General features: G+C 36.7%; 8 protein-coding genes, 3 long non-coding RNA genes, 2 other non-coding genes and 5 pseudogenes across 16 annotated transcripts; 4 read left to right on the top strand and 14 right to left on the bottom strand.

The window, feature by feature from the left end:
- Positions 1 to 7,021: 7,021 nt before the first annotated feature.
- LOC145637479 (small nucleolar RNA R71) lies at positions 7,022 to 7,128 on the bottom strand. Its single transcript, XR_014114259.1, has one exon. It is a non-coding gene; the product is annotated as a small nucleolar RNA R71 (small nucleolar RNA).
- Positions 7,129 to 14,500: 7,372 nt separating this feature from the next.
- LOC145636693 (uncharacterized) lies at positions 14,501 to 14,914 on the bottom strand. Its single transcript, XM_081688257.1, has one exon. It carries the CDS (start codon positions 14,912 to 14,914, stop codon positions 14,501 to 14,503), a length of 414 nt encoding a protein of 137 aa, XP_081544383.1.
- A 10,448-nt stretch (positions 14,915 to 25,362) lies between these two features.
- On the bottom strand, positions 25,363 to 27,139 carry LOC145634624 (uncharacterized). Its single transcript, XR_014113449.1, has 3 exons — positions 27,086 to 27,139; positions 26,881 to 26,979; positions 25,363 to 25,856 (listed from the first exon to the last, which is right to left on the bottom strand). It is a non-coding gene; the product is annotated as an uncharacterized LOC145634624 (long non-coding RNA).
- Positions 27,140 to 39,143: 12,004 nt separating this feature from the next.
- LOC145637438 (small nucleolar RNA R71) lies at positions 39,144 to 39,249 on the bottom strand. The gene has a single exon (XR_014114223.1). It is a non-coding gene; the product is annotated as a small nucleolar RNA R71 (small nucleolar RNA).
- A 27,864-nt stretch (positions 39,250 to 67,113) lies between these two features.
- On the bottom strand, positions 67,114 to 71,205 carry LOC145634623 (uncharacterized; annotated as a pseudogene).
- Positions 71,206 to 71,360: 155 nt separating this feature from the next.
- Positions 71,361 to 77,214, top strand: LOC145635873 (meiotic drive suppressor JIEYAO-like). The gene is made up of 8 exons (XM_081687244.1): positions 71,361 to 72,046; positions 72,124 to 72,208; positions 72,490 to 72,640; positions 72,725 to 72,891; positions 72,984 to 73,081; positions 73,209 to 73,252; positions 73,356 to 73,429; positions 76,835 to 77,214. The coding sequence occupies exons 1-8, from the start codon at positions 71,673 to 71,675 to the stop codon at positions 77,003 to 77,005; spliced, it is 1,164 nt and encodes a 387-aa protein (XP_081543370.1). The 5' UTR covers positions 71,361 to 71,672; the 3' UTR covers positions 77,006 to 77,214.
- Positions 77,215 to 77,384: 170 nt separating this feature from the next.
- Positions 77,385 to 82,749, bottom strand: LOC145635872 (putative metal-nicotianamine transporter YSL7; annotated as a pseudogene).
- A 753-nt stretch (positions 82,750 to 83,502) lies between these two features.
- On the bottom strand, positions 83,503 to 87,473 carry LOC145634622 (3'-5' exonuclease-like). Of its 2 annotated transcripts, XM_081686034.1 has the most exons (6): positions 87,180 to 87,473; positions 86,640 to 86,800; positions 86,080 to 86,170; positions 85,617 to 85,677; positions 84,125 to 84,235; positions 83,503 to 84,043 (listed from the first exon to the last, which is right to left on the bottom strand). In XM_081686034.1, the coding sequence occupies exons 3-6, from the start codon at positions 86,112 to 86,114 to the stop codon at positions 83,984 to 83,986; spliced, it is 267 nt and encodes an 88-aa protein (XP_081542160.1). In that variant the 5' UTR covers positions 86,115 to 86,170; positions 86,640 to 86,800; positions 87,180 to 87,473; the 3' UTR covers positions 83,503 to 83,983. The 2 variants fall into 2 exon arrangements, with proteins under 2 accessions (XP_081542160.1, XP_081542159.1); XM_081686033.1 differs by lacking the exons at positions 86,080 to 86,170; positions 86,640 to 86,800; positions 87,180 to 87,473 and adding an exon at positions 85,774 to 85,937.
- Positions 87,474 to 87,964: 491 nt separating this feature from the next.
- Positions 87,965 to 91,125, top strand: LOC145634621 (meiotic drive suppressor JIEYAO-like). Its single transcript, XM_081686032.1, has 7 exons — positions 87,965 to 88,400; positions 88,478 to 88,562; positions 88,844 to 88,994; positions 89,079 to 89,245; positions 89,338 to 89,435; positions 89,563 to 89,606; positions 89,710 to 91,125. Exons 1-7 carry the CDS (start codon positions 88,027 to 88,029, stop codon positions 89,811 to 89,813), a joined length of 1,023 nt encoding a protein of 340 aa, XP_081542158.1. The 5' UTR covers positions 87,965 to 88,026; the 3' UTR covers positions 89,814 to 91,125.
- Positions 91,126 to 93,725: 2,600 nt separating this feature from the next.
- Positions 93,726 to 99,067, bottom strand: LOC145635871 (putative metal-nicotianamine transporter YSL7; annotated as a pseudogene).
- Positions 99,068 to 99,913: 846 nt separating this feature from the next.
- LOC145635876 (uncharacterized) lies at positions 99,914 to 101,923 on the bottom strand. 2 transcript variants are annotated; one of them, XR_014113923.1, is made up of 3 exons: positions 101,698 to 101,923; positions 100,443 to 100,553; positions 99,914 to 100,361 (listed from the first exon to the last, which is right to left on the bottom strand). It is a non-coding gene; the product is annotated as an uncharacterized LOC145635876 (long non-coding RNA). The 2 variants fall into 2 exon arrangements; XR_014113922.1 differs by lacking the exon at positions 101,698 to 101,923 and adding an exon at positions 101,147 to 101,296.
- Positions 101,924 to 101,944: 21 nt separating this feature from the next.
- On the bottom strand, positions 101,945 to 103,712 carry LOC145635875 (uncharacterized; annotated as a pseudogene). Its single transcript, XR_014113921.1, has 4 exons — positions 103,526 to 103,712; positions 102,953 to 103,117; positions 102,396 to 102,486; positions 101,945 to 101,993 (listed from the first exon to the last, which is right to left on the bottom strand). The product of XR_014113921.1 is annotated as an uncharacterized LOC145635875 (transcript).
- A 155-nt stretch (positions 103,713 to 103,867) lies between these two features.
- Positions 103,868 to 109,853, top strand: LOC145635874 (meiotic drive suppressor JIEYAO-like). Its single transcript, XM_081687245.1, has 9 exons — positions 103,868 to 103,998; positions 104,374 to 104,747; positions 104,825 to 104,909; positions 105,191 to 105,341; positions 105,426 to 105,592; positions 105,685 to 105,782; positions 105,910 to 105,953; positions 106,057 to 106,130; positions 109,474 to 109,853. Exons 2-9 carry the CDS (start codon positions 104,374 to 104,376, stop codon positions 109,642 to 109,644), a joined length of 1,164 nt encoding a protein of 387 aa, XP_081543371.1. The 5' UTR covers positions 103,868 to 103,998; the 3' UTR covers positions 109,645 to 109,853.
- A 245-nt stretch (positions 109,854 to 110,098) lies between these two features.
- On the bottom strand, positions 110,099 to 115,402 carry LOC145635870 (putative metal-nicotianamine transporter YSL7; annotated as a pseudogene).
- A 753-nt stretch (positions 115,403 to 116,155) lies between these two features.
- On the bottom strand, positions 116,156 to 118,636 carry LOC145634619 (uncharacterized). Its single transcript, XM_081686031.1, has 5 exons — positions 118,583 to 118,636; positions 118,427 to 118,510; positions 118,270 to 118,330; positions 116,778 to 116,888; positions 116,156 to 116,696 (listed from the first exon to the last, which is right to left on the bottom strand). Exons 1-5 carry the CDS (start codon positions 118,603 to 118,605, stop codon positions 116,637 to 116,639), a joined length of 339 nt encoding a protein of 112 aa, XP_081542157.1. The 5' UTR covers positions 118,606 to 118,636; the 3' UTR covers positions 116,156 to 116,636.
- Positions 118,637 to 119,101: 465 nt separating this feature from the next.
- On the bottom strand, positions 119,102 to 120,055 carry LOC145634620 (uncharacterized). The gene is made up of 2 exons (XR_014113448.1): positions 119,862 to 120,055; positions 119,102 to 119,453 (listed from the first exon to the last, which is right to left on the bottom strand). It is a non-coding gene; the product is annotated as an uncharacterized LOC145634620 (long non-coding RNA).
- A 661-nt stretch (positions 120,056 to 120,716) lies between these two features.
- On the top strand, positions 120,717 to 122,978 carry LOC145636010 (meiotic drive suppressor JIEYAO-like). The gene is made up of 7 exons (XM_081687446.1): positions 120,717 to 121,078; positions 121,156 to 121,240; positions 121,522 to 121,672; positions 121,757 to 121,923; positions 122,016 to 122,113; positions 122,241 to 122,284; positions 122,388 to 122,978. The coding sequence occupies exons 1-7, from the start codon at positions 120,717 to 120,719 to the stop codon at positions 122,489 to 122,491; spliced, it is 1,011 nt and encodes a 336-aa protein (XP_081543572.1). The 3' UTR covers positions 122,492 to 122,978.
- A 1,802-nt stretch (positions 122,979 to 124,780) lies between these two features.
- Positions 124,781 to 132,050, bottom strand: LOC145635869 (putative metal-nicotianamine transporter YSL7). Its single transcript, XM_081687243.1, has 7 exons — positions 131,547 to 132,050; positions 128,761 to 128,918; positions 128,280 to 128,377; positions 128,008 to 128,142; positions 127,655 to 127,844; positions 126,496 to 127,565; positions 124,781 to 125,569 (listed from the first exon to the last, which is right to left on the bottom strand). The coding sequence occupies exons 1-7, from the start codon at positions 131,926 to 131,928 to the stop codon at positions 125,458 to 125,460; spliced, it is 2,145 nt and encodes a 714-aa protein (XP_081543369.1). The 5' UTR covers positions 131,929 to 132,050; the 3' UTR covers positions 124,781 to 125,457.
- Between the last annotated feature and the right edge of the window lie 11,715 nt (positions 132,051 to 143,765).

Below are 143,765 nucleotides of genomic sequence, written 5' to 3'. Positions count from 1 at the left end.
GGCTTAGATGATTTTGATGAAGAAGAGGTTCCATATGATAAGGTTGAGGAGGTAGAGCTTACTTTTGATGATTATGATGATGAGAGTGAAGTATTTGATGAGGTTGAGTCTCCATTTCCTATCTCAAATTTTCAACCATTGCCCTCCTCTTTCACCTTTGATGACCCTTTTTCTTCTACATTTTCCACCATTGAGATGGATGAGGCCTTTTTAGAGGGAGATTGTACTTCTCATGATTATTTTGAGCTACCTCCCAAGTTTGACCCTCAACCCTTTGATGAGCTTCCTTTAAACCTTGATCATGATTTGAAGCTTTTGAGAGCTCACTTAGGGTGTGAAGTTTATGAGGAGGATGTGATTGAGGATGAGCTTGATTTGAATGATGATGAGTTGGAGGAGAGCCCTTTTGATGTGAGTTCATTGGATGAGAGAGCTTGTGTTTCAATGGAAAATGGTGTAAGTGAGCAACCAATTCCCTTTCTTCACCTTACACCTTATTTTCAAGAAAGCTTGATCTTGTTCCCTCCTATCCCATGTCATTACCTTCTTTTCTCGTATCCCCTCCTCTTGAAGAACCTTTAGTCCCCCAAGTGCCTTATTTGATGACTCTTGAGGATAATGGTGGGATTTCCAGCCAAAAATATTTTGTTAAGAAGAGTATGCCTTCTTCTTTTTCTTTTATTTCTCTTCCTTTTTCTTATATTCTTGTTTTTCCCTTCTCTCCTCCTTCTTCTTGGAATTCCTCTTCTCAACCTCATAGGCATGCACTTAGCTTGTTGCATGCCTTCATTTTGTCATGTGCATACTTGCTTTCATATGAAATGATTAGTAGTGCATTTGACAAGCTCTTGCGTTCGTTGCAATATTATTTACTAGAGCGGTCAAGCTTGGACTTTAAGCAAGCCTTTCTCGGGAAGTAACCCGTGTTTTAGAATAGATTTTCTTTTGTTTTTAGAATAGATTTTCTCTCATGGAAATGTTTGTGTGCCTTTTGCTAGGTACATGACTTGATATACTTTGGTGCTTCGATTTGGATCAAGAATCAAGGAAGGTTGGCTCCTATTTTTGCTAGCATATGGAAACAAGGTTCAATTCTTGAGAAATTAGCTTTGAAAGGTTTAATTTGGTCATTTGCGGGTATTTACACCCACCTCAAATCCAGTAATATCCTTCCTTGCTCTTTCTCTAATGGTTGATGCCATGTTGAACATATGTTGGTTTGTTGGATTGATCTCCTTGTTGTCCCCTCCCATGGATTATATGATTTATGTTTGAGTGTATTGTCTCATTCAAGCTTGGGGGAGGGTATTCTATCATGTTTGGTGGGATGTTGATCCCTATATGTTATGCACCTTTGTATATGCTTTTCCATGATTCTTATATTTTGAAAAACTCCAAAAAGATTTTTGTTTCTATCAAGGAAAATTTGCAATGTGTTTTGTTTTGTTCTTGCTTTGGACATAATAACATTTGGACTTGTATAATTGAATGCTTTTTTTTTGTTTTTTAAATGGTAACGGTGTGCACGGCTTGAGAGTATGCTTGGTTGTACCTAGGATAAAGCATGCTAAGGTAGTTGGTTAGAACTAGTGGGAACATGAAATCGGATTCTACTTGTTTGTGGCATGTTTGGTAGTTGCTTCCTATAGTCGATTTGACGCCAATAGTGAGTTTTTGCTACATCCGTGTAAGTTCTTTCTTTTTCAAGCCTTCTACCTATATTTGCATGAGCGACATGGATCCTTGACTTTTGCAAACCTAATCTTGAAACTTGACTCATAGATCTTGAATCCGAGACCGAACCATTTAGGGAGGACAAAAGCATATTTTCGGGGTGGTATTTTTCATTTTTAGGATAGTTTGTTTCATCTTTATTTTTGGGTTTACATTTGCCTTCTTGCAACCATTTGAGCCTTATACCTTCTTTTCAAGCCACATCTTTAGATCTTTGGCCTTTTGTTTTGTTTTCTTTCCTTCTTGGTTTTTGTGAAGCAATTGATCATACTTGATGGAGTTTGTGGTGAAAAAGTTGGAATGTTTGGTTCTTATGAAAGCAGGATTGTGTTATTTCTTCTTTGGGAATAATGGCAAATGAGTATGAGTAAAAGTCGTCCTACATTATAAAAGGAATGGACAAATAAGTGCAAAATCGAAAAAGCCGTCCAAAGTTAACAGAGGCGAGGACAAAGCATTATTGAAAAATGAAAAAAGAAAAAAAGAAAGTGAAAAATGAAAATTTCAAAAAAATATTTTGATGTGAGTATTCTCCCTTTTTGAGCATTGAGGACAATGCTCCATTTAAGCTTGGGGGGAAGCGTTCTCACGCTTTTGTGTATATGTTTGTGATATGTAGTTTTGAATAAGCTTGGGGGTATAAGGTGTATGTATTTTTGTTTGGTTTGGTGACTACTTGATTGTGATCCTAAGAATTGGCCATTCTTTTTCTTCATTGATTAGGAAAACCACCAAATTTTAAATTTTAGCCTACCTTCACCTTTTCTTTCCCTTGCATTACAACCTTGGGGAAAGACCTTTTGACCTAAGTGGTTGAGTCATTCATTGGAGGAGAGGAATGTGAGTTTTAGGAATAGGGAGAGGGGATGCAAAAGTCAAGATGTCGAGTAGCCTAAAAATTCTCTTTTTTCGGTTCCTTCGTGGAATCATTGGGATGCTCACTAGAGGTTGATTTGAAGCTATTAGGAAGAACGCGGTAAGATCGTTTGGGATGAAAGTGGATTGTGAAAGCTAGTTCCTATGCTTAGCATATTTATGTTTCAATAAACCTTGGGTATCTTGGAACGTGCAGTCCCTTACTTGTTTAGAAAGATTTGCATTCATTTGTGCTTGTACATTTGGAAGAGTCCTTTCTTGAACATTTGTTTGTTTTGCTTTTCTCTTGATTTCTTTTCATGCTTTGCCTTGTTTGTATTATTATGAGAGTTATGGGTTAAACTCTTAGGATACCCTTACGAGAGCATCACTCGTCCTCTAGGGCGATCTAGGGGTTTAAATGGCTTGTCTTTAGTTGCTAAAATTGACCATGATTCCTACGAAAGTAAGTTATTGTATATTCTTGTCTCCTCTCTTCTCTAGTTTGTTTTAATAAGCTCGTTATTTTCACTCCCTTGGTTATCTTTTGCTCGAGGACGAGCAAAGGATAAGCTTGGGGGTATTTGATGTGTGACATAAATGGAACACATTTGATGAGCATTTAGGTCCTTTTTATCCTCTTTTCATAGCTTTCATGCTTATTAAGTGCTTAGTTTTATGCTTTGTTGCTTAGTTTTACCTTTCCTCTCTTATTTTGTAGTTTTCGTGCATTTCGTTGGTTTTCTAGACTTTTCCCCTTTATTTGCTCTATTTTCGTGGTTGTAAGTATTGAACGAGGTTCGGGTCTTGATTTTGGTAATACACTAAGGTTGAGGAAGCTTTTGGATCAAGTTCATGGCATTCGGGAAGTTCAAGATGCAAAGAAGTGGAAGTTCCAAGTCTTGGCTCTTCTCTTGCGCTCGCATGCGGCGCTACCATCAAAGGGGTGGTGTGCCCACCAATATTAAGCCTTAGCTACTGCCACTTCTAGTGTTCATCACCATCATAAGTCATGCACCCATCGCAAATGCTCGAAGCCATGAGAAATCGAAGAAACCTAGATTGGTGAGGCCGCGCGCGCGGGTGGTGCGGCCGTGCACCAGGGTGGTGCAGGCGCACCTCCCCTGCTGCGCGGGCGCACCGCCGTGGGTTCTTTTTGCTCGATTTTTTATGTTTTTGCACCTCTATTTATACCTTTGTAAACCCGATTTCTGGAGAAGTTTTAGAAGGAGAATTAGATCATAATCTTAGCTTAGTTGAGAGCTTTTCTCTCTAGATTTAGGGTTATTTTTAGGAGTAGATTTTAGAGAGAGAAAGTGAGGAATTTCAATGGTGATTGAGAGATTGAAGATTCAATGGTGACAATTGTATTGGAGATCTTCTCAACTATCAATGAGCATTTCTAAACTCTATCTCATTTATTGTTTTGTTTAATATTCATGTTTGGTTTGTTTGATTTTGATTGTTGATATTTAATTAGTGTAATTGTTCTTCTTAGATTGTTGATTGTTGATTTCTTTAGTTGTTTGTTGATTTAATGATGTTGTTAGAGTAGTTGTTTGGTTAGGGATATGGTGAAGCTTATATGATGTAATGGATTGATGTAAATTGGGGATAATTGATGGAGTTGATGATGTGATTAAATTGGTTGATTGATCATGTGCATGTGTGTGATTAATTAAAGAGTAGCTAACTTTGATTGTTGCACTAGATTGCATTGTAAGTTCACATTGATACGGACCATTGATCTGTGGCTTGCATTTACACGATTGAGGTGTCTTGTGATGTTTCCTAGCTAGAGTTTATCGTAGTTAACGCTAGTTAGACCTCTAGGAGAATAGCTTGATATGCTCTTTTGGTTGCATGATGTATTTTCCCTCACATTGCTTAACTTAGTCGACTTTCCTATTCCAATTTGCTATGTTCATTGCTATTATTTGCAGATCCTAATCCCTAGCACTTTATTTGTTTGGTTTCTTCGTTTAGTAGTTGTTAGTGCCACCTTTTACCCTTCGTCTTCGACCTAGCTTAGCATATAATTGAAAGCACTTAGACATTACTGTTCCTTTGGGTTCGACCCTTGACTTATCTCTATACTTGTATTTAGGTTTGTTGAGTGTTTATAAATTTTGTTTGGCTTAGTGATATGTCTATTTTATATAGTATTTTACCCTCGTCCCTTTATCATAATTAGGAGTGTTTTTGGCTCTTTAGAGCCATTTTTATTACTAATATGTGTTTTCTAGTGTTTTCGTAGTTTTGGTTGAGTTTTTGTAGGGAATTGTACTTTTGGAGCATATTCCTGGATTTTCGAGGAGCAACTACGAGCATTGGAGGAGCACGACCACTTGTTGAAGCCCAAGGCCGGTTAGAGTAATCAAACCGGTGATTAAGGGCTCGGTATATGTGATACCGGGGCATTTGGACCAAGTAATCAAGACCCAAAGAGGAAATCCGGATTAGGCCGAAGAATCGAAGCCCAATCAAAGTCCAAGTAGTGGCCCAAGAGTGCCGCCCGGTGCATAGGGGCTCCACCCGAAGGCGAGCCCGGCCGGGCGGGGCGGTTTACATTTAGCAGCACCCTTCGCCCGATCTCGCGCCCGATCGGGTGCGAGAGACGCCCATGATGAAGAAAACACCGCCCGGTCGGGCGGTGTGGCGCTCGGTCGGGCAGTGTGGCGCCCGGTCGGGCGGTGTGGCGCCCGGTCGAGCGGTGTGGCGCCCGGTCGGGCGGTGTGGCGCACGGTCGGGCGATGTGGCGCCCGGTCGGGCGGGTGTGGCGCCCGGTCGGGCGGGTGTGGCGCCCGGTCGGGCGCGTGTCTCTGATAGGATGTTCTAAGCGTCATTTAGTTTGTTTTAGTTTAGGATTCTTGCTTGTTATTAATATGTTTATGTTAAGCAAGTTGGGGATTATTTTCTCCCTTCTCTTAACTTTTACTCTCTTTCCCTCTCCTCTAAAACTCTTAGTATTAGTTTCTCTCTCTACAACTCTTGGTTTAATTCCATCTCTTGTTCCTTTTAACTTTGGTAACGATTTCTTCCTTATTTATTTCAGTAATTTTATTCTTTTATTTCTTATGGTTTATTTAATTGCTTTGATTAGTTTAGATTTAATTATGTGTTAGTAGTTCTCTTTTTAGGATTTATGGGGATCCGTAAATAGTATGAAGGGGTAAATTATTGTTGTTAATTAATGCTATATTAATTTCCTATTGATTGATTTAATGCTCTGTGACTAGATTAGGCCTGATCTTTTATGCATGAGTTTGACAATATTGATTCGAGATTCGAGAGATGAGAATTGATGTTTAGGTCTAATTTCAATAGGTAGGTTAATTTATAAATGGTTAAGTCGAGATTCGAGAGATGAGATTTAATACCGATAGATTAATTCTGTGATTGTAATACGTAGCGAAAGCCCTTTATGATCTGATTAATTGATGCATTGATGATTGATTGTGTATGTTTTACCCTGGAATATTGTTTATTGGTGAACCTATGCCCTAGGCCTTTTAATATTTGATTTCTCCCTACTTTATTTTCCCTGATCATATTCTTCGTAGTATAGTCTTTAATTACAACAACATTGGTTACCTTGATAATTTAGATTATAATAATTAATTAGGAGTAGAAAGACTTGTTTCCTTGTGGATTCGACCCTACTTCCCTATCTTTATTTAGTTAGTGGTTTTAGGAATTACTTTTGATTAGGTGATACGACTTTAGCCTGTCAAAATTTGGCGCCGTTGCCGGGGAAACGGTTTTATTTTTATTTCTGATTGTTTTTGTAGTCTAGATTATTTTCTTTCGCCCCAGAGAACGTCAGTTCTTTGGGACAGTTCTCATATTTGTTGTCTAGTTCTTTGTTTATGCCCAGGTGTTCCAAATCAGGTTACATTCCATTCGATCCTGAGATCGAGCGCTCTTTCCATAGGCAAAAGAATCTATAGAGGCAAATACTGGTGGTGATATTCCTAGAGACCCTTCATCTGATTCTAGTGATTCAGAAACTTCATTAGAAACCTCTTTAGAATTATAATTAGAGATTCCAGGAGATCCACCTAAAAAGCTCAGCGACTATTCGCCGCCATCTTTGGCGCATTTTCCCCACCTTTCTCCTACGCCTGATCTCGAGGGAGTTCAGTTCGAGATCAAGCCCCAGTTCATCACGATGATAGAAAGGAAGCAATTTAGTGGAGCTAAGGGTGAAGACCCTAATCTACACATTGCCGACTACTGTCAATGTTGTAATACTATAAGGCAAGCTGGGGTCACGCAAGACCAAAAAAGGGAGATTCTCTTTCCTTTCTCTTTATGTGGAAAAGCAAAATTATGGTTTAATGGTTTAAATAGAACTGCACTTGGCATTACTAATTGGGAGACTCTTGTTTTAAATTTCTACAATAAATATTATCCTGCAGAGAGAACAGCCTTATTGAGAAGTGCAATTCAAAATTTTTCCCAAGAGCCGGATGAAATGTTATATGATGCTTGGTAAAGATTTAAAGATCTGCAGAGAGAGTGCCCCCATCATAATTTAGCACAGTGGCAGTTGATACAAGCTTTCTACAATGGGATTGGAAATTCCTCTAGAGCAATTTTGGATTCTGTAGCTAATGGGAGATTTATGAACCTTAATGTTGATGATGCAGGACAAGTTATTGAAGAAATGGCAATTCATAATTCCCAATATTGGAATCCAAGAGGTTTTGCAAACTAGGGAAAACACCACGTCGATTCAGTATCCTTTTTGCTAGCACAATTAACCACTATTTGTCAGAAATTAGATAATCTTAGTAGTGCTAATGCTAATATTGCTAATATTTCTGCAATTAATAATAATACTAAAGATGCTATTTGTAAAAATTGTGGAATTTTAGGTCATTGGGAACAGGAGTGTAGGAGTTCCATGGAGCAGGTTAACGCTTTTTAATCCATTAAGCAAAATAACCCATACTCCAACACCTATAATCATGGGTATAGGAACCATCCCTACCTTTCTTACCGGAGTACTAATGTGCAAAACCCCACACTTCCACCTCCACAACAATCACAACAACAAGCACCACCACCACAGCAGAAATACTACCATCCCAATGCTGTTCAGAAAAACCAACCACAAACTCCTCCACCACCCTCTGACCCAGCCTTATCAGAAATTAGAGCGATGTTAGCTAGTATGCAAAAGCATATGGAGAGTAGAGACTCACAAATTGACTCAATTGTAGCCCACAATAAAGTCATAGATACTCAAATTGCACAATTAGCCGCTGTTCTCCAGGTTCGCCCGCAGGGAGACCTACCATCACAACCAGTACAAGCCACAGATCAGGCGTTTGCAATTACCCTCAGGAGTGGTTCACACTATGCTGGGCCTCCTGTGCCCAAAGAGGATGAACCTGTTTTAACAGAAGTTGCTAATCTTGATTCTTTAACACCAAAGGATATTAATTCTAGCCCTGTAGGGCTAAATGGTAGTACTAATATTTCTGATGTTTCATTGCAGGGTAAAACTCATGGGAAGGTTGTAACTCAGGATAAGAGCAACAATGTTCAACAACCAACTATCAAACTACCATTCCCTAATTGACATTTGAAGACTAAAGTGGATAAGCAGTTTGGTAAGTTCCTGGAGATGGTGAAAGATTTGCAGGTATTGATCCCGTTCACAGAATTGATCACACAGATTCCTGCATATGCAAAATTTATGAAAGAAATATTGATTAGGAAAGGATCTATTAGTGAGGTAGAGATTGTTGTTTTTACTGCAGAATGTAGTGCCATACTACAAAATAATTCCCCACCTAAGCTAAACGATTCGGGTAGTTTTTCTATCCCTTGTCATATTGGCAATCTTAAGATTGACAGTGCATTATGTGATCTGGGTGCGAGTGTTAGTGTCATGCCTTTGTCTGTGTGTTCCAAGCTTAATATGGGTAAATTAAAATCTACTAATATTACTCTGCAAATTGCCGATCAATCTTTTAAATACCCTTTAGGTGTCTTAGAGGATGTGCCTGTTAGAGTAGGTAAATTTTATATACCTATTGACTTTGTTGTTCTTGATATGGATGAGGATTTGCAAACTCATATTATTTTGGGTAGACCTTTCCTTAATACTGCGAGAGCAATTATTGATGTACAAGGTGGTAAGTTGACACTTTCAGTAGCGGATGATAATATTGTTTTTAACTTGAATAATGCCCCCGAAAGCCTTATGACAGAGGAGAAGTGTTTTATCATTGATGTGGTTAAAAATAATTGTTCTAATGAGCCCCAAGCTCTTGTTAAGGATCCCTTGGCGGCAGTATCTTGTGTTGCATCTTCTACAGGTAGAAAGAAGACATGGAAGGAAGAAGTAGATGCAATAGAGCGAGCTCTATATTGTGAAGGGCTTGGGTTTGATGATGAGAATGAGGAGCAAGGTGAATAGGTTGCGATAATTGAGCCTTTAATGAGAGTCCCACCTGATGGAGTAGTAATAACTCAGTGGAGTGGGGAACCAAGGCAATTTGATCCTGAGAAGGTGTCCCTTGCATTTAGTGTTAAAGAGCCCCTAGAACAAGCTACGAAAGCTCCGCCCGATCGGGCAAAGTCGCGCCCGACCGGGCGCGAGAAGAAGAAAGATTGCGGCCTTAAATTCGCCCGATCGGGCGGGAGAAGAGGTCCGTATACGACAAATTTCTCCCGACCGGGCACGTCAAGGAACTTTTTCAAGGACACAAAATCGCCCGATCGGGCGCGAGGTTAGTCGTTTTTAGTCCTTGATGGTCGCCCGACCGGGCGACCGACCGCCTGACTGGGCGCGCCATATACCCCTTTTATTGCTTTCTTTTTCCTTTTTCTTTCCTTTTTCCTTTTATCTTTTCCCTCTTTTCCTTGTCTCTTTCTTGGAACCAGGTGACGTTTAGCCGTTCTAGGCTAATTCTGAGTCAATGAGGACATTGTTTGATTCTGGCTTGGGGGAGTTCTCACATTGAGGTATGGTTTCTTTTATTGCTTTCTAGTATAGTTTTTATTGCTTTCCCATATGAAAAAAATCCAAAAAAATTGAAAAATAAAAAAAAAAAATCAAAAAATACGTTCCAATGAATGGTAAATCATGCTTCCCTGTGCCCCTTGATTAAAATTTTTCGAAATTTGTTTTGATTCTTGGTTATTGATGATGAGAATTGTGGATTTGTTGGTCATGATTTGAAATTTGATTACTTGGATACCTAAACTTGCGTCAATTTTGTCCAACTACTTGTGAATATAGTGCTTGACTAGTTGATTTGGTTAGGAATGTGTGTTTAGTTCCTGGTATGTCAATGAATTTGAGTATTGGTTTGCAACTATGAGTAGTGTTTCATGACTCGTTATTATGCACATGAGGAGGATGAAGGCGTTCATTCTTTTAGGTAGCCTTCAGACGATATTAGATACATTTGTTCCCTTCTTGCTACCCATGTTGTTGCTTGTGCCCTTTTATTGTTTATTACCCACATTACAAGCCTATTTTTCCCCATTGGTTACTAGTCCCAAGCTTAGCTTGTGGGAGCTATTAGTGAGTGAGGTGAGGAAGTTTGTAGTGTGCACATTATTTGCACAATTTGAGTGGGTTTTGGGAAGTAATTTGTTCTTGGTCATATTTTTGTTTTGATGAGTTTAAAAGTTGAATATCCTTGGAAAAATAAAAGTGTGATGAGTGAACTTCTAAAGAAAAAAGAAAAAAAAAGAGGAGCAAAAGGAAAAAAATTGTTATATGTTCAAATGTTCTATATGAAAATTGCTCAAGAAAAAAAAAATGAAAAAAAATTCAGAGAAAAAAAAGAGTATCAAGTTTGAAAAAGAGAATTAGTTCAAAGTTTATTTATTCACTCAAGTTCTACATTATTATATTTTTATGAATGAAATTGTAAGTGTTGGGATATTTTATATTGTTTAGAGTTGTATTTGGTGGATTATTGTTGGAGTTGGTTACGTTGGAGATGTTGATCATTATTTATTTTGATTATGGGTTTATTAGGATTTGGCTCCTTTTTAGCATAGCTTTTCTCTCACATTTCCCCAAATTTATCCTACCCTTTACCCTAGCCTTAGAATACATTACAAGCTTTAAAGACCTTCCGACCTTGTGCATAGAGTTGTGTAGATGTGAAAGTGTTGCTTATCAATGCAAGTTATGACTTGACATATTCCGAGTCGACTATTTAGGTTGAGTGTATGTCTTTTTAAACACACGAGTTTTGTGAGTTTGGGAGGGCATTGTTCACATTAAAGGGGTTGGTTGGAGAGCGATCGAGTACATCTTTTACTCGCCACATAAATGAGAGTTGAGTGTGTGAGCACTAGTCTTGAATTCTATATGCTCATAAGGTTTGCTCTATTTGACAGTTGTTGGGGAGGAAGAGTGGTTGGATGAATGAGATTGATTGATGCTGAAGCATGCTCATTAGATTTGCCTTGAATCGTTTGTGCTTGATTTGTTTACTTGGGATGAGGCATGTTTTATATATTCATTGATGAGCTCTTTGCTTAGGGACAAGCAAAGGTTTGGCTTGGGGGAGTTTGATATGTCTATTTTATATAGTATTTTACCCTCGTCCCTTTATCATAATTAGGAGTGTTTTTGGCTCTTTAGAGTTATTTTTATTACTAATATGTGTTTTCTAGTGTTTTCGTAGTTTTGGTTGAGTTTTTGTAGGGAATTGTACTTTTGGAGCATATTCCCGGATTTTCGAGGAGAAACTGCGAGCATTGGAGGAGCACGACCACTTGTTGAAGCCCAAGGCCGGTTAGAGTAATCAAACCGGTGATTAAGGGCTTGGTATATGTGATACCGGGGCATTTGGACCAAGTAATCAAGACCCAGAGAGGAAATCCGGATTGGGCCGATGAATCGAAGCCCAATCGAAGTCCAAGGAGTGGCCCAAGAGTGCCGCCCGGTGCATAGGGGCTCCGCCCGAAGGCGCACCCGGCCGGGAGGGGTGGTTTACATGTAGCAGCACCCTTCGCCCGATCTCGCGCCCGATCGGGCGCAAGAGACGCCCATGATGAAGATATGGCGCGCCTGGTCAGGCGGTGTGGCGCCCGGTCGGGCGCGTGTCTCTAATAGGATGTTGTAAGCGTCGTTCAGTTTGTTTTAGTTTAGGATTCTTGCTTGTTATTAATATGTTTATGTTAAGCAAGTTGGGGATTCTTTTCTCCCTTCTCTTAACTTTTACTCTCTTTCCCTCTCCTCTAAAACTCTTAGTATTAGTTTCTCTCTCTACAACTCTTGGTTTAATTCCATCTCTTGTTCCCTTTAACTTTGGTAACGATTTCTTCCTCATTTATTTCAGTAATTTTATTCTTTTAATTTCTTATGGTTTATTTAATTGCTTTGATTAGTTTAGATTTAATTATGTGTGAGTAGTTCTCTTTCTAGGGTTTATGGGGATCTGTAAATAGTATGAAGGGGTAATTTATTGTTGTTAATTATCAATGCTATATTAATTTCCTATTGATTGATTTAATGCTCTGTGACTAGATTAGGCCTGATCTTTTATGCATGAGTTTGACAATATTGATTCGAGATTCGAGAGATGAGAATTGATGTTTAGGTCTAGTTTCAATAGGTAGGTTAATTTATAAATGGTTAAGTCGAGATTCGAGAGATGAGATTTAATACTAGTAGATTAATTCTGTGATTGTAATACGTAGCGAAAGTCCTTTATGATCTAATTAATTGATGCATTGATGATTGATTGTGTATGTTTTACCCTGGAATATTGTTTAATTGTGAACCTATGCCCTAGGCCTTTTAATATTTGATTTCTCCCTACTTTATTTTCCCTGATCATATTCTTCGTAGTATAGTCTTTAATTACAACAACATTGGTTACCTTGATAATTTAGATTATAATAATTAATTAGGAGTAGAAAGACTTGTTTCCCTGTGGATTCGACCCTACTTCCCTATCTATATTTAGTTAGTGGTTTTAGGAATTACATTTGATTAGGTGATACGACTTTAGCCTGTCACTTAGGGAGGATTAGTCCAACGACCTAGTTTTCCCCTCGTCAACTCTAGCTAGGAAACATCACAAGACACCTCAATCGTGTAAATGCAAGCCACAAATCAATGGTCCGTATCAATGTGAACTTACAATGCAATCTAGTGCAACAATCAAAGTTGGCCATTCTTTAATCAATTACACACATGCACATGAACATCAACCAAATTTAATCACATTATCAACTCCATCAATTTTCCCAATTAGCACTAATCCATTACTCATACATGCTTCACCATTACCCTAGCAAGTAATCTACTCACTAGCAATTGAAATTAAGATCAAAACAACACAAATTAAAAAATTCATCATGATCAAATCAAACAAGCTAAAATCAAACACAAATCAATCAAACTTCAATCAAACTTGAACAATCAATAAAGCAAATGACATCAACTAAAGATCAAACTATAGATTGAACTAAAGAAAAGGAATCCTTACAAGCTTGATCAAAAATCAAAGGAAATGTAGAAATCTTCAATCATTAACAATACACCATGAACTTCTCTCACTAAAAACCTTGAGTTTCTCTCTCTAAAAATATGATCTAATGAATGTCTAATTTATTCTCTAATGATCCTCTTCCAAAAATAGAAGGAAAGACTATATATAGGAAAGATACAAAAGAAGAGTTAGTTAGATCGTCCCAAAAGAAACCTCCGAAGATGCGGTCGCATCAAGGAAGAGGCGCGGCCGCGGGAAAATTGGTACGGAACAGGGACCCAGGGGTGCGCGCCCGCGCCACCACCTGGTGCGCCTGTGCCACCCAGGTGCGTGGCCGCACCTCCTTAGTGCGCGCCCGCACTTGGCAGCAATGCAGCCCCTCTCTTCTTCGTCTTAGCTCATCCTTGTGCGCTCGTCTTGGTGATGATGATGAACACTAAGGTAGGAAGTTTTGAAATGGCTATTTTGGTGGGTTCATGCCAAAGATGATGCCCCCACCGCATGCGTGCACCGATCTCTTGAACTTGCTCCTTGCATTCCTTCAAACTTGAGCTTCAAAAGACGAACATGAGGCATCAAAATTGATGAGAAATATGAGAGGAAGGCTCGGGAATTCTTGGAAACACGATCATAACCCGAAAATACACGAAAAACAAGCAAATGAAAGGGAAAAAGAACAAATAAACAAAGAAATGCACAAAGAAAGAAAACTAACTAAGGAAATCACAAACTAAAGAAATAAAGGGAAAAACTAAGGAAAACTAAAAAAAAGGGCTATAAAATAGCATGAAATTCACCCTAAAAGAAGCCAAATGAGTGCCATAAATGACACTCATCAGCAGTGGGTAACAGTCTTTTGGGCATGCCTTATTGAGATCCGTGAAATCAACACACATTCCCCGCTGGCCATTTGCCTTCTTTACCATGACCATGTTGGCTAACCACTCTGGGTAATCACAAGGTTCGATGAACCCTGCTTCCAAGAGTTTCTCCACTTCCTCCTGAATTGCCTGATTTTTCTCCGTGGAGAAGCTTTGCTTTTTCTACCTAACTAGCTTAATATCCTCCTTCACATTTAGCTTGTGGACCATGACTGCAGGGTCAATTCCAGGCATCTCATCTGCTAAAAATGCGAAAATATCCTTGTTCTTTCTTAGTAGCTCTATGAGGTGTACCCCTACTCCAGGATCGATATCTTTCCCGATTTTTACTGTTCTCGAAGGATCGCCTTTTGTGATCTCAACTGTGACATGCTCCCCACTTGGAAGTGGTCTAGCCATCTCCTCTTTCGCAGGCTCAAAGTTTTCCATTGCTAACTTTTGTTTATCCTTCTCCCTGTGATATTCCTCGCGCTTCCTTTTTCTTTACTTCCTCTAAGTCTACTCGGTGGACCCTCGTTCTAAGATTGGCTGCTGCCTGGTCTTTGCAGGCTACTTTAGGGCAGTTATGTAACATTGCTGGGCTGTCTTCTGGCTTCCCCTAAGCTTTGCTGACCGCCCCTCATTAGTTGTGTAAGCCATGGCGAGGTGGTAGGTGGATACCGCTCCGCTTATCTTGTGGATGAGCGGCCTTCCCATGATCACGTTATAGGGCGAAGGAGAGTTTATCACAAGGAACTCTGCTCGAACATCACGCTTTTTTGACCTTTCTCCTACTCGAACCGAGAGCTCAATTATACCTTCAAGAGTTAGCCCTGGTCCATTAAACCCGGTGACTTCATAACCCACCCGTTTCATGTCTTTCTTATCCAACTTCAGCTCGTTGAACGCGCTGATGTATATGATGTTGGCTGAGTTACCTCCATCTATCAATATTATGTCCACTTCCCAGTTCGCTATCCTCATTGTCCCCACCAGTGGGTCATCGTGAGGGTAGATTATGCCTTTCTAGTCATACTCATCAAATGTGGCTCGCGGCTGCGGGGAAAGTGGTGGCCATTTGCGCTTCTCATTGTAGTTTATCTGATTTATCATTGCCCACAGATCTAAACGTGCTTTGTTCACTGTTCCCCTGTGCACTGGTCCTCCACTGATTATGTATACTCTGCCCTCTGGCTTACTATCTCTGTCTCTGTCCTCAGCGGGACCCCTGTGACCTCTTCTACGGTCAAGGCCTACTCTATCCTCGTCCCTTCTTCTAGGATGGTCAGCGTGCTGCTTAAACTAATTCAGGTACCCCGCCCTGACCAGGTCCTCAATGTTATCCTTCAGATGCGTGCATTCGTCAGTGGTATGGCCATGGTCCCTGTGGAAGTCACACCACTTGCTGGGATCACGACTCCTATTAACCATTCTCGGAGGTCTCTACCACTTATCATCAGCTTTGTTCACACTGAAGATGTGAGACCTCGAGTGGGTTAGTGGCTGTAGACACCCATTTGTGTCTCCCCAAAACCAAACCCAGTGATGAATCCTTTCACGTCGAACCATAATCGAATGAGGTGAAAGTGTGAAAAGTCTAGTGTTGCCGTTAGTTTTTGTTAAAATTCTTTCTTTCTGTTTTCGAAAACCCACTCTATTTTATGAAATTGTCCATTCCAGTTTAGTTTGGTCCATGATAAGGGTCCAATAATGGTGTAGTTGGATGGGGCTTGTAAAGACCTTTCCAACGATATATTGTAACCTAATTCCGATGAATAATGAGGAAGTTATGGCCAAAATACTAAACTGGGCCCAAACCGGATTTTGCCTACGACCCAATGATCATGAGGAGGGTCCAAAGGTTTAGTCCTATTCCTAAACTAATTAGGATTGATTAGAATCTTCTATAAGTTTCTAAAATATCTTAATTATCCTTTTTTGAAAAGATAAGATTAAGGAATTTGATTTAAATATAAACTTTCCTTTTTTATAAAACTTTCCTTTTTTAAAGTCCTAATTCTATTCGGATTTAAACATGTTCAAAGACAGCCAGATATTATTTTCGTGCCTCATATTTTATATCCAAATTTTATAGGTTGGATAGATCTTGAAATTATCTTTCCAATGATATATTATAATAATAATTCTGAGCTATAACGGAAAAAATATGAATAAGATATCAAACTCTATCCAAAACTGACACTGTCTCACTATTTCGTTCATATCTTTTATTCTACAACATATTTTAATCTGATTCTAATTGGGTTAGAAAGTAGACTTCAAGATCTTTCCAACGAAATCTTATTCATCTTATTCCGATTCCTGGATCAAAAGATATGATAAAAACAAAATCCGCAAAAACTGCTGTCTACGAGTTTTATTTCGATTCGAATTTGGATTCTTTTCTTAATTCTTCGACTCGCTTTTTTTCCTATAAATAGAGGTCATATCTCCCCTTTTTCAATCACCAACTCTCATCAAGATTTTCTTGATTATTCTCTCTCTCTTTTCTAAACTAGCCTTTTCTCAAATACAAAATTCCGCATTCACTAGATCTTGAAACACCTAGCAATATTCGAAGTTGCCTTCACCCTAGACGTGAAAGGTTTTAATTTCTGAGGGTTTGGTCCCAAATCTCTCTTTCAATTATTTAATTTAATTGCTTTGTTTTTTATTTTCCTTGAAGTTACTAACGTGTGTATTTTGTTATTAGAAAGAGGTACGAGGCATCCAATTAAGTACTTTAATGATTTAATTGATATTATGATTTAGAAATCATGCTTAGATTGTTATTATGATATTCCTAATATCATGTCTAGGGTAATTTTAATATCAAGTATGATTAAAAGTATGATGCTTCCTATATTCTTCCTAATATTTATGATTGTTAGTATCATGTTAGGGCTAAAGATTTGATTTTTATTGTTTAGTGACATGCTAGGGTTTGTTATTAATCTTGTTAGTATCATGCCTAGGATCTTGCTATGCTTTAACATGATTATAATTGTTATAATTTATAATTATTTAATTTATGATGATATTATTATTATTATTATTATTATAATTATTATTCATGATATTGATTATTTATTATGTTGCTTGATATGCTATTTATTATTATTGCTTGATCACCTTAATTCTTCACATCCCTCCACCTAAATCTTCTTCACATTCTTCCATCTTTCTTCACCTTCTCCATCCATGTGTGTTGAATCGAGTTTGAGTCATATGATTGACAAACAAAAAATGAGGGTAATGATGAAACAACACAAGACAAGAGGCGAGCTTCAACGAAAAGATTTCATGACCTCTTTTTCTATTTCTTTTTCATCTTTTCTTTACCCAATAATTCTAGAATAGGCACCTTTTCTTTTCCTTTAGATTATTTTTGTAATTTTTCTTTTCTTTTCCCTTTTTAATAAAATGAGCATTTATTTCCTTATATATGATCATTTCATTACATTGCATTAAAAAAAAAAAAAAAAAAAAAAAAAAAAAAAAAAAAAAAAACCATGTCGAATTAAGCACAAGGTATACTAATGATTTGAGGCACCCCTTGTAGCCACATCATATCTCCTTTCGCCCTTTAATTATACAATCCTTTCTTCGAAAACCACTTTGAGCCTCGTCTAACGATAGACCCTTCTTTTTTCAACCTACATCTATCTAACCTTGGGATGGGATGGTGTGCAACTTATGCAATTTTCAATTTCATAAAAAGCTTGAGTAATTCAAAAAATAGCAAAAATAAGAAAAAGCAAAAATAAATAAAAGTGTACAAAAGGGCAAGTGTACAAATGTCTATGTTGTTTAAATATCTTTGATAAGAACACGTCTCAGATTGCGTCTCTTATTGAGTGCTCGGTATCGTGCCTGAGAAACATGAATGCCAAGTGAGTGATAGACCGCATGATCGAGATTGCCCACACTTATTAAAATAAAATAAATGCTAAAGCAAAAGAAAGAGATAAAAAAAAAAGAGTAGAAATTCAAGCATGAAAATACAAAGATTCAGAAGCAAGGTTGCACACCTTAGGGGCTTATCTAGGGTCTTGAGCCTTTATCCCCTTCTTCTTCCAACCTTTAGCCTAACCATGTTACAACCCTTAAAAAGACCTTTTTGAGGTATACACACTTGTGCGAGGTTTGGCTAGAGCTACGTTTAGCCTGATTCCTAACGGATACGTAGGCAACCTCACATCGAGGTGCGGCCGTAATAAACATGCATTCATATTCACATTCACACACTTATACCATGATCATATCAAGGGATCCCCTGTGCTCATCCCTATTCATTTAGAGCTAGACTTGGGGGCTTGATCCCTATATTATTAGCTTACCTAGCCTAAGAGTTACCACCATTTGACTCTTTTCAATCATATATTTTTCCACAGATTTAGCTCTTGTGGCCTAGCTTTAGTGTCACTTTCACACACTGCACAGATACATGACCAAATATATTTCCCTTAGGAACCCTTTGTCATGAAATCACAACGCTGAAGCATGCTTCGTCAAAATCACTCATAATTGTCATTGCATCACGAAGTATGAAGTGCTTAGCCTCCGTGCCTAAGTTACCCAAATGCTTTCATCATGGAGTCAACAGTTGAGATAGCCTAGGATGAATTAATCCTTGAACCTTGAGAGATAGTATCAAACAACATTTGACTAAGCTCATTCAACATGCATCTTCAAACTTTTGATTTTTCTTTTTCACTTCTTTCTTTTTCGGGAGAAAGTCGGTACCCTCCACAATTGACGGAAAATTTTTGCTTTTTTGCTTTTTTCGAGTCGTACGATCACATTACAATGCACACACGAGTCATGTACACATTGAGTCATGTCGTGTCATATCATTTTGATTTGAGTCTAACACATGTGTCAATACACTTCGAGTCGAGTCAACCTCGAGTCAGTCAATCATATCGAGTCAAGTTTATACCTTGAGTCGTGTCAAGTCGATGAGGCAAGCAACATTAAGCCTTAGGTCAACCCTAATATAATTAAAAAGATTGGCAAAGTTCTATAGTCAAAATAAATACAGGTGCAGCAGAATAGGGAAGACCCTACTCCAATTCTTGGCACCAGAGATATTTCAGCAACGATAGAGCTCGAAGCCTCTCAAAAAGGTGATTTCGACTTCATGCAGCAATTTCGGGTTCCTTGGTACGCCAGTTAGCCCCTATAAGCAATTTGACATGATTAAGTAGTCGGTTTGATTACAATTGCAATAAGTGATCGACCTGACGAAAGATCGTCTCACTTAGCTTAAGCGCCTAAAACACTGGCTCATTACAATCGGTTCAAAAGCAAGCACTTAAACGACAATATTTCCAAATATGGATTGTCGCGCATTCTTATTAAACGACAAAGTTTTCCCAAAATTGGATTGTCATCCCCTACTGACAATTTTTCCAAAAATGGATTGTCGTGCATCTTCTTTAACGACAATTGTTCCAAGATTGGATTGTCATCTCTGGCAAAGTTTCCAAGCGTGGATTGTCATGCTCCTTCTTTGTTTGGCAAGTTTTTCCAAGTTTGGATTGTCATACATTCATCGGATCGCTGGCAAGTTTTCCAGATTGGATTGTCATACACCCAGTTCCCTATAGCAAAATTTCCCAAAGGATTGTTGTAGGTCTCTACTCATCATAAATTTCGGCAAAGTTCCTCAACGTGGATTGTCATTCATTTCAGTAAGTGGCAAATTTCCCCGAAATGGATTGTCGGTCGACTCTTTTTTGCAAATGTTCCAAGACGCGGATTGTCAATAGTGGCAATATTTCCCCAAAAGGATTGTCGCATAGCGTTGAAAAATTTCCAAGGTGGATTGCTTTCAAGAGTTATATTCCAAGATGTGGACTGTCGATCATAGCAAAGTTCTTATGAAAGATTGTTACGAAGCATTAGCAACTTTTCCCAAAAATTGGATTTTGACAAATTTTCCGAGGTACGGATTGTCGCTTCATCGTGGCAACATTTCCAAGGATGGATTGTTACGTGGCATTGAAAACTTTCCCTAAATCGGATTTTCATACATCATACAAGAGTTGTGTTGGCAACTATTCCCAAAGAAAAGAGGATTGTCATCACAGCAAAAGCACCGACATACTGGTTCACAAGCAGCAAAGCGCCGACGTACTGGCATGGCAGTATTAAGGATTAAAAAGTAGTGATCTTTTCGAAGACTATCACAGCGGAAATTGAACATATCAAAAAGAAGCTCTTTGTTCAGAGACGCGTGAACATATCAAAAAGAAGCTCTTTGTTCAGAGACGAGTGAACATCGAAACAGCAAGGTGGCGTTCCCTGGATTATGGAGAGTTGTCACAAACAACTGAGGATTGTTTCAAGAGAAGCAATCTTCGATAGTATTCCCTTGGACGCGGAATATTATCAATGCGGATGAGGATTGTTTCGAGAGAAATAATCTTCGATGGTATTCCCTTGGACGTGGAATATTATCACAGCAGAGAGGTTCGTTTCAGTCGAAGCAATCTTCTAATTTGGAAGCAGTTACAAGGCGTAGCGGTTTTCAAGCGGGATGGCATTCTCTAGCTTGCAGGAGGTCATCAAAGCAATCTGTTACTTCCACAGACGTGTGCTCGACGGTGCAAGATACGCGTTTCTTAACTCTTTTATCTGTTTAACTAATGCTAGTTTTGCAGGTATCGGCGTTACAAGAGTGATTTAGGATCGCAGAACGTTCTGAATCATTATCCGTCCCTATCGATACTTTGACTTTTGTTTTCGAAACATGCGTTTCTCCAAACGCAGTCAAAGTGGGGGCTTCTATAGACACCCATTTGTGTCTCCCCAAAACCAAACCCAGTGATGAATCCTTTCACGTCGAACCATAATCGAATGAGGTGAAAGTGTGAAAAGTCTAGTGTTGCGGTTAGTTTTTGTTAAAATTCTTTCTTTTTGTTTTCGAAAACCCACTCTATTTTATGAAAACGTCCATTCCAGTTTAGTTTGGTCCATGATAAGGGTCCAAAAATGGCGTAGTTGGATGGGGCTTGCAAAGACCTTTCCAACGATATATTATAAGCCCAATTCCGATGAATAATGAGGAAGTTATGGCCAAAATACTAAACTGGGCCCAAACCGGATTTTGCCTACGACCCAATGATCATGAGGAGGGTCCAAAGGTTTAATCCTATTCCTAAACTAATTAGGATTGATTAGAATATTCTATAAGTTTCTAAAATATCTTAATTATCCTTTTTTGAAAAGATAAGATTAAGGAATTTGATTTAAATATAAACTTTCCTTTTTTATAAAACTTTCCTTTTTTAAATTCCTAATTCTATTCGGATTTAAACATGTTCAAAGACAGTCAGATAATATTTTCATGCCTCATATTTTTTATCCAAATTTTATATGGTTGGATAGATCTTGAAATTATCTTTCCAATGATATATTATAATAATAATTCCGAGCTATAACGGAAAAGATATGAATAAGATATCAAACTCTATCCAAAACTGATACCGTCTCACTATTTCGTTCATATCTTTTATTCTACAATATATTTTAATCTGATTCTAATTGGGTTAGAAAGTAGACTTCATGATCTTTCCAACGAAATCTTATTCATCTTATTCCGATTCCTGGATCAAAAGATATGATAAAAACAAAATCCGCAAAAACTGCTGTCTACGAGTTTTATTTCGATTCGAATTTGGATTCTTTTCTTAATTCTTCGACTCTCTTTTTTTCCTATAAATAGAGGTCATATCTCCCCTTTTTCAATCACCAACTCTCATCAAGATTTTCTTGATTATTCTCTCTCTTTCTTTTCTAAACTAGCCTTTTCTCAAATACAAAATTCCGCATTCACTTGATCTTGAAACACCTAGCCATATTCGAAGTTGCCTTCGCCCTAGACGTGAAAGGTTTTAATTTCTGAGGGTTTGGTCCCAAATCTCTCTTTCAAATATTTAATTTAATTGCTTTGTTTATTATTTTCCTTGAAGTTACTAACGTGTGTATTTTGTTATTAGAAAGAGGTACGAGGCATCCAAGTAAGTACTTTAATGGTTTAATTAATATTATGATGTAGAAATCATGCTTAGATTGTTATTATGATATTCCTAATATCATGTTTAGGGTAATTTTAATATCAAGTATGATTAAAAGTATGATGCTTTCTATATTCTTCCTAATATTTATGATTGTTAATATCATGTTAGGGCTAAAGATTTGATTTTTATTGTTTAGTGACATGCTAGGGTTTGTTATTAATCTTGTTAGTATCATGCCTAGGATCTTGCTATGCTTTAACATGATTATAATTGTTATAATTTATAATTATTTAATTTATGATGATATTATTATTATTATTATAATTATTATTCATGATATTGATTATTTATTATGTTGCTTGATATGCTATTTATTTTTATTGCTTGATCACCTTTATTGCATGTTTAAAGGGAATTTGGTACTTGTAATCACGCTTAATAAAATTATTATTAATCTTGTTTAGGGTTAATTGTGATTATAATTCAAGTGATCGCCAATAATAGATTTGTTTGTGCATTAATGTTTAACCAACATAGATTAAACAGGTTTAGGGTTAAATCTATTGATTGTATGTTAGTCAGAAAGCGCACATGGATACGAGCAGAATAAAGTAGAGGCCTATTATTATGGCAGGTTCAATCTCTTTTAGGTTGGATTTGTACCATCATCCCCGAACCCTTATTTGGTTCATGACCTTATGAAGTTGGCGATCTCTTGGATCGTTAAGGGGTGTAACCTTCACCTCGTGAACGGTTTACAAGTTCCTTAAAAACTTGTTGGCGACTCTTTTGCTCTATCTTCTTCCCTTTTGGACGCCACCGTACTTTAGTGTATGATCACAGTGGGGTTCAAGCTAGTGGGATTTTAAAGGCTTAAAACTATTCCCTACAGTGGGGTAAATGGATCGAACCTTCCAGGCCTTCCCCCTCTCTTCGGATCTGATCTTCTCACTCCTACCACTCTATCTGCCTCCCTGCGACTTCGCTCAGCCTTGTTCGGTTGGTCAACCCCGGCTGTATTCTCTGCCCGATTGACCTCCGTCCGCTTAACTGAGTCGCTCGGTGCCTTCCCACTCAGCATTGCTCAGTACGTTTCGTCTGCCTTAATGAACTCGTGCGCTTTACCCAGCGCTTCAGCGAGTGTTTTGAGGCTCTTGCGCCCTATATACGCTCTGAATGGTGAGCCTGGTAGCAAGCCGCTCTGCATTGCTAGCAGTGCTACCTCTTGACTCATATTTGGAATGGTTGTTGCCTCCTTGTTGAATCTGGTGATGAACTCCCTCAGGGGCTCGTCCTTCCCCTGAACTAACGACATCAGCTCAGTTGTCATCTTAGTTCGATCTACCAAGGTTATGAAATGCTCCATAAACATTCTCTTCAGCTGATTATACGAGTATACGGAACATTTAGGAATGGCTCCATACCTCTCCGCTGTCAGCCCCTCCAGGGTTGGTCGGAACGCTTTACACCAAACTGAGTCCGTCATGGTATATAGTACCATGTGGTTCTCAAAAGCTAATATGTGGCTCTTGGGTGTTGTGGTCCCATTGTATTTGCAGCTTGGCATTTTTACTTTCTCCATTGGTTCCTCCAGAATCTCGCGGCAAAATGGGGAATCATCTGGAACAACCTGGATTCGCGCTCGCTTGTCTCTCTCTGGGCTGGGTCCCCGCTCTGAGGCTGGCGACCAGCTGCGGGGAACTCGCTTCTCCGGGCTGATCTGAGCCTGGGCTACTTCCTCCACACTCCATTCTCGATTCAGATTGCGAGCTTCCAACTCCAATACCCTTTTCCTCAGCTAAACGTGCTCCTTCTGCTCAGGGGTGAGGGTTGTGGGCGCTGGCTTCTTTACTGCGAGCTCGCAGCTGCCACTACCGGTGACGGGTTCGCTCCCTTACCCATATCGGCAAGGACTGCCGTCATTGCTGCCAGCTATTCCATATTGCACTTAGAGAGGTTCTGCAGGATGGCTGGCATGTTTACGGGTTGCGGTTTCTGGGTTACAAGTGCTGAAATAACGGGCTCATTGTTCGCGCTTGTTAACGGCATTCCGTATTTGAAAACAGAATTGGATCCGTCAGATCGACTGGTTTCGACTCCGCTTTAACTGCAGCTGATGCAGATCCGATGGGGTTGGATTTCTATAAGATGGTCAATTTGGGTTTTTCAGTGGATCCTTTGAGATCGACAGTTGCTGTTGGTGTTTTTTGTGGTGTTTGGTTGGTGTCGTTGGTTTTGGGTATAGATGTTTGTACAACCTCCTCTCCGGCCATGGTGGTTTGTTAACTAGTCCCTAGCTCAATTGGTGAACCTCAGGTTAGATGATCCTTCCCCTCCTTCTAGCGCTAATTGTTCCAGGTGTTGATCCAAGGGTTCTGCAGGGTGAGTTGGGGCCCGTCAAAAACCTACACACGGCAGCACACGTAAACTGCCCTCAGAGGTGGCTTAAGGAACCCCCCTCCGAAGCTTAAGTTAGAGAGTGTTTAGAGAGAGAAAGTGTACTTAGAGAGATATAGAAAGTATAATAACTTAAGTGTCTAACCTGCTTTCCGTTGTACTTTACCCTTTATTTATAGGCGTACTATCTCTTTCATGGAGAGTTCAGCCTGGTCAGCCTTGCGGGCTAACTCCACCGGGCTACTAAGCCCTCCTTAATTGTCTTCTCGGCAGTGAGTGCGCACCCTGGGGGCTGGGCGATAGTTCAGCGGAAGCTATCCTATACAATTATGTTTTCTTGTGTCCTCCCGGAATACTTTGTCTTTTGTTGTTGGGCCTGTCCAACTTAACTTGAATTTATGTTTCTCCAACTTTACCTGCTGAGGGTTTCCTTGTCCAAGTGGATGAGGGCTCAGTTTTGCATACATTGTAACTAACTTGCTAGATGTTTACTCCGCCTTGGTGGGCAGGGGTTCAGCTTTGTAGCCATTATGAATTATCTTGCTGAATGTTTACTCTGCCCTGGTGGGCAGGAGTTCAGCTTTGTATTGTATGTATTTGGTGATTTCTCTGCTATTTTGTCTGTTGATTATTTCGTAGTCTATGTGCTTGTCTGGACTTTCTGATGGGCCAAGGTGTAGTACCTAGACCTTAGAACAGCAGCCTCTTTGTTGCGTTCAGTGAAGCCTCGTAGGTTGGGCCTCCTTGTTTTCCTGATTTGGTTGCTAAGGGATCTCTTGCTTTCTTGCACTAGTAGAAAAAACGCATTAGGCAACGGTTCAAACCCGGTCTAAGGCACCGGTTTGAACCGCTGCCTATTTGAGGGGTGCCAAAAAACCCCTATTTGGCACCGGTTCAAAACCGGTGCCATAGGGTTTAATAGGCACCGATTAACCGGTGCCGTAGGGTGGAATAGGCACCGGTTAACCGGTGCCTAATACTGCTCTCCCGCCATTTTTTTTTTGGGTGGTGGATAGTTTAGGCACCGGTTCCTGCCTAACCGGTGCCTTTTGTATATTTTTTTTTTTTCGTTTTTTTTTTCCATCGTGCAATAATATTTTTAAAAAAAACCTGCAATAATAATACCCTGTAATTCCAGCAATTATATTAAATATAATAATTAATAATTTTATTATTATAATAACTAATAATAATATTATTAATTATTATATACAAAAATAATATTAGATACAAGAATTCAATTATATATTTATATAGATATAAATATTCCCAAACGCAATACAAAAAAAAAAAAAAAAAAAAAGTTGCTTACATATACAAATAATAGTAAGTACACATATATAATGAATAATAAGTTATATATAGTTCAAAAGTTAACATAAATAATTTACAATTACAATGCATGCCATTTACATGTTGAAGGTGATGAAAGACGCCAACATGTCACGAACTTCATTAAGCTCCTTGATTGTCAACGGACCATCCTTTTGGACCTTGCAAAACTTGAAATACAAAAACATTATTTTAAAAATAATTAATTAGGCAAAAAATATGTATTTAATCAAATATTACCTATACGACTTCTATATAGCCCATTTACTACATTACTTATCAAATGAACTATTTCTTTCTCATAACATTTCAATATTGGATAGTTGTATGTGTGTAAGCCCTAAAATTGTATAGGAGAGCATTTTATTAAGGTTTATGACGGTTTTTACCCAAAATGGCCCGAATATGGCCTATATGACCTTACTTTGCCCATTTCCTACATTTCTTATTAAATGAACTTTATTTATCTCATAACATGTCAATATTATCTAGTTATAGGTGTATAAGGAAAGAAATCACATCAAAAGAGCATATTAACACAAAATGGCCCTAATATGACCCATATGACTTCTATTCAACCCATTTTCTACCTTTCTTGTGAAATAGCCTTTTTGTTTCTCATAACATGTCATTGTTGGATAATATTAGGTGTCTAAGGCTAGAAATCACATCAATATAGCATTTCAAGAAGTTTAACAACGCATTTTACTCAACATGGCCCAAATAGGGCTGATATGACTTCTATGTAGCCCATTTTCTACATTACTTATCAAATGAACTATTTCTTTCTCATAACATGTCAATGTTGGGTAGTTGTATGTGTGTAAGCCCTAAAATTGTATAGGAGAGCATTTTATTAAGGTTTATGACGGTTTTTACCCAAAATGGCCCGAATATGGCCAATATGACCTTACTTTGCCCATTTCCTACATTTCTTATTAAATGAACTTTATTTATCTCATAACATGTCAATATTATCTAGTTATATGTGTATAAGGAAAGAAATCACATCAAAAGAGCATATTAACACAAAATGGCCCTAACATGGCCCATATGACTTCTATTCAGCTCATTTTCTACCTTTCTTGTGAAATAGCCTTTTTGTTTCTCATAACATGCCATTGTTGGGTAATATTAAGTGTCTAAGGCGTGAAATCACATCAATATATCATGTCAAGAAATTTTAGGACTTACCTCATCAAGCTGTTGAGTGTCCGTACAATGAGTCACAATGTCAAGCATGAATCTCATCACATACAAAGCACAATCAAGTCCATTCTCTTGTTGTGCGCACTAGCATATGAAAAACAAATCACATCAGTGAAACATGCAAAGGAAATGAGCAAATATTTACTACCATAGATTTTCAAGATAATCACAATAATATCATGTAAATTACCAACGGTGTCTTCCATGTTGGACCCTTTGGAGCACGACAATGTAGCTTCTTCATAACATTGTAGTATAAAAAATACAATCAAATTTGATTAGTCGTATGATTACTAAGTTAGTTATTATTAGAAATAATCATCACTATAGGTTGCTATATATATTTACTTTTGCAATATAGACTTCACGAGCTACTTCTCCGATGATCGAGCTGAATCAAGGTGATAAATTGTGTTAGTGGAATTACAAATCACCATGAGGCTCCAATGCTCCCTACATAAGTTCACAATAGACAAGGTAATTAATTTTTAGGAGTCAACATATAATGAGGCCAAATCGATTGAATTTGACATGGTTAGTCATACTCTCTATAACATAGGGCGAATATGAACTTGTCTCCCGCACGCGTTGATTCCCTTATACTCTGTTCAACATAGTACAACACGTCATGGGGGTTGCCTATGATTTTAGTAGTGGATAACTGCTCGGGGCATAACCACCCAACTTTACAAGGAGAATTAGTGTCAGTTAAGTGCTCCTATAGTGCTCTGCGTGCATGAACATTGATTAATTTATCAGATGTAGGATAATCACCATCAATTTGAATAACTTGAAAAAAGTATGAACTTTATGTAGGCATTGAAGTACCTCATGAATGTTTGAACGAGGGAAATGTTAATCTTTGCACCACGTAGAAATTCCTTCACATCTTCTTTGCTGATCCATGCAATTGCATCCTCATCATAGTAACATTGCCTTAAAAAGTGCAACTTCCATGGGATCCACCAAATGACAAGCACGGTTGTGAAGAAAGGTCATGTCAGTAGAGAGCGATTGAAGAACAATGTCTTCAACAATTGGAGTAGGTGGCATGGGTGAACCTTTCGAAGAGTGCAACTTCGACGCTTGTTCACTCTTGGACTGTTGTTCACTAAGCTACTTCTTAGGTTGATCAGTTCTTTTAGGCTTCTCCACCCTCTTTCTCTTTGAAGTTTTGCTTCCATTGGAAATCTGAAATAGTTTGAGAAATAATAAGTTTCAACTCACAATCACTTATAATAGCCAAGTGAGTAGCCATTTCGGCTCAAAATGGCTTTTTTTGACGAATTTGACCCAAAAACTTAGAACTTGGCGATTTTTATGTAATTTCAAATGACAAACACTTATAAATATGTGATTATGAGGTGTTTTGAGATGCAAGGAGTTTATAAGTTGAGAAATGAAGAAAATAGGCAAGTGAGTAGCCATTTCGGGTCAAAATGGCTTTTTTTTATGAATTTGACCCAAAAACTTAGAACTTGGCGATTTTTATGTAATTTCAAATGACAAACACTTATAAATATGTGATTATGAGTTGTTTTGAGATGCAAGGAGTTTATAAGTTTAGAAATGAAGAAAATAGTCAAGTGAGTAGCCATTTCGGGTCAAAATGGCTTTTTTTTATGAATTTGACCCAAAAACTTAGAACTTGGCGATTTTTATGTAATTTCAAATGACAAACACTTATAAATATGTGATTATGAGGTGTTTTGAGATGCAAGGAGTTTATAAGTTGAGAAATGAAGAAAATAGGCAAGTGAGTAGCCATTTCGGGTCAAAATGGCTTTTTTTTATGAATTTGACCCAAAAACATAGAACTTGGCAATTTTTATGTAATTTCAAATGACAAACACTTATAAATATGTGATTATGAGTTGTTTTGAGATGCAAGGAGTTTATAAGTTGAGAAATGAAGAAAATAGGCAAGTGAGTAGCCATTTCGGGTCAAAATGGCTTTTTTTTATGAATTTGACCCAAAAACTTAGAACTTGGCGATTTTTATGTAATTTCAAATGACAAACACTTATAAATATGTGATTATGAGTTGTTTTGAGATGCAAGGAGTTTATAAGTTTAGAAATGAAGAAAATAGTCACGTGAGTAGCCATTTCGGGTCAAAATGGCTTTTTTTTATGAATTTGACCCAAAAACTTAGAACTTGGCGATTTTTATGTAATTTCAAATGACAAACACTTATAAATATGTGATTATGAGGTGTTTTGAGATGCAAGGAGTTTATAAGTTGAGAAATGAAGAAAATAGGCAAGTGAGTAGCCATTTCGGGTCAAAATGGCTTTTTTTTATGAATTTGACCCAAAAACTTAGAACTTGGCAATTTTTATGTAATTTCAAATGACAAACACTTATAAATATGTGATTATGAGTTGTTTTGAGATGCAAGGAGTTTATAAGTTTAGAAATGAAGAAAATAGGCAAGTGAGTAGCCATTTCGGGTCAAAATGGCTTTTTTTTATGAATTTGACCCAAAAACTTAGAACTTGGCGATTTTGAATCCATTGGGTCAGTTACGTAGAACACTTGCTTAGCTTGAGATGCAAGGATAAATGGTTCCGCACTATCATTCAAGTGGCCAAGATCTACAAGAGTAAAGTCCTCATGGTTGATGTTTCGCCTGATATTATCAACCCACTTACACTTGAAAAGAGCAACCGTGAAGTCACAATAATCAAGCTCCCATATTTCTTGAATTCGACCATAATATGACAACTCTGCATCGACAGGTGATTTATCCTTAGAACTTGCAAAATCCCTTAACGATGCCACAAGAGTTACACCACTATTTTGGGTGGAGGAAGATTTCAAATCACGAGCCTCGGTCCAAAAAGTGTACCCATTGATGTCATATCCCTCAAATGAACGGACATCATCCCTAGGACTGTACGCAAGCCACCGTACTGTATCGGTCACATTAGTATCATTCAATCCACTCATTACTCGTTCACGAAACCAATCAACAAATTTCTTATTATGCAACTGCATAAGTGCCCTTTCACCTTTGGATGGAAAATCGGCACGCAAAAAAGCCATGTGCTCGTCTAAATATGGGTGCACATCTGAAACATGGTGCAACACATAAAGGTGTGCTTGTAAGAACTGATCTCGGTCTGGTGACATTCGTTTCGACCCAATTGTGCCATGACCATCAAGTCTACCTTCATGTCGAGAAGTAGAAAGACCAATAGGTTGAGCAAGGGCTATGTAGTCCGCCACAAAGTTACCTATCTCCTCACCCACTGTCCCTTGCATTATACTTCCTTCAGGGTGAGCTCGGTTCCGTACTTTATCTTGTAATGTACCCATGTGTCTTTCAAAAGGGTAGCACCACCTCATGAACACTGGACCGCACAACTTAATCTCACGCACCAATTGAAGAACCAGATGAACCATTATGTCAAAAAATGAGGGTGGGAAATACATCTCAAATTTGCACAAAGTCACAAACACATCAGCTTGCAAAGCATCTAGTGTACAAGGATCAAGAACTTTGCTACAAATTGTATTGAAAAACGAACAAAGGCTTGTAATCGCTTCCCTCACGTGTTTCGGTAGAATTCCACGGATTGCAATCGGTAGGAATACTTGCATCATAATGTGACAATCATGGGATTTCATACTTGTCATTTTCAATTCTCCATTTAAGGTTACAATTCTTTTCATGTTAGATGAGTACCCTGATGGAACCTTAATGCCGTACAAACATGCACAAAACATACGTTTCTCTACCCTTGACAATGTATAGCAAGTCGGGGGTAAATAATTCTTTTCATCCTTCCCTTTACCCTTAACTTTCTTCTTTGACGCATCTTTGGCCTTTCCCTTTCCCTTGCTCTTCTCCTTCCCTTTTTTCGAAACACTTTCATCTTCTATTCTCGGCTCCTTTCCCTTTCTGACCTTTTCTTGAGGCCACAATTCTGGACGAATCCCCATCTCTTGCAAATCTAACCGTGCACCTTTTCCGTCCTTTGTTTTGCCTGGGATATTCATAAGCGTCCCCAAAAGAGCATCACACACATTCTTCTCTATATGAATCACATCAAGACAATGCCTAACGTCATGTTCTCTCCAGTACGGCAGCTTCCAAAAGATTGATTCTTTCTTAAACAGAGCAGCTGAGACCACAGTTTTTTCTGATTTTCCAAACACTGTTTGTATCCCTTTCACCCGAGCACTAATCTCAGCACCAATCAATGGTCTAGGCGCAGTATCCTCTTCTACGGTTCCATCGAAAGCCTTTTTCTGCCTACGGTACGGGTGATCACGCCTAAGGAACCTTCGAGTCCGTAGGTACACATCTTTGTGAGAATGAGTCAGGTATACGCTTGATGTGTCATCAATACATATGAGGCATGCTTTTTTCCCTTTGACCTTGTACCTACACAAGTTGCCATATGCAGGGAAGTCATTCATGGTCCACATAAGGGCTGCACACAATGTGAACATCTCGTTCTGATGAGCATCGAAAACGGAAACCCCTTCGTCCCACATCTTTCTCAAGTCGTCAATAAGCGCCGCAAGGTAAACATCAATGTCGTTTCAAGGTTGCTTAGGACCAGTTATTAGCAATGAAAGCATTACATACTTACGTTTCATGCACAGCCAAGGAGGCAAATTATAAATCACTAAAAGTACCGGCCATGTGCTGTGTTGGGTACTAAGAGTGCCAAATGGATTCATCTCGTCCGTGCACAACCCAAGCCTTAAATTTCTGACTTCATTACCAAATTCCTCAAACTTCAAATCAATGTTCTTCCACTGTGGAGAGTCAGCTGGATGCTTCAGCATTCTGTTTTTCTTTCTTCCCTCTGCATGCCACCTCAAGTTTTTAGCGTCTTTTGGTGTTGAGAACAGACACTTAAACCTTGGAATAATGGGAAGATACCACAACACCTTAGCAAGAGGTCCCTCCGTGCCAGGATTGCAACTCATGCGCTTGTACCGCGACCGCTTGCATCGTGGACACTCCTGCAATTTTTCATACTCATTTCGATACAAAATAAAGTCATTAGGACATGCATGTATCTTCTTATACTCCAAACCAAAGGGACACATGAGCTTCTTTGCGTAATAATAAGACTTAGGAATTTCATTCCCATCAGGCAACATATCACTTAATGCGGTCAACAAAGAAGTAAAACTGATGTCCGTCCACCCATGCTTCGACTTAATGTTGAAAAGTGTTAGCACGGCCGATAGTTTGGAGTATTTTTTGCACCCAGGATACAAAGGCTTTTTGGAAGCCTCCGATAATAATTCAAACACTTCACCTTCAACACCTTGCAACATCTCATCCACTTGTTCATCCTCGACCTCATCCGCTTGATCTTCATCGGCTCCATCCTCACCATCATCAACAATATACTCATCATTCTCGTATTCCTCGTCCACATGAATCTCAGTGCTTCTAACACGCACATCATTCCGATCAAGATCCCCACTGTACTCTCCACTTTCTCCGTGCCAAATCCACACATGGTAAAATTGCCTAAACCCACGACATAATACATGATCTCTAATGATTTCAACACTATCGACCACATTCACACAATTACAATCAACACAAGGACAATAAAGGCATTTGCCTCCCAGTGTGCGTTGATAAGCTAAAGCCCTCTCGCAAAACTCTTGAACCCCATTCCAAAATTCCAATGTATCGCGTCTACCATACATCCAACCACGGTCCTTCTCCATTTAGTAAATTGTCTCTAAACATATATATAGCACCATATAATTACAATGTGTAAGTGCTACATATTTTATGTAAATCAAATTCAAGTACAAAACGTGAATATGCCATTCATATAATGAAAAAATGCATGTTTCCAAAGGGTCCTTATCACTCCAACCTAACCCATCCTTGAATGTCTACTCTCACTAGTGAATGTATGTCAACTTTCCAATATTAAGGAAAATCCGGCAGCATTTCCCCCTAGTTCTCCAAGTACACGATGTAGATAATTAATTACCCACATATGTACCCAGAGAACATAGTGAGGAAATGGTAAGCCGAGATGTTCCTTAAAATCGAAAAGAAAACATATATTCACCATCTAAGTGAGAGTACACATTCAAGAACAGTCCCAACCGGGGACTATTCAAGACTTTCTCCTAATGAGAAAGCCTTGAACGGGTATCTAGGCATATGATGATGCAATTCAAGTATTCTATATATTGTTGTATTTATTTGCAATTAAACAATACATAAGTTGCAATTTCATGAATAAACTTTTATTAAATGGATGAATAGAAAGAAATATAGCTAAGTAAAGTTTAGTAGTCATACCAATATAGCAAATACCCACTTGAGCTCAATATATATGTACGTATTCCTCAAGCTAATTAAACTCTTGCTTCAATTCACATATGAATCTATATATTAAAAAAACAAAAATTAGCAACGTCACTAATTCTCTAATATATTCACAAATCTCTAATGTATTCACAATTCTCTAATTTATTCACAATTCTCTAATGTATTCACAATTCTCTAATTTATTCACAACTAATTAAGTGGCAATATCACTATTTCTCTAATTTATGCACAATTCTCTAATTTAATCACAATTCTCTAAATTATTCACAAATCTATAATGTAATCACAATTCTCTAATTTATTCACAATTTTCTAATTTATTCACAACTAATTAGAAGCAAGGTCACTAATTCTTTAATATATTCATAATTACCCATTAAAACAACCTAAAATTACACATTAAAACATACAAAAACTCAACTAATTAAGTAACATTTTTACTAATCTCTATTATATTCATAATTAATCATTAAATCAACCTCAAAATAACCCATTAAAACATACAAATTTTTCAACTAAGGAACAAGGTAATGCAAAATTACTCTAATCTATAATATGTATTCAAAATTACTCTAAACATACAAAATTACTCTAATTTATAATATGTATTCAAAATTTCTAAATAAACAACCAATGCAAAAATTAAAAAAATTAGGTAAAATTATATACATTCCTTGACTTTAATTTTCTTAACAATAATTGTTCAAAATGCTATTGAAAATAATAGAATTACATATTTCAAAATAATTGTTCAATTTTTAACAAAAAAATAAAAAACTTACCCTAAATTAGTTGGAAGACTGTGCGCGCTGGTGGAGGTGGAGGTGGAGGCGTGCTGCTTTACGTGTTGATGGAGGTGGAGGCGTGCTGCTGTACGCGGAGATGGAGGCGGTGTAGCAAAAGAAGGTGAATTTGAGGAGAAGAGCAAAAGAAGGCGGTGTTGTACGTAGAGCAGGGCTGCGGCGCGGCGGTTGAATGTGGTGCAGCAAAAGAAGGGTCGAAGGTGGCGCGACGGCAGAGAAGAGGAGATGAGAAGAAGAGAACAGCGCTGCGGCGCAGCGGCAGACCGAGGCTTCTTCAATTCGAACAGCTGGGCTGCGGCGCGGCTTCTTCAATTCGAACAGCAGAGAAGGTTATGGGTTTTCTGGTGGTGTTCAAGGTGGCAGCAGTGGTGGAGGGAAACACTTGCTTGCATGTTGACTAGTTGATTCGATTGTTGCCTGTCTAGACACTATCTAGTCTGCTCTGCTGAGACTTACTTATGTCAATCAGCTTTTTGACTGCTCATTCTGTGTCATTCAGCTTGTTTTGCAGTGACTTGTTTATGTCACTCGGCTTGTTTATGCTGCGATTTGTTGTTTTGTGCCACTTACTTCTCTTCGTAAGTGCTTATTATATATCTATCTCCTCCTCCTCTCCCCCTCAGAGAAGTGACCTGGGTGGGACTAAGAGAACCTTAGTGTTGCATGCGCAGCTCATCGTCTTTGTTTTCACTACCCTCTCCTGCTGAAGTTGAACGTGTCAGGCCTCCCCCTCAGGTGTCCCCGATGTGGTTCCCTGTTTTACTTTGAGCAAGTAAGGTGAGTTTTTAGGGAGGGATGTTTTCCATTGCCGTTTAATCGGTGTTTTGCTGCTTCGTGCTAGGGTGCTTTCTGCCTTCAGTACTTGTATGCTTACTTTCTCTCTTTATTTTTAATATTTACTTCTGCATGTTAGTATATGATGCTAAGGCATGATATATTTAAACAGGTTTATGCAATATACTCCTCACGTAGAGGCTTGTACTTCATTGAATTAAAATGGCTCAGATGCCGTAGTCAACAAATTATGAACTAAACAGAGTTCTTTGCAAAATTAAGACAGTTATCCCAATTCGTCTTAATTTCTCACATTTTTAAACAAAATATTTCTTTAACACATCAGCATTGAAACTATTCCTTAAGACCTGACCTTCTTGGTCTGCGAGGAGGAATGCACCAGGTCCTACCTACTCATGAATGATGAAGGGGCCTTCCCAATTGGCTGACAGCTTTCCATGCTGGTTTCCTCTTCATACTGCCGCTGTTCTTCTGAGGACCAAATCTCCAGGTAGGAGTTCCCTGTGTTTGACTCTTTAGTTGAAAGCTTTGGAGATCCTACTCTTCCGGGCTGCCAGCTTGAGGGCTGCCTGTAGCCTTACTACCGGCAGGAAGTCTAGCTCTTCCAACATGCGCTTTTCATTCCCTTGTGCTTCGCAGTGTTGTATCCTCGGGCTGGGGATTCGAACTTCAACTGGGACAACTGCATCAGCCCCATAAGTTAGAGTGAAAGGGCTTTTACTAGTGGGTTCCTTTTCAGTGGTTTTGTTTGCCCATAAGACCTCTAGGACTAGGTCAGCCTATAGGCCCTTGTGCTCCTCCAGCTTTCTCTGTAGGGCTGCTAAGATCAGCTTGTTTGCTGCTTCAGCCTGACCGTTGCTCTGCGGGTGGAAGACTCAGGCAATTGCATACTTGATGTCCATATCCTCCAGATAATCCTTGATTGTGTCGCAGTCAAATTGACATCCATGGTCAAAGACTATGCACTATGGCACCCCGAACCTTGTGATGATGTTCTTCCATATGAACGTCCTCACTTGGGTTGCCTTTATGTACTTGGTGGGTTCGGCCTCTATCCACTTAGTAAAATAGTCCACCGCCACTATGAGGTACTTTCTGCCCGCTGACCTAGTGGTGAACGATCCCAATATGTCCATTCCCCACTGAGCGAACGAGATCGGGTTGAGGATTGGGGTAAGATTATTTGCCGGCTGGTTTATGACTAGGGAGTGCTTTTGACACTTGTCGCACATTTTCACATATGCTAGCGCGTCTTGAGCTAGAGTTGGCCAATATGCACCCCTTCTGAGAACTTCTACTCCCAATGCTTTTCCACTCATGTGGTTGGCACATATTCTTGAGTGTGCTTCTTCCATGATGTTCTCCTATTCCCACTCTGGGACACACCTCAGCAGTGGCTTTGAGAAGCCCTTCTTGTTGAATTCTCCGTTCATCACCACGTACCAATTGGCATCTTTTTTCACTTTCTTAGCTTGTACTTCATCATCAGGCAGCAAGCCATAAACTTTATATGCTAGTATATATGTGAACCAAGCCCGCTGCTGTCCAATGCAGTTCACCTACTCATTTTCAGCTATGCTGCTTTCCTCTAGGACTTTCACCATCACTTTCCTTGTGAGGCTCTGCACGGTGAAGCTAGCTAACTTTGATAATGCATCGGCCTGGGAATTTCCTGCTCTAGGGACCAAGTCTATCTGGAAGTGGACTAGCTGAGCGGCCAACTCCTTCACCTTGGTCATGATGAGTGTCATTTATGACACTCATTTGGCTTCTTTTAGGATGATTTTTATGCTATTTTATAGCTCTTTTCTTTAGTTTTCCTTAGTTTTGTTCTTTATTTCTTTAGTTTGTGCTTTCCTTAGTTAGTTTTCTTGTTTTGTGCATTTCTTTGTTTATTTGTTTTTTTTCCTTTTTATTTGCTTGTTTTCGTTTGTTTTCAGGTTATGATCGTGTTCCCAAGGATTCTCGAGCCTTCCTCTCATATTTCTCATCAATTTGGATGCCTCATGTTCGTCTTTTGGAGCTTAAAGTTTGAAGGAATGCAAGTAGCAAGTCAAGAGATCGGTGCACGCATGCGGTGGGGGCATCATCTTTGGCATGAACCCACCAAAATATCCATTTCAAGACTGCCTACCTTAGTGTTCATCATCATCACCAAGACGAGCGCACGAGGATGAGCTAGGACGAAGAAGAGAGGGGGTGCCCTGCTACCAGGTGCGGGCGCGCACGCAAGGGGTGCGGCCGCGCACCTGGGTGGCGCGGGCGCGCCAGGTGGTGGCGCGAGCGCGCCCCCCTAGGTCTCTGCTCCGTACCCTTTTTCCCGCGGTCGCGCCTCTTCCTTGATGCGACCACACCTTCCGGGGTTTCTTTTGGGACGATCTAACTAACTCTTCTTTTGTATCTTTCCTATATATAGTCTTTCCTTCTATTTTTAGAGAGGATTATCAGTACACATTATTTTTAGATCATCTTTTTAGAGAGAGAAACTCTAGGTTTTTAGAGAGAGAAGTTCATGGTGTATTGTTGATGATTGAAGATTTCTACATTTTCCTTTGTTTTTTGATCAAGTTTGTAAGGATTTCTTTTCTTTAATTCAATCTATAGTTTGATATTTAGTTTGATTTCATTTGCTTTTTTATTGTTCAAGTTTGATTGAAGTTTGATTGATTTGTGTTTGATTTTAGCTTGTTTGATTTGATTATGATGAATTTGTTGATTAGTGATGTTTTGATCTTAATTTCAATGGCTAGTGAGTAGATTACTTGCTAGGGTAATGGTGAAGCATGTATGAGTAATGGATTAGTGCTAATTGTGGATAATTGATGGAGTTGATAATGTGATTAAATTTGGTTGATGATCATGTGCATGTGTGTGATTGATTAAAGATTGGCCAACTTTGATTGTTGCACTAGATTGCATTGTAAGTTCACATTGATACGGACCATTGATTTGTGGCTTGCATTTACACGATTGAGGTGTCTTGTGATGTTTCCTAGCTAGAGTTTATCGTAGTGGACGCTAGTTAGACCTCTAGGAGAATAGCTCGATATGCTCTATTGGTTGCATGATTGATCTTCCCTCACATTGCTTGACTTAGCCAATTTGACCTCCCAATTAATTGATTCCATTATGACTACATGTGGATCCTAGCCCTAGTGCTTATTACATTTGATTTTTTCTCGTTTATTTTTCGTCTTGTTTTAGCATAGAATTCACACCCTATCTCTAGACTTCGGAATAGCTTGACCACAGATAATAGACAATAGCCCACATTTCCTTTGGGTTCGACCCTCGACTTACCGTTATACTTGTGTAGGGGTGTGTTGAGTGTTTACAAATTTTGATTTGACCATGGGTAGGGGTTAGCCTCAACGACCTAGCTTTGGGTTCAACCCTCGACTTACCGTTATACTTGTGTAGGGGTGTGTTGAGTGTTTACAAATTTTTCTTTGACCATGGGTAGGGGTTAGCCTCAACGACCTAGCTAGACCATAGACAATAGACAATAGCCCACCATTCCTTTGGGTTCGACCCTCGACTTACCGTTATACTTGTGTTGGGGGTGTGTTGAGTGTTTACAAATTTTGTTTTCACCATGGGTAGGGGTGAGCCTCAACGACCTAGCTTCGACCCGCGTCAAAAATGGCGCCGTTGCCGGGGAATGGTGTTGTGATTGTGTATTGTTGTTGAGTCTATTCCATCTATTTTAAAAACACAAAAAGATTTTATTTCTTTCTTTTAGGCTACACTTGTAGCCGCGTTACTAACAAATTTTTTGAGTTTTTGCATGCATAGTAGAACTCGAGATAGGCCCTTAGTTCCCTTGGATCCGGAGATTGAAAGAACTCTTTCACGAAAAAGGATAGCCAACCGATCTTTGAGCCTAAGTTCCTAAAGTGAAGAAGAGCTTGAGGAAGAAGAGCAAGACCAAGGCATGGGAGAGAATCCAAGAGTAGCTTTGAAGGAGTTGGGAATTCCCGGTGCTTATAGGTTTGAGAGCGGCATTGCTCCACCTACAACATCGGCGAACGATTTTGAAATAAGACCGGCCATGATTACCTTGATAGAACGGAGGCAATTTAATGGAGCCAAGAGTGAGAGCCCGTTGAATCACCTAAAGGAATTTGAGAAGTATTGTAATACCATTAAGGTGAACGGCATTTCTCAAGAGTTCATTCGGCTAAAGTTGTTTCCCTTTTCTCTTATTAGTCGTGCTTTAGAGTGTTTAGATAAGGAGGTTAAGCCCAATTCACTTAGGACGTGGGATGATGTCACAAGAGCTTTCTTGTCTCGTTTTTACCCTCAAAAGAAGACGGCGGAGGCTAGGGCATTGATCCAAGGATTCAAACAAAGGCCTAATGAGAATCTCTATGAAGCATGGGAGAGGTACAAGGAGTACCAAAGAGAGTGTCCACATCATGGGATTCCTACCTATCAAGTGATACAAATTTTCTATGGAGGTTTGAGTGCTCAAGGCAAATCATGCCTAGATGGAGGAGCCGGTGGTCCTATAATGAATAGGACGGAAGAAGAGGTAGTTGACATAATTGAGGATGTGGTGAGATACTATAGAGATTGTCAAGAAGGAGAGAGAGAGTCTAAGAGCAAGAGTGGCTCAACTGTTTATTCCGTGGATCATCTCAACGCGATTAACAACTTGTCATCCCAAATTTCAAATCTAGGGAAGGAGATGACATCGATCAAAGCGAAGCTTGAGAGTGTTTCTACGAATTCTTTGAGTCTTCCCTCCCAATCCAAAGGGAGAGGTACATTTTCTAACTCTTCTCCTTCTATTTCCAATAATATGCCAAGTGGATGTCTATTTTGTGATTCTTGTGGATCTTATGATCATGATTCTTCCATGTGTTCACAAGCTTTTGTTGATGGATGTGATGATGTTGAAAATAATGAATGTGAACATGTGAACTTTGTGTCTAATGCCAATGGTGGTCAAAGGTTTGAAGGACCTAAGAATTTTGGCAATAGGAATTCTCACCCTCAAGGTGGTTTCGATAACTATAACAATGGAGGCTATAGGAACAAAGGAAACCAAGGTTTCCGAGGCAACTATAACAACCAAGGTTATAGTAATCAAAACCCAAGCCATGGGTATGGAAACCAAGGTCAATCTCAAGGCTTTGGTAACCATTACCATAATGGTGGCAATAGTCATGGTCGAGGGAATTGGAACAACAACCAAAGTCGAGGAAGTTTTCAAAATAACAACCAAAGGGGATCCCCTCCCGGTTTTCTCCAAAGCCCCAAGCCAATGGTGAAAATTCTTATTCCCAACCATCATCATTTAAGACAAATTTGGAAGAATTGATTGATAACCAAACCAAGATCATTAACACCTATACGGCGGTGAGTGACAAGAAATTTAATGAGATAATGACTCATAACAAAATTCTTGAGACACAAATAACCCAACTTGCCAACACTCTTAAGGATTGTGCTAGTCCATCCTCTTTGCCTTCTCAAGGAGTAGAACCTAAGAAACCCGTGTATTCCGTCACCACTAGGAGTGGGAAAGTTCTTGATGAGGGAGTTTCAAGGTCCATTGAGGAGGATGAGGTGAGGAGTGTTTTCAGAGAGGAAGATGAGAAGGGTGTGTCTAAGAGTGTTAGTTATGAGGAGGTGCAAGAGAAAAAGAAGGATGTTGAGAAAGAGTGTGAGGAAGTGAGAATACCCGATCTACCATATCCACAAAAGTTCTTGAGGCACAAAATGGATGAGCAATTTGGTAAGTTTCTTGAGATTCTTAAGGAAGTCCACTTTTCTATTCCTTTCACCTATGCAATCACCCAAATGCCTAGGTACTCTAAGTTCCTCAAGTAGATTTTGGATGGCAAGAGAGAGTGCAATGAGGTTGACTCGGTTGAAGTTGGAAAGTGCTTTAGTGCTCTCATTCATAAGGAGTTGCCCGAAAAGATGGAAGATCCGGGGAATTTCTCTATTCCATGTAAGATCAAGGAAATGATGTTTGAAAATGCTCTTTGCGATCCTAGTGCTAGTCTAAGTATCATGCCTTATTCGGTTTTCAAGAAACTCAAGCTAGGCGAGCTTCTTACATCCAATATAACTCTTCAATTGGCTGATCGATCTATTAAGTTTCCTAAGGGAAGAGTTGAGGATGTTCCTCTTAAGATAGGAGAGTTCACTATTCCCTTTGATTTTTTTGTGCTTGAAATTGAGGAAGATGACCATATCCCTATCATTCTAGGAAGACCTTTCTTAGCCACTTCAGGAGCTTTGATAGATGTGAAAGGAGGCCGTATTACCTTGAGAATTGGTAAGAAAGAGGAAAGTTTTAAGTTGAAACCAATGCATGAGTCTTTGTCTCTTGTGCAAAGAATTATGTGTGCTAATTCCCCTCGCTCTATTGATAATGTGTGCATGATTGATTCTTCAACTAACGATGTTCTTGAGAATTATGATGATGTTCTTTCAAGTTTTGATAGCAAGAAGGTTAGTGAAGAGAAAATGATGATTTCCAAGCTTGTAGACAAGGAGGAAGTTGAGATTCCTCATTGGTTTGAGCTATATCCTCAAAATGAAGGGGATGTTCCCATAATTATGGATGTTGAGGAACCATCTACATTGAGCAACAAGGCAAAGAAGAAAGCTCGTGATTCTAAGAAGTTGAGAAAGAGAAAGAAGTTAAGAAAAGAAAAATTTGCAATTGAGAAGTCTTTGAAGGAAGTTTCACCAAGCAACAATGAGAGGTTGCTAGAAGTTGAAAAGGATTTTGCTCTTTCCGCTACCTTGAAGAAGGTGGTGTTCTTTGACCCTCCATGATTTGGAGGAAGGGTCGAGCTTAGGACCATAAGCAAGTGCTTCCCGGGAGGCAACCCGGAGATTTCTAACTTTTCTTTTTTATTTTTGAATTTTTCTTATTTTTCCTTCTTTTAAGTTTCTTTTCTTTTCTTTCACTTCTCTACTTGATTGGATTTGTAGGTTGCATTTTTGGGATTGGATTTCATCAAGTGAGCATGAAGAATGAGAAAGTGATTTGCGGTTTTTGATGTGATTATACTCGATTTCATCGAGATTTGAGGTAAAAGGGGTAAGAATTTTAGTGAGGTAAGTTAGGGATTTTGTGCTTTAAAATTGAAGGAAATTTGTTTTTGGTGGGTTCATGTGGTGCTACCATCATTTTGGAATTTTGAACCCACTAAAATCTTGATTTGAATCTGCCAATTTCAGTGGGTTCAAGAGCCGAAGTGTTGATCTTGATCGATAAACCAACCGTTGAACGCACCAAAAAAAAAATAAAGAGAAATCGGGTAGGCCTAGGCCAGGTGCTGGCGCGCACGCAAGGGGTGCGGCCGCACACCTGGCAGGTGCGGCCGCGCACCAGCATGGGCGGGCGCGCACCAGCATGGGCGGGCGCGCACCAGCCGGCTAACCCCCTTTATTTTTCTTTTTCTCCTTTTTCCCTCATTTTTCCTTCTTTCCTCCTTCCCCCTTCGAGCTTCATCATCCTCATACCCTCTTAGCCGAACCATACCTCCCCTCATTCTGATCCAATTTCATCACTTTCTACACAAATCTTCACTCCAAATTCACCAAAATCATCTACATTTTCATCCAAATCATCAAAAACATACTTATTTCACCAAATTAAACCCTCAATCTCTCTCCTCCATGCTTGGGTAAAATTTGGGGCTTTTTGATTTGGTGGAAATTGGTGGCTAAAAGTGGTTCAATCTTGCTCCATATATGGTATAATCATCTTCTCTAGCTTTAATTTGCTTAATTATATCATATATTTGCATGTATTGAATTTTTCATGAGCATGAATAGTAGTAGTATGGGTTTTATTTATTTTGATGATTGATTTTGGTTTTTGGATGATTATTTGAGTTGTTTGTTTCTTGATTTCACCTTACATTGTGTTGTTTGTTGATTTTGTAGCTATTGTGAGCAATTTGGTTGAATAATTTGGAATTTGAATTTTGGTAGTTTGGGTAGTAAGGTGTATTTGTGGAATTGGTTGGTGTTCTTATGATTTTGGTTGTGTGAGAAGGAATTATTGATTGTTTGGTGGTTGTGTGGCAATTTGGATTTAGTTTGTGATTGGTGGAAGTTGAAATTCTTGGTTGGTGAATTTTATGGATTGGTGTTGGAAAATTTGTGCTTGGTTTTTGGTGATTTTAAGCTTGGAATTCAACATGTCAAACATACTCAAAAAGCTTACCAAGAAATGAAAAACCAACATCTCCATTGAAGAGCCTACCCCTAGCACTTCCTCCCCCCAAAAATGACAAACCACTCCACTTCCAAAAAAAAATCCATGACCAAAAACAAAAGAACCGATACCAAAAACTCAAAGACCAACGCTCCATCAAACCCACGAGACACTACTTCCAACATGACATGTCCAAGTTGGGTATAGATGAAGATGTGAGGGAATTGTTGATCAACCTTCGGATGGGTTCTTTCTTCGCCAACAGCTACCGCACCTATGTTGAGCCTACTTTGGAATTCCTTGCTACGGTTGAGCTTGTTCCCGTAGACGGTCAATATAGGGTTCGATTCCAAATCTTCAACGAATTCTTCGACTACGCCTTAGAGCAATTCAATGCCGCTCTAAATTTCGATCCTTATGGTGACATCTTTGATATAAAGCCTTACATTTTTGCGGAGTATGATCAAGACTCTTGGCGGGATGATATCTCCGGTGGTGGTGAGTTTGTCACCAAAGAAGCCAAGATAAGCAGTGTGTACCAACCTTGTCTTCGGGTGGTGCACCGTCTTTTGGGGTACTTGGTCTTCCCCAAGCAAGAGTTGGGAAAAATGAGCAAATTGGAGCTCAAGATTCTTTGGTTGGCCACTAGAGGAGAATATCGTGGCCGGTTGAACTTGGGGTACGTCTTTGCTACCTATTGTGTCGCCTTGCAAGACCGGAGCACCGGTGAGATACCTTGTGGGGGAATGGTCACTCGGCTCTTGACAAACCTCCAACTTGATCACTATTTGCCTTATTGCAAGCCGGTTGGAGATGCCACCTCGATCTACCTCGATATGAAACAATTGGGGCAAATTCAATTCATCTTCAAACATTATGAAGAGGGGCATTATGAGTGGCTTTGGGATAACAAGCATTGGTGCTTCCTTCCCAACCCTTCCTTGACATCTCTTCACCGGTTGGAAACCGCAGATGTGTGGCATGTCCCCAAGAGCTACCGGCGACCCTACTTCGACTCCGACGAGGAGGAAGAAGAAGAAGAAGATGAAGAAGAAGAAGAAGAAGAAGAAGAAGAAGAAGAAGAAGAAGAAGAAGAAGAAGAAGAAGAAGAAGAAGTGCCACAACATCAACAACAACATCAACTTCGACAACAACAACAACAAGTTCCACAACAACAACAACAACAACAAAGGAAAGGGCAACAACCTCAATTTTCTAGCTCCGACTTGCAAGCCCTTAGCAACCAAATGAGCGGTATGAGAATCCGCTTGGAGGGCATGTATGACCAAGATTTTGAAGCCCTCTACACCCAAATGAGAGGTATCTCCGAAATGCAACAAGGTATGTTCATTCAACAACAACAATTGTATGATGCGGAGGTTAACCGCGGGAACATCGTTCCTTCGGTTAACTATCCTTACTTTCCGCCCCAGAAAGGTCCTATACCTTCGCAAGGGCATCCTTATTGGCTAGGGCCTCTAGAGCCCGGTACCGAGCCTCGTTCCTACCCGGACGAGCATGGTAACTATGATTACCGTGCTCCCGGAGGGAGTGACTATAGGGGTGATCCTAATTACCCCTATATGCACCCTAACCATCCTCTTGAGCTCGCTTTGCCCAAGGAATTCATGTCTCTTGCCCCTTGGCAACAAGATAACTTCAAGGGGCATTATGGTTGGCCCGAGGGGTTCACCGGAGGTTGGGCTCCATACTCACCCCCAACCTTCGATGACTACATGGGAAACAATGATTCCAACGAGGCCGGGCCAAGTGGTAGTGGTGGTGATGATTCTTAGTTCCCTCGCTTTTTGTGCTTTTTACCTCCATCCCTTATGTTTTATGTTCTTGCTTTGTATTGTTGGTATGTTGAGATGTATTCATGTTTAGCTTGGGGGAACTTCTTTTGTGTCTCGGTTGCCAATATTTGTTGTTGTTGCATGCCTTGTATTCTATTTGCCTCTTACTTGATGGTTTTCATTTCTTGGTCTCTAGTCCTTTTGATGCTTGTTGCTAGCCCCATGAGCTTGATTTGCTATTGTTGTTATGATGCTTTCTTTGTGATGATGTTGTTTGCTCCTCGCTCCCATGAATCATTTCTTATCTCCAAAACCCTTTAATCCAAATCCCATGAATCCAAATCTCGTAGTATAGTTTCTTTAGTTAGTTAGTTGTTTAGTTGCTTACTTAGTTTTTCTTTATTTTCCTTTTTACTCTTTGTTAGTTTAGATTTAGTTTTGCTTAGTTGTTTAGAGTCTTTGTTAACCTAGTTTAGTTTTATTTTGTAGTTTCTTTCTTTTGTTTTGATGTTACTAACCTTTTTCTTTGTTTACAGCTCCTTTTGCTTATCTTATTCTCACATGGCTTTTTGATAATGCTTACGATTTTGGAGTGCAACGAAGGTGGTTCCTTCTATCGCCTTTCTTTATTATGCTAAGCATGGATAGCCTGGTGAGACCTTTCTAATTTTTCTCTTTATTTTATTTGGATGCATAGATTAGGTTTAGTTTAGGGGAAGTTGAATAGTTCAAGGATGATTGCTTGTTAACACGTAATGTGTTTGGGATCGTTGACGATGTTGTCATTCGATCACTTGTATGTCGATTGGGATATATGTGTTTAACTTGTTTTCTAGTTCTTTTCTCCATTTCTTCTATTCTTCCCTTATATATGACTTTCCTTTCCTTTTATTTTCTTTTACTTTTCTTTTCTTTTATTTTTCCTTTGTTCTTGTTTTGGTTTGTGGTTTGATTTTGAGGCTTATTTTTCACCATTTTTGTTTTCCTTATGAGTTGGACTTTGTACATTGGACTTTGTCTTTTGCATGAATTTCTTCCTAGGTGGTAAAGGTATGCACGGTTTGAGACTATGTTTGATTGACTCTAGGATAGGTGTATGCTAGGGTAGTTGGTTTGAACTAGGAGGATCATGAAGTCGGATTCTACTTGTTTGTGGCATGCTTGGTAGTTGCTCCCTATAGTCGATTTGGCACCACTAGTGAGTTTTTGCTACATCCATGTGAGGTTCATTGTTTTTCAAGCCTTAAACCTATTTTGTATGAGCAGCGTGGATCCTTGACTATTGCAAACCTAATCTATAAAGCTTGATTTATGATTCTTAAACCCGAGACTGAGCTATCTAGGGTGGACAAAGGCAACTTTTTCGGGGTGGTATTTTTCATTTTTAGGATAGTTTGTTTCATCCTTGTTTTTGGGTTTACATTTGCCTTCTTGCAACCATTTGAGCCTATTCCTTCTTTTCAAGCCACATCTTTAGATCTTTTGCCTTTTGTTTCATTTTCTTTCTTTTCTTGTTTTTGTGAAGCAATTGATCATATTTGTTGGAGTTTGTGGTGGAGATATTGGAATGTTTGGTTCTTATGAAAGCAAGATTGTGTTATGTCTTCTTTGTGAATAATGGCAAATGAGTATAGGTAAAGATCTGTCCTACATTATAAAAGGCATGGACAAATAAGTGCAATATTGAAAAAGCCGTCCAAAGTTAAAAAAAAGGCAAGGACAAAGCAAAGCATAAAAAAAAACAAATAAAAGAAATTGAAAAAGTGAAATTTTCATAAATATTTTGATGTATTCTTTTCTCCTTCTAAGCAATGAGGACAATGCTTCATTTAAGCTTGGGGGAGAAGCGTTTACGCTTTATGTACATATTTCTTGTCAATATAGCTTTGATTAAGCTTGGGGGTGTTGTTTTTGTTTGGTGATTTCTTGATCGTGATGTTAAGGATTGATCACCCTTTTGCTTCACTTTTTAGGAAAACCGCCAAATTTTAAATTTTAGCCTACCTTCACCCTTTATGCCTTACGTTACAACCTTGGGGAAAGACCTTTCGACCAATAAAGTTGAGTCACTATTCGGGGGAGGGAATCATGGGTCATTGCCTAAGGAAAGGGGATGCATAGTCAAGATTGTCGAATAGCCTAAATAAATCCCTTTTTTCCGGTTCCTTCGAGGAATCATTGGGATGCTCACTAAGGGGAGATTTGAGACTAGTGGGGAGAACGCGGTAAGATTGCTTGGGATGAACGTGGATTGTGATGTCTAGTTCCTATGCCTAGCATGCCCTATGTTTCAATCAACCTTGGATATCTTGAAAAGTGCATACCTTGATTACTTGAGAAAGATTTTCATTCATTTGCATTGTAGTCACTTTGTAAGTCCATTTCGCAAAGATTTTGTTTTCCTTTTCCCTTTTCTCTTCTTTTTATGGTTTTGCCTCTTTAATGTTGGGGGAGAGTTGTGGGTAAACTCTTAGGACACCCTTACGAGACCTCACTCGTCCTCATAGGCGACTTTGGGGTTTAAAGGGCTTGTTGTAGCTAAAAGCAACCGTGATTCCTACGACAGTGAGTCTTAGTGTATATTCTCATCTTGAGTCTTTTTTTTTTCTTTTTGAATAAGTCTTTCATCCTTATTCTTTCTTGCTTTGTTTTGCTTGAGGAATTTCCTGGGAATTTCCTGCTCTAGGGACCAAGTCTATCTGGAAGTGGACTAGCTGAGCAGCCAGCTCCTTCACCTTGGTTATGATGATTGTCATTTATGGCACTCATTTGGCTTCTTTTAGGATGATTTTCATGCTATTTTATAGCTCTTTTCTATAGTTTTCCTTAGTTTTGTTCTTTATTTCTTTAGTTTGTGCTTTCCTTAGTTAGTTTTCTTGTTTTATGCATTTCTTTGTTAATTATTTGTTCTTTTTCCCTTTTATTTGCTTGTTTTCGTTTGTTTTCAGGTTATGATCGTGTTCCCAAGGATTCCCGAGCCTTCCTATCATATTTCTCATCAATTTGGATGCCTCGTGTTCGTCTTTTGGAGCTTAAAGTTTGAAGAAATGCAAGGAGCAAGTCAAGAGATCGGTGCACGCATGCGGTGGGGGCATCATCTTTGGCATGAACCCACCAAAATATCCATTTCAAGACTGCCTACCTTAGTGTTCATCATCATCACCAAGACGAGCGCACGAGGATGAGCTCGGACGAAGAAGAGAGGGGGTGCCCTGCTGCCAGGTGCGGGCGCGCACGCAAGGGGTGCGGCCGTGCACCTGGGTGGCGCGGGCGCGCCCCCCTAGGTCTCTGCTCCGTACCCTTTTTACCGCGGCCGCACCTCTTCCTTGATGCGACCGCACCTTCCGGGGGTACTTTTGGGACGATCTAACTAACTCTTCTTTTGTATCTTTCCTATATATAGTCTTTCATTCTATTTTTAGAGAGGATTATCATTTCACATTATTTTTTGATCATCTTTTTAGAGAGAGAAACTCTAGGTTTTTAGAGAGAGAAGTTCATGGTGTATTGTTGATGATTGAAGATTTCTACATTTTCCTTTGATTTTTGATCAAGTTTGTAAGGATTTCTTTTCTTTAATTCAATCTATAGTTTGATCGTTAGTTTGATTTCATTTGCTTTATTGATTGTTCAAGTTTGATTGAAGTTTGATTGATTTGCGTTTGATTTTAGCTTGTTTGATTTGATTATGATGAATTTGTTGATTAGTTATGTTTTGATCTTAATTTCAATGGTTAGTGAGTAGATTACTTGCTAGGGTAATGGTGAAGCATGTATGAGTAATGGATTAGTGCTAATTGTGGATAATTGATGGAGTTGATAATGTGATTAAATTTGGTTGATGATCATGTGCATGTGTGTGATTGATTAAAGATTGGCCAACTTTGATTGTTGCACTAGATTGCATTGTAAGTTCACATTGATACGGACCATTGATTTGTGGCTTGCATTTACACGATTGAGGTGTCTTGTGATGTTTCCTAGCTAGAGTTTATCGTAGTGGACGCTAGTTAGACCTCTAGGAGAATAGCTCGATATGCTCTATTGGTTGCATGATTGATCTTCCCTCACATTGCTTGACTTAGCCAATTTGACCTCCCAATTAATTGATTCTATTATGACTACATGTGGATCCTAGCCCTAGTGCTTATTACATTTGATTTCTTCTCGTTTATTTGTCGTCTTGTTTTAGCATAGAATTCACACCCTATCTCTAGACTTCGGAATAGCTTGACCATAGACAATAGACAATAGCCCACCATTCCTTTGGGTTCGACCCTCGACTTACCGTTATACTTGTGTAGGGGTGTGCTGAGTGTTTACAAATTTTGTTTTGACCATGGGTAGGGGTTAGCCTCAACGACCTAGCTTCGACCCGCGTTAGGTCACATACTTCAACATTGTGGACTTCCTGATCTCATACTCCCCCTCTGCTGACTGGCGACAAGCTGAGATTTAGTCTGTAGATGGACTTTCCTAGCTCCGGTTGCGATGCTCATACGCAGGCCTGCCATAGCTGCCTCGCACTCTGACTCGTTGTTTGATGCCTTGAATTTGAATTTTATGGCATACTCGAATACATTTCCCTCAAGGGATGTCATTATGATTCCTGCTCCACTCCTTGTTTGGGCTGACGATCCATCTACCTCCACCTTCTAGATACCAATATCATCCTCCTTCTCCTCGTACAAGGCTTCTACAATGAAGTCTGCTAAGGCTTGCGCTTTGATAGCCGCTCTGGGTTCGACCTCAAATTCATACTCGGAGAGCTCAATAGCCCACTTCAGGAGTCTGCCTGACGCGTCCATTTTCTGTAACGCTTTCTTCAACGGGTGATTTGTGAGGATTTGAATTATGTGCCCGTCAAAATATGGCTTTAATTTTCTTGCTGTTGTTACCACTGCAAAAGTCAACTTCTCTTCCAATGGGTACCTTTGCTCTGCATCAGCATGTGGCTCACAAAGTATAATGGCCTTTGCTGTTTTTGTCTTTCTACTAGGAGAACGGTCGCGATTGTCTAAATAGACGCAAAAATGTATAGCTAAAATTTTTCCTTCAGCTCCGGCCTGATCATTGTTGGGAGCTTAGTCAGGTGCTCCTTAATACCTTCAAAAGCTTCCTTTTTTGCAGCTCCCCATTTAAATTCCCTGTTCCCTTTCAACAGCTGGTAGAATGGCAAGGCTTTGTCGGCTGACTTGCTGATGAATCTGGTCAGCGAAGTCATTCTGCCTGTCAGCCGCATGATGTCTTTGATGCACTTAGGCTCATGTAGGCTTAGGACTGCCTCGACTTTCTCCGGATTTGCGTCTATCCCTCTTTCGCTGATTAGGAAGCATAAGAATTTTCCTGAACTCACCCCGAAGACACATTTCTTCAGGTTGAGTTTGATATTGTACTTGTTGAGGGTGGCAAATATTTCTTCTAAATCCACGATATGTCCTGCCTACGTGACGCTCTTGACAATTAATTCGTCCACGTAGACCTCAACATTTCTACCCTTCTGGTGCATGAACACTCTGTCCATTGTCTTCTGAAAAGTTGCTCCAGCATTCTTCAGGCCGAAGGGCATAGCTATGTTATTGTACACTCCCCCCTCGGTGATGAATGTGGTTTTCTATCTATCCGGGTTGTGCAAGCTGATTTGATGGTACCCTAAGAAGGCATCCATGAAGATGAGCAAGGGATGCCCACTAGTTGAATCTACAAGCTGATCGATTCGTGGCAGCGAGTAGCAGTCCTTCGGGCAGGCTTTGTTGAGGTTAGTGAAGTCAACACACATCCTCCACTGGCCATTTGCCTTCTTCACCATGACCACGTAGGCTAACCATTCTGGATAGTCACAAGGCTCTATGAATCCAGCTTCCAGAATTTTTTCCACTTCTTCCTGAATAGCCTGATTTTTCTCCGTGGAGAAGCTTCATTTCTTTTGTCTTACTGGCTTAATATCTTCCCTCACATTCAGCCTGCGGATCATGACTGCAGGGTCAATTCCAGGCATCTCATCCGCTGAAAACGCGAAGATGTCCTTGCTCTTTCTCAGCAGTTCTATGAGGTGTACCCCCACTCCTAGATCAATATCCTTTCCAATTTTCACTATTCTCGAAGGATCATCTTCCGTGAGCTCAATTGTAACGTGCTCCCCGCTAAGAAGTGGCCTAGCCATTTCCTCCTTTGTAGGCTCAAAATTTTTCATAGCCAGCTTTTGCTTCTCCTTTTCCCTGTAGTATTCTTCGCGCTTCCTTTTCCTTAACTTTTTCTCAGGTTGCTCAATGAACCTTTGCTCTGAGATCAGCTGCTGCCTGATCCTGGCAGGCTGCTTTAGAGCAGTTATGTAACATTGTCGAGCCGTCTTTTGGCTCCCCCTAAGCTTTGCCGACCGTCCCTCATTAGTTGTGTAGGCCATGGCAAGGTGGTAGGTGGAAACAACACCGCCGATCTTATGAATGAGCGGCCTTCCCATGATCACATTGTAAGCTGAAGAAGAGTCTATCACCAGCAACTCTACCCGAACATCGCGCCTTTTTTACCTTTCTCCTACTCGGACTGAGAGCTCAATTATGCCCTCTTGAATCAATCCGGACCCATTGAACCCGGTGACTTCATAACTCACCCTTTTTAGATCTTTCCTGTCTAGCTTCAGTTCTTTGAACGCGCTGATGTATATGATGTTGGTTGAGCTGCCCCCATCTATCAACATTCGATCCACTTCCCAATTTGCTATTCTCATTATCACCACCAGCGGGTCATCAAGAGGATAGACTATGCCCGTTTGGTCATATTCATCAAATGTAACTCGCGGCTGCGGGGAAGAGGCGGCCATCTGTGCTTCTCATTATAATTTATCTGATGTATCATCGCTCGCAGGTCTGCTCGTGCCTTGTTCACCGTTCCCCCGTGTACTGGTCCTCCACTATTCACATACACTCTTCCCTCTGGCTTACTATCTCTGACCCTGTCCTCAGCGGGACCCCTGTAACCTCCTCTGCGGTCACGACCTGTTCTATCCTCATCCCTTCTTTCGTGAGGATCAGCATGCTGCTTGAACTGATTTAGGTACCCTCTCCAGACTAGATCTTCTATGTTGTCCTTCAGATGTGTGCACTCATCAGTGGTGTGGCCATGGTCCTTATGGAAGTCACACCACTTGCTGGGATCACGATTCCTATTAACCATCCTTGGGGGTCTCTGCCACTTATCGTCATCTTTGTTCACGCTGAAGATGAGAGACCTCGAGTGGGTTAGCGGGGTATATTGGTCGAACTCGTGCGCTTTACCTGGCGCTTCAGCTAGCGTTTTGAGGCTCTTACGCCCCATATACGCTCTGAACAGTGAGCCTGGTAGCAAACCGCTCTGCATTGCCAGCAGCGCTACCTCCTGGCTCATATTTGGGATGGTTGTTGCCTCCTTGTTGAATCTGGTGATAAACTCCCTCAAGGGCTCATCCTTCCCCTGAACTAGTGACATCAGCTTAGTTGTCATCTTGGTTCGATCTACCAATGTTATAAAATGATTCATGAACATCCTTTTCAGCTGATTATATGAGTATACGGAACCTTTTGGAATGGCTACATGCCACTCCACATCTAGCCCCTCCAGGGTTGGTGGGAACGCTTTGCACCAGACTGAATCTGTCATGGTATAGAGCACCATGTGATTCTCAAAAACTGATATATGGCTCTTAGGCGTTGTGGTTCTATTGTATCTACAGCTCGGCATCTTTAACTTCTCCATCGGCTCTTCTAGAATCTCCCGACAAAATGGAGAATCATCCGGAATAATCTAGATCCGTGCCCGCTTCTCCCTATCCAGGTTGGGTCCCCGCTCTGAGGTTGGTGACCTGCTGCGAGGAACTCGCCTCTCCGGGCTGACCCTAGCCTAAGCTATTTCCTCCACGCTCCATTCTCGGTTCAGATTGCGAGCTTCCAACTCCAGTACTTTCTTCCTCAGCTGGACGAGCTCCTTCTGCTCGGCGGGAGGGTTGTGGGTGTTGTCTTCTTTACCGCCGGTTCGGTAGTTGCTGTTGTTGGTGACGAGCTCGCTCCCTTACCAAGGTTAGCAAGGATTGCTGTCATTGCTGCCAGCTGCTCCTTACTGCACTTAGAGAGGTTCTGCGGGATGGCTGGCATGTTTATGGGCTGCGGTTTTTGGGCTATGGGTGCTGGTGAGCCCCTCATAGTTGTTCTCTCGACCATGAGTGCGCACCCTGGGAGCTGGGCGATAGTTCAGCATGAGCTATCCTATACACCTAGAATTAAACTAATCACACATAATTAATTCTAAACTAAACAAAGCAATTAAACAAGTCATAATCAAAGGAAGAGAATAAAATATTGAGATTAAAAGAGAAGAAATCGTTACCAAAGTTAAGGGAAGCAAGAGATGGAATTAAACCAAGAGTTGTAGAGAGAGAAATAAAAGAGAAAATAATACTAAGAGTTTAAGAGGAGAGAGAGAGAAAAGTTAGAGAGAGAAAGAGAGGAGAAAAATAAGAGAGAGAAAGGAGAGAGAGTAAGGGAGAGTCCTAAACTCGCTTAACAAAAGCATACCTATACTCAGTTAACAAATCCTAAGCTTAAACAAGTTAAAATGACGCTATAACTCTTCTTCAGAAACATACGCCTGATCGGGCGAGGCGCCGCCCGATCGGGCCTGCCTTTTTCTTCATGGGCACTTCTCTCGCGCCCGGTCAGGCGCGAGCTCGGGCAAAGTGTTGGTGCAACTTTGTTCTTCTACCCTGCCCGATTGGGCACGCCTTCAGGCGGGAAACCTTGCACCGGGCGGTGACTACTTGGGCTATTTAGACTCCTTTTTTGGGCTCGTAACTTGGCCTAAACAACATATCCTCTTTGGGGCTTTAATCACTCGATCCAACGCCTCTTCTCCACATAAGTCGAGCCCTTAAACACCGGCTTGATGACTCTAACCGATCTTGGGCTATGAAAGTGGTCGTGCTCCTCTAATGCTCGTAGTCGCTCCATAAAATCACGGGAAAATGCTCCAAAAGTGCACTTCCCTACAAAACTCAACCAAAACTAAAAGAACACTAGAAAATACCAATTAGTAATAAAATTGGCTCTAAAGAGCCAAAAATACTACCAATTATGACCAAGAGACGGGGGTAAAATACTATATAAAATAGACATGTCAGTTAGTCAGCCCGAGAATGCGCCTGTTTATTTGTCATAACCTGAAAACAAAGGGACCAAGAGACAAAAAAAAGCATAAGGGGTGAAATAAAGAAGAAAAGAAGAAGAAAATTCTTAAAATGCGCAGAAAAGAAAAACATAACTTACCAGCCTCATGTGTATAGCATAAACGCATTGTAGAGAGCTGCTCGTTACCCACGATATACAAGGAGTTAGGCAACCAGATCTTGGGAAACTTTAAATCGCCCGTCCCCGCTCCCCGCAGAGCATCAAAGGCTTCTGTCTCACGAGAGGGCTCAGCAGGGGAAACGGTAACTCCAGCCATATTGGTGCAAATTTCCCGGAAGTTGCGCGGCACAACAAAAGTTGAAGGCACCTTCACCCAGAAGAACTTACCATTCCAGTCCCGAAAGCAACCAAGCTTCGGGTAAGGCAAAACTCTACCCTCCTTGTGAGCCACGTAGTACCACCAAGACTCTAAGCCAGAAGCAGGCCTTTTTAGGCTCATTAAAGACTTGAACTGGTGCAGGGACTCAAGATATCTCCAAAACCGCAGAAACCATAGCAAGCATATCAAGGTATGCAGGGAAGTAGGGTGTAGCAAAGCAATGTAGAGGTTGAAAGCACGGAACACCTTCTCCAGGGTGGGGTCAAGAGGGGACCTCAGACCCAAGTCAAGCTAGGAGGCAAACACCGCAATATGACCAGTAGGGGGAGCAGACAGCTTTGCACCTTCAGCAGGCAAAACCAGCTCATAACCTTCACCAAAGCCATAAAAATTTTGTTCCACAAAAGCAAGGTTCAACCTCCTAGCATCCTTACGCCAGCTGGAATCCAGCACGCAGTTTTTCGGACCATAGCACTTGTCATCTAAAAAGAAGTCAGTCTTGCCCTCCTCTACGAGCTCCACAACGTAGGTAGGCTGGCAGTTATAAAAAGCACAGTCACCTGGAGACTCAGCCATCCTGTTCGAGTTCACGGCTGGAGAAGGAGACGGTGATGAAGTCGCAGCGCTGCCACCCCGCACTACATAATGGTCAAACCGATTCACATCAGCCATGTCATCAAGCCAAGCAAAACTGTTTAAAGGCTGAACATGGGGAATGGGGCTGACTTATACTAAGAGAAGAGAGAAAGAGAGTAAAAGTTAAGGGAAGGGAGAAAAGAATACTAAACTCGCTTAACAAAAGCGTACTTATACTAAGCTAGAAAATCCTAAGCTAAAACAAACTAAAACGACGCTTAAATAAAGCTCCAAAAACACGCGCCCGATCGGGCGCGCCTTTTTACTTCGGGGCTTCTCTTCTCTCGCGCCCGATCGGGCGCGAGATCGGGCGAAGAATCGCTGCGATATAAGTCTTCTATGCCTGATCGGGCGCGCCATCGGGCGCACCATCGGGCGGTTACCTTTGCACCGGGCGGTAATACTTTGGGCATCTTAGACTTCTTCGTTTGGGCTCGTAACTTCGGCCCAAACCAAATATCCTCCTTGGGGCTTTAATAATCCGGTCCAAATGCCTCATCTTCACATAAGTCGAGCCCTTATTCACCGGCTTAATGACTCTAACCAATCTTGGGCTAGGAAAGATGGTCGTGCTCCTCCAATGCTCGTAGTTGCTCCATAAAATCTCGGGAAAATACTCCAAAAGTGCAATTCCCTACAACACTCAACCAAAACTACGAAAACACTAGAAAACACATATTAGTAATAAAGCGGCTCTAAAGAGCAAAAAACACTACTAATTATGACCAAGGGACGGGGGTAAAATACTATATAAATTAGACACATCAAACTCCCCCAAGCCAAACCTTTGCTTGTCCCTAAGCGAAGAGCTCATCAATCAATGCATAAAACATGTCTCACCCCAATGAATCAAAATCAAGCACAAACGATTCAAGACAAATCTAATAAACATGCCTCAACATCAATCAATATCATTCATCCTGTAGGGGATAGCTCCTGCAGAGCTATTCCTTCCAGCTAGGCTCAGGTAAGAAGACTGTACCTGCATATAAAGAGTCGGCATGAGTGACCTCATACCCTCTCTTGAGGGGCTAGTTGTATAGGATAGCTCCCGCTGAACTATCGCCCAGCCCCCAGGGTGCGCACTCACTGCCGAGAAGATAATTAAGGAGGGCTCAGCAACTCGATGGAGTCAGCCCGCAAGGCTGACCAGGCTGAACTCTCCATGAAGGAGATGATACGCCTATAAATAGAGGGTAAAGTACAACGAAAAAAAGGTTAGACACTTAAGTTATTATACTTTCTATATCTCTCTAAGTACACTTTCTCTCTTTAAACACTCTCTAACTTAAGCTTCGGATGGGGGTTCCTCGAGCCACCCCCGAGGGCAGTTTACGTGTGCTGCCGTGTGTAGGTTGTTGACGGGACCCAGCTCACCCAGCAGAACCCTTGGATCCACACCTGGAACAATTGGCGCTAGAAGGAGGGGAAGGATCATCTAGCCTGAGGTTCAGCAACTGAGCTAGGGACTAGTTAACAAACCACCATGGCCGGAGAAGAGGCTGTACAAACACCTATACCCAAAACCAACGACACCAACCAAACACCACAAAAAACACCAACAGCAACTGTTGATCTCAAAGGATCCACCTAAAAACCCAAATCGACCATCTCACAGAAATCCAACCCCATCGGATCGGCATCAGCTGCAGTTAAAGCGGCATCAAAACTAGTCGATCCGACAGAATCTTATTCCATTTTTAAATACGGAATGCCGTTAACAGGCGCGAACAATGAGCCCATTGTTTCAACACCTGTAACCTAGAAACCGCAACCCGTAAACATGACAGCCATCTTGTAGAACCTCTCTAAGTGCAGTAAGGAACGGCTGGCAGCAATGACGGGAGTCCTTGCCAATATGTGTAAGGGAGCGAGCCCGTCACTGACAGTGGCAGCTGCGGAGCCCGTAGTAAAGAAGCCAACGCCCACAACCCTCACCCCCGAGCAGAAGGAGCTCGTTCAGCTGAGGAAAAGGGTATTGGAGTTGGAAGCTCGCAATCTGAATCGAGAAATAGAGTGTGGAGGAAGTAGCCCAGGCTCATATCAGCCCGGAGAAGCGGGTTCCCCGCGGTAGGTCGGCAGCTCAGAGCGAGGACCCATCCCGGAGAGAGACAAGCGAGCGTGAATCCAGGTTGTTCCAGATGATTCCCCATTTTGCCGGAAGATTCTAAAGGAACCAATGGAGAAAGTAAAAATGTCGAGCTTCAGGTACAATGTGACCACAACACCTAAAAGCCACATATCAGCTTTTGAGAACCACATGGTACTCTATACCATGACGGACTCAGTTTGGTGTAAAGCGTTCCCACCAACCCTTGAGGGGCTAGCAGCGGAGTGGTATGGAGCCATTCCCAAATGTTCCATATACTTGTATAATCAGCTGAAGAGAATGTTCATGGAGGATTTCATAACCTTGGTAGATCGAACTAAGATGACAACTGAGTTGACGTCGTTAGTTCAGGGGAAAGACCGAGCCCCTGAGGGAGTTCATCACCAGATTCAACAAGGAGGCAACAACCATTCCAAATATGAGTCAAGAGGTAGCACTGCTAGCAATGCAGAGCGGCTTGCTACCATGCTCACCATTCAGAGCGTACATGGGGCGTAAGAGCCTCAAAACACTAGCTGAAGCGCTGGGTAAAGCGCATGAGATCATCAAGGCAGACGAAACGGACAGAGCAATGCTGAGTGGAAAGGCACCGAGCAACTCAGTTAAGCGGACAGAGGTCACCCGGGCAGGTAATACAGCCAGGGTTGACCAACCGAGCAGGGCTGAGCGAAGTCGCAGGGAAGCGGATAGAGTTGTATGGGTGAGAAGATCAGATCCGAAGAGAAGGGGAAGGCCTGGAAGGTTCGATCAATATACCCCCACTAAACCACTCGAGGTCTCACATCTTCAGTGTGAACAAAGCTGATGATAAGTGGCAGAGACCTCCGAGAATGGTTAATAGGAATCGTGATCCCAGCAAGTGGTGTGACTTCCACAGGGACCACGGCCATACCACTGACGAATGCACGCATCTAAAGGATAACATTTAGGACCTGGTCAGGAGAGGGTACCTGAATTAGTTTAGACAGCACACTGACCATCCCATAAGAAAGGACGAGGATAGAGTTGGTCGTGACCGTAGAGGGTCCCGCTAAGGTCACAGGGGTCCCGCTGAGGACAGAGACAGAGATAGTAAGCCAGAGGGCGTAATCAATGGAGGACCAGTGCACGGGGGAACAATGAACAAAGCACGGGCAGATCTGCGGGCAATGATACATCAAATAAAATATAATGAGAAGCGCAGATGGCCACCACTTCCCTCGCAGCTGCGAGCCACATTTGATGAGTATGACAAGAAAGGCATAATCTACCCTCACGATAACCCACTGGTGGTGACAATGAGGATAGCGAACTGGGAAGTGGACATGATATTGATAGATGGAGGCAGCTCAGCCAACATCATATACATCAGCACATTCAACGAGCTGAAATTGGATAAGAAAGACCTGAAAAGGGTGAGTTATGAAGTCACCGGGTTTAATGGATCAGGGCTAACTCCAGAAGGTATAATTGAGCTCTCGGTTCAAGTGGGGGAAAGGTCAAAAAGGCATGATGTTTGAGCAGAGTTCCTTCTGATAAACTCTCCTTCGCCCTATAACGTGATCATTGGAAGGCCGCTCATCCACAAGATAGGCGGAGGGGCGGTCAGCAAAGCTCAGGGAAGCCAGAAGACGGCCCAACAATGTTACATAACTGCCCTAAAGCAGCCTGCAAAGATCAGGCAGCAGCCAATCTCAGAACGAGGGTCCACCGAGCAGACTGAGAGGAAGTCAAGAAAAAGGAAACGCGAGGAATATCACAAGGAGAAGGATAAACAAAAGTTAGCAATGGAAAACTTTGAGCCTGCGAAAGAGGAGATGGCTAGACCACTTCCCAGTGGGGAGCATGTCACAGTTGAGCTCATAGAAGGCGATCCTTCGAGAACTTACTATATCGGGAAAGATGTCGATCTCGGAGTAGGGGTATACCTCAAAGAGCTACTGAGAAAGAACAAGGATATTTTTGCATTTTCCGCAGATGAGATGCCTGGAACTAACCCTGTAGTCATGGTCCACGGGCTGAATGTGAAGGAGGATATTAAGCTAGTCAGGCAGAAAAAGCGAAGCTTCTCTCATGGAGAAAAATCAGGCAATTCAGGAGGAAGTGGAGAAACTCTTGGAAGCAGGGGTTCATCGAACCTTGTGATTACCCAGAGTGGTTAGCCAACGTGGTCATGGTAAAGAAGGCAAATGGCCAGTGGAGAATGTGTGTTGATTTCACGGATCTCAACAAGGCATGCCCAAAAGACTATTACCCGCTGCCACGGATTGATCAGCTGGTAGACTTAACCAGCGGGCACGCCCTACTAAGCTTCATGGATGCCTTCTCAGGGTATCATCAGATCAGCCTGCATGGTCCCGACAGGCACAAAACCGCATTCATCACCGAAGGGGGAGTGTACAATTACATAGCTATGCCCTTCGGGCTGAAGAATGCTAGGGCAACCTTTCAGAAGACAATGAATAGAGTGTTCCTGCACCAAAAGGGTAGAAATGTCGAGGTGTACGTTGACGACTCAATTGTTAAGAGTGTCACGCAGGCAGGGCATGTCATGGATTTGGAAGAAACATTTGCCACCCTGAACAAGTACAAAATCAAACTCAATCCAAAGAAATGTGTCTTCGAAGTGAGCTCGGGAAAACTCTTAGGTTTCCTGATCAGTGAGAGAGGAATAGATACAAATCCGAAAAAGGTCAAAGCAAGTCCTAAGCCTACCCAAGCCTAAATGCATCAAAAACATCATGCGGTTCACAGGCAGAATGGCCGCGCTCACTAGGTTCATCAGCAAGTCAGCAAACAAGGCTCTGCCATTTTACCAGCTGTTGAAAGGGAACAGAGAATTTAAGTGGGGGACCGCAGAAAAGGAAGCCTTTGAAGGCATTAAGGAACATTTGACTAAGTTCCCAACAATGATCAGCCCGGAGCTAAGGGAAAAGTTACAGCTGTATATCTCTACGTCAATTCAGACAATTGCAGCCGTTCTACTGGTAGAAAGACAAAAACAGCAAAGGCCAATATACTTCATGAGCCATGTACTGACTGAGGCAGAGCAGAGATACCCATTGGTAGAGAAACTGGCCTTCGCATTGGTAACAACAGCAAGGAAGCTGAAACCATATTTTGTCGCGCACGCAATACAAATCCTCATAAATCACCCGCTGGAAAAAGTGTTACAGTAGATGGATCAGGCAGACTCTTAAAATGGGCCATCGAGCTTTTTGAGTACGAGTTCGAGGTCAAACCTAGGGCAGCCATACATCAAGGCACAAGCCTTAGCAGACTTCATCGTGGAGGCCTCTTATGAAGAAAAAGAAGATGACGTTTGAGTCTGGAAGGTAGAAGTAGATGGATCCTCAGCCAAAACAGGGAGCGGGGCAGGAGTCATAATGACATCCCCAAAGGGAAATGTATTCGAGTACGCCATAAAGTTCAAGTTCAAAGCATCAAAAAATGAAGCAGAGTACGAGGCAGTGCTGGCAGGCCTGGGTATGAGTATCGCGGCCGGAGCCCGCAAAGTCCATCTGCAGACTGACTCTCAGCTCGTCGCCAGCCAACTGCGGGGAGCGTATGAGATTACAGAAGCCGCCATGTTGAAATATGTAACTAAAGTAAATGAGCTGGCAGCCCAGCTGGTTCACTTTTAGATAGACTTGGTTCCCAGAGCAGGAAACTTCCAGGCTGACGCTTTATCAAAGTTGGCCAGCTCCACACTACAGAGCCTCACAAGGACAGTGATGGTTGAAGTCCTAGAGGAAAGTAGTATTGCTAAAAAGGAGCAGGTAAACTGCATTGGGCAGCAGAGAGCCTGGTTCGCAGACCTTTTGGCGTACAAAGTTCATGGCTCGCTGCCTGTAGACACCTAAAAATGTCTCCCCAAAACCAAACCCGATGATGAACAACCTTTCACCGCCATTATTGGTCGGGTTGAGTATTTAATTTTTGGAGTGCTTAAATCCATATTTCCATTTCATAAACCAACCCAATTCTTAGCCCATTTCCCCAAACCATAACTCATTTTCCTCTTTTTGTGCCTTTAAACCCAAAATAATTCATTTCGTGTCCTTTAAAATCAATCATTTCGTGTCCTTTTTATAAAAACGTTTATTCCAGTTTATTTTGGTCCATAATCAGGGTCTAATGATTGAATATTTGGATGGGGCTTTAAAATATCTTTCCAATGATATATTATAAGCCCAAATCCGAGTTATAACAAATAAGTTATGGCCAAAATATTAACCTAGCCCAAACCGAACCTAAGCCCACCTTACCTACGACCCAATGATCATGTGGAGGGTCCAAATTATTTAACCCCATTCCTAAACCAATTAGGATTAATTGGAAGCTTCTATAAGTTTCTAAAAGATCTTAATTATCCTTTTTGAAAAGATAAGATTAAATAGTTTGAAAATGAATAAAACTCCTTTTTTTTTAAATCCTATTTATATTCGAATTGAAAGACGTTCAAAGATAGACAGATATTATTTTCGTGTATTATAGTTTTTATCCAAATTTTATATGGTTGGATAGCCCTTGAAATTATCTTTCTAATGATATATTATAATATCAATTCCGAGCTATAACGGAAAAGATATGAATAAAATGTCAAACTCTATCCAAAACTGAAACCGTCTCACTATTTCGGCTATATCTTTTGTTCTACAAAATATTTTAATCTGATTTCAATTGGGTTAGAAAGTAGACTTCAAGAGCTTTCCAACCATATCTTATTCATCGTATTCCAATTTCTGTTTCAAAAGATATGATAAAAACAAAAACCGCAAAAACTGCTGTCTATCGAAAGCGTTTTATCCGATTCGAATTCTTATCTTTTCTTGATTCGACCCCTCTTTTCCTCTTATAAATAGAGGTCATATCTCCCCTTTTTTATTGATCAACAAGCTTGATCATCAAATCCTTCTCTCTTTCTCTCTTTACACCAAAAATCATTCTCATCTCTCTCTCACATATTCTAAGCCTTAAACCTATATTTCTAATTCTATCATTTCTTCCTTAAGCACTCCAAGGAGTTCATACAATACCCAAAGTTCTATACTTAAACCAAGGCGTGAAAGATATAATTGACTGAGGGTTTGGACCAAATCAACTCTACTTTAATTTAATTTCCATTTACTTTATATTTTTATTGAAGTTACTAACAGTTTATTCATGATGTAGCAATTTAAAGGAACGCGCGGAATGTGAGTAATTAATTAATTTAATTACTCTTATTTTATTTTTAATATTGCCAGTATCATGATTAGGGTTGTTATTATTATTATTTGATTTGGCTAACACTATTATTGTTAAATTGCTTCCAATTTTAATGTTTATTATATTGTATTTTTTATGATCACCATATTGCATGTTAAAGGGAATATGTAATTGAAAATCACGCCTAATAAGATAATTTGGACAACCGGTTTAGGTTCCTTTTAATCTTGTTGTTTAATCAAGTGATCACAATATTTTAGAATTATATGTTGCATTAATATTCAACCAATTTAGCTTAATAATAGTTTGGAGCAAATTGAATATTTTGTTTGTATGCCTTTGAGATCGCAGGAATCACTTTTCACTATAAGAATCGAGTAGAGGCCAATACGGGCGTATGTGACTCCATGACTCACTTCGTACCATCATCCCCGATCCTCCTTTCGTGGTTCCGAACCATATGGAGTTAGTAATCTCATGGATTATGAATGGGGTGTAACCTTCACGGGTCAATCGTTGTTGCCTATCGTTGTCCCTTATCGTGGTTGCCTTTTTATGATCCGTGGACGGTTTACAAGTTCCTTAAAAACTTGTTGGCGGCTCCCTACTTTATTTGTCCCTAATCGTTGTCCCTAATCGTAATGTCAATTCCCACTTCCTATGAGTGCCAAGCATATTCACAACATGCTTTTAGCGTAGGCGCACTTCGAACGACGCCTACACTGCCTGACAATGAAGTACAAGCGAAGAAAGTGAAGAAAGACGTCCATTGGTACGTGGTGATGAATGGAGAGCTCAACAAGAAGGGCTTCTCAAAGCCACTGCTAAGGTGTATCCCATAGTGGGAGCAAGAAAGCATTATGGAAGAAGCCCACTCAGGAATATGCGCCAACCACATTGGTGGAAAAGCATTAGGGGTGGAAGTTCTAAGAAGGGGTGCATATTGGCCAACTCTAGCTCAAGACGTGCTGGCATATGTGAAAAAATGCAACAAATGCCAAAAGTACTTCCCAGTCATAAACCAACCATCAAATGATCTAACCCCAATCATCAGCCCGATCCCGTTTGCTCAGTGGGGAATGGACTTATTGGGACCATTCACCACTGGGTCAGCGGGCAGAAAGTACCTCATAGTGGCGGTAGACTAGTTTACCAAGTGGATAGAAGCTGAACTGACCAAGTACATAAAGGATCCAACCAGCAAAATAGCGCCAGACGACAAATTAAAGCATCCCTCCCTAAAACCTCATCTCACCTGCTCAAAGTAAAACAGGGCACCACCTCAGGGACGCCTGAGGGGGCGGCCTGGCACGTTCAGCTTGAGCAGGAGAGACAAGGGAAAACGAAGGAGATGAGCTACGTGGGCAACACTAAGGTTCTCTTAGTCCCACTTAGCTCACCTCTTTGAGGGGGAGAGGAAAGGGGAAGACAAAAATACAATAAGCCCTTACGAAGAGAAGTAAGCGGCACAATTTAGAGCTCATCATATCAAGTAAGAGTTCATCCCAAAACTATAGGTCAATAAGACTATAAGAGTAACATTATAGATCGTTACACTATTATTGTCAAAGTGAGACGCTAATATACGTTGTTTGGAAGTGTTACATAATAATTCTACACTGACTTTGTGAGGCTACATAATTTAGAGCCATGTTCGTGTGCACGTCCAGTGTGTTACTTTATTTTTCTAATTGGTTTATTGGTTGATATAATTATTATGTTCCGTCGTAATTATCCAAAGTGTAATAATACATGATTACATAAGTGAAATAAATCATGTCATAGAAGATTTGGATTCCATACTTGCTGGCCGATTTCACATTTGTTGCTACTTCTAGTTCAATATATTCAGCTTGGCTATAGCCTCTTAACAAAAAAATAAAAACAAAATGAAATCAATTATTGTTTATTTGCATATTGAATTCATTCCACATTTTTCCTACTAAAACTATTTAATAATCTACTTTAGTTATTTATTTATTTTATTTTTTTTTAATTTTTTTTTTAATTTTTTAATTTTTATTTTTTTTTTATTTTTTTTTATTTTTTTTTGTGGTTTGGTTTGGTATATTAAAAATCTCTTTAATTGACTGATGACATAGTTGCATACCATCTCAAATTTATTGGCGTATCATTATACAATGGAAAACAACTGTGAACTGTGAAATACTGAAATCCAATTAGAAAGAATAATTTTGGTACACGTTTTTGTTTTTTTTTTTTTTGGTAATTTCAATATTCTTTTAAGAGAGCAAAAGCTGTAAGATAAGCTTAACTCTTGTATTTTAGGGTGTTAATGAGTTATATCAAAGCAAACCCGGTTTAGATGAAAGTAATTGAAAAACTTACTTCCAATTTACAAAAACAAAAACTTTAATTACACTTTAATGCGTAAAATTTTAAACTCAAGGTTTGAAAGTCCCCAACAAATTGCTTATTTTGGCAATAAGAAAATATATGCCCATAATCAAACATGAGTAAATAATTGGAAAATACAACAAATGGTGCACTGTACATGGCTAAAACCAAAAACTCCATATGGAATTGCTTATTCCGTACGAAATCAAATTATTTCTAAATAGAAATTTACTATACTTAAATTGAAAAAAAGATTTGATACTCATTTAAAAGAGGAAAATGAGTACGCGATGATCCTTCTTATGATGGAAACACCTAAATCACGCGGTGTCATTAATGGCACAATAAGGTATGACAACAAAACTTAATCCAAGTCCTTATGTAGTTATGTGAGTGTAATAGTCAATTTTGGAAAATTCCAACAAACACAAGACTCCCAAACACTCCATAGTCCATACGTTACAAATTAAAATCCATACAAAATGAAGTAGATTAATCTTCAACTCATGTTTTAAATTCATAGAAAATGTCCTTCAATCCTTGTTTGAACGCATTAATTGATTTCTTGGTGTACAATGTTGAACAAAATGTATTTGACCATACTTAGGTGTAATGTTCAATATTTGGGGACATTTTGAGGTTTATGGCCCCTAATATTTTCCCTTCATACATTCTCAATCGTTAATATAAGAAATTAACTACAAAAATCATTCTCTTTGGTCTTTACAAAGAGTATTCTTGATGAGTTGACCCGTCATATCATAGGATCAGTTATCTCAGCAAACCACACAAAAAATGAACATTATTTCAAAACATAAATAATCCTTCTTGATATTAATTTTAATTTTTCTTATTATATGTTCCCTCCATAAATATTGAAAAATTATTAAAAATTAATATTCAAAAGGAGACTAATTAAAGACCAATACAAATTTTTATATGTGGTTGATCAATTAATCTCTGATCGATTAAGGTCTGTTCACTTCACTTTAAAAATATAATATTCAGTAAAAATAATCTCAGTTCAACAAAAATAATTTTTGTTCAGTAAAAATAATTTCAGTTCAGTAAAAATCAGTAAATGTAAAGAAGAAATATAATAGAGATTCAACAAAAATAATTTCAGTTCAGCAAAAATAATTTCAGTTTAGTAAAAATAATTTAAGCTTTTTAGTTCTGTTTCAAAAATAATAATTTTAGTTCACTAAAAATAGTTTCTGTTCAGCAAAAATAAGGTGAAGTGAACGGAGCCTAACTCTTGAATAAGTAATCCCTGTCCGACCGATTAATAAAATAAGTACCCAATCACACAGAAAACGCGCTCATCAATCAATGATGAATTTCTACTAAAACAATCTTTGTACATAATTATCACTAAATTATTAGATACCATTTGAATTGAAATTTATACATAATTAAAAAAGAATTAAGGACTAATTGAGAAATTGCATCAAACCAATCAGCCATTAAGTTAACAAACGTAATTAATTAATATCAAACCAATAAAAATCAGAATTACTCAAGAACTCACCAGAAAAGGCGATACCGGAGGATGCAACAACACAAGTCTGAATAACAGTATTCTCTTGACGAGTAAAAGGTTGTTTAAGATAACCAGATTTCTCAAGCAACTTTGTCCACGTCTTAACAAAGAAGAAACCCAACAATCCAGCCGAAACATTCAACGATGGTATAATCCCGGTTGTAAGGTTGAGTTTCATTACAATGAATGTAAAAAGAATGCTCAACACGAAGCTTACGACGAATGCTCGAATCGTTAGCTGTTGTTTAAAAATCCCACCTCAAATTCTCCTCTTCTCATTCAAAATTCCTCATACTTACAGAAAACAATCGTGAATGGAAGAAAGAATTCTTCTTATTAGATTATAATGAAGATAATTGCAATGTCAATGAATTTGTTCAATTGGTATTTGATAATGGGTGTGATGAAGATGACCCGATTAGATTTATGGAATTAGTGGGTTCTTGTCATGGTTTGGTGTGTTTTTATGTGAGGAAAGACCCTAAATTCTTTTTCGTTTGGAATCCTGCTACTCGTAGTTCTCGTAAAATCATGATTCCTGTAGGTCACGATAAGGCTATGCATTAAGGGTGTTGAGTTATATTATGATCCATTACATGATTACATGATTTTCGGCTTGTTTTCGTCTCCTGGAGATTTCTATGTTCATTTTCATGTGTTATCTTTGAGTTCTAGGACTTGGAGAAGAATCAGTAATTTAGATAAGCATTTCCAATTGATTGTGCTTGGGAACACACTTTTAGTCCATGATAATATATACTTTTGCACTTTTATAAACAATCATATTGTTGGGTTTGATTTGGTTAATGAGGAAATAAAGGAATTGCCATCGATGAATTGGCTAAGTAGGTATTACAGGGTGCGTTTGTTGCGCTTGAGAGGTTACTTGTCGTTGCTTTGTTACACATACATTGAATTAAAACAAAGTGAGTTATTGATGCAAACATGGGATGTGTTTTACAATCCCTTCAGAGGGAGCGATCACTCCCCGGTGATATGATATTAATTGCTCGTTTGTTACAGATATTTCATGACTAACTGATACATTCGTAACAAGATTCAGACTGTAGGTCAAATGATACTGATAATGCTGATAAATATGGGAATTGTGTGGGAGCTCAAACCTCCCAACCTCGAAGTTAAAATTTCGATTTTTCATCTCTCCTGGCTTCAAAATAGGGTTAGTGGTTTCAAAAATTAAAAGTTGGGTTGCGGTTTGCCTATGAGATGGGTGGGTTCACCGTTGGTTCTTGCAGGGGCCAGTCCTTCTGGGACAAATAAATTACTGCACTTGTGTAAAATACTACTGATATATATAGAGAGAGAGTGAGAGAGTAAATTCAGCTAAGACCTGGGTGAGCATCTTGATTCAGGTTTGAACAGACAACCTGCTCACTTCCAACAGTCCTCAGTCATAAGTTATAATTCCAGAATTTAGTTCTCTTTCTGGTTCTCTGGTAAATCTGACGGACCTAATGCAAAGGGAAACACAGAATATTAAGACGATTAATTTGCAAGTGCCAATACAAGAGAAACAAATTGACTTTACTTACCTCATGGAGGTACCAAGAAGCAAATGCATCAGTTGCTGCATACCATAACTGGGCCTTTGAAAGAGGATCTGCTTCCCAATTTCCTAGTCTTATCTTTTTAGGCTTCAAGAGCTGCATACAAATATCCAATACAATCTCTAGTTAGCAAATCTTCACTTTTATAAAGCACATAAAACAGCCAAAAGATTAAATGGGGACAATTAGAGCCACAGTCGTAACACACGAAAATAATTGATGGTCAGAATGAAGAGTAATTATCTGAGGTGACAAATATCACGGTGGTATACAAACACAGAACTCAATCCATGTGTAAATCAATTTTCTAGAAACTTAGAACATGTCTTAGCACAGATGTGAAAAGGCAAATGAGGTAGCTTTTAAACATCATATTAGACATCAAGAAATCACACAGAAACCTTGACTCACAACTGGCAGATTTAGGCTTCATACTGAAACTTAAATTTAAAATAGACTGGGATATAGCCTTACAAGAAATTAGGATTGGCAACCCCCTAGTTAATTTTTCTATACACTTTCATAATACAGATTAATGGTTGAAAACCAATGTAAGCATCGTGTTTGCAACTATTTTGTATCACTTAACTTTGTATTTTAGTGATCCTTTAATAGGTTACTCATGACACAGAGTAATCTTAACTGGATCTCATTTCTAGCGCTAATTAAGGAAGAGACAAGGCACATACTATGGCTAACAGCAAAATCTGTTACGACTGGAAGTTCCACAACAATACTTTTTCAGAAGTGATACTCGCAAATAACGATAATTGTTGTAGTTGTGCAGTGAAAAACTGAGGTTCTGACTCAAGAAATACAGTACAATTCAAATTATTATATCTGCAATAAAGGAAAAATTGTATGAATATGAAGAAAAGTAGCTAAGTTCCCACAGCTGACAGGGAATGGGCAAATAACCTAAATTTGGGTATGATCTAATAAGTCTAATAAAATTCTCCATGAGAAAATGCAAGTTGCTGGCTTGCTGCATTCATGTCTCAAAATAATGAAAATCATCTATCTTAGAATCATACAAATAATTAAAAAATTTAAACACAAAATGAAAATTAAGAACTGATGAGGAAAGTTTCTGGTGAACATTTATCAACAAGAAGAAATTGGAGCATATAAAATAGGCAATTAAAGAATCAACTTAAGTTCAAGACACCATCAACATTGAAGAGAGCTACAAGGGAGGCATAACCAATAATTAGTAAAGCAAGAGGTACCAAATATGTACTTGTTAGCAAGTAAATGTTTCGACCAGTGAGGACAGACTCCACTGCTTAGGCACACCACCAAGCTTAAGGATAAATGATGAATGATGCACAGAAGTTTTTTAGCCTCAAAAATATTCTTTTTCCCTCCAAACAAGAAAATAATATCATTTGCATATACATAACCCAGCAATGTGGCAGTCCTGGCAGAATAATCTTAAGACTGAGAAACAGTTACTTTATACAATATAAAAACTAACCTTCTCGGTAGTGAGACATCCCGTCCTTGCAAAATCAAAAACTTCAAACTCTTCAAATATTCTGCAAATGAAGCCACAAATAGCAACATTTAGAGGAGCATTGACACAATAACTTTAGAAAGCCATGTACTACTTTCAATTACTACACAATGCAAACATTGAAGCAAGAATTCCATCTTCAGACAGTCTTTTATCACCCGAAAAAAGGGAAAGAAAATCAGCTTGTCCCCTCAACATTGCCCTAATAGATACATGAAATGCGAAGGTAGTAAACAATGACAGAGACAACTTAAGAACAATTTCTCATGCATACTTTTTGACCTCTTCCTATGACATGTCTGTAAAGAAAAGACCGGTCTCTCCACGCAAAAAATGCAAAAACAGGAAGCAAACAAAGAAGAAATGAAACAAGATCAAAAGCTGACCAAGAAATGTAATTGACATATAATAAGCAGATCATTACCTTTGAAATTTTATGAAGACCAGATTTAATCTCATCAGAAGCAGAACGACCTAAAGCAATCTGCATGACTTTGTTCGATCCAAGAAAGAATCTGAAATTGCGAATGGCAGAAATTGATCACTAAGTCATAACCAACACATAGAACAACCAGCAAGATGCATGACTATTAGAAGTAATATTGCTTCATATGATTCTCGATGAAATAAAATTTAGAAACCTAGCTACACGTTGTAATACAAACAATCCCACAAGGCCACAACCATGTCAATTAGTCCCTACTAAAAAACTACAATGCTCATTCAACTGTGATCATTACACAGCGTAACCATTGAAAAGACTACTCAGCCAATAAGTAAAGTACATTACATGTAACAAAAATTCAATCTTTCGCCCCTAAATACCATTGAAAAGACCAGTCAACCATTAAGTAAAGTACATAAAATGTATCAAAATTCAATCTTTCACCCCTATATACATCAAACATCGAAATAAAATAACATCAAATTGCATAACAAGTACTCATACGAAAAAAAAAGGCGGTTGCCAATAACAATCACCTGCCAGAGGACTTGATAGAATCTCTGAACTGTTTGAATTTAACATTCCTCATGTTCTCGAAAGCAAAGACGTAAACAGAGAGGAACTTCTCTGCTGCTTCCCTTATAGAGTTAGAAATCACCTCCTTAAGCTCTCTTCCCTTCTTTTTTGTCTTTACAAGGTCACTGCATTTTCAATTTATTTTCATAATCAAATTCACCAAAAACCCATCATTTTCTCTGTAATCACTCTCTGAACCACTTCAAAATTGAAGATAATAAATTTAACATACCCAAAATCAAATATTGAGCAATTATACGATTCACTGATTAAAAACACCAAAAATCCCATAAAAATTTGAAAACAAAATATAGAAAAAAAAGATGAAATAACTACAACTGGTAGAACTAACAATTGCATAAATTATATCAGATGAAAGAGTGAGCTATAATTATTCTGTATCTTCAATTCTTCACAGCATAGCAGTACATATAAATTCTTTATATATTGAAAATTATATTAAAAGTTAACAGAAGAACAAAATAAAGAGGAAAAAATACGAATGTAAAGCTAAGGAGAAAAGGAGGAAGAGAATACCTGCGCGATTTCTTTTGGATTTCGGCATGTTTGGAGAAGAAGAGAGAGAAAGAGGACTGCGGGAAGGAGCAAGAAGAAAGAGGGGGCTTAAGGAAGAAAGGGGTTAGGGTTTTATAAATTCAATTTCATTTTACTCCAAGCAAATCTCCAAAATAACACAACTTTTTTAAAAACGACAACAAAATTCAGATCAATTAACAAGAAGATGTCAACTTTGAACTAAATTCAGCAACATAAAATCCAATGCTAACCCAAATATCTAAAACACACTACAATCACCAAAATTTCACCAAATCTGATGCAACAACAACATAAAAACCCACAAAAAATCAACCCAAAACACACAAAAATTATCAACAAACCAGATCAATAAACACATCAAAAAAACAACCCATCAACCAAACAACTCCAAAAAAAAATATTCAGAAAAATTGAAAAAAAAATTAAAATTCAACAACTTAGGGTTATCAAAGGTAAAATCTTTTTCTTTTCTTTACTCTTTCTCATTTTCTCTTTCAAATACCTTGTCTTGTAGATGAACCTAGGGTTAGTATTAAATGCTTCAAATTCAATTCATTTTTCTCTAATTATTATATTTTCGTATGCTAATTACTGCATTTGAATATATTTTTTATTGATTTTATAAGGTGTTTGTTTGTTGAAAAATCCACGAGAGTTTGGCTGTGTAGATAACTATAATATGGGTGTGAAATAGACACTGTTGAATATCAAATTTCTTTTCTTTTCTTTTGGTATAAGAATTTAGGTGACGAAAAATAGATTTGGAGGGAAAAATCTTATAGCTTTGTTGATTCTTGATTTGCTACTACTTTTGATTCTCTTTCCAGATGTCAATCGAGATGGATCATGAAAAGGTTTTGGATGAATTGGTATGCATACTTGACCGCGATGACAAAGAAAGTTTCGTGGAGTTTCTTCGTGCGCATCCAGAAATTATAGGAGAATATTTGGTGTCTATTTGTGCAAAAAGATCATCCAAAAAATGTTTGACTACAATGGTCAATGAGGAGGCGTGCGAACAACTCCCTCAACTCAAGGGCTGGGCTAGAAGTATTCATACAGTTTCATGTTTCTTCCCTGACCCTGATGTTATTAGCATAATGCTCGAGCGAGGTGCTATTGTGGAATGCAACATTAAGCGTGATGTAGGTTTTCTTCAAAATTATGGGACTCCACTTTACCTTTTACTTGATCATTTTAGGTACCAACCTCCTAATTTAGTCATCCAATTTCAATTTTATGATCACGCGTTTCTGATCTCTTGTGCTCTTCCTGCAGTTGTGAAAGGGATTTGCCTCTACAATCGTGGTCTGAAGGCGATTCTATCTTCAAACTTATAATATTACTTTGCTCCTGGGAATCGGTTGGTCTTTTGTTTTTGCTGTTTGGAAAATAATTAGCTTATTGTTACTAAATGAATATGACTTATTACCTTCAATACATATTATTTGCAACAATTTGACATAAATTAGAGAGGAAAATGTCTAATCGTTGCAATAATATGTAACAGAGGTAGTATATGAGAATTGTGTCCAGCTTGCAACACATTTCGTTTCCTTATCATATGTTGTGACTGTATGTGTGTTTGGATGAATACTGGCTTGTGATGTATCCAATATTGTCCTGTTTATTTCTTCAACATAGAAAAAAAATTTGGACTCTGCAAGGCTGCTAGCTTGCCATACTGAGTCAATCAATGAAATTGCTTGGACCTTTCTTCATAATGGAAAATTGAAACAGTTGGCGGCTTTACTTTTGGTTGCTCGAGAGGAGGTTATGCGTCCAACTTGGACAGGTATGTTTACTTTCTAGCCATTTTGTCAGTATGTTTAGCTGCGTATATGTCATGTACAATTTCTTTTATGATTGTGTCAAATAGGGATGACAATTCAACAACACGTTACGAATGAAATTGATGGATTGGGTTCTGAAGTCGATTCTGACCATCAGTACAAGTCCATGCTTATGGATGCCCGTGTGCTGTTTGATGTTTTTGAAAGAGCTGGTGATGCCTTAAGCTTATATCATACCTCAATGGTTAAGCGAGTATGTTTAGAGGGAGTTCGTTCCAATCAATTAGTAAACCATCATCATTCATCAATATCAATTTTATGGTTCTCATCTCTTTTTTCTTTCAGATCCCTCCAGAGAAAGTGCTGATGGATGTTGCTGTGCTGCTTAAGAAAGCTGGTTTTTCCTTGCAATCTGCAGACCTTGACTTGCGAGATTGTTACAGGTTAAGAGTGTCATTGTTCTTTCTAATCTCTCTTTTTATCCTTTTGCTTTATTCATGTACAATTGTTTCCCACATTCACAATGTTTGTTGAGAAAACTTTGCTTTGCATCTAATATTGGGTTAACAGGGAACGTCGTGAGCTTTGGAAGGCAAACTTGTTTAAGCTATCAGGTAAGTCATAGTTTAAGTTTGACAATAAGGCAATTTATATCGGGGCATTATAATTGCAGGTGCAATTTTATTTTCCTGATTTTGTGATGCATTCTCGGAATAGATACTCCAAGTCTGGACAACAAATTTTTGCATCAGTTTCCAAGTTTTGGCATCGCACTTTGCAATCTTCGATCTGTAAGTAAAATGATGTTGGGAATCAAATAAACAACTTTCTACTGATAAATTTGTGAGATTTTATCTGTTGCATCATGTGACTGTAGGAAATCTTATTCCAACTTTTCTTATGCAAATTCTCCATTGTTCTTAAACATTGAATACATGTTGTTTGTTGCTGCCAGTTCTTAGCCTCGTGGTCTTTAGGTGTGCCGTGTGCAGCTTATGGGATGGATGGCTAGTTTTCCTAATAAGCGGTTTCAACCCAACATAATACACTTTAAGTGGTTGATAACTTTATGTTAACTAGTCTTTAGGCCCGTACAATGTACGGGGCTTGTTATTAGTTGGTTTTTTTGGGGGTATGGATTTAATAATTATTATGAAAGTAATCCACTCTTGAGCATGAACATGTAAAACTATTTTTAACAAACCCTTTGGTTTATTAGGGAAGAAAAGATGAGTGCATCATCTAATTTAGGGAAAATTTGTCCATGATTATTACATATGAAAACACATTTGTAGGTAATCTAATTAGATTTAAATTAATTCTACTGTAAGATAATCTAGCTGAAATTGGGAAATAAAATTAACACTCTATATTACATTAAATTGTAGATCAAATTATTATTTAATATATGTCTGAAGTGACTATGGTTACATGGGATAGATGAGAATGAGATGTCATTCTTTGTCGTGTAGCATCAGCATTTCTGTTTTCTTTTTGCTATTTTTGCTGTTGACTCTCTTCTATTTCTGGGTTGCTGTCGTCTTTCCTGTGAATTAGTAATATTGGTATGAGTAAGGGGCTTTTTTAAACCAAGAAACTTTAATAATTCAAAAATACCATTTCCATGATTATGCATCACACACCAACAATTACTGAGTAGGGTACAATATTGCTAAATTGAAGATGTCTTAATAAGAGTATCACATACTTATTTCACAGAGGAGAAAGTGAAAAAAAAAATAGCAAAAGCAATATAATCTCAAAAGTTCAATAATATAATGATTCTGAAAAGAGAATTCATAGTATCATGGACTAACTCTTTCAATTCCTTGATCTAATCTCCCTCTTTCATCAAGGTAATCCTTTTATTGTTCTTGACTTTCATCTAATAATTTTTTCATATGTTTTCAATTCAATAATTAGTCCCTTTCCTTTAATTTGTGGGGTTTTTCTTTTTTCAATCTTATATTACATCAACTAATTGTGGGTGTTAAGCCGTAATTTTGCAGCTATACACTTAGATTGAAAGGATACTTTGGTTGGTCATTGTTGGACAACTCATGATAAACTATAACCTGAATCGTATTAATTATGACTCACTATCAATCAAATTATGTCGAAACCGACATCTATTGGGAATATAGATTATGAAAGTAACATACAGAGAAGGAAAAACAAACCAAATTCAGATAAGCTAATGCAACTACACAATGTTGATTCCCCAAAAATGTTGAAGCTTAGACCAAATAATAGATTAAAGTAGCCAACGAGATTTACCTCTTGCAACAACCTTCAATTTGCATCTAGCTCTCTACAAAATCAAACAACAATTTATAAATCTTGTTAATTGCAGGTTCTCATATATAAATTCAACAAATCAACAAAATCAGAATAATAAGAATAATTATTTTAAAAAAAGAACCACAAGATGATAGAAACTCACCAAATGTGAAGGTATTTCTGCATGTAGATTTGATGATGGAGGTACTATGTTGTAGAGAGTTAATATTGCATTGAGAGATGAGTGAATAAATACCCAAAAATCATCATTACCATTATTATAATTGTGGGCAAAATTTGTAACCGAAAACATGATAATTTAAGAAATTTAATTTGTGGGAATTGAAGAGGGGAGATGAAGAGGAAGAGTTATGGGTACAATTTGCCGATGAACATTGATCAGCAGCTAGGGGATTATGAAGAGGAAGAGTTGTGGGTTTGCAGATACTCCATATTAGAAATCATTAATGTGTAATAAAAAGGTAATAAAGGTAGAAGATGATTAATTGATTATGTGTCTCAAACCAAAATAAAAAATTTTAAAAATAAAAAAGGGAAATGATTCTAACTTGAACAGGTGGAAGCCTGGAAGGTCATATTATTATTGATTGTAATATGGAATATGGAAGGTGCTTTAGTGCGACAAGATTAATATTTTTATGTATTGTTATTACTAGTATTATTATTATTATTATTATTATTATTATTATTATTGGTTTTTAAAAAAATGTAGTATCAAAAAATAATAATATTAATATTATTATGTATTGTTATTATTATTGGTTTTAAAAAAAATGTAGTATTAATATTATTTATTTTTAACTTTTAATTCTTAATCCTTTTAATACTAATATGAATATATATATATATAAATAAATGAATATATGAATTGAAAAGAGAATAATATTGAACATGTGGCACATTTGATTGGAATAGTGAACATGTGGCACATTGAATTAGAATAACGAACACTTGACACATTGGATTGGAGAAGTGAACATAGGATGAAGACATGTGTGTATCATGGTTAGAGTTTTTAAATACTAAGTTATTACTAGTATTATTATTATTATTATTATTATTATTATTATTATTATTATTATTATTATTATTATTATTATTATTATTATTATTATTATTATTATTATTATTATTATTATTATTATTATTATTATTATTATTATTATTGGTTTTTAAAAAAATGTAGTATCAAAAAATAATAATATTAATATTATTATGTATTGTTATTATTATTGGTTTCAAAAAAAATGTAGTATTAATATTATTTATTTTTAACTTTTAATTCTTAATCCTTTTAATACTAATATGAATATATATATAAATAAATGAATATATGAATTGAAAAGAGAATAATATTGAACATGTGGCACATTTGATTGGAATAGTGAACATGTGGCACATTGAATTAGAATAGTGAACACTTGACACATTGGATTGGAGAAGTGAACATAAGATGAAGACATGTGTGTATCATGGTTAGAGTTTTTAAATACTAAGTATAGATATAGATTATTACTAGTATTACTATCATTTATGTTTTATCTATTAGATTATGCTTTTTGAACTTTTACATTAAATATGAACACTATAAATTTGCCAAAAATCAAAATAGAGAATGCACCCTTAATCCAACCAGCAAAGGAACTGTGACGAGTACTCTGGGTCATGGCCAAAACCAAAAGTCACCTGAACTTGAGATCACCAGACCCAAAATCGATCCGCCTGATTGTTTTGCCAACCCTTAACTGTTGTGTGAAATGCTAATATAGATAATCATACATTCGAAAAAAAAAAAAAAATGGTTGTCAACTGTCAAGTCTTGAGGAAAACTCCTCTGCAAATTTCCTTTACATTTTTCTTTTGTTGGTCATAATTGAAAGCTTGTGCGTTGTCAGGCCCACTGGGATCCTTTGCTCGCTAGGCTCACTTCAAGGGAAGTTCTGAACTTATGTCCATCTGTCCCAGCATCGCGGTTGCTTAGCACAGCAGCTGGTTCAAACTTACCTCGTAAGAATTACCTGGCTTATGTTGCATTGAAGCTGAGGAGAGGGATCAGATTTCTGTGATAGTAATTTTATTCTACTTTAAAGTGGTGCTTGTGTAGCTAACTACTAGCTTTTTAAGGGTTTCCAAGTGTTTAATGGTTTGAACGCCAATAATGATAAAAACTGTGGAGATATAGCTATAAATTTACCCTTATTTCTAGTTGTATCTTTAACTTTATGTTGTAGTTGGCCAATATGGATCTATGCTAAAAGTATTTTTATTGTATAAATTTCATATTTAAGCTTCTACATAGTATCTTTACCTTGTAACTGCTGTAAAATTAGCAATTTTTTTTTAGGCTCTAATTTTCTCCCTTTTCACATGTTTCTTACAAAATTGTATGAAAATTCACCTATGATCGATCTTTATTAATATAGGGAAGAAAAAGTAGGGACGATATTGTTGAATTGTACTGGATTCATGCATTAACGATAAAATAGCAACCCAAATATACAATTTTTGCGTCACTAGGAAATTAAATCCACACACTAATAGTCTATGTTCATATCATTAGCTTGATTTCTTCCAACTTAGCTAGATTTGCTAGATTCGAACTTCATGCAGAGTGGAGGATTTACACCAGCCAAAGCAAGTATTGCACTAGGCAAACTCCATATACCATCACCACAAATCAACCCGGAAGCAACTGCAGGCGCGAACATATCAGCCTTAGCCTTATTGTTGTACTCCCACACGAAGAGTATCAAGCTACCAACACACATGTCAATAGCAAAGTAGCCTCCAATGTAGAATGGTATAGCCATGGCCATCGGAATTGGTATAAACTTCGAGTATTTCTCACCTACCACGTCTTTTAGTCCATTTATAACAATTGCAACAACGAAAAATATTATGCATAACAAGAGACAATGTTTAGGCAACGAACTCACTCCTTCAACTCCAAGAAGAGCTATGTTACGATATTAGGATGCAAATGGTGCCGGATATGTGGTCTTTGGCAATCCAAGATCAGGGTAAGCCATGTAGAAAATCCAGAAGACACACGGTGATATGATACAGCCCATTGCAGTCCCTGCTATTTGGCTCACAAACATTGATCGAGGTGAGGCTAGTGTCATGTAACCTGTTTTAAAGTCTTGTGTAAGGTCTGATGCTGTTGAGACGATGTTCATCATAACACCACAGGCCGCGAGCCCTGCAACAATCCCACCATGAGAAGCACCGGCCCATCCACCAATCGTGAAGATTGCTAACTTTCCGTAAGTAGATGCCAAGGACCAGTCAGTTAGGCCACAACCATATGCGTTACAAAAAGCTAAAATTGGTGCAACAATGTACATGACTAAGATATGGTACCACTTGAGTGGATGGATGATCTTTGGAAGTGCACTCATGGCAATTATAGCAATGGCGACGTAACCAGCTGCTGCAAACCAATTTGGGATGTTGTCCTTGAGGAAATATTGAGTTCTTCGTTGGTCATCGAATGATTCAGGGGAGAATTCAGGGGTCTTATGTTCGTTAGAGGGGAGGATTGCGCCGGAGTTCTTTGCCTTGTACTGCTTGTACAAGCCTGACATTGATCTATAGAAGATTTTAACAAAATTGTATAGTCCATCAGCCAAAATTATGGCTATTGCAATAAAAATCTGCAATCAAAAGATTAGATATTATAAATTATTTTTTGTTTATCATCAATTCTCATTGAAAATACAATAATCAAACATAAACTTTATACCTTGTAGCCCTGCAAGCCATGAAGGCTGCTGTCTGCAAGGGTGTCGTCGAACCAATGTCCTTTTTGTTTCGCTATAAGAGGCCACATGATACCATATGATATAATTGCTCCGAGTAGCAAAGATATGTTAACAATGTAAGGGCATATCATACCCACACCAACATACGTTGCAGAAAAATCGAAGTAAAACCTGCAGTACATACATTGTAGTTAGGACGGTCTTCTCTCAAAACTAAATTGATCTGTTCATGTAAGGTATGTATAATAGCTGTAAGGGAGGCTAGTAAACATGACATTTATCAGTTTAGCATGAAAACTAAATAAATAGTAGAAGATTTTCATGTAACACATACTTTTGATCATAGGCTTTTAGGCCAAAAGTTGGGAAATTCACAAATCCGCAATCATCACCTCCTGCAAAGAACCATTGGAAGAAACCCCACAAGAAGCTGAAAGAGAAGAATTTGCCTAAAATCTTCACCTTTTTCCTATAGTTAAAAAATAACAAGTTAAAGAACAAATGTTAGCCAATATCAGAATGACTCGACTCGATTCGATTCGATTCACCCCATTAATGAATTACAATGGAATCAAGTATTCAAGCTAATAAGAATGTAAAGCTTACTTGGCTATAATGGCACCTTCTCGAGTGTGAAAGCTATTGATGAGATGAGCAGTAGCAGTCCCACTTGGGTAAATGAGTTTGTAGTCGATAATCATAATCTAAGCATCCATGTTTTAAAGCATATATAGATTATTATGTGCAATATGATACGATACAATCACGAATTAAATCAAGTATTGACTCCATTCTTTTTTTATAAATTCGTCAAAAAATAAATATACTTTTAATGAAATAAATAAACGTATTTTAAAAGGGAAAGAGATAGGATAGGAAATATGGAGCTCCGATTTCCCTCCAAATCACTCCAATTTTGAAGGGATGGTATCTACTAGAGAGCGAGGGAGGGAATTCAAGGAACTTCTCCCTCCTCGCTCTCCCTCCCCTTTAACCAAACAAAGGAACTCAGCTCTCCTCCTTCCCCTCTTTTGGTCCATTTACTTCTATTCAAACAAAGTGTTCGTTAATAAAATTGAATACGTACCTTACGAAGGGGAACAACAGAAAGAAGTCCAATAAAGCTAACAATAAAGATGAAGCCAATCATCCATCCAAGAGAAGGATTCTTGGTGTCATGTAAAGAGCCATCTCCCAACTTTGCAATTCTATCACTCATCCCAAGAACGTAACTTGCCGCACCTCCTGCTCAATATCAATAATTTATTCCTTGATTACATAGTTTAATTTACACATACAAGTAAAAGGCGAAATCATTTATGCATAATCAATCTAATTGTACAATGACTAGTCTAATATAGTGTAACACCAGTATAATGACTAGTCTAATAGAGTTCAACCCCTCGACACAAGCAAGTTGAGAGAGAGTTCATTCCACCAGATCAAGTAAGAGTTCATCCCAAAACTATAGGTCAATAAGACTATAAGAGTAACATTATAGATCGTTACACTATTATTGTCAAAGTGAGACGCTAATATACGTTGTTTGGAAGTGTTACATAATAATTCTACACTGACTTTGTGAGGCTACATAATTTAGAGCCATGTTCGTGTGCACGTCCAGTGTGTTACTTTATTTTTCTAATTGGTTTATTGGTTGATATAATTATTATGTTCCGTCGTAATTATCCAAATTGTAATAATACATGATTACATAAGTGAAATAAATCATGTCATAGAAGATTTGGATTCCATACTTGCTGGTCGATTTCACATTTGTTGCTACTTCTAGTTCAATATATTCAGCTTGGCTATAGCCTCTTAACAAAAAAATAAAAACAAAATGAAATCAATTATTGTTTATTTGCATATTGAATTCATTCCACATTTTTCCTACTAAAACTATTTAATAATCTACTTTAGTTATTTATTTTATTTTTTTTTTTAATTTTTTTTTAATTTTTTAATTTTTATTTTTTTTTTATTTTTTTTTGTGGTTTGGTTTGGTATATTAAAAATCTCTTTAATTGACTGATGACATAGTTGCATACCATCTCAAATTTATTGGCGTATCATTATACAATGGAAAACAACTGTGAACTTTGAAATACTGAAATCCAATTAGAAAGAATAATTTTGGTACACGTTTTTATTTTTTTTTTTTTGGTAATTTCAATATTCTTTTAAGAGAGCAAAAGCTGTAAGATAAGCTTAACTCTTGTATTTTAGGGTGTTAATGAGTTATATCAAAGCAAACCCGGTTTAGATGAAAGTAATTGAAAAACTTACTTCCAATTTACAAAAACAAAAACTTTAATTACACTTTAATACGTAAAATTTTAAACTCAAGGTTTGAAAGTCCCCAACAAATTGCTTATTTTGGCAATAAGAAAATATATGCCCATAATCAAACATGAGTAAATAATTGGAAAATACAACAAATGGTGCACTGTACATGGCTAAAACCAAAAACTCCATATGGAATTGCTTATTCCGTACGAAATCAAATTATTTCTAAATAGAAATTTACTATACTTAAATTGAAAAAAAGATTTGATACTCATTTAAAAGAGGAAAATGAGTACGCGATGATCCTTCTTATGATGGAAACACCTAAATCACGCGGTGTCATTAATGGCACAATAAGGTATGACAACAAAACTTAATCCAAGTCCTTATGTAGTTATGTGAGTGTAATAGTCAATTTTGGAAAATTCCAACAAACACAAGACTCCCAAACACTCCATAGTCCATACGTTACAAATTAAAATCCATACAAAATGAAGTAGATTAATCTTCAACTCATGTTTTAAATTCATAGAAAATGTCCTTCAATCCTTGTTTGAACGCATTAATTGATTTCTTGGTGTACAATGTTGAACAAAATGTATTTGACCATACTTAGGTGTAATGTTCAATATTTGGGGACATTTTGAGGTTTATGGCCCCTAATATTTTCCCTTCATACATTCTCAATCGTTAATATAAGAAATTAACTACAAAAATCATTCTCTTTGGTCTTTACAAAGAGTATTCTTGATGAGTTGACCCGTCATATCATAGGATCAGTTATCTCAGCAAACCACACAAAAAATGAACATTATTTCAAAACATAAATAATCCTTCTTGATATTAATTTTAATTTTTCTTATTATATGTTCCCTCCATAAATATTGAAAAATTATTAAAAATTAATATTCAAAAGGAGACTAATTAAAGACCAATACAAATATTTATATGTGGTTGATCAATTAATCTCTGATCGATTAAGGTCTGTTCACTTCACTTTAAAAATATAATATTCAGTAAAAATAATCTCAGTTCAACAAAAATAATTTTTGTTCAGTAAAAATAATTTCAGTTCAGTAAAAATCAGTAAATGTAAAGAAGAAATATAATAGAGATTCAACAAAAATAATTTCAGTTCAGCAAAAATAATTTCAGTTTAGTAAAAATAATTTAAGCTTTTTAGTTCTGTTTCAAAAATAATAATTTTAGTTCACTAAAAATAATTTCTGTTCAGCAAAAATAAGGTGAAGTGAACGGGGCCTAACTCTTGAATAAGTAATCCCTGTCCGACCGATTAATAAAATAAGTACCCAATCACACAGAAAACGCGCTCATCAATCAATGATGAATTTCTACTAAATCAATCTTTGTACATAATTATCACTAAATAATTAGATACCATTTGAATTGAAATTTATACATAATTAAAAAAGAATTAAGGAATAATTGAGAAATTGCATCAAACCAATCAGCCATTAAGTTAACAAACGTAATTAATTAATATCAAACCAATAAAAATCAGAATTACTCAAGAACAATTTACGCCGGTAAAAATTGAAGAACTCACCAGAAAAGGCGATACCGGAGGATGCAACAACACAAGTCTGAATAACAGTATTCTCTTGACGAGTAAAAGGTTGTTTAAGATAACCAGATTTCTCAAGCAACTTTGTCCACGTCTTAACAAAGAAGAAACCCAACAATCCAGCCGAAACATTCAACGATGGTATAATACCGGTTGTAAGGTTGAGTTTCATTACAATGAATGTAAAAAGAATGCTCAACACGAAGCTTACGACGAATGCTCGAATCGTTAGCTGTTGTTTAAAAATCCAACCTCAAATTCTCCTCTTCTCATTCAAAATTCCTCATACTTACAGAAAACAATCGTGAATGGAAGAAAGAATTCTTCTTATTAGATTATAATGAAGATAATTGCAATGTCAATGAATTTGTTCAATTGGTATTTGATAATGGGTGTGATGAAGATGACCCGATTAGATTTATGGAATTAGTGGGTTCTTGTCATGGTTTGGTGTGTTTTTATGTGAGGAAAGACCCTAAATTCTTTTTCGTTTGGAATCCTGCTACTCGTAGTTCTCGTAAAATCATGATTCCTGTAGGTCACGATAAGGCTATGCATTAAGGGTGTTGAGTTATATTATGATCCATTACATGATTACATGATTTTCGGCTTGTTTTCGTCTCCTGGAGATTTCTATGTTCATTTTCATGTGTTATCTTTGAGTTCTAGGACTTGGAGAAGAATCAGTAATTTAGATAAGCATTTCCAATTGATTGTGCTTGGGAACACACTTTTAGTCCATGATAATATATACTTTTGCACTTTTATAAACAATCATATTGTTGGGTTTGATTTGGTTAATGAGGAAATAAAGGAATTGCCATCGATGAATTGGCTAAGTAGGTATTACAGGGTGCGTTTGTTGCGCTTGAGAGGTTACTTGTCGTTGCTTTGTTACACATACATTGAATTAAAACAAAGTGAGTTATTGATGCAAACATGGGATGTGTTTTACAATCCCTTCAGAGGGAGCGATCACTCCCCGGTGATATGATATTAATTGCTCGTTTGTTACAGATATTTCATGACTAACTGATACATTCGTAACAAGATTCAGACTGTAGGTCAAATGATACTGATAATGCTGATAAATATGGGAATTGTGTGGGAGCTCAAACCTCCCAACCTCGAAGTTAAAATTTCGATTTTTCATCTCTCCTGGCTTCAAAATAGGGTTAGTGGTTTCAAAAATTAAAAGTTGGGTTGCGGTTTGCCTATGAGATGGGTGGGTTCACCGTTGGTTCTTGCAGGGGCCAGTCCTTCTGGGACAAATAAATTACTGCACTTGTGTAAAATACTACTGATATATATAGAGAGAGAGTGAGAGAGTAAATTCAGCTAAGACCTGGGTGAGCATCTTGATTCAGGTTTGAACAGACAACCTGCTCACTTCCAACAGTCCTCAGTCATAAGTTATAATTCCAGAATTTAGTTCTCTTTCTGGTTCTCTGGTAAATCTGACGGACCTAATGCAAAGGGAAACACAGAATATTAAGACGATTAATTTGCAAGTGCCAATACAAGAGAAACAAATTGACTTTACTTACCTCATGGAGGTACCAAGAAGCAAATGCATCAGTTGCTGCATACCATAACTGGGCCTTTGAAAGAGGATCCGCTTCCCAATTTCCTAGTCTTATCTTTTTAGGCTTCAAGAGCTGCATACAAATATCCAATACAATCTCTAGTTAGCAAATCTTCACTTTTATAAAGCACATAAAACAGCCAAAAGATTAAATGGGGACAATTAGAGCCACAGTCGTAACACACGAAAATAATTGATGGTCAGAATGAAGAGTAATTATCTGAGGTGACAAATATCACGGTGGTATACAAACACAGAACTCAATCCATGTGTAAATCAATTTTCTAGAAACTTAGAACATGTCTTAGCACAGATGTGAAAAGGCAAATGAGGTAGCTTTTAAACATCATATTAGACATCAAGAAATCACACAGAAACCTTGACTCACAACTGGCAGATTTAGGCTTCATACTGAAACTTAAATTTAAAATAGACTGGGATATAGCCTTACAAGAAATTAGGATTGGCAACCCCCTAGTTAATTTTTCTATACACTTTCATAATACAGATTAATGGTTGAAAACCAATGTAAGCATCGTGTTTGCAACTATTTTGTATCACTTAACTTTGTATTTTAGTGATCCTTTAATAGGTTACTCATGACACAGAGTAATCTTAACTGGATCTCATTTCTAGCGCTAATTAAGGAAGAGACAAGGCACATACTATGGCTAACAGCAAAATCTGTTACGACTGGAAGTTCCACAACAATACTTTTTCAGAAGTGATACTCGCAAATAACGATAATTGTTGTAGTTGTGCAGTGAAAAACTGAGGTTCTGACTCAAGAAATACAGTACAATTCAAATTATTATATCTGCAATAAAGGAAAAATTGTATGAATATGAAGAAAAGTAGCTAAGTTCCCACAACTGACAGGGAATGGGCAAATAACCTAAATTTGGGTATGATCTAATAAGTCTAATAAAATTCTCCATGAGAAAATGCAAGTTGCTGGCTTGCTGCATTCATGTCTCAAAATAATGAAAATCATCTATCTTAGAATCATACAAATAATTAAAAAATTTAAACACAAAATGAAAATTAAGAACTGATGAGGAAAGTTTCTGGTGAACATTTATCAACAAGAAGAAATTGGAGCATATAAAATAGGCAATTAAAGAATCAACTTAAGTTCAAGACACCATCAACATTGAAGAGAGCTACAAGGGAGGCATAACCAATAATTAGTAAAGCAAGAGGTACCAATTATGTACTTGTTAGCAAGTAAATGTTTCGACCAGTGAGGACAGACTCCACTGCTTAGGCACACCACCAAGCTTAAGGATAAATGATGAATGATGCACAGAAGTTTTTTAGCCTCAAAAATATTCTTTTTCCCTCCAAACAAGAAAATAATATCATTTGCATATACATAACCCAGCAATGTGGCAGTCCTGGCAGAATAATCTTAAGACTGAGAAACAGTTACTTTATACAATATAAAAACTAACCTTCTCGGTAGTGAGACATCCCGTCCTTGCAAAATCAAAAACTTCAAACTCTTCAAATATTCTGCAGATGAAGCCACAAATAGCAACATTTAGAGGAGCATTGACACAATAACTTTAGAAAGCCATGTACTACTTTCAATTACTACACAATGCAAACATTGAAGCAAGAATTCCATCTTCAGACAGTCTTTTATCACCCGAAAAAAGGGAAAGAAAATCAGCTTGTCCCCTCAACATTGCCCTAATAGATACATGAAATGCGAAGGTAGTAAACAATGACAGAGACAACTTAAGAACAATTTCTCATGCATACTTTTTGACCTCTTCCTATGACATGTCTGTAAAGAAAAGACCAGTCTCTCCACGCAAAAAATGCAAAAACAGGAAGCAAACAAAGAAGAAATGAAACAAGATCAAAAGCTGACCAAGAAATGTAATTGACATATAATAAGCAGATCATTACCTTTGAAATTTTATGAAGACCAGATTTAATCTCATCAGAAGCAGAACGACCTAAAGCAATCTGCATGACTTTGTTCGATCCAAGAAAGAATCTGAAATTGCGAATGGCAGAAATTGATCACTAAGTCATAACCAACACATAGAACAACCAGCAAGATGCATGACTATTAGAAGTAATATTGCTTCATATGATTCTCGATGAAATAAAATTTAGAAACCTAGCTACACGTTGTAATACAAACAATCCCACAAGGCCACAACCATGTCAATTAGTCCCTACTAAAAAACTACAATGCTCATTCAACTGTGATCATTACACAGCGTAGCCATTGAAAAGACTACTCAGCCAATAAGTAAAGTACATTACATGTAACAAAAATTCAATCTTTCGCCCCTAAATACCATTGAAAAGACCAGTCAACCATTAAGTAAAGTACATAAAATGTATCAAAATTCAATCTTTCACCCCTATATACATCAAACATCGAAATAAAATAACATCAAATTGCATAACAAGTACTCATACGAAAAAAAAGGCGGTTGCCAATAACAATCACCTGCCAGAGGACTTGATAGAATCTCTGAACTGTTTGAATTTAACATTCCTCATGTTCTCGAAAGCAAAGACGTAAACAGAGAGGAACTTCTCTGCTGCTTCCCTTATAGAGTTAGAAATCACCTCCTTAAGCTCTCTTCCCTTCTTTTTTGTCTTTACAAGGTCACTGCATTTTCAATTTATTTTCATAATCAAACTCACCAAAAACCCATCATTTTCTCTGTAATCACTCTCTGAACCACTTCAAAATTAAGATAATAAATTTAACATACCCAAAATCAAATATTGAGCAATTATACGATTCACTGATTAAAAACACCAAAAATCCCATAAAAATTTGAAAACAAAATATAGAAAAAAAAGATGAAATAACTACAGCTGGTAGAACTAACAATTGCATAAATTATTCTGTATCTTCAATTCTTCACAGCATAGCAGTACATATAAATTCTTTATATATTGAAAATTATATTAAAAGTTAACAGAAGAACATAATAAAGAGGAAAAAATACGAAAAGCTAAGGAGAAAAGGAGGAAGAGAATACCTGCGCGATTTCTTTTGGATTTCGGCATGTTTGGAGAAGAAGAGAGAGAAAGAGGACTGCGGGAAGGAGCAAGAAGAAAGAGGGGGCTTAAGGAAGAAAGGGGTTAGGGTTTTATAAATTCAATTTCATTTTACTCCAAGCAAATCTCCAAAATAACACAACTTTTTTAAAAACGACAACAAAATTCAGATCAATTAACAAGAAGATGTCAACTTTGAACTAAATTCAGCAACATAAAATCCAATGCTAACCCAAATATCTAAAACACACTACAATCACCAAAATTTCACCAAATCTGATGCAACAACAACATAAAAACCCACAAAAAACAACCCAAAACACACAAAAATTATCAACAAACCAGATCAATAAACACATCAAAAAAACAACCCATCAACCAAAAAACTCCAAAAAAAAATATTCAGAAAAATTGAAAAAAAAATTAAAATTCAACAACTTAGGGTTATCAAAGGTAAAATCTTTTTCTTTTCTTTACTCTTTCTCATTTTCTCTTTCAAATACCTTGTCTTGTAGATGAACCTAGGGTTAGTATTAAATGCTTCAAATTCAATTCATTTTTCTCTAATTATTATATTTTCGTATGCTAATTACTGCATTTGAATATATTTTTTATTGATTTTATAAGGTGTTTGTTTGTTAAAAAATCCACGAGAGTTTGGCTGTGTAGATAACTATAATATGGGTGTGAAATAGACACTGTTGAATATCAAATTTCTTTTTTTTTCTTTTGGTATAAGAATTTAGGTGACGAAAAATAGATTTGGAGGGAAAAATCTTATAGCTTTGTTGATTCTTGATTTGCTACTACTTTTGATTCTCTTTCCAGATGTCAATCGAGATGGATCATGAAAAGGTTTTGGATGAATTGGTATGCATACTTGACCGCGATGACAAAGAAAGTTTCGTGGAGTTTCTTCGAGCGCATCCAGAAATTATAGGAGAATATTTGGTGTCTATTTGTGCAACAAGCTCATCCAAAAAATGTTTGACTACAATGGTCAATGAGGAGGCGTGCGAACAACTCCCTCAACTCAAGGGCTGGGCTAGAAGTATTCATACAGTTTCATGTTTCTTCCCTGACCCTGATGTTATTAGCATAATGCTCGAGCGAGGTGCTATTGTGGAATGCAACATTAAGCGTGATGTAGGTTTTCTTCAAAATTATGGGACTCCACTTTACCTTTTACTTGATCATTTTAGGTACCAACCTCCTAATTTAGTCATCCAATTTCAATTTTATGATCACGCATTTCTGATCTCTTGTGCTCTTCCTGCAGTTGTGAAAGGGATTTGCCTCTACAATCGTGGTCTGAAGGCGATTCTATCTTCAAACTTATAATATTACTTTGCTCCTGGGAATCGGTTGGTCTTTTGTTTTTGCTGTTTGGAAAATAATTAGCTTATTGTTACTAAATGAATATGACTTATTACCTTCGTTACATATTATTTGCAACAATTTGACATAAATTAGAGAGGAAAATGTCTAATCGTTGCAATAATATGTAACAGAGGTAGTATATGAGAATTGTGTCCAGCTTGCAACACATTTCGTTTCCTTATCATATGTTGTGACTGTATGTGTGTTTGGATGAATACTGGCTTGTGATGTATCTAATATTGTCCTGTTTATTTCTTCAACATAGAAAAAAAATTTGGACTCTGCAAGGCTGCTAGCTTGCCATACTGAGTCAATCAATGAAATTGCTTGGACCTTTCTTCATAATGGAAAATTGAAACAGTTGGCGGCTTTACTTTTGGTTGCTCGAGAGGAGGTTATGCGTCCAACTTGGACAGGTATGTTTACTTTCTAGCCATTTTGTCAGTATGTTTAGCTGCGTATATGTCATGTACAATTTCTTTTATGATTGTGTCAAATAGGGATGACAATTCAACAACACGTTACGAATGAAATTGATGGATTGGGTTCTGAAGTCGATTCTGACCATCAGTACAAGTCCATGCTTATGGATGCCCGTGTGCTGTTTGATGTTTTTGAAAGAGCTGGTGATGCCTTAAGCTTATATCATACCTCAATGGTTAAGCGAGTATGTTTAGAGGGAGTTCGTTCCAATCAATTAGTAAACCATCATCATTCATCAATATCAATTTTATGGTTCTCATCTCTTTTTTCTTTCAGATCCCTCCAGAGAAAGTGCTGATGGATGTTGCTGTGCTGCTTAAGAAAGCTGGTTTTTCCTTGCAATCTGCAGACCTTGACTTGCGAGATTGTTACAGGTTAAGAGTGTCATTGTTCTTTCTAATCTCTCTTTTTATCCTTTTGCTTTATTCATGTACAATTGTTTCCCACATTCACAATGTTTGTTGAGAAAACTTTGCTTTGCATCTAATATTGGGTTAACAGGGAACGTCGTGAGCTTTGGAAGGCAAACTTGTTTAAGCTATCAGGTAAGTCATAGTTTAAGTTTGACAATAAGGCGATTTATATCGGGGCATTATAATTGCAGGTGCAATTTTATTTTCCTGATTTTGTGATGCATTCTTGGAATAGATACTCCAAGTCTGGACAACAAATTTTTGCATCAGTTTCCAAGTTTTGGCATCGCACTTTGCAATCTTCGATCTGTAAGTAAAATGATGTTGGGAATCAAATAAACAACTTTCTACTGATAAATTTGTGAGATTTTATCTGTTGCATCATGTGACTGTAGGAAATCTTATTCCAACTTTTCTTATGCAAATTCTCCATTGTTCTTAAACATTGAATACATGTTGTTTGTTGCTGCCAGTTCTTAGCCTCGTGGTCTTTAGGTGTGCCGTGTGCAGCTTATGGGATGGATGGCTAGTTTTCCTAATAAGCGGTTTCAACCCAACATAATACACTTTAAGTGGTTGATAACTTTATGTTAACTAGTCTTTAGGCCCGTACAATGTACGGGGCTTGTTATTAGTTGGTTTTTTTGGGGGTATGGATTTAATAATTATTATGAAAGTAATCCACTCTTGAGCATGAACATGTCAAACTATTTTTAACAAACCCTTTGGTTTATTAGGGAAGAAAAGATGAGTGCATCATCTAATTTAGGGAAAATTTGTCCATGATTATTACATATGAAAACACATTTGTAGGTAATCTAATTAGATTTAAATTAATTCTAGTGTAAGATAATCTAGCTGAAATTGGGAAATAAAATTAACACTCTATATTACATTAAATTGTAGATCAAATTATTATTTAATATATGTCTGAAGTGACTATGGTTACATGGGATAGATGAGAATGAGATGTCATTCTTTGTCGTGTAGCATCAGCATTTCTGTTTTCTTTTTGCTATTTTTGCTGTTGACTCTCTTCTATTTCTGGGTTGCTGTCGTCTTTCCTGTGAATTAGTAATATTGGTATGAGTAAGGGGCTTTTTTAAACCAAGAAACTTTAATAATTCAAAAATACCATTTCCATGATTATGCATCACACACCAACAATTACTGAGTAGGGTACAATATTGCTAAATTGAAGATGTCTTAATAAGAGTATCACATACTTATTTCACAGAGGAGAAAGTGAAAAAAAAAACAGCAAAAGCAATATAATCTCAAAAGTTCAATAATATAATGATTCTGAAAAGAGAATTCATAGTATCATGGACTAACTCTTTCAATTCCTTAATCTAATCTCCCTCTTTCATCAAGGTAATCCTTTTATTGTTCTTGACTTTCATCTAATAATTTTTTCACATGTTTTCAATTCAATAATTAGGCCCTTTCCTTTAATTTGTGGGGTTTTTCTTTTTTCAATCTTATATTACATCAACTAATTGTGGGTGTTAAGCCGTAATTTTGCAGCTATACACTTAGATTGAAAGGATACTTTGGTTGGTCATTGTTGGACAACTCATGATAAACTATAACCTGAATCGTATTAATTATGACTCACTATCAATCAAATTATGCCGAAATCGACATCTATTGGGAATATAGATTATGAAAGTAACATACGGAGAAGGAAAAACAAACCAAATTCAGATAAGCTAATGCAACTACACAATGTTGATTCCCCAAAAATGTTGATTCCCCAAATATGTTGAAGCTTAGACCAAATAGTAGATTAAAGTAGCCAAAGAGATTTACCTCTTGCAACAACCTTCAATTTGCATCTAGCTCTCTACAAAATCAAACAACAATTTATAAATCTTGTTAATTGCAGGTTGTCATATATAAATTCAACAAATCAACAAAATCAGAATAATAAGAATAATTATTTAAAAAAAAAAAAACCACAAGATGATAGAAACTCACCAAATGTGAAGGTATTTCTGCATATAGATTTGATGATGGAGGTACTATGTTGTAGAGAGTTAATATTGCATTGAGAGATGAGTGAATAAATACCCAAAAATCATCATTACCATTATTATAATTGTGGGCAAAATTTGTAACCGAAAACATGATAATTTAAGAAATTTAATTTGTGGGAATTGAAGAGGGGAGATGAAGAGGAAGAGTTATGGGTACAATTTGCCGATGAACATTGATCAGCAGCTAGGGGATTATGAAGAGGAAGAGTTGTGGGTTTGCAGATACTCCATATTATAAATCATTAATGTGTAATAAAAAGGTAATAAAGGTAGAAGATGATTAATTGATTATGTGTCTCAAACCAAAATAAAAAATTTTAAAAATAAAAAAGGGAAATGATTCTAACTTGAACAGGTGGAAGCCTGGAAGGTCATATTATTATTGATTGTAATATGGAATATGGAAGGTGCTTTAGTGCGACAAGATTAATATTTTTATGTATTGTTATTACTAGTATTATTATTATTATTATTATTGGTTTTTAAAAAAATGTAGTATCAAAAAATAATAATATTAATATTATTATGTATTGTTATTATTATTGGTTTTAAAAAAAATGTAGTATTAATATTATTTATTTTTAACTTTTAATTCTTAATCCTTTTAATACTAATATGAATATATATATATAAATAAATGAATATATGAATTGAAAAGAGAATAATATTGAACATGTGGCACATTTGATTGGAATAGTGAACATGTGGCACATTGAATTAGAATAGCGAACACTTGACACATTGGATTGGAGAAGTGAACATAGAATGAAGACATGTGTGTATCATGGTTAGAGTTTTTAAATACTAAGTTATTACTAGTATTATTATTATTATTATTATTATTATTATTATTATTATTATTATTATTATTATTATTATTATTATTATTATTATTATTATTGGTTTTTAAAAAAATGTAGTATCAAAAAATAATAATATTAATATTATTATGTATTGTTATTATTATTGGTTTTAAAAAAAATGTAGTATTAATATTATTTATTTTTAACTTTTAATTCTTAATCCTTTTAATACTAATATGAATATATATATAAATAAATGAATATATGAATTGAAAAGAGAATAATATTGAACATGTGGCACATTTGATTGGAATAGTGAACATGTGGCACATTGAATTAGAATAGTGAACACTTGACACATTGGATTGGAGAAGTGAACATAGGATGAAGACATGTGTGTATCATGGTTAGAGTTTTTAAATACTAAGTATAGATATAGATTATTACTAGTATTACTATCATTTATGTTTTATCTATTAGATTATGCTTTTTGAACTTTTACATTAAATATGAACACTATAAATTTGCCAAAAATCAAAATAGAGAATGCACCCTTAATCCAACCAGCAAAGGAACTGTGACGAGTACTCTGGGTCATGGCCAAAACCAAAAGTCACCTGAACTTGAGATCACCAGACCCAAAATCGATCCGCCTGATTGTTTTGCCAACCCTTAACTGTTGTGTGAAATGCTAATATAGATAATCATACATTCGAAAAAAAAAAAATGGTTGTCAACTGTCAAGTCTTGAGGAAAACTCCTCTGCAAATTTCCTTTACATTTTTCTTTTGTTGGTCATAATTGAAAGCTTGTGCGTTGTCAGCCCACTGGGATCCTTTGCTCGCTAGGCTCACTTCAAGGGAAGTTCTGAACTTATGTCCATCTGTCCCAGCATCGCGGTTGCTTAGCACAGCAGCTGGTTCAAACTTACCTCGTAAGAATTACTTGGCTTATGTTGCATTGAAGCTGAGGAGAGGGATCAGATATCTGTGATAGTAATTTTATTCTACTTTAAAGTGGTGCTTGTGTAGCTAACTACTAGCTTTTTAAGGGTTTCCAAGTGTTTAATGGTTTGAACACCAATAATGATAAAAACTGTGGAGATATAGCTATAAATTTACCCTTATTTCTAGTTGTATCTTTAACTTTATGTTGTAGTTGGCCAATATGGATCTATGCTAAAAGTATTTTTATTGTATGAATTTCATATTTAAGCTTCTACATAGTATCTTTACCTTGTAACTGTTGTAAAATTAGCAATTTTTTTTAGGCTCTAATTTTCTCCCTTTTCACATGTTTCTTACAAAATTGTATGAAAATTCACCTATGATCGATCTTTATTAATATAGGGAAGAAAAAGTAGGGACGATATTGTTGAATTGTACTGGATTCATGCATTAACAATAAAATAGCAACCCAAATATACAATTTTTGCGTCACTAGGAAATTAAATCCACACACTAATAGTCTATGTTCATATCATTAGCTTGATTTCTTCCAACTTAGCTAGATTTGCTAGATTCGAACTTCATGCAGAGTGGAGGATTTACACCAGCCAAAGCAAGTATTGCACTAGGCAAACTCCATATACCATCACCACAAATCAACCCGGAAGCAACTGCAGGCGCGAACATATCAGCCTTAGCCTTATTGTTGTACTCCCACACGAAGAGTATCAAGCTACCAACACACATGTCAATAGCAAAGTAGCCTCCAATGTAGAATGGTATAGCCATGGCCATCGGAATTGGTATAAACTTCGAGTATTTCTCACCTACCACGTCTTTTAGTCCATTTATAACAATTGCAACAACGAAAAATATTATGCATAGCAAGAGACAATGTTTAGGCAACGAACTCACTCCTTCAACTCCAAGAAGAGCTATGTTTCGATATAAGGATGCAAATGGTGCCGGATATGTGGTCTTTGGCAATCCAAGATCAGGGTAAGCCATGTAGAAAATCCAGAAGACACACGGTGATATGATACAGCCCATTGCAGTCCCTGCTATTTGGCTCACAAACATTGATCGAGGTGAGGCTAGTGTCATGTAACCTGTTTTAATGTCTTGTGTAAGGTCTGATGCTGTTGAGACGATATTCATCATAACACCACAGGCCGCGAGCCCTGCAACAATCCCACCATGAGAAGCACCGGCCCATCCACCAATCGTGAAGATTGCTAACTTTCCGTAAGTAGATGCCAAGGACCAGTCAGTTAGGCCACAACCATATGCGTTACAAAAAGCTAAAATTGGTGCAACAATGTACATGACTAAGATATGGTACCACTTGAGTGGATGGATGATCTTTGGAAGTGCACTCATGGCAATTATAGCAATGGCAACGTAACCAGCTGCTGCAAACCAATTTGGGATGCTGTCCTTGAGGAAATATTGAGTTCTTCGTTGGTCATCGAATGATTCAGGGGAGACTTCAGGGGTCTTATGTTCGTTAGAGGGGAGGATTGCGCCGGAGTTCTTTGCCTTGTACTGCTTGTACAAGCCTGACATTGATCTATAGAAGATTTTAACAAAATTGTATAGTCCATCAGCCAAAATTATGGCTATTGCAATAAAAATCTGCAATCAAAAGATTAGATATTATAAATTATTTTTTGTTTATCATCAATTCTCATTGAAAATACAATAATCAAACATAAACTTTATACCTTGTAGCCCTGCAAGCCATGAAGGCTGCTGTCTGCAAGGGTGTCGTCGAACCAATGTCCTTTTTGTTTCGCTATAAGAGGCCACATGATACCATATGATATAATTGCTCCGAGTAGCAAAGATATGTTAACAATGTAAGGGCATATCATACCCACACCAACATACGTTGCAGAAAAATCGAAGTAAAACCTGCAGTACATACATTGTAGTTAGGACGGTCTTCTCTCAAAACTAAATTGATCTGTTCATGTAAGGTATGTATAATAGCTGTAAGGGAGGCTAGTAAACATGACATTTATCAGTTTAGCATGAAAACTAAATAAATAGTAGAAGATTTTCATGTAACACATACTTTTGATCATAGGCTTTTAGGCCAAAAGTTGGGAAATTCACAAATCCGCAATCATCACCTCCTGCAAAGAACCATTGGAAGAAACCCCACAAGAAGCTGAAAGAGAAGAATTTGCCTAAAATCTTCACCTTTTTCCTATAGTTAGAAAATAACAAGTTAAAGAACAAATGTTAGCCAATATCAGAATGACTCGACTCGATTCGATTCGATTCACCCCATTAATGAATTACAATGGAATCAAGTATTCAAGCTAATAAGAATGTAAAGCTTACTTGGCTATAATGGCACCTTCTGGAGTGTGAAAGCTATTGATGAGATGAGCAGTAGCAGTCCCACTTGGGTAAATGAGTTTGTAGTCGATAATCATAATCTAAGCATCCATGTTTTAAAGCATATATAGATTATTATGTGCAATATGATACGATACAATCACGAATTAAATCAAGTATTGACTCCATTCTTTTTTTATAAATCCGTCAAAAAATAAATATACTTTTAATGAAATAAATAAACGTATTTTAAAAGGGAAAGAGATAGGATAGGAAATATGGAGCTCTGATTTCCCTCCAAATCACTCCAATTTTGAAGGGATGGTATCTACTAGAGAGCGAGGGAGGGAATTCAAGGAACTTCTCCCTCCTCGCTCTCCCTCCCCTTTAACCAAACAAAGGAACTCAGCTCTCCTCCTTCCCCTCTTTTGGTCCATTTACTTCTATTCAAACAAAGTGTTCGTTAATAAAATTGAATACGTACCTTACGAAGGGGAACAACAGAAAGAAGTCCAATAAAGCTAACAATAAAGATGAAGCCAATCATCCATCCAAGAGAAGGATTCTTGGTGTCATGTAAAGAGCCATCTCCCAACTTTGCAATTCTATCACTCATCCCAAGAACGTAACTTGCCGCACCTCCTGCTCAATATCAATAATTTATTCCTTGATTACATAGTTTAATTTACACATACAAGTAAAAGGCGAAATCATTTATGCATAATCAATCTAATTGTACAATGACTAGTCTAATATAGTGTAACACCAGTATAATGACTAGTCTAATAGAGTTCAACCCCTCGACACAAGCAAGTTGAGAGAGAGTTCATTCCACCAGATCAAGTAAGAGTTCATCCCAAAACTATAGGTCAATAAGACTATAAGAGTAACATTATAGATCGTTACACTATTATTGTCAAAGTGAGACGCTAATATACGTTGTTTGGAAGTGTTACATAATAATTCTACACTGACTTTGTGAGGCTACATAATTTAGAGCCATGTTCGTGTGCACGTCCAGTGTGTTACTTTATTTTTCTAATTGGTTTATTGGTTGATATAATTATGATGTTCCGTCGTAATTATCCAAAGTGTAATAATACATGATTACATAAGTGAAATAAATCATGTCATAGAAGATTTGGATTCCATACTTGCTGGTCGATTTCACATTTGTTGCTACTTCTAGTTCAATATATTCAGCTTGGCTATAGCCTCTTAACAAAAAAATAAAAACAAAATGAAATCAATTATTGTTTATTTGCATATTGAATTCATTCCACATTTTTCCTACTAAAACTATTTAATAATCTACTTTAGTTATTTATTTATTTTATTTTTTTTTAATTTTTTTTTTAATTTTTTAATTTTTATTTTTTTTTTATTTTTTTTTATTTTTTTTTGTGGTTTGGTTTGGTATATTAAAAATCTCTTTAATTGACTGATGACATAGTTGCATACCATCTCAAATTTATTGGCGTATCATTATACAATGGAAAACAACTGTGAACTGTGAAATACTGAAATCCAATTAGAAAGAATAATTTTGGTACACGTTTTTGTTTTTTTTTTTTTTTGGTAATTTCAATATTCTTTTAAGAGAGCAAAAGCTGTAAGATAAGCTTAACTCTTGTATTTTAGGGTGTTAATGAGTTATATCAAAGCAAACCCGGTTTAGATGAAAGTAATTGAAAAACTTACTTCCAATTTACAAAAACAAAAACTTTAATTACACTTTAATACGTAAAATTTTAAACTCAAGGTTTGAAAGTCCCCAACAAATTGCTTATTTTGGCAATAAGAAAATATATGCCCATAATCAAACATGAGTAAATAATTGGAAAATACAACAAATGGTGCACTGTACATGGCTAAAACCAAAAACTCCATATGGAATTGCTTATTCCGTACGAAATCAAATTATTTCTAAATAGAAATTTACTATACTTAAATTGAAAAAAAGATTTGATACTCATTTAAAAGAGGAAAATGAGTACGCGATGATCCTTCTTATGATGGAAACACCTAAATCACGCGGTGTCATTAATGGCACAATAAGGTATGACAACAAAACTTAATCCAAGTCCTTATGTAGTTATGTGAGTGTAATAGTCAATTTTGGAAAATTCCAACAAACACAAGACTCCCAAACACTCCATAGTCCATACGTTACAAATTAAAATCCATACAAAATGAAGTAGATTAATCTTCAACTCATGTTTTAAATTCATAGAAAATGTCCTTCAATCCTTGTTTGAACGCATTAATTGATTTCTTGGTGTACAATGTTGAACAAAATGTATTTGACCATACTTAGGTGTAATGTTCAATATTTGGGGACATTTTGAGGTTTATGGCCCCTAATATTTTCCCTTCATACATTCTCAATCGTTAATATAAGAAATTAACTACAAAAATCATTCTCTTTGGTCTTTACAAAGAGTATTCTTGATGAGTTGACCCGTCATATCATAGGATCAGTTATCTCAGCAAACCACACAAAAAATGAACATTATTTCAAAACATAAATAATCCTTCTTGATATTAATTTTAATTTTTCTTATTATATGTTCCCTCCATAAATATTGAAAAATTATTAAAAATTAATATTCAAAAGGAGACTAATTAAAGACCAATACAAATATTTATATGTGGTTGATCAATTAATCTCTGATCGATTAAGGTCTGTTCACTTCACTTTAAAAATATAATATTCAGTAAAAATAATCTCAGTTCAACAAAAATAATTTTTGTTCAGTAAAAATAATTTCAGTTCAGTAAAAATCAGTAAATGTAAAGAAGAAATATAATAGAGATTCAACAAAAATAATTTCAGTTCAGCAAAAATAATTTCAGTTTAGTAAAAATAATTTAAGCTTTTTAGTTCTGTTTCAAAAATAATAATTTTAGTTCACTAAAAATAATTTCTGTTCAGCAAAAATAAGGTGAAGTGAACGGGGCCTAACTCTTGAATAAGTAATCCCTGTCCGACCGATTAATAAAATAAGTACCCAATCACACAGAAAACGCGCTCATCAATCAATGATGAATTTCTACTAAAACAATCTTTGTACATAATTATCACTAAATTATTAGATACCATTTGAATTGAAATTTATACATAATTAAAAAAGAATTAAGGACTAATTGAGAAATTGCATCAAACCAATCAGCCATTAAGTTAACAAACGTAATTAATTAATATCAAACCAATAAAAATCAGAATTACTCAAGAACAATTTACGCCGGTAAAAATTGAAGAACTCACCAGAAAAGGCGATACCGGAGGATGCAACAACACAAGTCTGAATAACAGTATTCTCTTGACGAGTAAAAGGTTGTTTAAGATAACCAGATTTCTCAAGCAACTTTGTCCACGTCTTAACAAAGAAGAAACCCAACAATCCAGCCGAAACATTCAACGATGGTATAATACCGGTTGTAAGGTTGAGTTTCATTACAATGAATGTAAAAAGAATGCTCAACACGAAGCTTACGACGAATGCTCGAATCGTTAGCTGTTGTTTAAAAATCCAACCTCAAATTCTCCTCTTCTCATTCAAAATTCCTCATACTTACAGAAAACAATCGTGAATGGAAGAAAGAATTCTTCTTATTAGATTATAATGAAGATAATTGCAATGTCAATGAATTTGTTCAATTGGTATTTGATAATGGGTGTGATGAAGATGACACGATTAGATTTATGGAATTAGTGGGTTCTTGTCATGGTTTGGTGTGTTTTTATGTGAGGAAAGACCCTAAATTCTTTTTCGTTTGGAATCCTGCTACTCGTAGTTCTCGTAAAATCATGATTCCTGTAGGTCACGATAAGGCTATGCATTAAGGGTGTTGAGTTATATTATGATCCATTACATGATTACATGATTTTCGGCTTGTTTTCGTCTCCTGGAGATTTCTATGTTCATTTTCATGTGTTATCTTTGAGTTCTAGGACTTGGAGAAGAATCAGTAATTTAGATAAGCATTTCCAATTGATTGTGCTTGGGAACACACTTTTAGTCCATGATAATATATACTTTTGCACTTTTATAAACAATCATATTGTTGGGTTTGATTTGGTTAATGAGGAAATAAAGGAATTGCCATCGATGAATTGGCTAAGTAGGTATTACAGGGTGCGTTTGTTGCGCTTGAGAGGTTACTTGTCGTTGCTTTGTTACACATACATTGAATTAAAACAAAGTGAGTTATTGATGCAAACATGGGATGTGTTTTACAATCCCTTCAGAGGGAGCGATCACTCCCCGGTGATATGATATTAATTGCTCGTTTATTACAGATATTTCATGACTAACTGATACATTCGTAACAAGATTCAGACTGTAGGTCAAATGATACTGATAATGCTGATAAATATGGGAATTGTGTGGGAGCTCAAACCTCCCAACCTCGAAGTTAAAATTTCGATTTTTCATCTCTCCTGGCTTCAAAATAGGGTTAGTGGTTTCAAAAATTAAAAGTTGGGTTGCGGTTTGCCTATGAGATGGGTGGGTTCACCGTTGGTTCTTGCAGGGGCCAGTCCTTCTGGGACAAATAAATTACTGCACTTGTGTAAAATACTACTGATATATATAGAGAGAGAGTGAGAGAGTAAATTCAGCTAAGACCTGGGTGAGCATCTTGATTCAGGTTTGAACAGACAACCTGCTCACTTCCAACAGTCCTCAGTCATAAGTTATAATTCCAGAATTTAGTTCTCTTTCTGGTTCTCTGGTAAATCTGACGGACCTAATGCAAAGGGAAACACAGAATATTAAGACGATTAATTTGCAAGTGCCAATACAAGAGAAACAAATTGACTTTACTTACCTCATGGAGGTACCAAGAAGCAAATGCATCAGTTGCTGCATACCATAACTGGGCCTTTGAAAGAGGATCCGCTTCCCAATTTCCTAGTCTTATCTTTTTAGGCTTCAAGAGCTGCATACAAATATCCAATACAATCTCTAGTTAGCAAATCTTCACTTTTATAAAGCACATAAAACAGCCAAAAGATTAAATGGGGACAATTAGAGCCACAGTCGTAACACACGAAAATAATTGATGGTCAGAATGAAGAGTAATTATCTGAGGTGACAAATATCACGGTGGTATACAAACACAGAACTCAATCCATGTGTAAATCAATTTTCTAGAAACTTAGAACATGTCTTAGCACAGATGTGAAAAGGCAAATGAGGTAGCTTTTAAACATCATATTAGACATCAAGAAATCACACAGAAACCTTGACTCACAACTGGCAGATTTAGGCTTCATACTGAAACTTAAATTTAAAATAGACTGGGATATAGCCTTACAAGAAATTAGGATTGGCAACCCCCTAGTTAATTTTTCTATACACTTTCATAATACAGATTAATGGTTGAAAACCAATGTAAGCATCGTGTTTGCAACTATTTTGTATCACTTAACTTTGTATTTTAGTGATCCTTTAATAGGTTACTCATGACACAGAGTAATCTTAACTGGATCTCATTTCTAGCGCTAATTAAGGAAGAGACAAGGCACATACTATGGCTAACAGCAAAATCTGTTACGACTGGAAGTTCCACAACAATACTTTTTCAGAAGTGATACTCGCAAATAACGATAATTGTTGTAGTTGTGCAGTGAAAAACTGAGGTTCTGACTCAAGAAATACAGTACAATTCAAATTATTATATCTGCAATAAAGGAAAAATTGTATGAATATGAAGAAAAGTAGCTAAGTTCCCACAACTGACAGGGAATGGGCAAATAACCTAAATTTGGGTATGATCTAATAAGTCTAATAAAATTCTCCATGAGAAAATGCAAGTTGCTGGCTTGCTGCATTCATGTCTCAAAATAATGAAAATCATCTATCTTAGAATCATACAAATAATTAAAAAATTTAAACACAAAATGAAAATTAAGAACTGATGAGGAAAGTTTCTGGTGAACATTTATCAACAAGAAGAAATTGGAGCATATAAAATAGGCAATTAAAGAATCAACTTAAGTTCAAGACACCATCAACATTGAAGAGAGCTACAAGGGAGGCATAACCAATAATTAGTAAAGCAAGAGGTACCAATTATGTACTTGTTAGCAAGTAAATGTTTCGACCAGTGAGGACAGACTCCACTGCTTAGGCACACCACCAAGCTTAAGGATAAATGATGAATGATGCACAGAAGTTTTTTAGCCTCAAAAATATTCTTTTTCCCTCCAAACAAGAAAATAATATCATTTGCATATACATAACCCAGCAATGTGGCAGTCCTGGCAGAATAATCTTAAGACTGAGAAACAGTTACTTTATACAATATAAAAACTAACCTTCTCGGTAGTGACATCCCGTCCTTGCAAAATCAAAAACTTCAAACTCTTCAAATATTCTGCAGATGAAGCCACAAATAGCAACATTTAGAGGAGCATTGACACAATAACTTTAGAAAGCCATGTACTACTTTCAATTACTACACAATGCAAACATTGAAGCAAGAATTCCATCTTCAGACAGTCTTTTATCACCCGAAAAAAGGGAAAGAAAATCAGCTTGTCCCCTCAACATTGCCCTAATAGATACATGAAATGCGAAGGTAGTAAACAATGACAGAGACAACTTAAGAACAATTTCTCATGCATACTTTTTGACCTCTTCCTCTGACATGTCTGTAAAGAAAAGACCGGTCTCTCCACGCAAAAAATGCAAAAACAGGAAGCAAACAAAGAAGAAATGAAACAAGATCAAAAGTTGACCAAGAAATGTAATTGACATATAATAAGCAGATCATTACCTTTGAAATTTTATGAAGACCAGATTTAATCTCATCAGAAGCAGAACGACCTAAAGCAATCTGCATGACTTTGTTCGATCCAAGAAAGAATCTGAAATTGCGAATGGCAGAAATTGATCACTAAGTCATAACCAACACATAGAACAACCAGCAAGATGCATGACTATTAGAAGTAATATTGCTTCATATGATTCTCGATGAAATAAAATTTAGAAACCTAGCTACACGTTGTAATACAAACAATCCCACAAGGCCACAACCATGTCAATTAGTCCCTACTAAAAAACTACAATGCTCATTCAACTGTGATCATTACACAGCGTAACCATTGAAAAGACTACTCAGCCAATAAGTAAAGTACATTACATGTAACAAAAATTCAATCTTTCGCCCCTAAATACCATTGAAAAGACCAGTCAACCATTAAGTAAAGTCACATAAAATGTATCAAAATTCAATCTTTCACCCCTATATACATCAAACATCGAAATAAAATAACATCAAATTGCATAACAAGTACTCATACGAAAAAAAAGGCGGTTGCCAATAACAATCACCTGCCAGAGGACTTGATAGAATCTCTGAACTGTTTGAATTTAACATTCCTCATGTTCTCGAAAGCAAAGACGTAAACAGAGAGGAACTTCTCTGCTGCTTCCCTTATAGAGTTAGAAATCACCTCCTTAAGCTCTCTTCCCTTCTTTTTTGTCTTTACAAGGTCACTGCATTTTCAATTTATTTTCATAATCAAATTCACCAAAAACCCATCATTTTCTCTGTAATCACTCTCTGAACCACTTCAAAATTGAAGATAATAAATTTAACATACCCAAAATCAAATATTGAGCAATTATACGATTCACTGATTAAAAACACCAAAAATCCCATAAAAATTTGAAAACAAAATATAGAAAAAAAAGATGAAATAACTACAGCTGGTAGAACTAACAATTGCATAAATTATATCAGATGAAAGAGTGAGCTATAATTATTCTATATCTTCAATTCTTCACAGCATAGCAGTACATATAAATTCTTTATATATTGAAAATTATATTAAAAGTTAACAGAAGAACATAATAAAGAGGAAAAAATACGAAAAGCTAAGGAGAAAAGGAGGAAGAGAATACCTGCGCGATTTCTTTTGGATTTCGGCATGTTTGGAGAAGAAGAGAGAGAAAGAGGACTGCGGGAAGGAGCAAGAAGAAAGAGGGGGCTTAAGGAAGAAAGGGGTTAGGGTTTTATAAATTCAATTTCATTTTACTCCAAGCAAATCTCCAAAATAACACAACTTTTTTAAAAACGACAACAAAATTCAGATCAATTAACAAGAAGATGTCAACTTTGAACTAAATTCAGCAACATAAAATCCAATGCTAACCCAAATATCTAAAACACACTACAATCACCAAAATTTCACCAAATCTGATGCAACAACAACATAAAAACCCACAAAAAATCAACCCAAAACACACAAAAATTATCAACAAACCAGATCAATAAACACATCAAAAAAACAACCCATCAACCAAAAAACTCCAAAAAAAAATATTCAGAAAAATTGAAAAAAAAATTAAAATTCAACAACTTAGGGTTATCAAAGGTAAAATCTTTTTCTTTTCTTTACTCTTTCTCATTTTCTCTTTCAAATACCTTGTCTTGTAGATGAACCTAGGGTTAGTATTAAATGCTTCAAATTCAATTCATTTTTCTCTAATTATTATATTTTCGTATGCTAATTACTGCATTTGAATATATTTTTTATTGATTTTATAAGGTGTTTGTTTGTTGAAAAATCCACGAGAGTTTGGCTGTGTAGATAACTATAATATGGGTGTGAAATAGACACTGTTGAATATCAAATTTCTTTTCTTTTCTTTTGGTATAAGAATTTAGGTGACGAAAAATAGATTTGGAGGGAAAAATCTTATAGCTTTGTTGATTCTTGATTTGCTACTACTTTTGATTCTCTTTCCAGATGTCAATCGAGATGGATCATGAAAAGGTTTTGGATGAATTGGTATGCATACTTGACCGCGATGACAAAGAAAGTTTCGTGGAGTTTCTTCGTGCGCATCCAGAAATTATAGGAGAATATTTGGTGTCTATTTGTGCAAAAAGATCATCCAAAAAATGTTTGACTACAATGGTCAATGAGGAGGCGTGCGAACAACTCCCTCAACTCAAGGGCTGGGCTAGAAGTATTCATACAGTTTCATGTTTCTTCCCTGACCCTGATGTTATTAGCATAATGCTCGAGCGAGGTGCTATTGTGGAATGCAACATTAAGCGTGATGTAGGTTTTCTTCAAAATTATGGGACTCCACTTTACCTTTTACTTGATCATTTTAGGTACCAACCTCCTAATTTAGTCATCCAATTTCAATTTTATGATCACGCGTTTCTGATCTCTTGTGCTCTTCCTGCAGTTGTGAAAGGGATTTGCCTCTACAATCGTGGTCTGAAGGCGATTCTATCTTCAAACTTATAATATTACTTTGCTCCTGGGAATCGGTTGGTCTTTTGTTTTTGCTGTTTGGAAAATAATTAGCTTATTGTTACTAAATGAATATGACTTATTACCTTCAATACATATTATTTGCAACAATTTGACATAAATTAGAGAGGAAAATGTCTAATCGTTGCAATAATATGTAACAGAGGTAGTATATGAGAATTGTGTCCAGCTTGCAACACATTTCGTTTCCTTATCATATGTTGTGACTGTATGTGTGTTTGGATGAATACTGGCTTGTGATGTATCTAATATTGTCCTGTTTATTTCTTCAACATAGAAAAAAAATTTGGACTCTGCAAGGCTGCTAGCTTGCCATACTGAGTCAATCAATGAAATTGCTTGGACCTTTCTTCATAATGGAAAATTGAAACAGTTGGCGGCTTTACTTTTGGTTGCTCGAGAGGAGGTTATGCGTCCAACTTGGACAGGTATGTTTACTTTCTAGCCATTTTGTCAGTATGTTTAGCTGCGTATATGTCATGTACAATTTCTTTTATGATTGTGTCAAATAGGGATGACAATTCAACAACACGTTACGAATGAAATTGATGGATTGGGTTCTGAAGTCGATTCTGACCATCAGTACAAGTCCATGCTTATGGATGCCCGTGTGCTGTTTGATGTTTTTGAAAGAGCTGGTGATGCCTTAAGCTTATATCATACCTCAATGGTTAAGCGAGTATGTTTAGAGGGAGTTCGTTCCAATCAATTAGTAAACCATCATCATTCATCAATATCAATTTTATGGTTCTCATCTCTTTTTTCTTTCAGATCCCTCCAGAGAAAGTGCTGATGGATGTTGCTGTGCTGCTTAAGAAAGCTGGTTTTTCCTTGCAATCTGCAGACCTTGACTTGCGAGATTGTTACAGGTTAAGAGTGTCATTGTTCTTTCTAATCTCTCTTTTTATCCTTTTGCTTTATTCATGTACAATTGTTTCCCACATTCACAATGTTTGTTGAGAAAACTTTGCTTTGCATCTAATATTGGGTTAACAGGGAACGTCGTGAGCTTTGGAAGGCAAACTTGTTTAAGCTATCAGGTAAGTCATAGTTTAAGTTTGACAATAAGGCGATTTATATCGGGGCATTATAATTGCAGGTGCAATTTTATTTTCCTGATTTTGTGATGCATTCTTGGAATAGATACTCCAAGTCTGGACAACAAATTTTTGCATCAGTTTCCAAGTTTTGGCATCGCACTTTGCAATCTTCGATCTGTAAGTAAAATGATGTTGGGAATCAAATAAACAACTTTCTACTGATAAATTTGTGAGATTTTATCTGTTGCATCATGTGACTGTAGGAAATCTTATTCCAACTTTTCTTATGCAAATTCTCCATTGTTCTTAAACATTGAATACATGTTGTTTGTTGCTGCCAGTTCTTAGCCTCGTGGTCTTTAGGTGTGTCGTGTGCAGCTTATGGGATGGATGGCTAGTTTTCCTAATAAGCGGTTTCAACCCAACATAATACACTTTAAGTGGTTGATAACTTTATGTTAACTAGTCTTTAGGCCCGTACAATGTACGGGGCTTGTTATTAGTTGGTTTTTTTGGGGGTATGGATTTAATAATTATTATGAAAGTAATCCACTCTTGAGCATGAACATGTCAAACTATTTTTAACAAACCCTTTGGTTTATTAGGGAAGAAAAGATGAGTGCATCATCTAATTTAGGGAAAATTTGTCCATGATTATTACATATGAAAACACATTTGTAGGTAATCTAATTAGATTTAAATTAATTCTACTGTAAGATAATCTAGCTGAAATTGGGAAATAAAATTAACACTCTATATTACATTAAATTGTAGATCATATTATTATTTAATATATGTCTGAAGTGACTATGGTTACATGGGATAGATGAGAATGAGATGTCATTCTTTGTCGTGTAGCATCAGCATTTCTGTTTTCTTTTTGCTATTTTTGCTGTTGACTCTCTTCTATTTCTGGGTTGCTGTCGTCTTTCCTGTGAATTAGTAATATTGGTATGAGTAAGGGGCTTTTTTAAACCAAGAAACTTTAATAATTCAAAAATACCATTTCCATGATTATGCATCACACACCAACAATTACTGAGTAGGGTACAATATTGCTAAATTGAAGATTTCTTAATAAGAGTATCACATACTTATTTCACAGAGGAGAAAGTGAAAAAAAAAATAGCAAAAGCAATATAATCTCAAAAGTTCAATAATATAATGATTCTGAAAAGAGAATTCATAGTATCATGGACTAACACTTTCAATTCCTTAATCTAATCTCCCTCTTTCATCAAGGTAATCCTTTTATTGTTCTTGACTTTCATCTAATAATTTTTTCACATGTTTTCAATTCAATAATTAGGCCCTTTCCTTTAATTTGTGGGGTTTTTCTTTTTTCAATCTTATATTACATCAACTAATTGTGGGTGTTAAGCCGTAATTTTGCAGCTATACACTTAGATTGAAAGGATACTTTGGTTGGTCATTGTTGGACAACTCATGATAAACTATAACCTGAATCGTATTAATTATGACTCACTATCAATCAAATTATGCCGAAACCGACATCTATTGGGAATATAGATTATGAAAGTAACATACGGAGAAGGAAAAACAAACCAAATTCAGATAAGCTAATGCAACTACACAATGTTGATTCCCCAAAAATGTTGATTCCCCAAATATGTTGAAGCTTAGACCAAATAGTAGATTAAAGTAGCCAAAGAGATTTACCTCTTGCAACAACCTTCAATTTGCATCTAGCTCTCTACAAAATCAAACAACAATTTATAAATCTTGTTAATTGCAGGTTGTCATATATAAATTCAACAAATCAACAAAATCAGAATAATAAGAATAATTATTTAAAAAAAAAAAAAAACCACAAGATGATAGAAACTCACCAAATGTGAAGGTATTTCTGCATATAGATTTGATGATGGAGGTACTATGTTGTAGAGAGTTAATATTGCATTGAGAGATTAGTGAATAAATACCCAAAAATCATCATTACCATTATTATAATTGTGGGCAAAATTTGTAACCGAAAACATGATAATTTAAGAAATTTAATTTGTGGGAATTGAAGAGGGGAGATGAAGAGGAAGAGTTATGGGTACAATTTGCCGATGAACATTGATCAGCAGCTAGGGGATTATGAAGAGGAAGAGTTGTGGGTTTGCAGATACTCCATATTATAAATCATTAATGTGTAATAAAAAGGTAATAAAGGTAGAAGATGATTAATTGATTATGTGTCTCAAACCAAAATAAAAAATTTTAAAAATAAAAAAGGGAAATGATTCTAACTTGAACAGGTGGAAGCCTGGAAGGTCATATTATTATTGATTGTAATATGGAATATGGAAGGTGCTTTAGTGCGACAAGATTAATATTTTTATGTATTGTTATTACTAGTATTATTATTATTATTATTATTGGTTTTTAAAAAAAATGTAGTATCAAAAAATAATAATATTAATATTATTATGTATTGTTATTATTATTGGTTTTAAAAAAAATGTAATATTAATATTATTTATTTTTAACTTTTAATTCTTAATCCTTTTAATACTAATATGAATATATATATATAAATAAATGAATATATGAATTGAAAAGAGAATAATATTGAACATGTGGCACATTTGATTGGAATAGTGAACATGTGGCACATTGAATTAGAATAGCGAACACTTGACACATTGGATTGGAGAAGTGAACATAGAATGAAGACATGTGTGTATCATGGTTAGAGTTTTTAAATACTAAGTTATTACTAGTATTATTATTATTATTATTATTATTATTATTATTATTATTATTATTATTATTATTATTATTGGTTTTTAAAAAAATGTAGTATCAAAAAATAATAATATTAATATTATTATGTATTGTTATTATTATTGGTTTTAAAAAAAATGTAGTATTAATATTATTTATTTTTAACTTTTAATTCTTAATCCTTTTAATACTAATATGAATATATATATAAATAAATGAATATATGAATTGAAAAGAGAATAATATTGAACATGTGGCACATTTGATTGGAATAGTGAACATGTGGCACATTGAATTAGAATAGTGAACACTTGACACATTGGATTGGAGAAGTGAACATAGGATGAAGACATGTGTGTATCATGGTTAGAGTTTTTAAATACTAAGTATAGATATAGATTATTACTAGTATTACTATCATTTATGTTTTATCTATTAGATTATGCTTTTTGAACTTTTACATTAAATCTGAACACTATAAATTTGCCAAAAATCAAAATAGAGAATGCACCCTTAATCCAACCAACAAAGGAACTGTGACGAGTATTCTGGGTCATGGCTAAAACCAAAAGTCACCTGAACTTGAGATCACCAGACCCAAAATCGATCCGCCTGATTGTTTTGCCAACCCTTAACTGTTGTGTGAAATGCTAATATAGATAATCATACATTCGAAAAAAAAAAAAATGGTTGTCAACTGTCAAGTCTTGAGGAAAACTCCTCTGCAAATTTCCTTTACATTTTTCTTTTGTTGGTCATGCATAATTGAAAGCTTGTGCGTTGTCAGGCCCACTGGGATCCTTTGCTCGCTAGGCTCACTTCAAGGGAAGTTCTAAACTTATGTCCATCTGTCCCAGCATCGCGGTTGCTTAGCACAGCAGCTGGTTCAAACTTACCTCGTAAGAATTACCTGGCTTATGTTGCATTGAAGCTGAGGAGAGGGATCAGATATCTGTGATAGTAATTTTATTCTACTTTAAAGTGGTGCTTGTGTAGCTAACTACTAGCTTTTTAAGGGTTTCCAAGTGTTTAATGGTTTGAACGCCAATAATGATAAAAACTGTGGAGATATAGCTATAAATTTACCCTTATTTCTAGTTGTATCTTTAACTTTATGTTGTAGTTGGCCAATATGGATCTATGCTAAAAGTATTTTTATTGTATGAATTTCATATTTAAGCTTCTACATAGTATCTTTACCTTGTAACTGCTGTAAAATTAGCAATTTTTTTTTAGGCTCTAATTTTCTCCCTTTTCACATGTTTCTTACAAAATTGTATGAAAATTCACCTATGATCGATCTTTATTAATATAGGGAAGAAAAGGTAGGGACGATATTGTTGAATTGTACTGGATTCATGCATTAACAATAAAATAGCAACCCAAATATACAATTTTTGCGTCACTAGGAAATTAAATCCACACACTAATAGTCTATGTTCATATCATTAGCTTGATTTCTTCCAACTTAGCTAGATTTGCTAGATTCGAACTTCATGCAGAGTGGAGGATTTACACCAGCCAAAGCAAGTATTTCACTAGGCAAACTCCATATACCATCACCACAAATCAACCCGGAAGCAACTGCAGGCGCGAACATATCAGCCTTAGCCTTATTGTTGTACTCCCACACGAAGAGTATCAAGCTACCAACACACATGTCAATAGCAAAGTAGCCTCCAATGTAGAATGGTATAGCCATGGCCATCGGAATTGGTATAAACTTCGAGTATTTCTCACCTACCACGTCTTTTAGTCCATTTATAACAATTGCAACAACGAAAAATATTATGCATAGCAAGAGACAATGTTTAGGCAACGAACTCACTCCTTCAACTCCAAGAAGAGCTATGTTTCGATATAAGGATGCAAATGGTGCCGGATATGTGGTCTTTGGCAATCCAAGATCAGGGTAAGCCATGTAGAAAATCCAGAAGACACACGGTGATATGATACAGCCCATTGCAGTCCCTGCTATTTGGCTCACAAACATTGATCGAGGTGAGGCTAGTGTCATGTAACCTGTTTTAAAGTCTTGTGTAAGGTCTGATGCTGTTGAGACGATATTCATCATAACACCACAGGCCGCGAGCCCTGCAACAATCCCACCATGAGAAGCACCGGCCCATCCACCAATCGTGAAGATTGCTAACTTTCCGTAAGTAGATGCCAAGGACCAGTCAGTTAGGCCACAACCATATGCGTTACAAAAAGCTAAAATTGGTGCAACAATGTACATGACTAAGATATGGTACCACTTGAGTGGATGGATGATCTTTGGAAGTGCACTCATGGCAATTATAGCAATGGCAACGTAACCAGCTGCTGCAAACCAATTTGGGATGCTGTCCTTGAGGAAATATTGAGTTCTTCGTTGGTCATCGAATGATTCAGGGGAGACTTCAGGGGTCTTATGTTCGTTAGAGGGGAGGATTGCGCCGGAGTTCTTTGCCTTGTACTGCTTGTACAAGCCTGACATTGATCTATAGAAGATTTTAACAAAATTGTATAGTCCATCAGCCAAAATTATGGCTATTGCAATAAAAATCTGCAATCAAAAGATTAGATATTATAAATTATTTTTTGTTTATCATCAATTCTCATTGAAAATACAATAATCAAACATAAACTTTATACCTTGTAGCCCTGCAAGCCATGAAGGCTGCTGTCTGCAAGGGTGTCGTCGAACCAATGTCCTTTTTGTTTCGCTATAAGAGGCCACATGATACCATATGATATAATTGCTCCGAGTAGCAAAGATATGTTAACAATGTAAGGGCATATCATACCCACACCAACATACGTTGCAGAAAAATCGAAGTAAAACCTGCAGTACATACATTGTAGTTAGGACGGTCTTCTCTCAAAACTAAATTGATCTGTTCATGTAAGGTATGTATAATAGCTGTAAGGGAGGCTAGTAAACATGACATTTATCAGTTTAGCATGAAAACTAAATAAATAGTAGAAGATTTTCATGTAACACATACTTTTGATCATAGGCTTTTAGGCCAAAAGTTGGGAAATTCACAAATCCGCAATCATCACCTCCTGCAAAGAACCATTGGAAGAAACCCCACAAGAAGCTGAAAGAGAAGAATTTGCCTAAAATCTTCACCTTTTTCCTATAGTTAGAAAATAACAAGTTAAAGAACAAATGTTAGCCAATATCAGAATGACTCGACTCGATTCGATTCGATTCACCCCATTAATGAATTACAATGGAATCAAGTATTCAAGCTAATAAGAATGTAAAGCTTACTTGGCTATAATGGCACCTTCTGGAGTGTGAAAGCTATTGATGAGATGAGCAGTAGCAGTCCCACTTGGGTAAATGAGTTTGTAGTCGATAATCATAATCTAAGCATCCATGTTTTAAAGCATATATAGATTATTATGTGCAATATGATACGATACAATCACGAATTAAATCAAGTATTGACTCCATTCTTTTTTTATAAATCCGTCAAAAAATAAATATACTTTTAATGAAATAAATAAACGTATTTTAAAAGGGAAAGAGATAGGATAGGAAATATGGAGCTCTGATTTCCCTCCAAATCACTCCAATTTTGAAGGGATGGTATCTACTAGAGAGCGAGGGAGGGAATTCAAGGAACTTCTCCCTCCTCGCTCTCCCTCCTCTTTAACCAAACAAAGGAACTCAGCTCTCCTCCTTCCCCTCTTTTGGTCCATTTACTTCTATTCAAACAAAGTGTTCGTTAATAAAATTGAATACGTACCTTACGAAGGGGAACAACAGAAAGAAGTCCAATAAAGCTAACAATAAAGATGAAGCCAATCATCCATCCAAGAGAAGGATTCTTGGTGTCATGTAAAGAGCCATCTCCCAACTTTGCAATTCTATCACTCATCCCAAGAACGTAACTTGCCGCACCTCCTGCTCAATATCAATAATTTATTCCTTGATTACATAGTTTAATTTACACATACAAGTAAAAGGCGAAATCATTTATGCATAATCAATCTAATTGTACAATGACTAGTCTAATATAGTGTAACACCAGTATAATGACTAGTCTAATAGAGTTCAACCCCTCGACACAAGCAAGTTGAGAGAGAGTTCATTCCACCAGATCAAGTAAGAGTTCATCCCAAAACTATAGGTCAATAAGACTATAAGAGTAACATTATAGATCGTTACACTATTATTGTCAAAGTGAGACGCTAATATACGTTGTTTGGAAGTGTTACATAATAATTCTACACTGACTTTGTGAGGCTACATAATTTAGAGCCATGTTCGTGTGCACGTCCAGTGTGTTACTTTATTTTTCTAATTGGTTTATTGGTTGATATAATTATGATGTTCCGTCGTAATTATCCAAAGTGTAATAATACATGATTACATAAGTGAAATAAATCATGTCATAGAAGATTTGGATTCCATACTTGCTGGTCGATTTCACATTTGTTGCTACTTCTAGTTCAATATATTCAGCTTGGCTATAGCCTCTTAACAAAAAAATAAAAACAAAATGAAATCAATTATTGTTTATTTGCATATTGAATTCATTCCACATTTTTCCTACTAAAACTATTTAATAATCTACTTTAGTTATTTATTTATTTTATTTTTTTTTAATTTTTTTTTTAATTTTTTAATTTTTATTTTTTTTTTATTTTTTTTTATTTTTTTTTGTGGTTTGGTTTGGTATATTAAAAATCTCTTTAATTGACTGATGACATAGTTGCATACCATCTCAAATTTATTGGCGTATCATTATACAATGGAAAACAACTGTGAACTGTGAAATACTGAAATCCAATTAGAAAGAATAATTTTGGTACACGTTTTTGTTTTTTTTTTTTTTGGTAATTTCAATATTCTTTTAAGAGAGCAAAAGCTGTAAGATAAGCTTAACTCTTGTATTTTAGGGTGTTAATGAGTTATATCAAAGCAAACCCGGTTTAGATGAAAGTAATTGAAAAACTTACTTCCAATTTACAAAAACAAAAACTTTAATTACACTTTAATACGTAAAATTTTAAACTCAAGGTTTGAAAGTCCCCAACAAATTGCTTATTTTGGCAATAAGAAAATATATGCCCATAATCAAACATGAGTAAATAATTGGAAAATACAACAAATGGTGCACTGTACATGGCTAAAACCAAAAACTCCATATGGAATTGCTTATTCCGTACGAAATCAAATTATTTCTAAATAGAAATTTACTATACTTAAATTGAAAAAAAGATTTGATACTCATTTAAAAGAGGAAAATGAGTACGCGATGATCCTTCTTATGATGGAAACACCTAAATCACGCGGTGTCATTAATGGCACAATAAGGTATGACAACAAAACTTAATCCAAGTCCTTATGTAGTTATGTGAGTGTAATAGTCAATTTTGGAAAATTCCAACAAACACAAGACTCCCAAACACTCCATAGTCCATACGTTACAAATTAAAATCCATACAAAATGAAGTAGATTAATCTTCAACTCATGTTTTAAATTCATAGAAAATGTCCTTCAATCCTTGTTTGAACGCATTAATTGATTTCTTGGTGTACAATGTTGAACAAAATGTATTTGACCATACTTAGGTATAATGTTCAATATTTGGGGACATTTTGAGGTTTATGGCCCCTAATATTTTCCCTTCATACATTCTCAATCGTTAATATAAGAAATTAACTACAAAAATTATTCTCTTTGGTCTTTACAAAGAGTATTCTTGATGAGTTGACCCGTCATATCATAGGATCAGTTATCTCAGCAAACCACACAAAAAATGAACATTATTTCAAAACATAAATAATCCTTCTTGATATTAATTTTAATTTTTCTTATTATATGTTCCCTCCATAAATATTGAAAAATTATTAAAAATTAATATTCAAAAGGAGACTAATTAAAGACCAATACAAATATTTATATGTGGTTGATCAATTAATCTCTGATCGATTAAGGTCTGTTCACTTCACTTTAAAAATATAATATTCAGTAAAAATAATCTCAGTTCAACAAAAATAATTTTTGTTCAGTAAAAATAATTTCAGTTCAGTAAAAATCAGTAAATGTAAAGAAGAAATATAATAGAGATTCAACAAAAATAATTTCAGTTCAGCAAAAATAATTTCAGTTTAGTAAAAATAATTTAAGCTTTTTAGTTCTGTTTCAAAAATAATAATTTTAGTTCACTAAAAATAATTTCTGTTCAGCAAAAATAAGGTGAAGTGAACGGGGCCTAACTCTTGAATAAGTAATCCCTGTCCGACCGATTAATAAAATAAGTACCCAATCACACAGAAAACGCGCTCATCAATCAATGATGAATTTCTACTAAAACAATCTTTGTACATAATTATCACTAAATTATTAGATACCATTTGAATTGAAATTTATACATAATTAAAAAAGAATTAAGGACTAATTGAGAAATTGCATCAAACCAATCAGCCATTAAGTTAACAAACGTAATTAATTAATATCAAACCAATAAAAATCAGAATTACTCAAGAACAATTTACGCCGGTAAAAATTGAAGAACTCACCAGAAAAGGCGATACCGGAGGATGCAACAACACAAGTCTGAATAACAGTATTCTCTTGACGAGTAAAAGGTTGTTTAAGATAACCAGATTTCTCAAGCAATTTTGTCCACGTCTTAACAAAGAAGAAACCCAACAATCCAGCCGAAACATTCAACGATGGTATAATACCGGTTGTAAGGTTGAGTTTCATTACAATGAATGTAAAAAGAATGCTCAACACGAAGCTTACGACGAATGCTCGAATCGTTAGCTGTTGTTTAAAAATCCAACCTCAAATTCTCCTCTTCTCATTCAAAATTCCTCATACTTACAGAAAACAATCGTGAATGGAAGAAAGAATTCTTCTTATTAGATTATAATGAAGATAATTGCAATGTCAATGAATTTGTTCAATTGGTATTTGATAATGGGTGTGATGAAGATGACCCGATTAGATTTATGGAATTAGTGGGTTCTTGTCATGGTTTGGTGTGTTTTTATGTGAGGAAAGACCCTAAATTCTTTTTCGTTTGGAATCCTGCTACTCGTAGTTCTCGTAAAATCATGATTCCTGTAGGTCACGATAAGGCTATGCATTAAGGGTGTTGAGTTATATTATGATCCATTACATGATTACATGATTTTCGGCTTGTTTTCGTCTCCTGGAGATTTCTATGTTCATTTTCATGTGTTATCTTTGAGTTCTAGGACTTGGAGAAGAATCAGTAATTTAGATAAGCATTTCCAATTGATTGTGCTTGGGAACACACTTTTAGTCCATGATAATATATACTTTTGCACTTTTATAAACAATCATATTGTTGGGTTTGATTTGGTTAATGAGGAAATAAAGGAATTGCCATCGATGAATTGGCTAAGTAGGTATTACAGGGTGCGTTTGTTGCGCTTGAGAGGTTACTTGTCGTTGCTTTGTTACACATACATTGAATTAAAACAAAGTGAGTTATTGATGCAAACATGGGATGTGTTTTACAATCCCTTCAGAGGGAGCGATCACTCCCCGGTGATATGATATTAATTGCTCGTTTGTTACAGATATTTCATGACTAACTGATACATTCGTAACAAGATTCAGACTGTAGGTCAAATGATACTGATAATGCTGATAAATATGGGAATTGTGTGGGAGCTCAAACCTCCCAACCTCGAAGTTAAAATTTCGATTTTTCATCTCTCCTGGCTTCAAAATAGGGTTAGTGGTTTCAAAAATTAAAAGTTGGGTTGCGGTTTGCCTATGAGATGGGTGGGTTCACCGTTGGTTCTTGCAGGGGCCAGTCCTTCTGGGACAAATAAATTACTGCACTTGTGTAAAATACTACTGATATATATAGAGAGAGAGTGAGAGAGTAAATTCAGCTAAGACCTGGGTGAGCATCTTGATTCAGGTTTGAACAGACAACCTGCTCACTTCCAACAGTCCTCAGTCATAAGTTATAATTCCAGAATTTAGTTCTCTTTCTGGTTCTCTGGTAAATCTGACGGACCTAATGCAAAGGGAAACACAGAATATTAAGACGATTAATTTGCAAGTGCCAATACAAGAGAAACAAATTGACTTTACTTACCTCATGGAGGTACCAAGAAGCAAATGCATCAGTTGCTGCATACCATAACTGGGCCTTTGAAAGAGGATCCGCTTCCCAATTTCCTAGTCTTATCTTTTTAGGCTTCAAGAGCTGCATACAAATATCCAATACAATCTCTAGTTAGCAAATCTTCACTTTTATAAAGCACATAAAACAGCCAAAAGATTAAATGGGGACAATTAGAGCCACAGTCGTAACACACGAAAATAATTGATGGTCAGAATGAAGAGTAATTATCTGAGGTGACAAATATCACGGTGGTATACAAACACAGAACTCAATCCATGTGTAAATCAATTTTCTAGAAACTTAGAACATGTCTTAGCACAGATGTGAAAAGGCAAATGAGGTAGCTTTTAAACATCATATTAGACATCAAGAAATCACACAGAAACCTTGACTCACAACTGGCAGATTTAGGCTTCATACTGAAACTTAAATTTAAAATAGACTGGGATATAGCCTTACAAGAAATTAGGATTGGCAACCCCCTAGTTAATTTTTCTATACACTTTCATAATACAGATTAATGGTTGAAAACCAATGTAAGCATCGTGTTTGCAACTATTTTGTATCACTTAACTTTGTATTTTAGTGATCCTTTAATAGGTTACTCATGACACAGAGTAATCTTAACTGGATCTCATTTCTAGCGCTAATTAAGGAAGAGACAAGGCACATACTATGGCTAACAGCAAAATCTGTTACGACTGGAAGTTCCACAACAATACTTTTTCAGAAGTGATACTCGCAAATAACGATAATTGTTGTAGTTGTGCAGTGAAAAACTGAGGTTCTGACTCAAGAAATACAGTACAATTCAAATTATTATATCTGCAATAAAGGAAAAATTGTATGAATATGAAGAAAAGTAGCTAAGTTCCCACAACTGACAGGGAATGGGCAAATAACCTAAATTTGGGTATGATCTAATAAGTCTAATAAAATTCTCCATGAGAAAATGCAAGTTGCTGGCTTGCTGCATTCATGTCTCAAAATAATGAAAATCATCTATCTTAGAATCATACAAATAATTAAAAAATTTAAACACAAAATGAAAATTAAGAACTGATGAGGAAAGTTTCTGGTGAACATTTATCAACAAGAAGAAATTGGAGCATATAAAATAGGCAATTAAAGAATCAACTTAAGTTCAAGACACCATCAACATTGAAGAGAGCTACAAGGGAGGCATAACCAATAATTAGTAAAGCAAGAGGTACCAATTATGTACTTGTTAGCAAGTAAATGTTTCGACCAGTGAGGACAGACTCCACTGCTTAGGCACACCACCAAGCTTAAGGATAAATGATGAATGATGCACAGAAGTTTTTTAGCCTCAAAAATATTCTTTTTCCCTCCAAACAAGAAAATAATATCATTTGCATATACATAACCCAGCAATGTGGCAGTCCTGGCAGAATAATCTTAAGACTGAGAAACAGTTACTTTATACAATATAAAAACTAACCTTCTCGGTAGTGAGACATCCCGTCCTTGCAAAATCAAAAACTTCAAACTCTTCAAATATTCTGCAGATGAAGCCACAAATAGCAACATTTAGAGGAGCATTGACACAATAACTTTAGAAAGCCATGTACTACTTTCAATTACTACACAATGCAAACATTGAAGCAAGAATTCCATCTTCAGACAGTCTTTTATCACCCGAAAAAAGGGAAAGAAAATCAGCTTGTCCCCTCAACATTGCCCTAATAGATACATGAAATGCGAAGGTAGTAAACAATGACAGAGACAACTTAAGAACAATTTCTCATGCATACTTTTTGACCTCTTCCTCTGACATGTCTGTAAAGAAAAGACCGGTCTCTCCACGCAAAAAATGCAAAAACAGGAAGCAAACAAAGAAGAAATGAAACAAGATCAAAAGTTGACCAAGAAATGTAATTGACATATAATAAGCAGATCATTACCTTTGAAATTTTATGAAGACCAGATTTAATCTCATCAGAAGCAGAACGACCTAAAGCAATCTGCATGACTTTGTTCGATCCAAGAAAGAATCAGAAATTGCGAATGGCAGAAATTGATCACTAAGTCATAACCAACACATAGAACAACCAGCAAGATGCATGACTATTAGAAGTAATATTGCTTCATATGATTCTCGATGAAATAAAATTTAGAAACCTAGCTACACGTTGTAATACAAACAATCCCACAAGGCCACAACCATGTCAATTAGTCCCTACTAAAAAACTACAATGCTCATTCAACTGTGATCATTACACAGCGTAACCATTGAAAAGACTACTCAGCCAATAAGTAAAGTACATTACATGTAACAAAAATTCAATCTTTCGCCCCTAAATACCATTGAAAAGACCAGTCAACCATTAAGTAAAGTACATAAAATGTATCAAAATTCAATCTTTCACCCCTATATACATCAAACATCGAAATAAAATAACATCAAATTGCATAACAAGTACTCATACGAAAAAAAAGGCGGTTGCCAATAACAATCACCTGCCAGAGGACTTGATAGAATCTCTGAACTGTTTGAATTTAACATTCCTCATGTTCTCGAAAGCAAAGACGTAAACAGAGAGGAACTTCTCTGCTGCTTCCCTTATAGAGTTAGAAATCACCTCCTTAAGCTCTCTTCCCTTCTTTTTTGTCTTTACAAGGTCACTGCATTTTCAATTTATTTTCATAATCAAATTCACCAAAAACCCATCATTTTCTCTGTAATCACTCTCTGAACCACTTCAAAATTGAAGATAATAAATTTAACATACCCAAAATCAAATATTGAGCAATTATACGATTCACTGATTAAAAACACCAAAAATCCCATAAAAATTTGAAAACAAAATATAGAAAAAAAAGATGAAATAACTACAGCTGGTAGAACTAACAATTGCATAAATTATATCAGATGAAAGAGTGAGCTATAATTATTCTATATCTTCAATTCTTCACAGCATAGCAGTACATATAAATTCTTTATATATTGAAAATTATATTAAAAGTTAACAGAAGAACATAATAAAGAGGAAAAAATACGAAAAGCTAAGGAGAAAAGGAGGAAGAGAATACCTGCGCGATTTCTTTTGGATTTCGGCATGTTTGGAGAAGAAGAGAGAGAAAGAGGACTGCGGGAAGGAGCAAGAAGAAAGAGGGGGCTTAAGGAAGAAAGGGGTTAGGGTTTTATAAATTCAATTTCATTTTACTCCAAGCAAATCTCCAAAATAACACAACTTTTTTAAAAACGACAACAAAATTCAGATCAATTAACAAGAAGATGTCAACTTTAGTTCAGCAACATAAAATCCAATGCTAACCCAAATATCTAAAACACACTACAATCACCAAAATTTCACCAAATCTGATGCAACAACAACATAAAAACCCACAAAAAATCAACCCAAAACACACAAAAATTATCAACAAACCAGATCAATAAACACATCAAAAAAAACAACCCATCAACCAAAAAACTCCAAAAAAAAATATTCAGAAAAATTGAAAAAAAAATTAAAATTCAACAACTTAGGGTTATCAAAGGTAAAATCTTTTTCTTTTCTTTACTCTTTCTCATTTTCTCTTTCAAATACCTTGTCTTGTAGATGAACCTAGGGTTAGTATTAAATGCTTCAAATTCAATTCATTTTTCTCTAATTATTATATTTTCGTATGCTAATTACTGCATTTGAATATATTTTTTATTGATTTTATAAGGTGTTTGTTTGTTGAAAAATCCACGAGAGTTTGGCTGTGTAGATAACTATAATATGGGTGTGAAATAGACACTGTTGAATATCAAATTTCTTTTCTTTTCTTTTGGTATAAGAATTTAGGTGACGAAAAATAGATTTGGAGGGAAAAATCTTATAGCTTTGTTGATTCTTGATTTGCTACTACTTTTGATTCTCTTTCCAGATGTCAATCGAGATGGATCATGAAAAGGTTTTGGATGAATTGGTATGCATACTTGACCGCGATGACAAAGAAAGTTTCGTGGAGTTTCTTCGTGCGCATCCAGAAATTATAGGAGATTATTTGGTGTCTATTTGTGCAAGAAGCTCATCCAAAAAATGTTTGACTACAATGGTCAATGAGGAGGCGTGCGAACAAATCCCTCAACTCAAGGGCTGGGCTAGAAGTATTCATACAGTTTCATGTTTCTTCCCTGACCCTGATGTTATTAGCATAATGCTCGAGCGAGGTGCTATTGTGGAATGCAACATTAAGCGTGATGTAGGTTTTCTTCAAAATTATGGGACTCCACTTTACCTTTTACTTGATCATTCTAGGTACCAACCTCCTAATTTAGTCATCCAATTTCAATTTTATGATCACGCGTTTCTGATCTCTTGTGCTCTTCCTGCAGTTGTGAAATGGATTTGCCTCTACAATCGTGGTCTGAAGGCGATTCTATCTTCAAACTTATAATATTACTTTGCTCCTGGGAATCGGTTGGTCTTTTGTTTTTGCTGTTTGGAAAATAATTAGCTTATTGTTACTAAATGAATATGACTTATTACCTTCGTTACATATTATTTGCAACAATTTGACATAAATTAGAGAGGAAAATGTCTAATCGTTGCAATAATATGTAACAGAGGTAGTATATGAGAATTGTGTCCAGCTTGCAACACATTTCGTTTCCTTATCATATGTTGTGACTGTATGTGTGTTTGGATGAATACTGGCTTGTGATGTATCTAATATTGTCCTGTTTATTTCTTCAACATAGAAAAAAAATTTGGACTCTGCAAGGCTGCTAGCTTGCCATACTGAGTCAATCAATGAAATTGCTTGGACCTTTCTTCATAATGGAAAATTGAAACAGTTGGCGGCTTTACTTTTGGTTGCTCGAGAGGAGGTTATGCGTCCAACTTGGACAGGTATGTTTACTTTCTAGCCATTTTGTCAGTATGTTTAGCTGCGTATATGTCATGTACAATTTCTTTTATGATTGTGTCAAATAGGGATGACAATTCAACAACACGTTACGAATGAAATTGATGGATTGGGTTCTGAAGTCGATTCTGACCATCAGTACAAGTCCATGCTTATGGATGCCCGTGTGCTGTTTGATGTTTTTGAAAGAGCTGGTGATGCCTTAAGCTTATATCATACCTCAATGGTTAAGCGAGTATGTTTAGAGGGAGTTCGTTCCAATCAATTAGTAAACCATCATCATTCATCAATATCAATTTTATGGTTCTCATCTCTTTTTTCTTTCAGATCCCTCCAGAGAAAGTGCTGATGGATGTTGCTGTGCTGCTTAAGAAAGCTGGTTTTTCCTTGCAATCTGCAGACCTTGACTTGCGAGATTGTTACAGGTTAAGAGTGTCATTGTTCTTTCTAATCTCTCTTTTTATCCTTTTGCTTTATTCATGTACAATTGTTTCCCACATTCACAATGTTTGTTGAGAAAACTTTGCTTTGCATCTAATATTGGGTTAACAGGGAACGTCGTGAGCTTTGGAAGGCAAACTTGTTTAAGCTATCAGGTAAGTCATAGTTTAAGTTTGACAATAAGGCGATTTATATCGGGGCATTATAATTGCAGGTGCAATTTTATTTTCCTGATTTTGTGATGCATTCTTGGAATAGATACTCCAAGTCTGGACAACAAATTTTTGCATCAGTTTCCAAGTTTTGGCATCGCACTTTGCAATCTTCGATCTGTAAGTAAAATGATGTTGGGAATCAAATAAACAACTTTCTACTGATAAATTTGTGAGATTTTATCTGTTGCATCATGTGACTGTAGGAAATCTTATTCCAACTTTTCTTATGCAAATTCTCCATTGTTCTTAAACATTGAATACATGTTGTTTGTTGCTGCCAGTTCTTAGCCTCGTGGTCTTTAGGTGTGCCGTGTGCAGCTTATGGGATGGATGGCTAGTTTTCCTAATAAGCGGTTTCAACCCAACATAATACACTTTAAGTGGTTGATAACTTTATGTTAACTAGTCTTTAGGCCCGTACAATGTACGGGGCTTGTTATTAGTTGGTTTTTTTGGGGGTATGGATTTAATAATTATTATGAAAGTAATCCACTCTTGAGCATGAACATGTCAAACTATTTTTAACAAACCCTTTGGTTTATTAGGGAAGAAAAGATGAGTGCATCATCTAATTTAGGGAAAATTTGTCCATGATTATTACATATGAAAACACATTTGTAGGTAATCTAATTAGATTTAAATTAATTCTACTGTAAGATAATCTAGCTGAAATTGGGAAATAAAATTAACACTCTATATTACATTAAATTGTAGATCATATTATTATTTAATATATGTCTGAAGTGACTATGGTTACATGGGATAGATGAGAATGAGATGTCATTCTTTGTCGTGTAGCATCAGCATTTCTGTTTTCTTTTTGCTATTTTTGCTGTTGACTCTCTTCTATTTCTGGGTTGCTGTCGTCTTTCCTGTGAATTAGTAATATTGGTATGAGTAAGGGGCTTTTTTAAACCAAGAAACTTTAATAATTCAAAAATACCATTTCCATGATTATGCATCACACACCAACAATTACTGAGTAGGGTACAATATTGCTAAATTGAAGATTTCTTAATAAGAGTATCACATACTTATTTCACAGAGGAGAAAGTGAAAAAAAAAATAGCAAAAGCAATATAATCTCAAAAGTTCAATAATATAATGATTCTGAAAAGAGAATTCATAGTATCATGGACTAACACTTTCAATTCCTTAATCTAATCTCCCTCTTTCATCAAGGTAATCCTTTTATTGTTCTTGACTTTCATCTAATAATTTTTTCACATGTTTTCAATTCAATAATTAGGCCCTTTCCTTTAATTTGTGGGGTTTTTCTTTTTTCAATCTTATATTACATCAACTAATTGTGGGTGTTAAGCCGTAATTTTGCAGCTATACACTTAGATTGAAAGGATACTTTGGTTGGTCATTGTTGGACAACTCATGATAAACTATAACCTGAATCGTATTAATTATGACTCACTATCAATCAAATTATGCCGAAACCGACATCTATTGGGAATATAGATTATGAAAGTAACATACGGAGAAGGAAAAACAAACCAAATTCAGATAAGCTAATGCAACTACACAATGTTGATTCCCCAAAAATGTTGATTCCCCAAATATGTTGAAGCTTAGACCAAATAGTAGATTAAAGTAGCCAAAGAGATTTACCTCTTGCAACAACCTTCAATTTGCATCTAGCTCTCTACAAAATCAAACAACAATTTATAAATCTTGTTAATTGCAGGTTGTCATATATAAATTCAACAAATCAACAAAATCAGAATAATAAGAATAATTATTTAAAAAAAAAAAAAAACCACAAGATGATAGAAACTCACCAAATGTGAAGGTATTTCTGCATATAGATTTGATGATGGAGGTACTATGTTGTAGAGAGTTAATATTGCATTGAGAGATTAGTGAATAAATACCCAAAAATCATCATTACCATTATTATAATTGTGGGCAAAATTTGTAACCGAAAACATGATAATTTAAGAAATTTAATTTGTGGGAATTGAAGAGGGGAGATGAAGAGGAAGAGTTATGGGTACAATTTGCCGATGAACATTGATCAGCAGCTAGGGGATTATGAAGAGGAAGAGTTGTGGGTTTGCAGATACTCCATATTATAAATCATTAATGTGTAATAAAAAGGTAATAAAGGTAGAAGATGATTAATTGATTATGTGTCTCAAACCAAAATAAAAAATTTTAAAAATAAAAAAGGGAAATGATTCTAACTTGAACAGGTGGAAGCCTGGAAGGTCATATTATTATTGATTGTAATATGGAATATGGAAGGTGCTTTAGTGCGACAAGATTAATATTTTTATGTATTGTTATTACTAGTATTATTATTATTATTATTATTGGTTTTTAAAAAAAATGTAGTATCAAAAAATAATAATATTAATATTATTATGTATTGTTATTATTATTGGTTTTAAAAAAAATGTAATATTAATATTATTTATTTTTAACTTTTAATTCTTAATCCTTTTAATACTAATATGAATATATATATATAAATAAATGAATATATGAATTGAAAAGAGAATAATATTGAACATGTGGCACATTTGATTGGAATAGTGAACATGTGGCACATTGAATTAGAATAGCGAACACTTGACACATTGGATTGGAGAAGTGAACATAGAATGAAGACATGTGTGTATCATGGTTAGAGTTTTTAAATACTAAGTTATTACTAGTATTATTATTATTATTATTATTATTATTATTATTATTATTATTATTATTATTATTATTATTGGTTTTTAAAAAAATGTAGTATCAAAAAATAATAATATTAATATTATTATGTATTGTTATTATTATTGGTTTTAAAAAAAATGTAGTATTAATATTATTTATTTTTAACTTTTAATTCTTAATCCTTTTAATACTAATATGAATATATATATAAATAAATGAATATATGAATTGAAAAGAGAATAATATTGAACATGTGGCACATTTGATTGGAATAGTGAACATGTGGCACATTGAATTAGAATAGTGAACACTTGACACATTGGATTGGAGAAGTGAACATAGGATGAAGACATGTGTGTATCATGGTTAGAGTTTTTAAATACTAAGTATAGATATAGATTATTACTAGTATTACTATCATTTATGTTTTATCTATTAGATTATGCTTTTTGAACTTTTACATTAAATCTGAACACTATAAATTTGCCAAAAATCAAAATAGAGAATGCACCCTTAATCCAACCAACAAAGGAACTGTGACGAGTATTCTGGGTCATGGCTAAAACCAAAAGTCACCTGAACTTGAGATCACCAGACCCAAAATCGATCCGCCTGATTGTTTTGCCAACCCTTAACTGTTGTGTGAAATGCTAATATAGATAATCATACATTCGAAAAAAAAAAAAATGGTTGTCAACTGTCAAGTCTTGAGGAAAACTCCTCTGCAAATTTCCTTTACATTTTTCTTTTGTTGGTCATGCATAATTGAAAGCTTGTGCGTTGTCAGGCCCACTGGGATCCTTTGCTCGCTAGGCTCACTTCAAGGGAAGTTCTAAACTTATGTCCATCTGTCCCAGCATCGCGGTTGCTTAGCACAGCAGCTGGTTCAAACTTACCTCGTAAGAATTACCTGGCTTATGTTGCATTGAAGCTGAGGAGAGGGATCAGATATCTGTGATAGTAATTTTATTCTACTTTAAAGTGGTGCTTGTGTAGCTAACTACTAGCTTTTTAAGGGTTTCCAAGTGTTTAATGGTTTGAACGCCAATAATGATAAAAACTGTGGAGATATAGCTATAAATTTACCCTTATTTCTAGTTGTATCTTTAACTTTATGTTGTAGTTGGCCAATATGGATCTATGCTAAAAGTATTTTTATTGTATGAATTTCATATTTAAGCTTCTACATAGTATCTTTACCTTGTAACTGCTGTAAAATTAGCAATTTTTTTTTAGGCTCTAATTTTCTCCCTTTTCACATGTTTCTTACAAAATTGTATGAAAATTCACCTATGATCGATCTTTATTAATATAGGGAAGAAAAAGTAGGGACGATATTGTTGAATTGTACTGGATTCATGCATTAACAATAAAATAGCAACCCAAATATACAATTTTTGCGTCACTAGGAAATTAAATCCACACACTAATAGTCTATGTTCATATCATTAGCTTGATTTCTTCCAACTTAGCTAGATTTGCTAGATTCGAACTTCATGCAGAGTGGAGGATTTACACCAGCCAAAGCAAGTATTGCACTAGGCAAACTCCATATACCATCACCACAAATCAACCCGGAAGCAACTGCAGGCGCGAACATATCAGCCTTAGCCTTATTGTTGTACTCCCACACGAAGAGTATCAAGCTACCAACACACATGTCAATAGCAAAGTAGCCTCCAATGTAGAATGGTATAGCCATGGCCATCGGAATTGGTATAAACTTCGAGTATTTCTCACCTACCACGTCTTTTAGTCCATTTATAACAATTGCAACAACGAAAAATATTATGCATAGCAAGAGACAATGTTTAGGCAACGAACTCACTCCTTCAACTCCAAGAAGAGCTATGTTTCGATATAAGGATGCAAATGGTGCCGGATATGTGGTCTTTGGCAATCCAAGATCAGGGTAAGCCATGTAGAAAATCCAGAAGACACACGGTGATATGATACAGCCCATTGCAGTCCCTGCTATTTGGCTCACAAACATTGATCGAGGTGAGGCTAGTGTCATGTAACCTGTTTTAAAGTCTTGTGTAAGGTCTGATGCTGTTGAGACGATATTCATCATAACACCACAGGCCGCGAGCCCTGCAACAATCCCACCATGAGAAGCACCGGCCCATCCACCAATCGTGAAGATTGCTAACTTTCCGTAAGTAGATGCCAAGGACCAGTCAGTTAGGCCACAACCATATGCGTTACAAAAAGCTAAAATTGGTGCAACAATGTACATGACTAAGATATGGTACCACTTGAGTGGATGGATGATCTTTGGAAGTGCACTCATGGCAATTATAGCAATGGCGACGTAACCAGCTGCTGCAAACCAATTTGGGATGCTGTCCTTGAGGAAATATTGAGTTCTTCGTTGGTCATCGAATGATTCAGGGGAGACTTCAGGGGTCTTATGTTCGTTAGAGGGGAGGATTGCGCCGGAGTTCTTTGCCTTGTACTGCTTGTACAAGCCTGACATTGATCTATAGAAGATTTTAACAAAATTGTATAGTCCATCAGCCAAAATTATGGCTATTGCAATAAAAATCTGCAATCAAAAGATTAGATATTATAAATTATTTTTTGTTTATCATCAATTCTCATTGAAAATACAATAATCAAACATAAACTTTATACCTTGTAGCCCTGCAAGCCATGAAGGCTGGTGTCTGCAAGGGTGTCGTCGAACCAATGTCCTTTTTGTTTCGCTATAAGAGGCCACATGATACCATATGATATAATTGCTCCCAGTAGCAAAGATATGTTAACAATGTAAGGGCATATCATACCCACACCAACATACGTTGCAGAAAAATCGAAGTAAAACCTGCAGTACATACATTGTAGTTAGGACGGTCTTCTCTCAAAACTAAATTGATCTGTTCATGTAAGGTATGTATAATAGCTGTAAGGGAGGCTAGTAAACATGACATTTATCAGTTTAGCATGAAAACTAAATAAATAGTAGAAGATTTTCATGTAACACATACTTTTGATCATAGGCTTTTAGGCCAAAAGTTGGGAAATTCACAAATCCGCAATCATCACCTCCTGCAAAGAACCATTGGAAAAAACCCCACAAGAAGCTGAAAGAGAAGAATTTGCCTAAAATCTTCACCTTTTTCCTATAGTTAAAAAATAACAAGTTAAAGAACAAATGTTAGCCAATATCAGAATGACTCGACTCGATTCGATTCGATTCACCCCATTAATGAATTACAATGGAATCAAGTATTCAAGCTAATAAGAATGTAAAGCTTACTTGGCTATAATGGCACCTTCTGGAGTGTGAAAGCTATTGATGAGATGAGCAGTAGCAGTCCCACTTGGGTAAATGAGTTTGTAGTCGATAATCATAATCTAAGCATCCATGTTTTAAAGCATATATAGATTATTATGTGCAATATGATACGATACAATCACGAATTAAATCAAGTATTGACTCCATTCTTTTTTTATAAATCCGTCAAAAAATAAATATACTTTTAATGAAATAAATAAACGTATTTTAAAAGGGAAAGAGATAGGATAGGAAATATGGAGCTCTGATTTCCCTCCAAATCACTCCAATTTTGAAGGGATGGTATCTACTAGAGAGCGAGGGAGGGAATTCAAGGAACTTCTCCCTCCTCGCTCTCCCTCCTCTTTAACCAAACAAAGGAACTCAGCTCTCCTCCTTCCCCTCTTTTGGTCCATTTACTTCTATTCAAACAAAGTGTTCGTTAATAAAATTGAATACGTACCTTACGAAGGGGAACAACAGAAAGAAGTCCAATAAAGCTAACAATAAAGATGAAGCCAATCATCCATCCAAGAGAAGGATTCTTGGTGTCATGTAAAGAGCCATCTCCCAACTTTGCAATTCTATCACTCATCCCAAGAACGTAACTTGCCGCACCTCCTGCTCAATATCAATAATTTATTCCTTGATTACATAGTTTAATTTACACATACAAGTAAAAGGCGAAATCATTGATGCATAATCAATCTAATTGTACAATGACTAGTCTAATATAGTGTAACACCAGTATAATGACTAGTCTAATAGAGTTCAACCCCTCGACACAAGCAAGTTGAGAGAGAGTTCATTCCACCAGATCAAGTAAGAGTTCATCCCAAAACTATAGGTCAATAAGACTATAAGAGTAACATTATAGATCGTTACACTATTATTGTCAAAGTGAGACGCTAATATACGTTGTTTGGAAGTGTTACATAATAATTCTACACTGACTTTGTGAGGCTACATAACTTAGAGCCATGTTCGTGTGCACGTCCAGTGTGTTACTTTATTTTTCTAATTGGTTTATTGGTTGATATAATTATTATGTTCCGTCGTAATTATCCAAATTGTAATAATACATGATTACATAAGTGAAATAAATCATGTCATAGAAGATTTGGATTCCATACTTGCTGGTCGATTTCACATTTGTTGCTACTTCTAGTTCAATATATTCAGCTTGGCTATAGCCTCTTAACAAAAAAATAAAAACAAAATGAAATCAATTATTGTTTATTTGCATATGTAATTCATTCCACATTTTTCCTACTAAAACTATTTAATAATCTACTTTAGTTATTTATTTATTTTATTTTTTTAATTTTTTTTTTTAATTTTTTAATTTTTATTTTTTTTTAATTTTTTTTAATTTTTTTTTGTGGTTTGGTTTGGTATATTAAAAATCTCTTTAATTGACTGATGACATAGTTGCATACCATCTCAAATTTATTGGCGTATCATTATACAATGGAAAACAACTGTGAACTGTGAAATACTGAAATCCAATTAGAAAGAATAATTTTGGTACACGTTTTTGTTTTTTTTTTTTTTTTTTTGGTAATTTCAATATTCTTTTAAGAGAGCAAAAGCTGTAAGATAAGCTTAACTCTTGTATTTTAGGGTGTTAATGAGTTATATCAAAGCAAACCCGGTTTAGATGAAAGTAATTGAAAAACTTACTTCCAATTTACAAAAACAAAAACTTTAATTACACTTTAATACGTAAAATTTTAAACTCAAGGTTTGAAAGTCCCCAACAAATTGCTTATTTTGGCAATAAGAAAATATATGCCCATAATCAAACATGAGTAAATAATTGGAAAATACAACAAATGGTGCACTGTACATGGCTAAAACCAAAAACTCCATATGGAATTGCTTATTCTGTACGAAATCAAATTATTTCTAAATAGAAATTTACTATACTTAAATTGAAAAAAGATTTGATACTCATTTAAAAGAGGAAAATGAGTACGCGATGATCCTTCTTATGATGGAAACACCTAAATCACGCGGTGTCATTAATGGCACAATAAGGTATGACAACAAAACTTAATCCAAGTCCTTATGTAGTTATGTGAGTGTAATAGTCAATTTTGGAAAATTCCAACAAACACAAGACTCCCAAACACTCCATAGTCCATACGTTACAAATTAAAATCCATACAAAATGAAGTAGATTAATCTTCAACTCATGTTTTAAATTCATAGAAAATGTCCTTCAATCCTTGTTTGAACGCATTAATTGATTTCTTGGTGTACAATGTTGAACAAAATGTATTTGACCATACTTAGGTGTAATGTTCAATATTTGGGGACATTTTGAGGTTTATGGCCCCTAATATTTTCCCTTCATACATTCTCAATCGTTAATATAAGAAATTAACTACAAAAATCATTCTCTTTGGTCTTTACAAAGAGTATTCTTGATGAGTTGACCCGTCATATCATAGGATCAGTTATCTCAGCAAACCACACAAAAAATGAACATTATTTCAAAACATAAATAATCCTTCTTGATATTAATTTTAATTTTTCTTATTATATGTTCCCTCCATAAATATTGAAAAATTATTAAAAATTAATATTCAAAAGGAGACTAATTAAAGACCAATACAAATTTTTATATGTGGTTGATCAATTAATCTCTGATCGATTAAGGTCTGTTCACTTCACTTTAAAAATATAATATTCAGTAAAAATAATCTCAGTTCAACAAAAATAATTTTTGTTCAGTAAAAATAATTTCAGTTCAGTAAAAATCAGTAAATGTAAAGAAGAAATATAATAGAGATTCAACAAAAATAATTTCAGTTCAGCAAAAATAATTTCAGTTTAGTAAAAATAATTTAAGCTTTTTAGTTCTGTTTCAAAAATAATAATTTTAGTTCACTAAAAATAATTTCTGTTCAGCAAAAATAAGGTGAAGTGAACGGAGCCTAACTCTTGAATAAGTAATCCCTGTCCGACCGATTAATAAAATAAGTACCCAATCACACAGAAAACGCGCTCATCAATCAATGATGAATTTCTACTAAAACAATCTTTGTACATAATTATCACTAAATTATTAGATACCATTTGAATTGAAATTTATACATAATTAAAAAAGAATTAAGGACTAATTGAGAAATTGCATCAAACCAATCAGCCATTAAGTTAACAAACGTAATTAATTAATATCAAACCAATAAAAATCAGAATTACTCAAGAACAATTTACGCCGGTAAAAATTGAAGAACTCACCAGAAAAGGCGATACCGGAGGATGCAACAACACAAGTCTGAATAACAGTATTCTCTTGACGAGTAAAAGGTTGTTTAAGATAACCAGATTTCTCAAGCAACTTTGTCCACGTCTTAACAAAGAAGAAACCCAACAATCCAGCCGAAACATTCAACGATGGTATAATCCCGGTTGTAAGGTTGAGTTTCATTACAATGAATGTAAAAAGAATGCTCAACACGAAGCTTACGACGAATGCTCGAATCGTTAGCTGTTGTTTCCATGGTGGTACCACGGTTCCTTCGAAAGTCTTCTCTACGGAGGTTATTAGGGTTGTGTTTGTTGTCGAATTGTCGATTTCGAACGTCGTTACAGCTGATTTGTTTTCTCTATCAGGATCCATTATTGTAAGGGTTTAAGGGATTAAGGTTGTTTATTTGTTTTGAGAATGGGAAATGAGACAATGTATGTATGTATGAAGTTGTAATAGAGTATCTATTAATAGTGAATCAAATCAAATGAAATCATTTAGGTCCTATTTTAATATGGGAGTTTTTGATACATTTGATTCATTTCTATGTATGTATTCTTTGACTGTTGACAGCTTGCTACTAGGCCAAGTAAAGCCAATGGTGTGAACTTATTAATTACCCCAAAGTCTCCCATTATTTGTTGTTTATGCATTAGTTTCTACGTAATTTAATGTACACATTTAATTTTGAATACTTGCCAGGATTTTCCACCTAGGAGGACGGACTAAAGGTGACGTACATTCTATAAATAAATTAACCTTTTAATCATACAAAAATTGTACGGACTATGCTTAATACTTATAAGTTTTACAACCTGGAAATCCAAATTTCTTAGTTATACAGTCCAAAAATTGAAAAAAAAAAAAAACAAAAAAAAAGCATATTTACAATTACAACTTCACCTTCAAATCTTCATTTTTTTTTTTTTTGAAAGTGATATACAATCAAATTTATCAAATAATTCATAATTGTGATTTCTATTTGATAAGTGTTTTATTTGTCCACTTATCATGGCTTTCTAAACACAATTTAGTACTCTTTCCCCTACTCTAATCCCTTTTTCTAACTCCTCTTGTGCTAATTTGCATCTTTTGGCTTCCCCGTTTCTTTTTATGTGTGTGCTCGTGCTTGTAGGTACGATGAAAAATGGGCTAAATAGCATAAGCATGAAGAAATACTCTTTGGAAGCAAAGGAAAGCAGGAGCGGGCGGGCGCTCCTACCTGAACTGCCATATTCTGCCTCCCCGGGCGTGCACCTATATAGGAGCGGGCGCTCCTCCCTGTTTTCCTACAAACTGCCTCAAATTGCTGCAGGAGGAGAGGGCGCGCAAGAGCCAGGAGAGGGCGCTCCAGCCTGAGGAGCGGGCGCTCCTCTATGTAGGAGCGGGCGCTCCTACATGCAGACCCGACTTTTTGGGCGGATCTTACAATGTTATTTCGGGGTGTATAAATACGACCCTTGGCTTCAGTTTTCTGGATGATCTTCTTCCCCTTTTAGTTTTCTTAGGTCCTTAGTTTCTCTCAACCCTCATTAATTAGCTTAGAACTTCTCAACTCAATCATTGTAGTAGATTAATTGAAGATTGTTCTCTTGAATTCAACAATTTCTCAACTTTGAAGCATTTTAAGTAATCTATTTCCTCTATCTCTTGCTCTTAATATTTAATTTTAATTGTTTTGAGTTGATAATTTGAAGTATGAGGTAAATGCTATAAACATGATTAATTCAAAATTAGATGCTTTATCTTCTAAGTTTGATCAATTGCAATCCTCTTCTCTATCCCCTTCCCCACGCCAAAATTTGCATGCATCTAGTTCTTTAAACGATAACATGTCAATACAAATGATGTCTTGTGATGCTTGTGGAAGTGATGATCATGTGACTTCGGAATGCTATTTGTTAAATGATTCATGCTCCCCTTCCCCTTCCATGGAACAAGTAAATGCAATCAACAATGGTCAAACCAATCCTAGGTATGACCCTTATTCCAACACCTACAATGAGGGATGGAAACATCACCCAAACTTTGGTTGAATTGGAAAGGGGGTCAAACCCAAGGAAATGGTCAAGGTCAATATAGTGGCCAAAGGAATGTTCAAAATAATCAAGGAAACTATAGGAACCAAGGTAATGGTAACTATGTGTCAAACAACCAAGTTAATCAACAAAATAACAATAGGTATCACCAAAGAGGTTAATATTCGTCTAATCATAACCCACCCGGTTTTAATGGAGGAAATAGACCTACTGACAGGGTAAAGTCGTATCCCCTAATCAAAAATAATTACCTAATTCACTAACTAAAGTAGATAGGGAAGTAGGGTCGATCTCCACAGGGAAACAAGTCTTTTTACTCCTAATTAAATATTATAATCTAAATTATTTAAGTAACCAATATTAAAAGTTGAATATGAAACTAAACTAAAAAGAGTAGGAAAAGGGAGAAAATAATATATAAAAGGATCTAGGGCATAGGTTCACCAATAAATAATACTCCGGGGCAAAATAGGGTAATCAGTCATTGACATTGCATAAATAACATGATTAACAGGCTCTCGCAATTTATTAACCAACATAGACCTAACAGGCTCTCGCAATTTACTAGATCTAAGTTCTTATTGAAAATAGCCTTTAATATCAAATTAACATCTGCTCGATTCATCAATTTAATATTGCTATACTTTTACAAGCCGCAATTGTAAAACATTAAAACAATCCAATAAGAAATCATCATGCAATACCAACAATCAATAATAGTCAATCATCAATGCATCAATTAACCAGATTGTAAAGGGCTCTCGCTACTTATTACAATCACACAATTAATTTATCGGTATTAAATCTCATCTCTCGAATCTTGACTTAACCATTTATAAATTAACTTGCCTATTGAAACTAGACCTAAACATTAATTCTCATCTCTCGATTCTTGAATCAATATTGTCAAACTCATGCATAAAAGATAGGCTTAATCTAGTCACAGAGCATTAAATCAATCAATAGGAAATTAATCTAGCATTGATAATTAACAACAATAAATTACCCCTTCATATTATTTATTAGATCCCCATAAACCCTAGAAATTAAACTACTCACACATAATTAAATATAAACTAAGCAAAGCAATAAAATAAATCATGATCAAAGGAATAAAATAAATAACTAAGATTAAGGGAAGAGAAATCGTCACCAAAGTAAATCTGGAATTAATCAAAGAAATAAGAACAAAGGTTTAGAGAGAGATTAAGAGAGAGAAAACTAAGTAGAGAGAGAAAGTCTAAGAGAAAGGATTAAGAGAAGAAGAAGTCGTACTAAAATCGTATTACGGAGGAGTATTTATACTCCGTACAAAAATCCTAAACTAAAACAAATTAAAACGACTCTAATTGTTTCCTAAATAAACACGCGCCCGATCGGGCGAGGCACCGCCCGATCGGGCGCGCCTTTTTTCACCTCTAATAACAATCTCGCGCCCGGCCGGGCGCGTCACCGGGCGCTCCTCCCGCCCGGCCGGGCGCGCCTCCGGGCGCCAGCCTTTTTGGCCGGGCGGATCATTTGGGCCAATATTTGGAGTTCAATTGGGCTCCAATTCTTCAGGCCAATCTGGGTTTCCTCTTTGGGTCTTGAATACTCGGTCCAAACGCCCCGGTATCACCTCTACCGAGCCCTTAATCACCGGTTCGATGGCTCCAACCGGCCCTGGGCTATAAAATCTGGTCGTGCTTCTCCAGTGCTCGTGATTGCTCCTAAATATCCCGGGAAAATACTCCAAAAGCATAAATCCCTGCAAAAGTCAACCAAATCTACGAAAACACTAGAAAACACCAATTAGTAATAAAAGTGGCTCTAAAGAGCCAAAAACACTACTAATTATGACCAAGGGACGGGGGTAAAATACTATATAAAATGGATACATCACCTACCCTTGCTCCTATCCCTCAACCTCCTCTCCAACTTCAAGCTCCCCCTCCTAAGTCAAGTCTAGAAACAACAATGGAAAAATTTGTTAATGCTCAAACCAAGAAAACCAATGACTTAGAGGAGTCTATCAAGCAAGTGCAAGTCCACAATAAGATGCTAGAAACTCAATTAACTCAATTAGTTAATGCACTTAAAAGTAACAATTCTAGCACCTCTTCTCCTAGTCAAGAAGAACATTGTAAGGCAATCATGACTAGATGTGGGACTAGCATAGATGAAACTCCACCCATGAGCTTGCAAAAACAGAGTGAGAATGAGGAGGTTAGAGAAGAAAAACAATGTGAGGATGAGATGGTTGTCATGAGTAAGTCCACCACGGTGAGCTTAACCGAAAATTGTAGTGCAATTATCAAAAACCACTATCCCACTAAACTAAAAGATCCCGGAAGTTTCTCTATTCCTTGCTCTATTAAGAACATTTCCTTTGAGAATGCCATATGTGATCTAGGAGCTAGTGTGAGTTTGATGCCTTTTTCGGTTTATGAGAAGCTTGGTATAGGTGGTTTGGTACCCACTAATGTCACTCTTCAACTTGCCGATGGATCCACCAAATTCCCTAAGGGTAAGGTTGAGGATGTTCCTCTCAAGGTAGGTAATTTCACCATTCCGGTTGATTTTATTGTGCTAGGAATGACGGAAGATGCCCTCACCCCTATTATCCTAGGTCGACCTTTCTTAGCAACGGGTGGTGCAATCATTGATGTAAGGGAAGGAAAACTCACATTAAATGTGGGTGATGATGAATTTTGTCTTACTATTGACCCTAAGAGAGGATGTCCTTCCCCCATGAAAGATTGCATGACCTTAGATGCTATTAGTGATAATGATTTGCATATGTTGAGAATGCTTTGTGCTACTAACCCTCTTTTCAATGTCCATGAGTCAAAGCAAGGTTTGGATAGGTTTGATGAGGTGATTGCCATGCTTGCTTGCCTCAAGACTATGCTTGAAGATGGTGAGTCCGACGCTCACAAGGATGAAGAGGGTGACATCAAGGCTTCCAAGAAGAAGAGGAAGGGAAAGTCAAAGAGAAAAAGGAAGAAGGATTCAAAGAAAAATGATGAAAATAAATTTGTTGTAGGTGTTAGTCAAGAAAACAATTTGGTTTTGCCCAAGATGGCAAGTTGTAACAATGAAAACAATGGTGACAATTCGATTTCGAACTTTATCCCACCTTGAGGATACTTTTCGAATTTGCGTCAAACTAGTGACGTTAAAGAAGCGCTCCCGGGAGGCAACCCGAGTATTTTTGCTTTTACTCAAAAAAAAAAAAAAAAAAAAAAAAAAAAAAAAAAAAGAGAGAGAGATGAAAGAGCTTAAACTAACACTTAACATTTTGAATGTTTTGTTTAGTGTTTTGTTTTTGTTGTAGGAAATTTGCAAAAGGATAGCAGAAATAGGCAGATTCGACAATTCAAGATAGGAGCGGGCGCTCCTACCCGAGTGCACACCCGCTCCTACTAGCAGCAAACAAGGCAGGAACTAACTCCAGCAAGTTTAGGAGCAGGCGCTCCTGAAGGAATGCACGCCCGCTCCTTTGTACTCAGAAGAGGCAGTTTCTACAGCAAATGTTAGGAGCGGGCGCTCCTAACACCCTGCACGCCCGCTCCTATATTTAGCTCTCGAAAAAAAAAAAAAAAAAAAAAAAAATTGGAAAACAGGCAGAGTCGATGCCAAGAAGTAGGAGCGGGCGCTCCTAACACCCTGCACGCCCGCTCCTACTATCGAAATAGAGGCAGTAAGGACCTCTAACAGCAGGAGCGGGCGCTCCTCGAACCTTGCACGCCCGCTCCTCCCCTGCCGTGTAAAAAAAGGGGATTTCCCCCTTATCCCTTTTTACCCTCTTTCATCTCCCACCTCTCATTTTCCCACATTCATATTCTCTCTCCTCTTTACCCACTACTTTCTCACTCTAAAAACCCCATTTTCTCTACCTTCTCTCATCAAAATCATCATCAAACCTTCACTTTTTCACTCAAAATTCACAAATTCTTACTCTCCTTCCAATTCTCTTTCTAAAAATCACAAAATTTCACAAATTTGGTCAAAAATTCAAAAACCCACAAAATCTCCATTGAAGAACAAGAGCAAAAAGGTGAAAGCTTGAAGAAGGAGTAGCAAATTTGGGTAGTCTTGGAGGATTTTAGAGTATTTTCATACTCTATTTGGTATAATCCACTTCTCTACTCAACTTTCTTTTTCAAATTTTCTAAATTATTGTTTATTTCATACAAATTGTGTAGTTGATTGCATGATTGGTTGGAATTGAACAATTATTGTTGTTTATGGAGAATTGTTAGAGAAAATTGTGAATGATTTTTGGAGTAGTTGAATTTGTGATTGAAAATTGCATAAACATTGTGATTTTGTGAATGTGATTTGTGTGAAATTAGTGAAGTACATTGTTGTTGGGAATTTGTGTGTTGGAATATATTGTTGGTTGTGTTGTGGAACAGGTACATTTGGATTTTTAAAGGGGGTTTGAAGTTAAGGGTGTGTGTGGAGTTGTTTGTTGTTGAGTGATTTTCCTAAATAACCTTTTCCAAACTAAAAATGAAGAAATTCATTGGAGGGATTAAGAAAAGAAAAACAAGTGAACCTCAAACATCCTCATCCCCTTCACAACGAGAAAACCCTAACCCACCACCAACTTTAAAAATCGATAAACGATTTAAAAAGCCTTTCGATGACCTTTCCAAACGAAAGATTATTCCAACCCGTTTCTATCATCAGCAATCAATGCGACTTCTAGGGGTCGATGATGGAATTAGAAGAGTAGCCAAAAACTTCGGTTGGCTAAACTTCTTGGACCTTGGGGAAGAAACCTTTTCTTCCCTAACTCTTGAATTCCTTTCATCGGTTTCTATGAAACGCATTAGCCTTGAGGATGAGCCATTGGAATGTGAGATAAAATTTAGAATGTTCAATGTCAAAAAAACCTTAACTTTGACGAGATTGAACGAAATTTTCGAATGGCCCACCCTCAACCAAGTCTATGACCCCAATGGTACTTACTTCTCAAGCTATGAGGAGCAAGTGTGGTGGAATACCATTGCGGGGTATCCCAATTTCACAACCCGGTCTAGCCATGCTAGCCACATTATCCACCCCGTCCTTCGAATTTTTATGCGAATCATGAGCTATGCTTGTTTTTCTAAACAAGACTTAGGAAATCTAACTAAAGAGGAGATCAAATGCCTCTTTCTAGCTTCAAGATTCGAAGGAAATGTGGAAGGGTATGTGAACATGGGATACTTGTTCATCAAAAGATGTATCGAAATAAGGGAAAGTGGAGAGATGAGTGGAGAGATTAGATGCGGGGGAATGATTTCAATTATTGCGAGGAAGTTAGGGTTTGGGTCTTTTCTAGACCAAATGACCCCGGTCCAAGGTTCTAACCTACTTGATCTTAAGGCACTTAGTGATATGAAGTTCCTTAGTGAAATTCCGGGCCGAAATCTTCGCTATAGTTGGAAGGTCAATGGGGCGCATTATTGCACTCTCCCAAATCCGGCGGTTAATAACTCGGTGGGGGACACATGGCAAGTGCCAAGTGATTAACTCCCACGAGGTATGGCCGGTGGTGGCGAGAATGTACCCATACCCCGTCGTATGAGTACATCCTTCATTCCCCGATCTAGGGTAGATGGTTCCTCTTCCTCCTCTTCTCTCTTTGATGTGGAAAATGCTTTCAACCAATTAAATATAACTAATCAAAGACTTCTTGAACAAAATGAGTACCAAAGTTTTGTAGCGGAGAGAAGCTACCAACATCAAGTTGAGAGGGGAGACTTTCTCCCTTACCTCAACTATCCCAACCATCCCGTTCAAGAAGGGCCGGTCGCGGGTTGGAACGGTGGCCAACCCACCTACCCCTTTTGGCAAGGCCCGCATAGTTCAATTGGGGAGCTTCGCTCCTTTCCCCCTTATGACTACACACAACCCGGGGGAAGTGATTATAGGGGCGACCCTAGCTATTACTATGTCCCCGAGGTTAGTGGAGATAGTTCATCTTCGGAGGTTCTCGATCCCCCCCTAAGGGGGCATTACGGGTTTCCACCCGGCTATGATGGTGGTTGGGGTGAGCAAGGTGTGCCGGACTTTGGCCATTACCGCACTTGCCCCAACTATGATCTACCTCCTTATGTAGACGCCCCGGCCACTTCTAGTGATGTAGATATTAACTACAATTATCACTATTCGCCGGGACGCCGACATAATTAGATTGTCTAGACATTCTAGTTACCGTTTCATTGCCCCTTTCACTTCTTGGGACACCGAGGACGGTGCCAATCCCAAGCTTGGGGGAAATTACTTCATTGCCTATTTTGTTTCATTGAAACGGTGACTAAATGTCTAGCTTGGGGGAGTATTTAGGCCTTGCATAGAGTTGGGATTTGATGTTGCTAGTTTTGTGCTTAATTTGATTATGCTTCGTTTTTCTTGATTGGTTAGTTAATGGTTGAATGTCTGCATTTTGATGAGCTTGGTTTGGTTTATGTGCTTCTCTGTTGATGATGATATTTGTTGATGAGCCTCCTCTCCTTCCCTAAAATCCAAAACCCAAAAATCCAAAGCCCTTAATCCAAATTCTTTAGTTAGTTTCTCCTCTCCTCCTCTTCTCCTCCCCTCTCCTAATCTTCTTTAGCTAGTTCCTCTTCCCTTAATCCAAATTCTTTAGCTAGTACTTCTTCCCCCCTCTTATATATAAAAAAATAAATAAATAAATATATGTGTTTCCTTTAATTAGTTTAGACTTTGTTTATATTATCTTTGCTTGTAGTCATTTGGCTTGATGATTCGATTAGTGTCTTTGATGGTAAAATGAATTCAAGTGAGCTTGTGATATAATTGCCTTAGTTTTGCAAATGACGGTTTATTTATGAATTGTGGAATGATTGTTTAACTCTTATGTGTATGATCCACTCATAATAGTCCTTGTTTGCTTTGCTACTAATCACTACTCTTTTATCACCTTGTATATAAGAGACACTACTACATCAAGATCAATGGTAACTCCTTCCCTTCTATTCTTGTTTATATTTTCCTTTTAGTCCCTTTAACCCTTAAAAAAAAAACAAAAAAAAAAAACAACATTTTTGCTTTTAGAATAGTCCTCAATGATGATATTGGATTGCATGTGATGGATATTTGCTTTCTTTTGGTAATAAAATTTCGAGCATGGTTTAGATGCCCTTGGTTGAACATAGAATTGGCTAGTTTAGGCTAGTGTGAGAATAACCTTACCGAATGTACGAGACTAAAAGTCTAGGATTGTGGTAAGAAGGTGTCGCCCATATCAAAGGAATTTGAACCCCGAAAGGTAGTAATTGATCCCACATTGTTCCCAAAAGTGAGGTTGTAATATTTTTTCAAGCCTACTACATTTTGAATGAGTGGCAAGGATCCTCTTTGATTTAGTACCTAGATCGAGAACTTGAGTCTTAACTCCCAAGATCGCGGCCTAAACTACTCTTAGTGATTATGAAGGTTGTTATGTATTGTTCATTCGCACAAAGTTAAGGCATGTCATTCTTGTTTCCTTAGTTCAATCTTTAAGTTATTATAAATAATAGTTTGTGATGTAAATGCCAAGTTTGAAAAAAAAAAAAAAAAAAAAAAAAAAAAAAAAGAGAGAGAGAGAGAAAGAAAAAGAAAAGAAAAAAAAAATAGAGAAAGAAAGAAAGAAAAGAAGTGATGAATAGCCACCACCCTAGCAATTAAACAAGCTTGGGGGTGCATTTTTGTTTCAAGTTTATTCATAGTTTGTAATTTGGGTCAAAGTTAGAAACCTCTTTAGGTTTGCTCTTAGTGCTATATATCTTAGCTTGACTTTAATTGCAAAGCACTTCTAGTTTTCTCTATGACTTAGCTTTGTGCCGTAATCCTTGAGTCTTGTAATGTTAGTAGAGTAGTTGAAGCCATAGTCGGTGGAGGGAGTTGGTTCACAAGCATATGGAGAGGGTACTTATCATTGAGATGTCGAGTGTTCTAAACCTTCTTTTGTCTATTTTTCTTCCGGCTCCTTCAAGGAGTCATGAGACACTACCATTAGGGGGAATTTGAACTTTGTGTTGGGGACGCGGTAAGATTGGTTGAATGGACCAAAGTTGAGTACATTCGGGAAGGTTAGCTAGGCCTTGGCTAGTCATGACCGTGGTTGATCTTAGGCATATACCTCATGCTCGAGTTTTATTGCTTAAGGATTCTTTTATATTTACATGTGCTTTTCTTTGAGCGGACTAATCTATTGGTTTCTTTTGCGCCAAGTGAATTGCTTAGGGACAAGCAATTGGCTAGCTTGGGGGAATTTGATAAGTGTTTTATTTGTCCACTTATCATGGCTTTCTAAACACAATTTTGTACTCTTTCCCCTACTCTAATCTCTTTTTCTAACTCCTCTTGTGCTAATTTGCATCTTTTGGCTTCCCCGTTTCTTTTTATGTGTGTCCTCGTGCTTGTAGGTACGATGAAAAATGGGCTAAATAGCATAAGCATGAAGAAATACTCTTTGGAAGCAAAGGAAAGCAGGAGCGGGCGTGCAGCCTGTTAGGAGCGGGCGCTCCTGCATGAACTGCCACATTCTGCCTCCCCTATATAGGAGCGGGCGCTCCTCCCTGTTTTCCTACAAACTGCCTCAAATTGCTGCAGGAGGAGAGGGCGCGCAAGAGCCAGGAGAGGGCGCTCCTCTATGTAGGAGCGGGCGCTCCTACATGCAGACCCGACTTTTTGGGCGGATCTTACAATGTTATTTTGGGGTGTATAAATACGACCCTTGGCTTCAGTTTTCTGGATGATCTTCTTCCCCTTTTAGTTTTCTTAGGTCCTTAGTTTCTCTCAACCCTCATTAATTAGCTTAGAACTTCTCAACTCAATCATTGTAGTAGATTAATTGAAGATTGTTCTCTTGAATTCAACAATTTCTCAACTTTGAAGCATTTTAAGTAATCTCTTTCCTCTATCTCTTACTCTTTAATTTCAGTTTTTATTTACTTTGAATTTTTAATTTCTCTCTTGATCTTGCTTAATTGTTGTTGCATGCCCAATCTACCTTATTCCTACTACTCCTCTCAACTTGTTAATTTAATATTTGAATTGTAACTTGTTGTTTTGATGTCCCTCACCATGTTTAGTGAGTAGTTAATTAGCTAGGGGTTGGGTGAAGACCCAACCAAGCCATGGGTTGATTGATGTATGTGCTTGCATGTTCATTTTGGGTTGATGATTAATTGTTAAAGAATTGGTTAATTACATGTGTAATTGGATGGCCACTTATTGCTCATGTATCCACTTCTATGCTTGCATTGAGAGATGGAGTCTAGTTGTGAGCCTTTTCTTATATGGTTATGCTAAATTCCTCTTGATTATGGTTCCTTGTTTGAATGATTTAGTAGTCTTAGTTACAACAATTAGGTGAGAAATCTCAATTGCTTGTACCTTAATGCTCTCTTGGACCGATCGAAAGACAAACCCGAGTTAGTAGTCTACTTCTCATCGTTAGGACTTGGTTGGCCTATCTTGTTAGTTGAGTTTGGCTCAACGGCGCCATTTTGGTAAGGGGAATGATCGGTCGTTGGACAATCACCCTAAAACCAAACAATAATTATACCTAAACCAACCTAAGACAAGTCTAGGGTAAGTAGAGGATCGTATCCACAGGGAATGGGTAAGTACACCGAGAGTATGAAACGGTTGCAATCTAGTTCGGTCACAAATTGGGGGTTTTGATTAGGTAACTACTATGGAGACAAACACTAGGGGGAAATGGGAGTTGACGCCAACCAAACCAACGGATCAAAACAATAGGCAAGCATGAACACAAATTGGGTGATAGAGAGGGCACTCAATGTTGCCTTCTTTCGAAGCCACAACACTAAGCGTTCCTACTAGATTGGGGGTTTTGATTAGCTACTGTTGCTACTAAAGATGCTGCTAGATCGAACCAGTTCAATGGAACAGTACCTAGGGTTTCTGGGTTTACTGTTCCATTGAATGCTGGTGGATCTGGGCACGATGGTAAACCAGGTCATCCTGTTCTTCCTTCCTCACCCTTCCTGGAGCATATTGCGAACAAGGTTACTGAAGATCGAGCTGCTTCTCTTACTGACTTGGAGCTGAGCTTGCGCGATTCTACTGAAAACCGTGCTGCTTCCCCTGTTCTGGAGCAGAATGGGGCTTGAGCTTCATCTTTTGCTGGGAAATTGGCTGCTAAAGGAGCTGCACTAT

This window comes from Chenopodium album, chromosome 6 (genome assembly GCF_948465745.1).
Source record: "Chenopodium album chromosome 6, dcCheAlbu1.1, whole genome shotgun sequence".
Classification (NCBI taxonomy): Eukaryota; Viridiplantae; Streptophyta; class Magnoliopsida; order Caryophyllales; family Amaranthaceae; genus Chenopodium; species Chenopodium album.
This window is presented reverse-complemented; position numbering and strand designations above follow the sequence as displayed.

Bases quoted from the DNA above. Each gene is read 5' to 3' on its own strand.
- LOC145634622 (XM_081686033.1), bottom strand. From the start codon at position 85,853: ATGTTGAGGGGACAAGCTGATTTTCTTTCCCTTTTTTCGGGTGATAAA. The intron at 84,236-85,616 runs GTTAGTTTTTAT...ATTTGTATGCAG, and splicing joins GATGTCTCACTACCGAGAAG to CTCTTGAAGCCTAAAAAGAT. The intron at 84,044-84,124 runs GTAAGTAAAGTC...CCTTTGCATTAG, and splicing joins CTTCTTGGTACCTCCATGAG to GTCCGTCAGATTTACCAGAG.
- LOC145636010 (XM_081687446.1), top strand. From the start codon at position 120,717: ATGGATCATGAAAAGGTTTTGGATGAATTGGTATGCATACTTGACCGC. The intron at 121,079-121,155 runs GTACCAACCTCC...CTCTTCCTGCAG, and splicing joins CTTTTACTTGATCATTCTAG to TTGTGAAATGGATTTGCCTC. The intron at 121,673-121,756 runs GTATGTTTACTT...TGTGTCAAATAG, and splicing joins TATGCGTCCAACTTGGACAG to GGATGACAATTCAACAACAC.
- LOC145634621 (XM_081686032.1), top strand. From the start codon at position 88,027: ATGTCAATCGAGATGGATCATGAAAAGGTTTTGGATGAATTGGTATGC. The intron at 89,246-89,337 runs GTATGTTTAGAG...TTTTTCTTTCAG, and splicing joins ATACCTCAATGGTTAAGCGA to ATCCCTCCAGAGAAAGTGCT. The intron at 89,436-89,562 runs GTTAAGAGTGTC...TTGGGTTAACAG, and splicing joins GACTTGCGAGATTGTTACAG to GGAACGTCGTGAGCTTTGGA.
- LOC145634619 (XM_081686031.1), bottom strand. From the start codon at position 118,605: ATGTCAGAGGAAGAGGTCAAAAA. The intron at 118,331-118,426 runs GTTTGCATTGTG...CTTCATCTGCAG, and splicing joins GATGGAATTCTTGCTTCAAT to AATATTTGAAGAGTTTGAAG. The intron at 116,889-118,269 runs GTTAGTTTTTAT...ATTTGTATGCAG, and splicing joins GATGTCTCACTACCGAGAAG to CTCTTGAAGCCTAAAAAGAT.
- LOC145636693 (XM_081688257.1), bottom strand. From the start codon at position 14,914: ATGAGGATAGCGAACTGGGAAGTGGACATAATATTGATAGATGGAGGT.
- LOC145635873 (XM_081687244.1), top strand. From the start codon at position 71,673: ATGTCAATCGAGATGGATCATGAAAAGGTTTTGGATGAATTGGTATGC. The intron at 72,641-72,724 runs GTATGTTTACTT...TGTGTCAAATAG, and splicing joins TATGCGTCCAACTTGGACAG to GGATGACAATTCAACAACAC. The intron at 73,253-73,355 runs GTAAGTCATAGT...TTCTCGGAATAG, and splicing joins AAACTTGTTTAAGCTATCAG to ATACTCCAAGTCTGGACAAC.
- LOC145635874 (XM_081687245.1), top strand. From the start codon at position 104,374: ATGTCAATCGAGATGGATCATGAAAAGGTTTTGGATGAATTGGTATGC. The intron at 105,342-105,425 runs GTATGTTTACTT...TGTGTCAAATAG, and splicing joins TATGCGTCCAACTTGGACAG to GGATGACAATTCAACAACAC. The intron at 106,131-109,473 runs GTAAGTAAAATG...GTGCGTTGTCAG, and splicing joins CACTTTGCAATCTTCGATCT to GCCCACTGGGATCCTTTGCT.
- LOC145635869 (XM_081687243.1), bottom strand. From the start codon at position 131,928: ATGGATCCTGATAGAGAAAACAAATCAGCTGTAACGACGTTCGAAATC. The intron at 128,919-131,546 runs GTGAGTTCTTCA...GATATTGAGCAG, and splicing joins CTCCGGTATCGCCTTTTCTG to GAGGTGCGGCAAGTTACGTT. The intron at 128,378-128,760 runs GTACGTATTCAA...ATGGATGCTTAG, and splicing joins CTGTTGTTCCCCTTCGTAAG to ATTATGATTATCGACTACAA.